Genomic DNA, 119,596 nt, shown 5'->3' on the forward strand with positions numbered 1-119,596 from the left:
TGACAGACCTGGGATGATCTCATACAAATAAATGTGGAATATATACATTTGCTTTTTTTATGCAAATGATGCACAATAGATTTTGGATTCACTGTTCAATTTGATTTCTTATAAGTACATTTGTGGTTCTTATGTGGTGTTTTATTCTACGAAACTTGTTCTGAAATTCAAAAACATACCTTAGACGTTAGACCGCCTGACCTACTTAGGAACCAACTTGTAAGGTTTGTATGAAGATTTTTTTCCCCCTTACTTTGTAAAAGTCACAGACTAGAATCTCTAGATCTAGATCTTGAAATGTAATAATTGTAAACAAATTGTAACGATTGGCAAAATATGTAGATGACAGATAGCACTGCACTCTCCCTTCATTTTCGGACTTAAACAATTAGACTTATTATTATTATTATTAGATCTAGATCTATATAGTCTCTCTCTTAGATATAGATCTAAATATTTTAAAAATATATACTTTAAATCAGTGGTTCCCAAACTTTTTTGTCTCGTAGACCCCTTGCCATGTTTTCTGGATTTCGGTAGACCCCTACTTAACTTGTATTGGATTTTTTGCAAATTCATCAAAACATTTTTAAAGCAAATTTCTAACTGTAGTGAGTTAAAGAGTCAAAAGTAATTTAAAACTACACTTTCAATTATAGTTTTATTGATAAAATTCAAATTTAAAGTAACTAAAATGACAACTTATATTTTTACTGAAATCACCAAACACACTGGAAATGTTTTATGCACATCTATTATCCGTTGCTACCGATACATGTTTCATATAGGATTTAGTTGTTCTATGAAGTAGTCCTTCAAACATAAAATATTATTCAATCAATTAATTAATTTGCCTTATGTATCATTGTAAAAGTTTTCGCAAAGAGCAGTTTCTCGTGTATTTCTTGATCTTTCACGTGTGACTCCAATATTTTTGCGCAGAACTGTTTTCACCAACAGGAGAAGGGGTGAAGGTGAGTACCTAGTGAGTACCTAAACCAGTCAGCTTTGGGCAGGAAGGGCTCATTAGACTTGGCTTGCAGCCTACCTAGCAGAAAAAAAACTTGCAGCTATATCCGAACATTGGAAAGGTTTCGTGGTCAACCCTGTTAAAAATAAGGAGCCGGCCACCCTTAACGGCACCTTCGCCCTTAGGCAGAGGCAGTTTGCAGCACGCAGCGGCAGCGCTATACCTTTCCAGAGTCTGCGACGCCGATGACCCCAAATCGTATATATGCCGTTTGCAAAGAATTACATAAAAAGGTTTTAATTTTATAACTCATGTCAATGATGTGACCTTGAACTGTATTGTTGCTTAAAGAATACTATTGGAAATAATATCAGACGTAGGTTTTTGTAAAACAATTTTTAAAACTACAACGGCTGGTAAAATCAATGTTTTACCTATAGTGTTTTCCATATTTTGATATTAGTAAAGAGATATTCTAAGACTCTCGCAAACCATCATCTTCTCTAAATGATGTCGAAGAGAAATTTTGTGTATCAATTCTGAACTTTATCTTTGAGTGTTCTAAAGTTTATCAAATCTTCATCTATTTTGTTAGGGTGGAATTGTCTCAAGTGATCTTCCAGCGTCGTTGGTTTCATATCGTTATAAAATAAAGCAACCGCTAGTATGACAAGGAAAGAATAAATCCCAATTTTCAATAATCAACATTGTACAGTCTACATTCTTTTTGTTAAACATTAGTTACATATAGACAAAATTAAGCTAGTTAAATAAGTATTGAAATTAAATAACACAATTTTTCGTTTGAATAGCAGGATAAATGTTTAAAGGATTAACTCGGGTACAAATCAACAAATCATATATTAGTGTATAAAAGAATTAAATTAATTTTAAATGAAATCTATTATCGTGGACCCCCGTGGACATCTCATAGACCCCCAATTTATGTTTTCCCTTTCGCAGACCCCTAGGAAGTCTTCGTAGACCCCTGGGGGTCTATATAGACCACTTTGGGAATCACTGCTTTAAATCTAGATCTCTAATATAACTCTAGTAAAGTAGGCATTACCTGCTAGATTGTAACTAGATATAACTATATATCATATATCGTATAAGAATAGGCCTTTAGGCTAATGCAATCTATGACTATGGCAAGTCATATAATAATACTATTTTAAAATATAGTCTATAGACTCTATACTCTAGATCCATATGACATGAGTACATGAGATCAATAACTTAATTGTCTTAATACGATCAAATGATAGGCTATATATATATATATATATATATATATATATATATATATATATATATATATATATATATATATATATATATATATATATATATAACATGGAATTACATAGTATAATGGGCTACACATTTTTGTTTTCATTTAAGCATTGAAGGCTAAAAAAAAAAAAGCAAGAACATGAAAAATGATAAAATAATTGGTAACAATGTGATAAATAATAGAGCCTACTTCTAGATCTAAGCCTACTTCTAGATCTAAGCCTACTTCTAGATCTAAGCCTACTTTTCACTGTACAACAATTTAAATAAATTATGCAATTTATTTACATTTTTTAAACACTTGAAGACACTCAAACGCACTACATTACGTTCTCTAATCACATCTTTTAAATTTCAATCTCGATGTAGGCCGTAGAATTGAACTTTTAACCAAATTAGATCTACATCTAGATGGTAAATCTATGCTAATTCTTCTTCTTTAAATGTAACACTATTAGATATAGGCCCTATATATAGGTTTTAAATATTCCTAACCCATGTAAATCTGATTTCATTAACTTTTCCAAAAACTAGCAGTCAGCAATAAATTGTTTCAATAATGATTGTTTATCTTAGAATCAATTGTAATACTTAAACTTAAAAGTAGATATAGTTGACTTGAACTGGATACATTGGCATTTGTCATATATCAATGTCACCATCTAAAAATACTTGGAAAGGGGGGGGGGGGTATTTTTCTTATTAAAGAATGACACTCTTGTTAACATTATCTTGTGACCAAATAGTACACTGTCTAGTGGAATGAAATCATTTCATTGTAGGCCCTTACCATTAAGAATACACACACCTTCTCTAATTAGTTAAATGTAGACCAGAAACTTTCGAATTTCATTGGCTAATTAAGTATCACGTGCCATGTTAAATCTCACTACTGCAATCAATGTTTTGTATTTATTTTACAACTTTTTTTTTCAAGCATCACCTAAACCCGCCTTATTTGAAAACTTCAAAGATCGAAAACATATTAATTACCTCCCTTTTTCGAGTTTAATATTACCTTTTTATGGTTCTCGAACGTTTTTCGAATGGTCATTGGAAAAGGCACATTTAAATATTTTCATCCTTATAGTAGTTATAAATGTATAAATCGCTGAGGCAGGTATTTTTAGTACGCGACTGAGAGAGGGAATGTGCTCACTTCCTAGGAGTTGGCCTATTGTTTATGTATCGATCCGCTATGTGACCTCATCACAGCCTGAATTTTCCAGCTTGAGTAATCTTACGCTAACGCGTCACTTCGGAAAACCTGATTACGTGATCTGGAAATTACTTTGGAAAGTGAGAGTTATGGCATGATGGAGCCTGTTCAAGTCTTAAAATTAAAACATTGACTGAATATACAATTTGAATTTGAGTACATTGATTTTACATCTCTCTATATTCTATATATAAATATGTTGATCAAAACCTTTACGTTTCAAATCTATGTTATTACCACTGACCTATATATACTATATCTGTATGTCTGTAGTTAGGACATTTTTCTGTTGGTTTCTGAAGTTTATTAAGAAATGAAGATTATTAAGTCCTGGCCCAACCCTCTTGCAGGACGTCAAGGGATGGCAGCGGGTAGGTTGCCTCTCTAAGATCATGACCTCGGCCAACTACCCCTCACTCCCCCTGAATAACATTAATGGTATGTCTAAGTATTGATTGATGTACCAGTTAAACTAATTTACTTATATTTCCACAAGTTTTATCAGACTGACCAGAGAGTGGCCAGAATAAAATGGCGATCATGCTGCAACATAAACTAGCTGTGATCAGTTGTAAGGTAGCACCCAGCAACAGCAGATGTAGAATTGGTTGAGCAGGATTTCCATTTCAAAAGAAGTGATTTGGTTAGGGTGGTGGTTTGAAACTTTCAATGCACCGAAACAAAGTTAGATTTAAACATAGTCTTAAATGTTAAATGTAAACATAGTCTTAAATGTTAAATGTAAACATAGTCTTAAATGTTAAATTTAAACATAGTCTTAAATGTTAAATGTAAACATAGTATTTGAAGTTGTATGTCGTATATCGCTGTTCATTAATTTGACCTTATTGCACTTGTCACTTACCAACTACTAACGCAGGTAAAGTCTTAGAAAATCTTAAAAAATTTTTTTCGGGAATCAACTCGCTTAAGCCCCTGGAGCTCTAGATCTGGTCTTGTCTGGTATATAAATAGATTGTGTACGATTGTAATCTCTTTATGGTGGCGAAGGCGGAGTATATTTATCTAAACTGATGAAAGTTTTAAAGCTTGCACTTGAAGACATACTGCATTGTTTACTTGGTGGGCCCTCTACACCCTTTTGGTTTTTGGTTTAACTATTTTGAAAGCTGATTTCATTATTCTATAGTATAGTATAAGTAGTCATTTAAAATTGTGTTCATATCTGTTTTTTTTTTTTTTTTTTTTTTTTTAGTTTATGTTTGAGCATTAGTTCCGCGAATGGGCAAATGGGGGGGCGGGGCTTAACTTTGAATATCAACCTTTTTTTTCTGTTATAAATTTAGTAATGATTTATTGTATACAATGCAGACAAAATGCAGACAAATGGGAATGGGGGGGGGGGGGAGCCCAGGAATGAAAAGTTCATGACCTATATAACTCAGTCAATTCTGTAGACTACAGCCAACTGAATGGAATAAAGGGTTTACTTTTTTTTTTTGTTTCTTTAAGATGTGGGTACAGTGTACAGCCTCAGTTAATCATTGTCAATATTACTTGCAGCCTCATTGTGTTCACCTTTTGCTAGTCTCACGCTAAGAACTATCTCTCTATCGCTCTCTTTCTCACTGTCTCTCTCTCCCACTCTCTGTTGAATGTGTTTATACGCCATCCTTTGAACCGGTCTGGAATTGTGAGAAGTAAGCTTCTGGAATTGTGAGTAGTAAGCTGCTCGTGGAGAGAGAGAAAGAGAGAGAGAAGAGATGACTAACAGATGAGTAACAGACGAAGTGAATTCTGTAACATCCTCGTGCGGAAATGTCTCCCATTCTGACTTGCAGCAGACAAGGTCAAGTTCAGCCACACCCCCTAACAATGGCAACATTCACACTCGGTACACAAATAGAAAAAGGGAGAAAACTTCCGTTCGGGTATAGTGCCAGAAGTAGATACAGTTTTGTTAGGGCTCTTATATCAAAATTGTAAGACTAACTTGGTCTTAAAAACTAATAATAGAAAGAGCGCTGCGTGCTTAGTACATTGCTTGAACAAAAGATAGACAAGATTCGTACAACTTTCCTGTTTCCTAGTAAGCTTGGATTTAGCTTATATTTGTTCTCATCATGTTCTGTCTATAGACATAGTACACTTTGGTTCTAAATTCAAAGAAGAACCCATCTGTCCAACTTGTGCTAGCAATGTAGCTGGACACTGGGAGTACCAATATCTGTCCAACTTGTGCTAGGAATGTAGCTGGACACTGGGAGTACCAATATCTGTCCAACTTGTGCTAGGAATGTATCCGGACACTGGGAGTACCAATATCTGTCCAACTTGTGCTAGGAATGTAGCTGGACACTGGGAGTACCAATATCTGTCCAACTTGTGCTAGGAATGTAGCCGGACACTGGGAGTACCAATATCTGTCCAACTTGTGCAAGGAATGTATCCGGACACTAGGAGTACCAATATCTGTCCAACTTGTGCTAGGAATGTATCCGGACACTGGGAGTACCAATATCTGTCCAACTTGTGCTAGGAATGTATCCGGACACTGGGAGTACCAATATCTGTCCAACTTGTGCTAGCAATGTAGCTGGACACTGGGAGTACCAATATCTGTCCAACTTGTGCTAGGAATGTAGCCGGACACTGGGAGTACCAATATCTGTCCAACTTGTGCTAGGAATGTAGCCGGACACTGGGAGTACCAATATCTGTCCAACTTGTGCTAGGAATGTAGCCGGACACTGGGAGTACCAATATCTGTCCAACTTGTGCTAGGAATGTAGCCGGACACTGGGAGTACCAATATCTGTCCAACTTGTGCTAGGAATGTAGCCGGACACTGGGAGTACCAATATCTGTCCAACTTGTGCTAGGAATGTAGCCGGACACTGGGAGTACCAATATCTGTCCAACTTGTGCTAGGAATGTAGCCGGACACTGGGAGTACCAATATCTGTCCAACTTGTGCTAGGAATGTAGCCGGACACTGGGAGTACCAATATCTGTCCAACTTGTGCTAGCAATGTAGCCGGACACTGGGAGTACCAATATCTGTCCAACTTGTGCTAGGAATGTAGCCGGACACTGGGAGTACCAATATCTGTCCAACTTGTGCTAGGAATGTAGCTGGACACTGGGAGTACCAATATCTGTCCAACTTGTGCAAGGAATGTATCCAGACAATAGGAGTACCAATATCTGTCCAATTTGTGCAAGGAATGTAGCCGGACACTGGGAGTACCAATATCTGTCCAACTTGTGCTAGGAATGTAGCTGGACACTGGGAGTACCAATATCTGTCCAACTTGTGCTAGGAATGTAGCCGGACACTGGGAGTACCAATATCTGTCCAACTTGTGCTAGGAATGTAGCTGGACACTGGGAGTACCAATATCTGTCCAACTTGTGCTAGGAATGTAGCCGGACACTGGGAGTACCAATATCTGTCCAACTTGTGCTAGGAATGTAGCCGGACACTGGGAGTACCAATATCTGTCCAACTTGTGCTAGGAATGTATCCGGACACTGGGAGTACCAATATCTGTCCAACTTGTGCTAGCAATGTAGCCGGACACTGGGAGTACCAATATCTGTCCAACTTGTGCTAGGAATGTAGCCGGACACTGGGAGTACCAATATCTGTCCAACTTGTGCAAGGAATGTATCCGGACACTAGGAAAACCAATATCTGTCCAACTTGTGCAAGGAATGTAGCCGGACACTGGGAGTACCAATATCTGTCCAACTTGTGCTAGGAATGTAGCTGGACACTGGGAGTACCAATATCTGTCCAACTTGTGCTAGGAATGTAGCCGGACACTGGGAGTACCAATATCTGTCCAACTTGTGCTAGGAATGTAGCCGGACACTGGGAGTACCAATATCTGTCCAACTTGTGCTAGGAATGTAGCTGGACACTGGGAGTACCAATATCTGTCCAACTTGTGCTAGGAATGTATCCGGACACTGGGAGTACCAATATCTGTCCAACTTGTGCTAGGAATGTATCCGGACACTGGGAGTACCAATATCTGTCCAACTTGTGCTAGGAATGTATCCGGACACTGGGAGTACCAATATCTGTCCAACTTGTGCTAGGAATGTAGCCGGACACTGGGAGTACCAATATCTGTCCAACTTGTGCTAGGAATGTAGCCGGACACTGGGAGTACCAATATCTGTCCAACTTGTGCTAGCAATGTAGCCGGACACTGGGAGTACCAATATCTGTCCAACTTGTGCTAGGAATGTAGCCGGACACTGGGAGTACCAATATCTGTCCAACTTGTGCTAGGAATGTAGCTGGACACTGGGAGTACCAATATCTGTCCAACTTGTGCAAGGAATGTATCCAGATAATAGGAGTACCAATATCTGTCCAACTTGTGCAAGGAATGTAGCCGGACACTGGGAGTACCAATATCTGTCCAACTTGTGCTAGGAATGTAGCCGGACACTGGGAGTACCAATATCTGTCCAACTTGTGCTAGGAATGTAGCCGGACACTGGGAGTACCAATATCTGTCCAACTTGTGCTAGGAATGTATCCGGACACTGGGAGTACCAATATCTGTCCAACTTGTGCTAGGAATGTATCCGGACACTGGGAGTACCAATATCTGTCCAACCTGTGCTAGGAATGTAGCTGGACACTGGAGGTACCAATATCTGTCCAACTTGTGCTAGGAATGTAGCCGGACACTGGGAGTACCAATATCTGTCCAACTTGTGCTAGGAATGTAGCCGGTCACTGGGAGTACCAATATCTGTCCAACTTGTGCTAGGAATGTAGCCGGACACTGGGAGTACCAATATCTGTCCAACTTGTGCTAGGAATGTAGCTGGACACTGGGAGTACCAATATCTGTCCACTTTTACTTTCTCATTCCTCTCCGAAGCCCTAAACTTTCTCTCTCTCTCTCTCTTTTCTAGCACTCATTCTCTCTCTCTCTCTCTCTCTCTCTCTTCTAGCACACATTCTCTCTCTCTCTCTCTTCTAGCACACATTCTCTCTCTCTCTCTTCTAGCACTCATTCTCTTTCTCTCTCTTTCTTATTTCTCCTGTTTTCTGCCTCAACCAGAACACACACAGATACACACACAGAGAAATGTCATAGTCACGTATTTTAATGACATCACCCCTCCCTGTCTGGACTTTGACTTCTGTCCATCATTCTGACAACACTTGGTTGTCCAGCTGTCCCAAGCTGTAATATGCCGACAACTGTTAGATCTCTTTATGTTCCTACATGCTCTGGCCACCTCCTACGTGGTCACGTAACTGTACAGGCGGTCACGTTACTACAGGCGATCATGTAACTACAGGCGGTCACGTCACTACAGGCGGTCACGTAACTGTACAGGTGGTCACGTAACTGTACAGGTGGTCACGTAACTACAGGCGGTCACGTAACTGCACAGGCGGTCACGTAACTGCACAGGCGGTCACGTAACTGCACAGGCGGTCACGCAACTGCACAGGCGGTCACGCAACTGTACAGGCGGTCACGTAACTGTACAGGTCCTTTGAGTGGCTGGGTGAGAGAATAGGCGCCTCGACAAAATTGAGTAGAGCCATTATCGTTAAGTCTATCCCAAAAGAATGGTTGCTTTTCAAGACGAGACATTTCTAGACTATTACGTTCTAACCTGAGGTGGGAACAGACTTGAAGCCATTTGGACATTATGAAGTGCACGTCTCACGACCAGGCAGCCATCCTGTTGTCGGGGGGGGGGGGAACAGTTATCTAAAGCAGAGATAGGGTTTATGTAACCTGTCCCCCTACCAACGCCCCAGCTTACCCTCCCCACAGTGGCGTAGCTAGAGTATATGATGCCTGGTGCGGTACCTCATCATGATGCCCCCCCCCCCCCCCCCAAAAAAAAAAAAAACTAACTAATTAATCACATTGCAAAACCTTACTTTTTTGTGCAAAATAATATGCATTCATTAATCAAATATTGTTAATTCACTTTTACATAAACATACTACACATGAATTTTACACGCTTTCTTGCTGGCAAAAGTATCAATAATTTTATCGAAATCAATTTTTTCCACCAGCTCTTGTTCAAATGACAAAATGGCCAAATTAGTGAGTCGTAAATTTGTCATTGTTGATCGCAAGTAATTCTTGATCAGTTTAAGTTTGAAAAAACTTCTCTCGCATGTAGCGACGCTTACCGCAATAGTCGAAAATAGGCGAATCATGATATTCGGGACTGAATCATCTAGCTGATATTTTTTTATAAATTTCAAGAGCTCAACAGGTCCTTGTTTTGGAAGTTCGGAGGCTTCTGATGAAACTATGACAAACCGTTGTAGCCTCTTTCGCTTCAGCAGAAATTCGTTTTTATCAATGTCGCTAGGAGTACTATCGAGATTGATTTCGACCTTGAACAATCCTGTCCAAGGTAGAATAAATTTCCCTTCGTAGCTCTTCTTTGTGTGTAAGAACAGAGTCGTCACTTTTCTCACCAGGCATCTTTTTCTTATGGCCAATACGTTTTTGAGGTTCTGTACTGATTCTCAGTTCTGAGCACACGCTTTCGGCATAGGAAATGCTGGCTTCAGCGATGTCCTCTCGATTACTACTTAAAAATGTCTCTAATGTTTTTAGTTTGAGTGAGCAGTCTCGAATAGACAATCCTTGTTTTCGAAGGTAGAATTGCGTATCATTAATTTCAGTTAATACAGGAGCCCAAAATCCAAGATAGGTGAGAAAATTAAAAGACTGAATAGAAACTAATAATCCACCTGCTTCAGATTTAGTCGATGAATTTTCATCTCTGCTAGTTAATGTCTCCAGAGTTTCTAAAATTTTAGAAAATTTATCCCTAACCATCTTGACGGCTTCTCCTCTGGCGCTCCAGAGGGTCTCAACTAAACGTTTAAGGCTAGTTCCGGTTATTTTGATGAGGATATCCCAGCGGTGTGTTGAAGTTGAGAAAAAGGAGTGTGAACGGCCCAGTGTACCAAAAAATGTTACCGAATTGACTTCAGCTTCAGCAGCTCGAATTTCTGCTAAATTAAGAGAAAGGTTTGAGCAGGCAATGAATAGTGACTTCTAAAATACGTTTTTGGACACCGTAGTTTTGACCTTTCATGACCGCAGCATTATCATAGCCTTGACCCCTGCAGTCCATTATGTCTAAGCCATCCGAACGCAGTTTCTCTAGAATCATCTCAGCGATTTCAGCAGCATGCTTGTCCTTTGTGTCGATGAAGTCAACACAAGACTCACGAACCTGCACCCCGTCATTATCCATGACAACGTACCGTAAAATTTGGGAAGTTTGATCCAGCTTTGAGATGTCAGGTGTACTGTCAAAAATAATAGAGAAATATTTGGCTTGTTTTACTTGCTGTATGATTTGTTTTTTAGCGTGATCCCCCAATATTCTAATAAATTCATTTTGTATTTGTGGAGACATGTATGTATTCGGTCTGGAACAAAGCTTAGTTCGAAGCACATGCTCCCTCAAGAGTGGATCGTACTTTGATAGTAATTTTACTAACTCTCCAGGTTTTCGTCTCTTGTATAATCAAATCTTGGGCCTTGTTGTCAATATTGTTCCCTACTCTCAGGCGAACTTCAAGTTCCCTCCAGCACATCCAGGAAGTTGAAAGAAAAGCCTAGGAGAAGTTACCGTTACTAAGAAAGCTGGCCAGCACAAAGTGGGGTGACAAAGCTTACATGCTACGCACATGGTACTTAGGGGCAGTCAGATCACAAATTGAGTACAGCCATACAGTTCAAGTATATGCTAGTAAAACTGCCCTCGAATCACTCGACCGAGTACAATCACAGGCACTAAGGTTCATTTGTGTCACCTTTCGGATAAGCCCAACAAACTCTGCTGAAATCTTAACAAACGTGGCCCCTTTACATTTAAGGAGGGAGAGGGCGGTACTTACGGCCTACGAGCGCTACAAAAGGGGCGACTCTAGGCTACCCACTACAATCTTAGTGCAACAGTGGAGAGAGAGGAACCGCATAAAAATGCGATCGCTCCTCCACATTGCGGCCAATTTGTCAAAATCAGCTGGGCTCTCCACTGATAGAATTCCTATTAGAAGAATTAGTACTTGCCCTCCGTGTAGGAGATTGCCGGCCCCACAAATAAACATGTCCCTCATAGGGCAAGAGGGAGCCACCAAGAGGCGATTAACACCTGCCATACTCCAAAACTTGGCATCAGCTACACTAAAGTCCTACCCATCAGATGCCATTTTCTGTTATACCGATAAGTCGGTAACTAGGGACCCCGATGGATCTGGGTATGGGGCCCTTATAGTCTACCCAGACCGGACAGAACCAGAGATGCCGATTTCTCCATCTGAGCTTAAAAGGGTTTTGAGGCGCCAGCCAGACTAGTCAGTCTTGAGCGCTGTATATCATTTTGTTTACGTTACAGTATTACAATTAACTATTTAGTTTAAAAAAACTCGTAGAAAAAAAGGTTAGCTTATTTAAAAATATTGACATTACAATAGAATTATTTCCAAAATTAAACTATAAAGAATCATAAAGAAATGAATAAACTAAGACAATTGTTTAGAGCTAGAGTTTAGTAATATATTTGTAAACTCTATATCTAGATTAAACCAATGGACTAAACAATGAAGTAAAAAAAAGTTGGCCTATCTTCTTCTTCTTCTTTATATTACAGAGCATTGATCAGTGTAGTAACAACATGTACCGTGTGTCCGAAATAAATCTAGTAAATTAGATTCAAACTGTTCTATAGCTTACATTGTATTGAAGAAATAGTCAAGGAGATGAAACAAAATAGCGACATGACTAGTTTATAAATCGTTAGTTCATGTTTAAAATACAGTAGTTTATATTTGTTCATGTCCATACAATTAGTCGTTTTTACTGAAATGCTCAGGGAAATAGGAAATTAATACACACTGGGGGAATTTTGGTGCCCCTCTCCACTTGGTGCCCTGTGCGGCCCGCACCACCCGCACATTGGTAGCTACGCCACTGCCTCCCCACTTTTCCGACACATGAAAGTATTTAGTCTGTTTAATGGATCACTATATCCCTGCTTATTGGATAACTATATCCCTGCTTATTGGATAACTATATCCTTGCTTATTGGATAACTATATCCCTGCTTAATGGATAACTATATCCCTGCTTAATGGATAAATATATCCCTGCTTAATGGATAACTATATCCCTGCTTATTGGATAACTATATCCCTGCTTATTGGATAACTATATCCCTGCTTATTGGATAACTATATCCCTGCTTATTGGATAACTATATCCTTGCTTATTGGATAACTATATCTCTGTTTAATGGATAACTATATCAATGTTTAATGGATACTATATCCCTGCTCAATGGATAACTATATCACTTTTCTAATGGATAACTATATCCCTAGCAGGTGCAATGGTTGAATACGTATAGACATAAAGGCATGTTTAATGAGGGTATGTGTGTAATGAGGACATGTGGATAAATGTGTGTAATGAGGACATGTGGATAAATGTGTGTAATGAGGACATGTGGATAAATGTGTGTAATGAGGATATATGTGTGTAATGATGGCACGTGTAAGTACTCGTAAGGCCACACTGATACAATGTGCACTGCTGGGGTAAAGTAAATACAAATATGAAGCTAAGTATTGAAACAACCAAAAGGTCCGTGGTTCGTACACGCCTTTATATCACCAGTGGAATTTGAATAATCCCCCCTGGGCCCCCACTTAAGAGGGGGTCAAAATGAGTGTTTTTTTACATTAAATATTAAATATTAAGCACAACGAACAGGCCCCCAAAGAGGTAAATCTCCCGGGCCCCCAAATGATGGAGAATTCCTAGCTACGCCCCTGTATATCACTATACTTTAATTTAGTCTTTTCTCAATTAATAAAGCACTCTAGTGCTGCCATCATCAAGGTATTGTGTCTGTGTGCAGACACTGACACTTGTACGAGCTTAGGGTGACATGGTTCTATCATGTCAATGACAAATGTTACGCAGTCAGGCTTGCTCGGACTGATCATAATAAAGAGACACTCGAGCTGATGTGTAGAACGCAAGCATAATAAACACGGGTCTGCTTTAGCACACATGCACACATATACATACACACAAATTCGTGCAACACACACACACATGTACATACACACGTACACAAGTACATACACATACACACAGGTTTACATACCTGAGCTGATATCACATGAATATTTATGTGTAATCAAAACAAGATATCCCATGATCCTCTCTCCCAGCAACTTAATTAATCAAACAACTTTCAAGTTCAAAGTTGGACTACTTCAGAGGTGCTCAGTCAGTTTAGGTCTAGGGGTCACACAACAATTTCTCCGGATCTAAGGTCTCAGGTCGCATCGATCAATGTAACTTCCTCTGCCGATTCATTGTGCACTTTGGGTAGATGTTTGGATTGTCAGATAGTCAAAAGTCAAGGGCCGGATATGGCCTGCGGGTTATAGTTTGGGAATTACTGGGTACAAACCCGTGTATGTGTAAGAATATGTTTCTCTGAGTGGGCGTGTGAGAGCATGTGTGCGCTACTATGAGCTTGGGGTCTTCTTGTCAGTGTCTCTCTTTTTTTTTTTTGACTTGTTTTGTGTTTTCGTTTTCTGTGTGGCTCAAACTAACAATCATTGTTGTCATTATTCATTGGTATGATTAGCCCATTCTCTCTCTCTCTCCTCTTTCTCTCTTTGTCTCTCCATCTCTCTATCCCCCTCTCTATTCCCCTGCACTATCTAGTACCATCAACCGAATCATGTCAACATGACATTAAAGATATGCACAGAGAGGGGGTGTCAGTAGGAGACGGGAAACTTATCAATTCGATGTGTTAAGGGACATGGACTTTCCTGACTCAGTTGCTCTCAATGTCAAGTCGGTGCGACTGCTGACTACGGGAACATAGAGCATATTACCAGTTTCTCAGTAACCAAATACAATTAAACAGCCGTCTCAATCTTTCCTCTCGATAAAATGAATCAACTAAAACCAACAGAGGAACTTTATGAAATGAATCAACTAAAAACAACAGAGGAATGTTATAAGTGAATCAACTAAAAACAACAGAGGAATGTTATGAAACGAATCAAATAAAACCAACAGAGGAATGTTATGAAACGAATCAAATAAAAACAACAGAGAAATGTTATGAAACATTACTTAAAAGAATAAAATATTATGTTATCTACTTTTAACGACAAACCTAGACATGTTTTGTTTTCGGCTTCACTGTGGCATATGACGGACCTCCCGTGGTGGTGGTGGTACATTAAAGGAGAATGATATTATTTCCCCTCCCTTCCCCCTTTTTTTTTATTCTGCCCAGTGTTAGACTATTTGTAATTAAACGATTGTGACAAATAATATTCTGCTTGTCTGCTGATTTTTCTTCCTCATATCTTCGTTATGCTCCAGCTTGTCCACCAGTTTAGCGACGCATATTAGGCGAATAAGTCCCTGATCTTCCGTTTATTTAAAATACGAAAACACACTCACTTATATCTATAAAATATCTTATTTTGTGATGTTGTTTTTTTTGTGACAAAGTTTCTATCAACTCTCTGTCTGTCTGTCTGGTAAAAATTTTGAACACGTTATCTTTCTCACACCCATTCTCAGATCAGGTTAAAACCTTGCACAATTATTCATTGGCGAAGACAATACGCAACAACAAACAATAAGTCAATTAATCAATGTTTATTAATTATTTTGTTTGATACCAACAAGGGAAATGAATCCTTCAGTATTCTTGATATGGCTAAATGTGGGGGCCTTGTTCCCTTAGATATTTGTACACGTTATTTCTCCCAAAACTCATTCTCGGATCAAGTTGGAACTTTAAATATATATTTATTTACCTAACAAATCATGAATCGAGTAAAAACTGACAAATTAGTCCTTTATTTATTGGTAATTAATAATTTTGCTAGATATCGAAAAAGGGAAACAACGTTTACATTATTGAGATATATAGTTGTAAGTGTAAAGTTCTTCCCCTAAGATAAGTTTTGTTTTTAAAAAAGAATTTTTACTTTATTTTGCTTGTTAAACAAAGAGGACATAAAACATCCATATATAGAACAAACGAGCTGATACCCGTGCTAGCTACCGTTGAAGGGACATTTTTATATCCTTCAATACAACGGACCAGACGCTCCATTCTAGAAATCCCTTTTTTGTTTCTTTTAATCAAATAGCCAGCAACCTGCTTATTAGACAAACACACACTTCTTTGGCTTATCAGTTGTAGTTCTAAAAACAAAATGCATTTTCGGACTGCCCACATTATAACGCCCCCCCCTTTTTTTCGTACACAGACATTTATACTATAGTTGTGTATCCTCCAATGAAACGCCTCGCCCCAACCACATAAAGCCTTTGCCTCTTCCAATGAAACGCCTCGCCCCAACCACATAAAGCCTTTGCCTCTTCCAATGAAACGCCTCGCCCCAACCACATAAAGCCTTTGCCTCTTCCAATGAAACGCCTCGTCCCAACCACATAAAGCCTTTGCCTCTTCCAATGAAACGCCTCGCCCCAACCACATAAAGCCTTTGCCTCTTCCAATGAAACGCCTCGCCCCAACCACATAAAGCCTTTGCCTCTTCCAATGAAACGCCTCGCCCCAACCACATAAAGCCTTTGCCTCTTCCAATGAAACGCCACTCCCTACACGCACTCACACACCACGCACTCACACACCACGCACTCACACACCACGCACTCACACACCACGCACTCACACACCACGCACTCCTTTGGCTCATGAATCCTCGAAGCGATTATAAATATTAGCATTTTTTAAACACTAATACACAAATATTTACTCAATAAAACATGAGGATAATAATACATTTCTAGCTCAATATGCTAAATATGAAAATCATGTAAGGACTTTTTTTTTCATAAGCCATTCTGAACTGAGCCACAGAAACTCCATTCATTTCCATCTCTGATTAAGATGAACGACTTGATTATCAACTGACTTATTGGTAGAGAAGATAACAATGGGAAATGCCTTTCAAAAAGAGCATGTATTAGCGCGTGGCTAATCTTCAAGTCTTCAGTACCATAACAACGTCTACGTCTTAACCTATTGAATTGGAGACATTGTAGTTATGAATACTTTTTAAGAAGCTCTGCTCTTGCTATTCACCTGGAAATCTTCTGAATGTTAAGAGGGTACGATAACAAAAAAAAAAAAAAAACGCGGGAAGAAATCTGGCACAACTTTGGTAAAAATTGTCTGGAAGTTAGAACAAGCAAAGGGAGTTAATTACTTCTTGGCATGTTTACAAATACTTGTATCGAACGTTTTGAAGACAACTACGCAGCGGCCCCCCCCCCCAACCACATCGAGTATTCTAGGTTAAAATGTGTGCTTTTTTTAAGTGCTTAGAAGTTGGTGGGGTCAATAGAGTTCGAACACAAGGTATTCAATCCTATGGTTTTGGGATCAAATCCGTGCTTTAAGACCCAGCGTAATTAGTTCTTCTATACTGTCCACATAGACCTCCAGCGAAACAGACTTATTTGTAATGTAGTCTTTCCAGCGTATGTCCGTTAGGGAGCGAAGGCACCTTTGGTGGAAGCGTCCGAGGAGACTTACATTGGATCGAATTCTATTTAATTATCTTATCTTATCTTATATAATACAGACGTTACTTCAAAAAAGAAGATGATTACGTCCTACGCGTCATGCATTTAGTCATGCATATTAACCAATGACTTAAATTCTGCCAAGTCACTGGTTTTCCTGGCTAGCTCAGGCAACCCATTCCATGCTCTAATAGCACTAGGGAAGAAGGAGTATTTGTACAAATTTGTCCTAGCATATGGGACGAGGAATGTGCCTTTATCTTTGTGTCTTTCAGAGTATTTTATTAAATTTTGTTTTTGTATTTGAAGATTATGGTTCAGTGTTTTATGTATTATTGCTACTTTAGTTTTGAGTCTTCTATCCTGAAGGCTTTCTAAATTTAGTGATTTTACTAAAGGTGTTACTCTAGTCAAATGTGAATATTCGTTTGTTATGAATCGCACTGCTCTATTTTGTGCCTGTTCTAGTTTCTTAATGTTTTCTTGAGTTGAGGGGTCCCAAACAGAGGATGCATATTCTATTATTGGCCTAACCAAGGTTAAATAACATTTTAGTTTTATGTTCTTATTTGATTTATAGAAATTTCTTTTAATAAATCCTAATGCTTTGTTTGATTTTTTTGTAGTTTCATCAATATGTGGATTCCATGACAGTTTTTCATTTATTATAACACCTAGGTATTTTGCGTTTTTAGTCTGTGTTACTGGTTTGCCATGAATAAGATAAGTGGAATTAATTTGTTTTAGTTTTTTTGTTACTCTTAACAACTGACATTTTTCTGGGTGGAAAGACATGCTCCAATTTGATTCCCATTTCTGTAATTCATCTAATTCTCTTTGTAAAATATCTGTGTCTTGTGTTGTTTTTATTGTTCTACATATTATGCAATCGTCTGCAAATAATCTGACTTTTGTTCCTGAAGTAATGCAATTTGGTAAATCATTTATGTAAATTAAAAACAGTAGTGGACCCAAGACTGTTCCTTGAGGTACACCTGAGTTTACTGTTATCGGTGTTGATTTAGAGCCATTTATTATTACAGTTTGTTCTCTCCCTATCAGAAAGTCTTTAATCCACTGATGCAGTGGACCATTAATGCCGAAATATTTTAATTTTTTAAGCAAACTATGGTGTTGAACTTTGTCAAAAGCCTTAGAAAAATCTAGTAAGATAGCATCTATTTGTTCACTATTATCTAAACCTTTTGAAAAATCATCAATTAGTCCTATTAGTTGTGTTTCACATGATCTATATTTCCTAAAGCCATGCTGGTATGGTGTGAGGACATTATGTTTGTCTAAGTGGTTTATGATGTTGCTACATATTATGTGTTCTAGGATTTTACATGTGATGCTGGTAAGTGATACTGGTCTGTAGTTTCCTGGGTCAGATTTTTCTCCTTTTTTAAATAGGGGGGTGACATTAGCTTCTTTCCAGTCCTTTGGTACTCTGCCCTGGTTAAGTGAAGCCTGAAAGAGTATTTTGAATTATATATCTGATCGACTTGCATCTGATCGGATTCGATAGGATAGGAGTGGATCTGATCCGAATCGTATCGTATTAGTCAGTATGAAGATCAAGTCCACGACATTCACTTTGTTAGTGCAAAATTCTGTCAGTTTCGGGACTTTCCAGACTTCAACCTTCACCTATCTCAATGTAGGCAGATATATAGAAGTATATAAATCTAGAGTGATGTCTAAACATTTCCGTGTTCTTGATGCGGTGGTAGCGAAGATAGACTCTTCATATACATACATCTTTGTAAGATTCCAGAAGTGACCTTGTGTGACCACACATTCCATGCTCCCCCCCCCCTTTTCTGTGTGAACATCTTTCCACCCCCCCCCTCTTCTTCCCATCTCTTTCACCTTCTACCACGTGACTAATATCTTCCGGCTCGTGAGTAATCTCTTGATCGCCTCACGCGATTCCCAACGGGCTATTTTTAGCTCATCGTAGAACGCGCGCGCACATGCTCGCGCATCTCCCCCCCCCCATTTTTTTCTTCTATTTCGACTTGTGATCTATAAATAGCCAGGCACCGCCCCTCTCATTCCAGGCAGTACGGAATGAGATTCCTCCATATCCCGTACAGTTTTTGATACTCCTATTTCTTGGACTGCTTCGTGTCCACGTTAGCAAGGAGTTGTATTTCTGTCCTTAACTGTGTGCCGTGAATACTTTCCCGCTTTGGACTATACGGTCAGCAGACGTTTCTTTTGGACCAACTTTATTGTGACTTGGGACAAAGTTAGTGTCATATTGCTACTGACTATAGTGTCACATGATGTGTGTAGTAGTAAGTGTGTGGCACCGTGACAAGTTGTCACAGTACCTACACCAATGTCGTAAGTTTTTTTGTTTTTTTACAAACATTTTAGGAATGTAGGTCAAACATAAAAGTTTTTACAAAGCTTATATTAACTCTGTCTGTCTGGTCAAAAGTGTGTACAGGTTATTTCTCCCACACTTTTTCTCGGGTCAAGTTGAAACTTCGCACAACTATTCATTGGCATAGACCAGACATGAATCAATTTTTTTAAAAAGTATCCAATTAGTCAATTAATTACTGGTAATTAATTATTTTGTTTGATACCAACAAGGGAAACTCATACTTCTGTATTCATAGATATGGCTAAATCTGTTGGGTTTAGTCCGCTTCAATAAAAACTTCTTCTCCCTCACGTAATCTCCGATCAACTGAAGACTTTACTAACGTTATGTAGTGGACCTAACTAACATGAATCAACTGAAGACTTTACTAACGTTATGTAGTGGACCTAACTAACATGAATCAACTGAAGACTTTACTAACGTTATGTAGTGGACCTAACTTACATGAATCAACTGAAGACTTTACTAACGTTATGTAGTGGACCTAACTAACATGAATCAACTGAAGACTTTACTAACGTTATGTAGTGGACCTAACTAACATGAATCAACTGAAGACTTTACTAACGTTATGTAGTGGACCTAACTAACATGAATCAACTGAAGACTTTACTAACGTTATGTAGTGGACCTAACTAACATGAATCAACTGAAGACTTTACTAACGTTATGTAGTGGACCTAACTTACATGAATCAATTGAAGACTTTACTAACGTTATGTAGTGGACCTAACTTACATGAATCAATTGAAACAAAATAGTCAGTCCATTAATTATTGGTAAGTATTTATTTTGTTTGATATCGAATAAGGGAAATAGCTTGTACATTAGATAATGATATATGATAGATGTAGTTTAAAGGGCGGAGTTCATCTTTAAATAGATAACCTTTATTTTTTTTTAAACAGGATTTTTTTTTTCTTATTTTGAAAATCGTATGAACTTTTCTGTTCACTTCAATTCTTAGTTCATAAAGTTGGAAAGGGAAAAAGTCACCCATGTCGACATATAGGTGTAAAAATGTAAATACTTATAGATCTATTTATATAACTCTGGAAAACCTGAACAGACCCGATTTAACTCTTTCTCTCCTAACTTACGATACCAACGTTGATTCCACTTGACTAGAATGTGATAAATAATTACTGAGAGAAAGAGTTAAGAAATTTAAAAAAAGGGAGAGCAAGAGGAAACAGAATGTCTGCCTCGGTAGACTCGGTGGTCCCAGGTTCAAACCCTGCTTGCCTCAATCCCCCGTATTCTTGTGGGAGGTCTGAACTAGGATGTCAGTATTTTCAAAGGAAGGAACATCCTTAAGAAGTGAAACTCAACTCCTGACTTGTAAGTGAAACTCAACTCCTGACTTGTAAGTGAAACTCAACTCCTGACTTGTAAGTGAAACTCAACTCCTGACTTGTAAGTGAAACTCAACTCCTGACTTGTAAGTGAAACTCAACTCCTGACTTGTGTCTTCAGTACTAGTAACAACCATCTGGTCAATCCATTTGGTTGGTCATCGTTAAGTGATGACTTGTAACAAGACCCAAGGGAAGGGGAGCTCACTTAGTAATGTCCATCCATCTTGCAGCAAGACAAGAGATTACCCCATCACTGAGGTGTTGCTTAGTACCTGGCTTCTTAAGTCAAGTGTTCTCAATTCTCAACCCATAAGTAGACAGTTTCACTGCAAGTGGTTGACATGGGGTTTAGTTATTTATTGTTTGCTAAGTTAAATGTGATAGAAGACAGACAGACAGATGGAGAGATAGATAGATAGACAGACAGACAGATGGAGATATAGATAGATAGATAGATAGATAGATAGATAGATAGATAGATAGATAGATAGATAGATAGATAGATAGATAGATAGATAGACAGACAGACAGACAGACAGACAGACAGATGGAGAGATAGATAGATAGACAGACAGACAGATGGAGATATAGATAGATAGATAGATAGATAGATAGATAGATAGATAGATAGACAGACAGACAGACAGACAGACAGACAGACAGACAGATAGATAGATAGATAGATAGATAGATAGATAGATAGATAGATAGATAGATAGATAGATAGATAGATAGGCAGACAGATAGCGAGATCAACTAAGAGTGACACAAATGCCTACCATGTGCCCTTTCCTCTCTGCCCACACCATGACCATTACGTGTTTGTCCACTCAAATGTCCTGTCCAAAAACTTTGTATGGCGGACATTCGGAAGAGATGTCTAGCACCGTGTACACAGACACTGTTTGTCCTAGCCCCCCAGCCTGCGGACAAACAATTGGCTTTAACGCGAGGCCAGTTTTAGGACTGTTTTAGCTGGGCATTACAGTGGAATACTGGGCATCTCTGACTACGAATTCAAATTGAGGATAAATTCAGGATTATATTACACTACTTGTGGATTACATGTACATACATAGTGAACTTTTTTAAAGAACAGTTTAATTATTCTTTGGATTTCGATATGTGAGCAATTAATACTTGATCAAATACTTAGCATGAAAATAGAACTGATTTTCTTTCTGATGGTTTAACTCAGTAGTTCTCAAACTGCGGTACGTGGTACGCGGGCCCCAAGGGGTCCACGAGACGACCGTAAGGGGTCCGCAGAAATATGAAATTGTATATGCATAACTTCTTCGGCAAAAAGCCAGTTTATCCTATCGGATAATTTAAATAATAATCAACTGGCCCCTCACTGCTGTTTGTATATGTCTATTACGTACTAGTCTTTGACGACCTTATTTATACACTTTGCATTTATGCAGCTTTTTCACTCAGGGTCCGTGGGCAAGTTTTGACTATGCAAAGGGGTTCCTGGGTAAAAAAAAAATATTGAGAACCTCTGGTTTAAAGAACTCACTGTACTGTTCAGACGTCGTTATTTTGCGTAATTATTCCAAGACTCTCAATTTCTTGTACCGTAAAACATCTTTTTTTGGTGTGTACTAAATGTATTTATAATAATAATGAACTTTGGCCTCAATCTAATAAATGAATAAAATATTCTTAATTATCGCATCTCGTCAAATGAACATTTTAGAGGAATTTTGAGTTTTTTTTTTATAAGTATAGGACGTTTTTGTTCAGAGCTGTTGATTATTGCGTCCTAGCCCAAAACGTCCCGCTGGAAGGAAGCGGCGGGCAGGGATCGAACTCCGGATCATCGTTACGACAGTCCGACGCGCATCCATAAGAGACAAACCAAAACTTGCGTTAATGTAATACTAGTTCTTCTGACACCAATTTGAGTGTCATTGATGACAGAAAAGTCAAGGGCTAAACGTGTTCGTTAGAGTGATCCATCTCCTTTCAATTCTTTTGTTCTCTTGGCCCACTGTTCTCCTAGGAATTCTTGAGCTAGGTTACGTGAGTACTGTGGCGTGTGTGAAGACACCGGTTTAGTCAACGAAGCAACCCAACCAACGAAATGTGTTGATGGTACCTGGGAGAACGTGGTCCACAGACTGACATAAACACGGAGGTTACTGGAGCTACATTCAGTAAAAACCTAATCTACCGTAGCTTTAAAAAAAAATAAATTCAAAGCCCCTCTTGAGTGTCTCGCCTAAAGCCAAAATAACCATCATGCATCAGTCTACCCGAGTGCAAATTTGAACTTAGCGTGACGTCAGTAGCTACCCGGCAACTCAACTAGGTCAAGGCCGTTTATTGACCCCCCTCCCTCCCCCCCCCCTCATATCCGAGATCGATGACAACTAAGGATGAGCGTCTAAATTGTTAACTCGGGTGAAAGCAACGAATACATTGTGCTGAGCTATGGGCTGGCTACATAATGTGTTGTTTTTGTTAGACAATGTTCTAGCTAGATCGAGTTTGTGTTGGCCTCGTTCTCGTCTCTCTGAACAAACCACAACTACACTTTGAGGAATCCAACTTTTTAAAAGGTTCAAAATATTAGGATATCTTGCAGAACTGAACTTTAAAACAATAAGTATATAGGCCTGTATTAGGTGTTTCAAACGAGCAAAACTACTAGCTGGGCTGCATAATTAGATCTTAATTAGATGTCCATTAATTTGAATACATTCGTGCACTTTGTGTGTGCATGGGTTGAACAAACAAACAGCTCGACTGGTGAAATGGATACTTTTTGTGTTACTGTTTCATATGTTTAGTTTGCCCCTTCAGAACTGAACATGATTACATCCTAGCCCACAACGCGGAGGGCATGGTTCGAACACTATAGACGACAGCCCATACCACACGACCAGGCATTCATCCTAATCTCTTCTTGGGCTTGTATCGGATTGCTGCTTTGAGATGTATAATCTCTTTACAAAGCTTCTATCAACTCACTCTGTCTGTCTGTCTGTCTGGTAAAACGTTTGTCCACGTTATTACTCCGACACCCAATCTCGGATCCAGCTGAAATTGTGTACAGTTATTTCTTTTACCTGACAACACAAGAATCAATTTAAAAAAAAAAAAAATTAGTTAATTAACTATTGGTAATCAATTATTTTGTTTGTTATTTCGAACAAGGGAAAGAAATTGTACTCGACTAAGGTGGTGGTATATGCTGAATTAGTCCCCTTTATGTCGCCGATTTAAAGTAAGTTTGAAACAAACTATACAATCTTCTATTTCCATACACACCTCACTAGCAGAGTGGTTAGAATGTCGGTTTGAGGAGGCTTGAGTCATGAGTTCGAATTCGAATTACACTTCGTATAAACTTTGCTTTGTTTTTTGTAAGGTATTTTTTCTTTTTTTCTTGTTTCTGGTTGAATCTTCTTATTTAGAGAGCAACAGTTCTTATACTGTGGGCTTCAAACCATTGATCAAGGGAAATATTTCATTAGTTGCCACCCAGTCTTATTGCACTAACGTACCCAAATTAGGAGTTGTCTTCGTGTAAACAGCTGATCTGAGAGTAGGTCAGTAGGTCACTTCACTTGATGACTGCTGACAAAACTTGTTGAGTACAATAAAAGGATTGGAATGTTTTATAGGTCAGTCCATTTTGAAGGTAGAGACTTTGTCACAGAATCATGCTAATGTTAATAACAAAAAATGTCTTTGTGCTCCAGATCTGGTCGGATACGACTTTTTTTTTTTCTTGATGCTTCAATAGACACCTGACATCATTCAGATTGGTAGGGAGGGGTTGATGAAGTTTTTTTTATTGAAAGCATATCAAGTCTGAAGATAATCAAGAACGAGTCTTTGTTCATTTCACACAGGACTTTCGCTGCTGAGGCATCACCTACCATTGGAAGCTTTGTTTTCAAGTTAGTGTTTAAGACATAAGTCAGAAGGACTTGAGTGGAAATGAGTCTGTAGGCGATCGCTGAGCTCCCCAGATGTTGGATCCCTTGACAAAGTGACGAAGGAAGCTGTACTATTACGTGGAATGAAAAGTGCTCCTGGGACTTCCATACTTTGTCAGTGTTGAGTTTCTGAGTTTGCAGACTTTGCATACCCCCATGTCTGAGTTTCAGCACATCTGTAATGAGGGTGAGACTGTTCTGTTGTCTTGAGGAATTTCTCTTCCAGTTGGTTGGTGTTGTTTTAATTGCAGTAGAAGGAATATATTATAGTACATATCAAAGTAGAGTAGTATATATCAAAGATTCAGACTTTATCGAGAGGTCCGAACAATACACTGGCCCCAAAACACACCTATAGAAGAAAAACTGTATGGAGAGCTGCCTTTTCTAAAAACCACTGGTCTTTTTTTTTTTTTTTCCATATACCGGGTATAGAACTTGTTATATGAACTCTTCGCCATGACAACGAGAAAGCAGAAGATAGTAGGCACATTGCGCCAGTTGCATCTATTTATGTTTTACTTTATATTAGATCTTTGCAAGAAGTTAATGCAATGGAACGCCATGGGGCAGAATAAGAAACGAACGCCTAGAATTGCGAGGCAATGACGGAGTATAGACTCCCAGTGAGCTTCTAAAGGGAGGGGTTGTCCCTTAAGAGGCCAGCTCCACACGACTGTTAATTTTTTCATGATGTTATTGGGACCACCTCGTGAGGACTTATGATCCTATTATAAACCGGTAGAAATAGCATACCCCGCGGTTTTCCTCAGCTTAATGCGTTCCTAGGTTAAGTAGGTCAACTCTGTGGCAAACTTCTCTCTCAATGTTTGTAACAAACTATGTATAGTACACCATTTTAAAAATACCATTTAAAGAAAACTTAAAGCCCGCGTACTAAGCAGTGAAAGCAATAGAGCCGACCCAGCAAAGCCAACGTCCTCTTGGGTTGGCTAGGCCAGTCAAGCGTGCAGTAGTTTGATTCTGTCGCTCTCGTCCTGTTTCAAACATCGATTTAGACCCGCCAGAGCGCGGAGTTGTCAAGTTTGTGTGTGTGTGAGAGAGAGAGAGAGAGAGAGGGTTCAGATGTAGGTTATGCGTATGTGAGAGTCTATCCCATGTGATGTGACTGTATATTTGTCAACACTGGCCCATTCATTGGACGTACTGTGTTTCTTTTCTAGTGTTTTAAAAATACAACATTAACGTCTGTCCGTAAGCTATATATACCTGCAGGTAGAGAATACATGTATTTAGATCTCAAGTGTCTTTTGGGTTTCAGTTTGTGTTTATGTATTACGTATGTTCAGATGTCTTCAGATGATCGCTCTCTTGACAGTCTCAGTTGTCTGATGGAGATGTTCTTCTGGATGATTAGCGATACATTGACATCAGTAGTGTTTGAGTGATACATTCACTTCAGTAGTGTTTGAGTGATACATTCACTTCAGTAGTGTTTGAGTGATATATTCACTTCAGTAGTGTTTGAGTGATACATTCACTCCAGTAGTGTTTGAGTGATACATTCACTTCAGTAGTGTTTGAGCGATACATTCACTTCAGTAGTGTTTGAGTGATACATTCACTTCAGTAGTGTTTGAGTGATACATTCACTTCAGTAGTGTTTGAGTGATACATTCACTTCAGTAGTGTTTGAGTGATACATTCACTTCAGTAGTGTTTGAGTGATACATTCACTTCAGTAGTGTTTGAGTGATACATTCACTTCAGTAGTGTTTGAGTGATATATTCACTTCAGTAGTGTTTGAGTGATACATTCACTTCAGTAGTGTTTGAGTGATACATTCACTTCAGTAGTGTTTGAGTGATACATTCACTTCAGTAGTGTTTGAGTGATACATTCACTTCAGTAGTGTTTAAGTGATACATTCACTTCAGTAGTGTTTGAGTGATACATTCACTTCAGTAGTGTTTGAGTGATACATTCACTTCAGTAGTGTTTGAGTGATACATTCACTTCAGTAGTGTTTGAGTGATACATTCACTTCAGTAGTGTTTGAGTGATACATTCACTTCAGTAGTGTTTGAGTGATACATTCACTTCAGTAGTGTTTAAGTGATACATTCACTTCAGTAGTGTTTGAGTGATACATTCACTTCAGTAGTGTTTGAGTGATACATTCACTTCAGTAGTGTTTGAGTGATACATTCACTTCAGTAGTGTTTGAGTGATACATTCACTTCAGTAGTGTTTGAGTGATACATTCACTTCAGTAGTGTTTGAGCGGTACATTGACTTTAATAGTACTTTATATATTCGAGCCTACCAGCTTTGACTATCAACAAGACAGGCATGGTGCGTGTTTTATTTTTCCATGTCAGCGATTTGGTGTCCTACCCAGGAAGAAAACAACGTGTCATTATTGAACTCGTCGTGAGAGTTTTACTTAAGTTTACATTTCAATGGACCTCATTCACCAATCGTAAACAAACAACAATTAGCCACGTGGTAATACTGATAAAACAATGGAAAAAACTGTCACGTGACAGCCTGTGTGTATTACGTAATTTGTCTAGAAGAGCTAGAGAACCACGTGGCTAGATGTTGTTTGTTTACGACTGATGAATGAGGTCCATTAATCATTACAGAATATCAGAATACATTTACTGGAGACGTTATCTTATACATTCAAGATTTCTCTCTCTCCTTTTTTTTTCTCTCTCCTATTCTCTCTTTCTCCTTATTTCTCACTCTCTCTCTTTCTCATTCTTAGTCCTCTTTTTCTCTTTCCTTCTCTCTCTATCTCCCTCTTTATATTCTTATTTCTCTCTTTGTCCTCTCTCCCTCCCTCCTTCTCTCTTTTGTTTTATTTAAAGATCAACTCGAGTCACGTGATCACTTTTGTTGTTATATAACGTACAATGTCACTATGGTGACTTCATTATCTCAAGATTTTCTGGGATCAAACGAAAAAAAGACCGACTGTAGTTGAGATATCTCTAGAATACTCCGCATTCTCTGATACAAGAGTTCAGAAATGCAAAGAGGGCTTCAGTCATAGAACCTATGATCCTGGACTTTATTTATTCAGTTCATCAGCTACGGGTTAGGGTTTGGGTTTGGGGTTAGGGTTTAAACATAGACGACTGAAACACACCACAAGGAAGTCACGGTCAGTGCTGTGTGACCTTTCAGAGTTATTCCCCGCTTTGGAATGTTTAATAACTGGAGTTATCCCTCTTTCGATACTGGCGTCAGCTAAAGGAAGGACGTTTTCTATTTTAAAAAAATGGAATGTGATAAATCTGTGTCAGAGAAACAGAAAAGAATTCTGCTCAATCATAATTTATTGCTACATCGACATCTGTTATACATTTGTTTTTCAGTGTCAAAAAAGTCCGAAATTAGATATACATATCAAAAAAAAATGTGTACAGTCTCCCTCAGTAGAGTTTAGCTAACTGACCCCTATCAAGAAGCCTTAGTGTTGAAACTGATCCCTATCAAAAAGAGTCATACAACTGACCTTAATCAAGAAACCTCATTGCTACAACTGACCCCAATCAAGAAAACTCGTTGCTACAACTGACCCCAATCAAGAAACCTCATTGCTACAACTGACCCCAATCAAGAAGCCCATTTGAAGAAAGCGATCTCAATCAAGAAGTCTCATTGCTACAAGCCCCTGTCAGAAGCCTCGTTCAACGTTGAGAAGCCAAAGAAAGCCACTACATCTCAGGCTAAACTCAAGCCACTACATATCAGGCTAAACTCAAGCCACTACATCTCAGGCTAAACTCAAGCCACTACATCTCAGGCTAAACTCAAGCCACTACATCTCAGGCTAAACTCAAGCCACTACATCTCAGGCTAAACTCAAGCCACTACATATCAGGCTAAACTTAAGCCACTACATCTCAGGCTAAACTCAAGCCACTGCATCTCAGGCTAAACTCAAGCCACTACATCTCAGGCTAAACTCAAGCCATTGCATCTCAGGCTAAACTCAAGCCACTACATCTCAGGCTAAACTTAAGCCACTTCAACTCAGACTAAACTCAAGCCACTACATCTCAGGCTAAACTCAAGCCACTACATCTCAGGCTAAACTCAAGCCACTACATCTCAGGCTAAACTCAAGCCACTACATATCAGGCTAAACTTAAGCCACTACATCTCAGGCTAAACTCAAGCCACTGCATCTCAGGCTAAACTCAAGCCACTACATCTCAGGCTAAACTCAAGCCATTGCATCTCAGGCTAAACTCAAGCCACTACATCTCAGGCTAAACTCAAGCCACTTCATCTCAGGCTAAACTCAAGCCACTACATCTCAGGCTAAACTTAAGCCACTTCAACTCAGGCTAAACTCAAGCCACTACATCTCAGGCTAAACTCAAGCCATTGCATCTCAGGCTAAACTCAAGCCACTACGTCTCAGGCTAAACTCAAGCCACTACATCTCAGGCTAAACTCAAGCCACTACATCTCAGGCTAAACTCAAGCCACTGCATCTCAGGCTAAACTCAAGCCACTGCATCTCAGGCTAAACTCAAGCCACTGCATCTCAGGCTAAACTCAAGCCACTTCAACTCAGGCTAAACTCAAGCCACTACATCTCAGGCTAAACTCAAGCCACTGCATCTCAGGCTAAACTCAAGCCACTGCATCTCAGGCTAAACTCAAGCCACTGCATCTCAGGCTAAACTCAAGCCGCTGCATCTCAGGCTAAACTCAAGCCACTGCATCTCAGGCTAAACTCAAGCCGCTGCATCTCAGGCTAAACTCAAGCCACTACATCTCAGGCTAAACTCAAGCCACTGCATCTCAGGCTAAACTCAAGCCACTACATCTCAGCCTAAACTCAAGCCACTACATCTCAGGCTAAACTCAAGCCATTGCATCTCAGGTTAAACTCAAGCCACTACATCTCAGGCTAAACTCAAGCCTCTGCATCTCAGGCTAAACTCAAGCCACTACATCTCAGGCTAAACTCAAGCCACTACATCTCAGGCTAAACTCAAGCCACTTGGCTCTAGTCTTTGAGTACGTCAAAAGTTGGGATTTCAACTTGTCCTTCAACAAAGTGGTGTATGTATGACGTCGTGTGTACGTGTGTTTGTGTGTCTCTGAGTGTGTGTGTGTGTGTGCGTGTTTGAGTGCGCGCGCGTGTTCGTGTTAAATGGGGTGGGTGTGTGCATTGTTTTAATTATACCTTTAAGTCAAAAGTCACGAAGTCGCATCGTTCGAAGCAACAAAAACTACTCAAAGGGGGCCACTTGGCTAATGAGAGAGGGAGAGAGAGAGAGAGAGAGGGTGGAAGTCAAGGGGGGGTGGGGCGGTGGAAGGAGAATGTTGTCTTTCGTTTAAGCACGCAGTAGTCCACCCAGTGCGTCCTTTGGTTAGCCCAGTTGGTCCTACACGTTAGAACAATGCGTATTTTGCCGTAAGACTCATGCGACTGGAATGCAATTATCGTTTAATTTTCGTTCAGACTTCGCTCATTTTTGTGTTACATTGTAACAAACACAACAGTAACAGGCGCATTCGATGTGCTCATATATTGACTCATATTGACTCTGATATTTCTGTAGTTTGTTCTGCTTTAAACTTTTGTTCATTTTTCTTTTTTTTTTCAAATAGGATTTCCAGCGGAGTCCCGATTTGCTTGAGTGCCCCAGTCTTGAATTCAAATGACTTAATAGTCAAGTCTGCTGGTCTGTCCTCCACCTTGAACAGAACGCCAAGAACACGGCCTGTTCAGTTCAGCGTCTGTCCTCTTCATTAGATCTTGGATTTAACGGACACCGTCTGCCGGATTCTTGTCTAATTGTGTCTAAGGAAAATTAATTTAAAATTCTGACCTGTCTGGAAGACGTCTTCTCGTCATGAGACATAAAGAGAAAGAAGTGGAGAATATAAGAGAATAAGCGTAATAAGAGACAAGTGCTATTTACACAGTAACCAGAGAATCGCAATTTGTGGTTTCTGTTTTGTGATGCGGAGACTAGTCTAGTGTTTAGTCATTGAACGTCATCAAGAATCTCTTGCACTAACTTAGCGGTAAGTGTATACTTTTATTTGACTTACGTACCTAGTCTAGTACTGACAACGTCATCAAAAGTATCTTGAAATACTTGAAATAGGTTTTTTTTTTAAAACCATCGTCTTTATTATCAACCTCGTTTTGGAACTTGGAGTTGTGTCTTTGGAGTGCCAAGACCCATGCGGCCGCAACCATGAGTTTCCACTCTTTTTGGTCAGAAGCCATTCACAAAAGCGCATCACTAAAAAGTGTTGTCCATTATTTGTTTGTCCAGACATATTATTGATAAGAGATTGATCTCCCTTTCAGACTTAAAACGTAGTTCTAGTCATTGTGTGTGTGTGTCCATCCTATATTCCTCACCCCCCCCCCCAGTGGTAATATTTCACTTTGATGCCTATATAACCACGTGACCTGTACGTTAATTCAAGTGTTTTGATGTGTATATATACAATGTTATTAGAATGCTGTCGTGCAAAGCTGATTGTGTTCTGCTGTTTGTGTTCTGCTGTTTGTGTGAGGCTGCTTCCCTTACATAACAAACAAATAGGGATGGGGGGGGGGATGGCAGGCCGACACTAACCTACAGGCCATACAAGGATGTACCGGACGACAGAGGCCAGCCAGCGTTAATTAGTTCACCCAATTAATTGTCCAGGCATCCTCGTGGCTTGTTTATCCTCGTCTCACAATTACTCACAATAGGAACATTTTTTTTATCATTATTGTTTGGTATCTCTTGTTTGTTGTTTTTTTAATTGTTTTTTTTTTTTAATAATTTTTTGTTTTTGTTTATTTGTTTGTTATTACTCATTGTTGACATTCTAGTTTCTCACTATTGTTCTCTGTGCCAATGTCACTATAGGAACAAATGTTATGAAATGTCATCAAATGTCTGCGTGTTACTGCGTGTTACTGTGTGTTACTGGTGTTACTGCGTGTTACTAAATGTAGTTGTTGTAATGGGGAAGAGAGTGGGACAAAAAAAATAGTTTGAATATTCATCTGTTGTTTGTCTCCACAAGCCCCTTCCACTTAGCATTCATTGGCCGGGTCCGCTATTTAACATCACCATATAACCTCAGTCCTAGATGGATGACTACAGATCTACATAAGACACTAGATCTACATAAGACACTAGATCTAAGACACTAGATCTACTTAAGACACTAGAATCTATATCTACTTAAGACAAGAGCTACTTAAGACACTAGATCTACTTAAGACACTACATCTAAGACACTAGATCTACTTAAGACACTAGAATCTAGATCTACTTAAGACACTAGATCTACTTAAGACACTAGATCTACATAAGACACTAGATCTACATAAGACACTAGAATCTAGATCTACTTAAGACACTAGATCTACTTAAGACACTAGATCTACTTAAGACACTAGATCTACATAAGACACTAGATCTACTTAAGACACTAGATCTACTTAAGACACTAGATCTACATAAGACACTAGAATCTAGATGTACTTAAGACACTAGATCTACCTAAGACACTATATCTACATAAGACACTAGAATCTAGATGTACTTAAGACAAGAGCTACATAAGACACTAGATCTACTTAAGACACTAGATCTACATAAGACACTAGAATCTAGATCTACTTAAGACACTAGATCTACATAAGACACTAGATCTACTTAAGACACTAGAATCTAGATCTACTTAAGACAAGAGCTACTTAAAACACTAGATCTACTTAAGACACTAGAATCTAGATCTACTTAAGACACTAGATCTACTTAAGACACTAGATCTACATAAGACACTAGATCTACATAAGACACTAGATCTACTTAAGACACTAGATCTACATGTCGTCCGTTGTTCACTTTCGGTTGACTCATTGATTGGGTTGATTGTATTGGGGCTGGGTTTTAATGACTCAGATAAAATAACAAGAAAAACCTATCCCCCCAACGTTTCTTCAGTTATTTAAACCTTACTTCCCCCGACACACGCACGCACATATTTACCCCCACCACCCTCCTGTCAATACATTTACTTTATTATCTTTCACTTTTCAGACCTACTTTCGTTTTACTTCACCCCCCCCCTTTCTCCCTCTTCAGGCTGCTATAATAGAACTACCTCCAATTGTATTTGGGTCTCTCTCCCTCTCACACAGTTATTCATCCCTATTCGATTGATCCCCCCCCACTTCCCCCCCCCCCCATTTCATCTCTCTCTTCTCTTTTGTTGAACTCTTTCCCCTCACCCTTCCCCTCTCTCTCTCTCTCTCTTCGTTTTCTTTTACCTCCTTATCTTCTCTCTCTCTTTCTCTCACTTTAATTTTGTCATTTGTTCAAATAGTGTTTGTTTTCCTATCTCCTGACAGTACACACTACCTCAAGGGGAGAGGGGGGTGTGGTATCATCTTGATTAGTTAGTATGGTGTGGTTGAATAAATCAGTTACAGACACAGCTCCCTAGCTAGCGCCCTACAGCGGTTGAATTGGAGACTGGACTCTCGGTGGACACGAACCAACTACAAGTCAATGCACTCATTAGCGCTCTTCCCCCCCCCCCGCACCAATCTGTCAGTGACGGACTGGGGTCAACGACTTCTCGTGTCAACAGTCACGGGGTGGGGGGCATCACCACACTGGCCCATCCCTTCTTGACCAGCCACAAAACACACCTGTAGGAGCCCACAGGTGTCTTCCCGGCACTCCGATGAGTTGTCTTGGTCTACCTTAAGGAGTGAGTGAACATTTGAAAAAAAAAAAAACATGTAACTAGTGTTTCAATCTAATTAGAGCTAGAATTTAGTTTAATTTCTGGGTTGAGATTTTAATAAATTAAGAATATTAATAAAATGTTATTGTATTCGATTCATGCCATTATGCCCCCCCCCCAAAAAAAAAAATCACACAATCCATTATGTTAAAAAGCAAAAATAGTATGCTAGCTATTATTATAATGTAAATACACAATGTTAAGATATTTTACTCTCTCTCTCTCTCTCTCTCTCGGTTGTGGGCTGGTTTCTCTCCTACTTTAGACTACCCTCACCCTTTCTTTAAGACAGTGATATCCAGACTACAGCCCTTTAAGGCTCTAGTCTTGACCTGGTGCTATCCAGACTACAGCCCTTTAAGGCTCTAGTCTTGACCTGGTGCTATCCAGACTACAGCCCTTTAAGGCTCTAGTCTTGACCTGGTGCTATCCGGACTACAGCCCTTTAAGGCTCTAGTCTTGACCTGGTGCTATCCGGACTACAGTGCATAATGGCGTCGTATAGGGTCGGTTCCATTGATTTGTGTGGGTGAGGTGAGTTGGCCTTGTGTGGGTGAGGTGAGTTGGCCTTGTGTGGGTGAGGTCAGGTGGCCTTGTGTGGGTGAGGTCAGGTGGCCTTGTGTGGGTGAGGTCAGGTGGCCTTGTGTGGGTGAGGTCAGGTGGCCTTGTGTGGGTGAGGTCAGGTGGCCTTGTGTGGGTGAGGTGAGTTGGCCTTGTGTGGGTGAGGTGAGGTGGCCTTGTGTGGGTGAGGTGAGGTGGCCTTGTGTGGGTGAGGTGAGGTGGCCTTGTGTGGGTGAGATAAGTTGGCCTTGTGTGGGTGAGGTCAGGTGGCCTTGTGTGGGTGAGGTCAGGTGGCCTTGTGTGGGTGAGGTGAGTTGGCCTTGTGTGGGTGAGGTCAGGTGGCCTTGTGTGGGTGAGGTAAGTTGGCCTTGTGTGGGTGAGGTGAGGTGGCCTTGTGTGGGTGAGGTGAGTTGGCCTTGTGTGGGTGAGGTGAGTTGGCCTTGTGTGGGTGAGGTCAGGTGGCCTTGTGTGGGTGAGATAAGTTGGCCTTGTGTGGGTGAGGTCAGGTGGCCTTGTGTGGGTGAGGTTGCCCGTGTCCATTCAAGACCATTGCTCTCAGGTCGAAAAAGATTGGCCATCACACAAATGTGTCAAGCAATCAAGCCAATGGAAGTAATAGACTAACAGTGGCAATAACAACTCGTGCGTACATCTAGAAATGCAGTTACACATACAGCTTAAGAACACACACGCGCGCAAACACATGTATCTAAATCAGAGGAAAGGGCGAACATTTATCCCGGATATCCTTGGTTTTCACACCCTATCCTCTTCTGGCTCGCACACCTCTAACTTTTGGTCGGACATGTTAAATAAACAGAAGGTATGGCGCCCTCTAACGGCGTATTCGATTGGAATGGTCTCGCGTTTGATTAGATAATCAAATAGGTCGACTACTTATGACATGCGCATTAATGGTTTGTTTTGAAATAAAGATGAAACAGTATTAGCCACATTGGTGGTGTCATGTTGCGCAAGAAATCCTAAGGATCAGACGTACTTTATTTGGAGAGTAGGTCCGAAGTACTATCACCATAAGAAAACCGGCTCAACTATGATAAATTTGCCTTTTTGAAAAGGGTCAGGATGAATATATTGACTTTCTTTCATCCCCGCTAAGTGCTATCAACTCGGTTCTATGTGACTTTAATGTGCAGAAAGTTCCATACAAGCATGACAGTGATAGCGCTCTTGTCGGACTAACTTTGAGTAACTTTGAACAGAGAGTGTAGTTTTATAGTGTTTCATTTCAATGCTAGTTTGTTGAACATGCAGAAATTCCAACTACATTGTTACCCCCTCCCACTTTTATTTTTCAACCGTCGATATGAGACAAGAGAGACTACAGTGTCAAATGATAATTTATTGCAGGGGAGATAATGGGATTATGGTGACAAACCTTCCCAACCCCTCTACCACCCCACATACGAATACACACTTTTCTCCGAATATAAAATATAATAGTGACAGATACAACTGAAAACGGGTACAACCGGGGAGGGGCGGCTATTATAATTAGGTTATAGCACGTATAACAGGGCAAGGAGCTGACAGGCACAGCAAGATGGGGGGCGTGGTTGGTTGGGGCTGAAATGTTTGCTGACATCACACACATTGTTTCACTTGGTCTGTGAGGTAGAAGCAGCTTAGTCGTTCCTGCCCAGGAATTGAAGGTGAGGCCAAGAACTCGTCAAAGACTTAAACAAGTCAGAGAATAGTGAGGACCGAAGTGTGCGAGTACTTGATACTGAAAGATGACCAACATGAAGAGTGAGGACCGAAGTGTGCGAGTACTTGGTACTGAAAGATGACCAACATGAAGAGTGAGGACCGAAGTGTGCGAGTACTTGGTACTGAAAGATGACCAATCAATCAATTCTGTAGACTGTCTACTGGGTATTGGCGCTATTATCCAAATATCTTAGTTTCTATTTTAATAGTAAATATTTCAAAACAAGCCTAAAATAAAACTGTTGACTTAAGTCATATTTCGTCCTTCTTCTTGAACTGAGAAGTAGGCCATTCATTTTGATACTGTGACGAGGCACTTGAACAACTTGTCCACTGGGACAAGAGACCTTTGGGACAACGGAAATAGAAACTTGAGCTGATGTTACTTTGGTGTCTGGGATAGATCTGGATGATGTTGACAACTTTCTTCACGGACTGGGTCTAGGCTTCTCAGACATGAAATACCTAGAGTGGCGTTGTTACTACCAAGTTGTTATCTCAGTCTTAATTGTATCATTTTATGTGTCGCTAAATCTTCAAACACTTGTTGACAACTAGAAATGTAACTTTAGTTTCAAACATGTACACGGTCTCACTGAGATCAATTTGAAACAAGATTGAGAGTACACTTCACTTTTGCTGTCTGCCTTTTAGTCTCATGCAGTACTCTGACTTTTCATTCCCGTCATTCCTCTTCCTTGTTTTTCCTGTCTTCCTGTGTTCATGTTTAGCTTGTTCATGTTTAGCTTGTTCATGTTTAGCTTGTTCATGTATAGCTTGTTCATGTATAGCTTGTTCATGTATAGCTTGTTTACATTTAGCTTTTTCATGTCTAGTGAAGTATCAAAGGAAAACTTCAAAATCCTTAATCTCATTTTTTTATTTAGCTTCTCCTTATCTTACTTCCAAGTCTACGCCACTGGTACACTGTGACCAAGCCTACGCCACTGGTACACTGTGACCAAGCCTACGCCACTGGTACACTGTGACCAAGCCTACGCCACTGGTACACTGTGACCAAGCCTACGCCACTGGTACACTGTGACCAAGCCTACGCCACTGGTACACTGTGACCAAGCCTACGCCACTGGTACACTGTGACCAAGCCTACGCCACTGGTACACTGTGACCAAGCCTACGCCACTGGTACACTGTGACCAAGCCTACGCCACTGGTACACTGTGACCAAGCCTACGCCACTGGTACACTGTGACCAAGCCTACGCCACTGGTACACTGTGACCAAGCCTACGCCACTGGTACACAGTGACCAAGCCTACGCCACTGGTACACAGTGACCAAGCCTACGCCACTGGTACACAGTGACCAAGCCTACGCCACTGGTACACAGTGACCAAGCCTACGCCACTGGTACACAGTGACCAAGCCTACGCCACTGGTACACAGTGACCAAGCCTACGCCACTGGTACACTGTGACCAAGCCTACGCCACTGGTACACTGTGACCAAGCCTACGCCACTGGTACACAGTGACCAAGCCTACGCCACTGGTACACTGTGACCAAGCCTACGCCACTGGTACACTGTGACCAAGCCTACGCCACTGGTACACTGTGACCAAGCCTACGCCACTGGTACACAGTGACCAAGCCTACGCCACTGGTACACTGTGACCAAGCCTACGCCACTGGTACACTGTGACCAAGCCTACGCCACTGGTACACTGTGACCAAGCCTACGCCACTGGTACACTGTGACCAAGCCTACGCCACTGGTACACTGTGACCAAGCCTACGCCACTGGTACACAGTGACCAAGCCTACGCCACTGGTACACTGTGACCAAGCCTACGCCACTGGTACACTGTGACCAAGCCTACGCCACTGGTACACTGTGACCAAGCCTACGCCACTGGTACACTGTGACCAAGCCTACGCCACTGGTACACTGTGACCAAGCCTACGCCACTGGTACACTGTGACCAAGCCTACGCCACTGGTACACTGTGACCAAGCCTACGCCACTGGTACACTGTGACCAAGCCTACGCCACTGGTACACTGTGACCAAGCCTACGCCACTGGTACACTGTGACCAAGCCTACGCCACTGGTACACGGTGACCAAGCCTACGCCACTGGTACACGGTGACCAAGCCTACGCCACTGGTACACGGTGACCAAGCCTACGCCACTGGTACACGGTGACCAAGCCTACGCCACTGGTACACTGTGACCAAGCCTACGCCACTGGTACACTGTGACCAAGCCTACGCCACTGGTACACAGTGACCAAGCCTACGCCACTGGTACACAGTGACCAAGCCTACGCCACTGGTACACAGTGACCAAGCCTACGCCACTGGTACACAGTGACCAAGCCTACGCCACTGGTACACAGTGACCAAGCCTACGCCACTGGTACACAGTGACCAAGCCTACGCCACTGGTACACAGTGACCAAGCCTACGCCACTGGTACACAGTGACCAAGCCTACGCCACTGGTACACTGTGACCAAGCCTACGCCACTGGTACACAGTGACCAAGCCTACGCCACTGGTACACTGTGACCAAGCCTACGCCACTGGTACACAGTGACCAAGCCTACGCCACTGGTACACAGTGACCAAGCCTACGCCACTGGTACACTGTGACCAAGCCTACGCCACTGGTACACTGTGACCAAGCCTACGCCACTGGTACACTGTGACCAAGCCTACGCCACTGGTACACTGTGACCAAGCCTACGCCACTGGTACACTGTGACCAAGCCTACGCCACTGGTACACTGTGACCAAGCCTACGCCACTGGTACACAGTGACCAAGCCTACGCCACTGGTACACAGTGACCAAGCCTACGCCACTGGTACACAGTGACCAAGCCTACGCCACTGGTACACAGTGACCAAGCCTACGCCACTGGTACACAGTGACCAAGCCTACGCCACTGGTACACAGTGACCAAGCCTACGCCACTGGTACACAGTGACCAAGCCTACGCCACTGGTACACAGTGACCAAGCCTACGCCACTGGTACACAGTGACCAAGCCTACGCCACTGGTACACAGTGACCAAGCCTACGCCACTGGTACACAGTGACTGTAATATCGATTTAGGTTTAGGTCGTAAAAAACAAAGATATTTTCTCAACGACATTTCCGAACAAGTCACAAATCTATAAATAGAATGTGACCATATAGTGACATTTACTTTTGAAACTTGGGAGTTCACCGAGCTGGTCTGACTTACTTAATCCTGTGCACTACCAGGGGAGCATAGGGCCGTAATCACACGACCGAACTCAGTTCTGAGCAGCTTTCTTCTTCAGCTCCCATCTTATTCCAGTAACCTCATTTGAACTGATGACAGAACAGGTCTAGCTCACTATAATATATTTATAGTCACAGTGCTTCGTGGACTAGATTGCTGAACTCAAGATCTTCAGACACTTTAGTGAGCGCTCTACCTTGAGTCTTGATGAAACCATAGAATTGATGTCGAAATCTCGTCTGCTGGCACTGCAGTGTCGTCTGCTGCTGTAGTGGATTTTCATACAAAAGTAAATAACAGTAATCTGCTTTAAAAAAAAATTAAAAAAAAAAGGAAAATGAAGAGAAGCAATATGGACAAATGTGAGGACAATATAATGGTAAAAAAAAAAAGTAAAATTGGCAGTCGCATAGATTAAGCCAGCACACTGACCATCTAAGTAAAGTAATTACTTTTTTAACTTTACTGAAGATGCCCTAAGTTTTAGTGTTGCCCTGACGAAAGGTTCCATTCACACACCCCCACACACAAAACCCAATGCAAGCAGACGTTTTAATTTGGAGCCACTAGTTATCTGACGCCTAAATGATCTATCTCTTTCCCTCTCTCTCTCTCTCTCTCTCTCTCTCTCTCTCTCTCTCTCTCTCTCTCTCTCTCTCTCTCTCTATTTCTCTCTCCTTTAATATAGATTTAGGGCCAATCATTATAAGTAAGTAAGCAAGCAAGTAAGTATTCCAAACCAAAACCTGACGCTCTATTTCCCCCCTTGTCTTCTCTGAATGCTATGTTTTCGCTGACTTGGCTCGTGTGATTGATATACCACTACTAACATCCTACTAACATACTAACATCCTACTATCCTAAACCAGCGCCGCCAGATCCACCTGGAGTCTCATTTCACCGCTGGACTCAATATCACCAGACGATAAGGACTTCTATTGTCTTCCTTGCCCTGTCTGTGGTACAAGTCCCAACCAGGAGAGCTCTCCAGGACAAAATGTTTACTTCTTACTCTCATTATTTTTTTAATGGCTGTGTTATAGTTCTACTTGCTGGAAAAACATTTTATTATCAAAGCGTGTCCACTTGATCTAGTCCATTCGAGCTCGACCTTTTCTGATTACACAATATTTGTCTATAACATAAATAACAAAATTACAAAGACTCACCTATAAATCGCATAGACTTATCAATAATTTTTCCAGCTAACCCCAACGTGACAGACGAATGGACAGACAGAGCACACGAAACTAATAGCGACCATTTAAAGTATTCACAAATTGTGCTGTTATTAATTAGCTTTGATAAAAGAAAGAAAGGAAACAAAAGCTACTAGATCCTGTTGATGGTACTGAAGGAAGGCGGTGAGAGGCTCCTCTATAAGTAGCCAGTTCATTCAACTTGGTGCTTCGTGTTTTGTTTTCAGTGTACGGGAGGATACTGGAAATCACGATGTCACTGATATTTTCAGAAAATGTTTTGGTTTATATCATCTCTGGGACTCACTCTGGTACACATTTTGAACACTTGATTTCTCCCACTTCGCATTCTCGGATCAAGTTGAAACTTGGCACACAATTATTCATTGTTCCTAATAAAACATGAATCGATAGGAAAATGACCTATTAATCAATGAAATAGTGGCCATTAATTAATTTTGTTGGATAGCGAAAAAGGGAAATACATCTAACAGTGATGAGAGAAATGACTGTAAATTTTCCCATTAGAAGAACCTTTTTTTTTTTAAGTATTATTTATTGTTTGCTTGCTTTTACCATACAAAGTTTTTAATATTCCAGAAGTAAATTTGAATAAATCCTAGACCTTGACCTCTACAGGGCGGCAAAGGTTTTAGGTCAGGTCTTTAACTATACAACCAGATTATTATTGAAAAAAAAATTTTCCTTTCGATTTTGTGGATATAAGTATTAATACACTTTCACTTTGGTTCTAACGTGAATGAGATTTAAAAAAAGAATCGACCAACACGTTTCACAGTGTATGCTATATTTAAAACCACAATCTATTAGGTATGATCAAATCTGCCTTCAGATCGGAGTTTCCCAAAATGTTCTTTTTTTTTCTTCTCCGGAAAAATATGTCAATAAATGAAGTCATTATTGTGTGTGTGTTTTGTAACGGAGAAAATACCTCTTTAGTTTGCTTACACAAAGTAAGGTAACAGCTTTTATATATAAGTTTACGTGTGTATATTTGTATCAATATACTTAAGATAGGCACATATATATATATATATATATATATATATATATATATATATATATAGAGAGAGAGAGAGAGAGAGAGAGAGAGAGAGTTAAGCTGTTCTTACATGTGTGGTATTTCTGAGTTACCTTCCTTCTTATGAAATATACATTCTTCAAGACATCACATTGTGCTGACCACAAGACACTATCGTAAAGCCTTGAGCTGTAGCAGACGTTACATTTCAGAGCTATAGCAGACGTTTCATTTCAGAGCTATAGCAGACGTTACATTTCAGAGCTGAAGCAGACTTTGAGGTGTATCTCTCTCAAAGAGGAAGAGAGAAGAACGCCAATATTTCCTTTCATTTGAGCCACGGCGGGCCGCCCTCCCTTCACTTCGCTACGCCACTGCTTTTATTGTCCTTCTCTGACGTTCGCACAATAATTGGCCATTCACATTTTGTGTCATTTGTGTCACCTGTGATTGCGCCAAGTCTGGAGGAATGGACAATAAACATTGGATCGATGACCAAGTGTCTTTTTAAAGTCAAACAGCAATTGTCTGGTCAGTTGGGTCAGTCTAATTTCCACCCGAACAATACATTACCCACCTACCCACTCCTGCAATTCAAAAGGTAACAGACATGTTTTTCTTTGCCTATCAGAGCGGTGACCTTCGTAGATAACAATCAACTTGTTATTTGTTGAATTCAATGGTAGCTGTGGTTATCATGCAACTCTTCTATGTTACTGTTCACAGTGGGTCCTGGCTTGGCTACCATTAATTATCATTGGATCAAAGTCATTACGTTACGTCATTCTAACTAAACACTTCGTAACAACGGCGGGTAGGGGAGGGGGAGGGAGTATTCATAAAGTCAGCATTTTACGTCGCCCCACCCTCTGTTCAGTGTTCCTGCCCACTGTGGGCGACGCCTTCAAAAAGATCATAAAACTAACCGAAATAATACAGACTCCTTGGTATTGTCTGCCCTTGTCGCGTGACGTCACTTGTTCCCCTCTTGACTGGTCCCCGCCAAACACGGGCAGTGTGTAACACACCAGTCAGGATACTAGTGCATGTCAACAATTTGAACTTTTACATGAGATTTGTGGTGTGTATATAAAATAACAACAACAAACGAGCGGGACAATGACTTTCCCAACAGGATAACTTATTCAGTGCTGTGTGTTCTAAGGAGACAAACGTATTGTTCTATGATTAGGTTACATCCAAATAATGATAATTGTTTTTTTTATAAATCTACTTCACTACTACTGTCAGTTTAAAGTGTTGAAACAAAAACATTTAATCTACACAGACACATCCAATCTAGATTCTATATCAATATTCTATATGGACCTTTTAACTGCCACTAAATAATAGACCTGGTAAGTTTCTATTTTTATACTAGAAATCCACATCTATTATACTCTTCTTTGTTATATGCTCACTTGTCAAAACTGTGTTCAGAAATATGAATTAGGCAGTCTTAAAGGTGTAATTAATTGAGACTTAGAATTTAGTAAAACATGTTAATAGTCCTATAACCCATTAGTGTATACCGGTATGTAAATCGTTGGCTATTAATCTTACAAAAAAATAAACATATTTGTATGGGGGGGGGTATTTGTATGTCTAGGATACATTATGACAGTAAGCACATATTAACTTTTCTCAATTATTTCAACATGACCCACACACACACACACACACCGCTTCTTCCTTACGCAAAATGAAAACAGTTTTCTGTAGAAGAACAGACATTCTGTACGGAGTGCTTGTCGCCTGCATAGTGCCTGTCGCCTGCAGAATTGCAGAATGCCTGTTACATGTCCGCTGGCAGGCAACAAAGTCTAAATAATTAGGTCAAACACGTCAACTCCATCACCTATAGAGTAGCCCCTTCAGTTACAACGACATCTACGCCCCTGACAAAGTTGTATCTGCAGCGTACCATCCAGTTATAAAGTCCCAGTTACATATAAACCCTTTTTCAGTTAGAACTAGATCTACGTTCCTGTCAACACGCAGTCTTGGGTTCAAATCCGTCTATCGAGCCTGTTGAGGGAATGATAGTTTATTCCTTTTCATGTCTCAGAAAATGTGTGTGTCAGGTGTCAGATGTAGTCCTCAGTTACAGGTAGACATTGGATGCGTTTTTAACCCATTTTAACCCCTCCCATTGATCATCCTTTGACTAATTGAACTAAAACTACCGTCTCGTTGAAATATATTTCAGGACGTTAAAAATGTCAATCTCTGTTCCCCGGGACTTAGATAACTGTTCCCCGGGACTTAGATAACTGTTCCAGGGAAAAAACATTTTAATCACTTATTTCTGTAACTGTGAAATCTCTATCTACAAATAAATACGTAAATAAACCCAAGTTGGCTAAATCACTAGTTATTACTACAAAGGCGATGCATGTGAGCTATTTTTACCAGCAAGGGCGGTCAGTCTGCGCAACTCTGCATTTATGGTTTCCTCTTGCAGTTCGTTCGGACACTGAGGTTCGTGTTACACAAGAAGTGATCATTAATTTTAACTGCTGTCGTGGCTTGAATGTCATTTCTTTTCCTGGCACAAAGGCTGCATTAATGAACACACACACCACCACCACCAGGCCACTTTTACGACTATAAGTTTGTATCACAATCTCTTCTAAGACTTCTAGTTTATGATTGAAAAGTTGCATATTTACAAATAACGATACATTGATTTTATATTAATCATAATAATAATGATAAAAAAAAAGACTTCTGAATTATGACAAGACTAGGAAAGAAAGTGACAATCTTAGACATTAATGAACATTTACATAAATGTAGGTCAGTGACCCAGACACAGACGTATTTTAGCTGTTGCTCTACTGCTATCTAAGAGAAGACTTGTCTAATCTGGTGTGATGACTCAAGACATTGTCAAGGTTTTCAATAAAGATTTCTCATTTTGCAAAGGTCGAACCTCTCTCCCTTTCCATCTCTCTCTCTCTCTCCACACACACACACTCGCACACATATACACACACACTCACCCACTTACACTCACACACACACACACAAACACTCAAAATTTTAAAATCTTTCATCCAAATCAGATAGCTTCTTCCCCCTCCAACGCTCTCCCAAAGATCAACACTTAGACTCATTTTTAACCCGGACTTGGTGCTCTATCCCAGCAGTTCAATCTTAAATTATCATTATTATTTTTTTTTAAGGCAGGTTTGGTGTGTGTGTGTGGGGGGGGGGGGTCGTCTTAGTAGTGTGGAGTGTATGTTGATAGATCACTCGGTGAGCGAGAACTAGTGGACACGGATCGAGGCATAGTTCATGATGGATGGTCACGTCAGGTAGTGGCGCTCCTTTCATCTGTTGGTTAAAGGTTGATTTAGTTTATCCAGGCAATTATCTATCCCAGCACATCAATTCGTTTCTTTCGATTTGATCTAGCGCATTAATCGCCCCTTGATTTTATTAGTACACACACGAACACGAATGTATTTTTACAAATATTTTAAGCTCATTTATATTTATAGCGATATGTTTTTTAATATTTTAAGCTAATTTATATTTATAGCGATATGTTTTTTAATATTTTAAGCTAATTTATATTTATAGCGATATGTTTTTTAATATTTTAAGCTAATTTATATTTATAGCGATATTTTTTAAAATATTTTAAGCTAATTTATATTTATAGCGATATTTTTTTAAATATTTTAAGCTAATTTATATTTATAGCGATATGTTTTTTTAGAAAATCATATTTTCATGCTAATCATTTTTTGCCTTATAATAATTACAGTGTTTTCTGTATTAGCGGCCCCCGGAAGGGTACTAGTTGCCTTTAGTTTTGTGTGGTCTGTCTGTCCGTCCGTACGTCCGTCCCGTTTAGATAGCTAAAACTAGAAAATATATTTTTAAAATCCGATAACATGATATTTTAGGTATTTCAATGTTCTGGTGTAACGGTTACTTTTTTTTCTGAAAGCGGAAGGTTTAATTTTTAAAATGAGATATTCAAGCATTTCTTTCATAAAAAATTGACCATTTTAGATTTATTCCCTATCAAGTAAAAAACAAAAGAGAACAGGGTAGACTATAATATCAAGGGACTTAGTTTACTGTAAATTTGTAAAACATTTAAACAAATGGCTTTGTTCTTTTCTAAAATAATGTTCAACAAATATTTCTATTCCTAAATTACATGCTTTTTGTTGTACAAGTTACCAACATTTAAATAGAAACTATTTACTTTTGTTTTAAAAGAGAAAGAATGTAGATAAGTAAAATCTATTTTAAAACATCATTTACTAAGCAGTTTTCGATAGAGTACATATAGATATAGATTAAACAAATTAAACAAACCAAAGTCATTTCTTCATTGGTGCTTTGAATGAGAACTTGACCCTTTACCATCATTTAGTTAGATGATCACACAAACTATCTTTGAACCTTGTTAATGCTCTAATTGATACATTCACTTATAGCATGTGTCTATGTTTGTATATATGAAATGTGTTCAAAATGCTGCAGTAATTAGACATCTTTTTTTTTTCATATCAAAGTACATTTAGTGATTTAGTACACTCATGTCCTCCCCCCCCCCTTTTCTCCCTCCCTCCCCATTTCAGGGTCACTAAACTAGCTTTCACCTTTATACTCACACACACACACACACACACATACACACATACACACATACATACATACATACATACATACATACACACACACATATATATATATTCCCCACACGATTGTTTTTGGTTTTATTATATTATTATTGTGTCACTCGTACTTTCTATTTGGTTCCCACCTCAATGTGTGGCCATGCTTCGAGTCTCTTGGACTCCGCCCACATCATTGGACTAAGCATCAGATCAACGTACAATGACGAGCTTTATTCGGTAAATCTGGTTCAGCCACAGGAGTTATCAGATCACTTGAAGAATTGCATCCCCTGGCCCCGTTCTCAGCACAAGACTCGTATTTTCATTTATTTGTATACGGGGAAGGCGAGAAAGTACCTTGATAAAGAAAAAAAAGGAGGGGGGTTGTACTTTGTGCATTTGCAGGAGAGAGGGGGGGGGATGTCGCTTTGAACACTGGAAAGATCTTGTCCTGCGCAATGAATGTCGAAATTGTGCATCAGACGGCAGATATATTTTGTTGCAATGTAACCCCATACAGAGAAGCATCTGACGAGTGAGCGAATAGAGACCTGGCTCATGACTGAACTGAAATAGAACCAAATATACCAAACGTAGACACGAGGCTTTAGACAGGGACAGAAAAAAACGGCTTCATTGTGCTCCAATACCTTCCCTCCTGTTGTAAGCGGAGGGGTGCTAAGATAAGTGCCTGATTATTGAGGGGTGCTAAGATAAGTGCCTGATTATTGAGGGGTGCTAAGATAAGTGCCTGATTATTGAGGTTTATTGTTAGATCTTGAGGTAAAGAGTCCAGATCTTTTTTTTTTTTTTCAGTTGTTGATGTGGGTGTTGTGTACCATCCCAGTCAAATTCTGTGCTGTCAACTGGGTTTCTCTCTCTCACTTCAAAGCTCCTGGACAGAAATAAATCTTGTGTGTAAATACTTTCTCTTCGTTTGCCCCTATCGCGCTGTTGCCTCCTGTTTCTGGACGTCAGTGGTCAGTCACGTCCACCCAAATGTCATAAAGATGTAAATGTATTTAAAAAAAAAAGCTACTTTAGTAGGAAAATTATGGGTGAACTAAATGTTCCCAATCTCCTAGTGTTCCCAATCTCCTAGTGTTCCCAATCTCTTAGTGTTCCCAATCTCTTAGTGTTCCCAATCTCCTAGTGTTCCCAATCTCTTAGTGTTCCCAATCTCTTAGTGTTCCCAATCTCTTAGTGTTCCCAATCTCCTAGTGTTCCCAATCTCTTAGTGTTCCCAATCTCTTAGTGTTCCCAATCTCTTAGTGTTCCCAATCTCTTAGTGTTCCCAATCTCCTAGTGTTCCCAATCTCCTAGTGTTCCCAATCTCTTAGTGTTCCCAATCTCTTAGTGTTCCCAATCTCTTAGTGTTCCCAATCTCTTAGTGTTCCCAATCTCCTAGTGTTCCCAATCTCTTAGTGTTCCCAATCTCTTAGTGTTCCCTATCTCTTAGTGTTCCCAATCTCTTAGTGTTCCCAATCTCTTAGTGTTCCCAATCTCTTAGTGTTCCCAATCTCTTAGTGTTCCCAATCTCCTAGTGTTCCCAATCTCCTAGTGTTCCCAATCTCCTATCGTTCCCAATCTCTTAGTGTTCCCAATCTCCTAGTGTTCCCAATCTCCTAGTGTTCCCAATCTCCTATCGTTCCCAATCTCCTAGTGTTCCCAATCTCCTAGTGTTCCCAATCTCTTAGTGTTCCCAATCTCTTAGTGTTCCCAATCTCTTAGTGTTCCCAATCTCTTAGTGTTCCCAATCTCCTAGTGTTCCCAATCTCTTAGTGTTCCCAATCTCCTAGTGTTCCCAATCTCTTAGTGTTCCCAATCTCTTAGTGTTCCCAATCTCCTAGTGTTCCCAATCTCTTAGTGTTCCCAATCTCCTAGTGTTCCCAATCTCTTAGTGTTCCCAATCTCTTAGTGTTCCCAATCTCTTAGTGTTCCCAATCTCCTAGTGTTCCCAATCTCTTAGTGTTCCCAATCTCTTAGTGTTCCCAATCTCTTAGTGTTCCCAATCTCCTAGTGTTCCCAATCTCCTAGTGTTCCCAATCTCCTATCGTTCCCAATCTCTTAGTGTTCCCAATCTCCTAGTGTTCCCAATCTCCTAGTGTTCCCAAGTGCTGAAGCTGATCCGTGGCTTTGTTACGTTTTGACACAGTGGAGACATTACAATTGTTTTTTTGTCCACAAACAATATGTATCTAAGTTATCAGTCGTTACTGACCCCCCCCCCGGTCACCTCTTCACAACTGTAAATATCAGTGTCCCTTTTTGTAGTATAGCCACAACATCTGCTACCTCGTGACACCTGATGTTATTGTCGCCGTGCAGTTCTCAGTCAACTCACCCTGACTTTAACTCATCCTGACTTCAACTCATCCTGACTTCAACTCATCCTGACATTGTCAGAGTACATAGAAGAGTATGAAGTATTCAGTTTTAGGAAAAAAAACATTTTTATTTTGTTTATACATGTATTTTTAAGACTTTCATTTGAATCTATTTAACTCTTAGCTAACGATAGCTGTTTGACTAGAAAAGACAGAATATAAAGATGTTACATTTTTTTTTAAATAATACACACAAAGGGTTAGAGTTAAAGATTGCTACCAGACACCAATTTAAACCAAAACTTTTTTTTTCACTTAAAAGAAACTTGCTACCTTCTACCTGTCTACCCTGTTGTTGGTAAGCCCATCTAGCAATCCCACAGTTCTCCTTTGCACGCGGGACTTGTAGTTCAAGAAAGGTCAGTGGGCGGGGCCTGGTGTACTCGGCAACCTTTTCAGCTAATGTAGGCACATTTGTATTGATGATTATTAGTTTTTATCTGTGGGCAAATGTGACATGCATTGCCATGCACTGAGTGGATAGTTAGTGCTAGCTCAACAATGCATTTAATGTTTTTAATGAAGCGATTGGTTAGATCTAGTCAATTTATATTGTTGATTTTTTTTTTGTGCCGTTATAAAGAATAATGGCGTCATTGTTACCTTAGCAACCCACACTTGTAAATAAAAAGTCCTTAACGTCAAAATCCAGGGTTAGGACTGTTTCTTTACTTGCAAACGTCTGCAATTTAACAAATAATAATGTTACTTTTTTATAATGGTGAGAAGAGCCGGATCTTTTGTTGACTCTTAACAAAGTCTTTGTTATGGTCTACAAATGTATATATATAAAAAAAATGAAGTATTATGCAGACGACACACTATTCGCCTAGCTGGTGGCACATTCCAACTGTATATTTGAGATAGGATTTCTTTTCTTTTGCGTGGGAACATTTAGGGCCAAACGTGTAGACCTACTCATTTCTTCTCTTCTTTTCATGGAGTGACAAAAAAAAGTCTGACCTACTTGCAGTGTCACTGTCCCAAATTTAAGCGTTCCTTGCAGAGTTGCTTCATAATTATTTGTTTTTATTTTGACATTGAAATAACATCAAAGAAATAAACTTATTTAATGGATGTTTAACTAAACAAAGTTATGTGTTAAGCTCTAAAAATATTGAATCAGTGTCATTTATATAGAGCCTATGCGCCTGTTTTGATTTATATTATTTAACAAGAACTGATTTTAAAGAACTAGTCCAACTGTAAAAAAAAAAAAAAAAAAACTCGCTTCTATTGAATGAAATTGCATCACTTATTTTGAATCAATCATAACTGTACACAATTGAGTAAGTATTTTTTCTGGTGTTAAAACATCTTAGAGCCTGCTATCTTGCATGCTGGCAGAAGTCCTATTCGCGCTTTGGAAGGGGGGGGGGCACCGTTTAATCGCTACCATATCTCTCATTATTGCAAGGCTAATCTCCCTTTAGTTTGTTTTTTTCTTGATTCGTGTGTTGTCATCGACAATGAATAATTATGCAACGTTTCAACTTGATCCGAGACTTGGAAGTGGGACAAATAACGTGTCCAAGATTTGAGCAGACAGAGTGAGTTGATACAAGCTTTGGTCAAACTGTGGAGGTATCTATGTAAACAAACGAACTCTAAATTGTTGTTGATGTGTACATTTGTACAACATTTGTACACAAACTGACACTTAGTTCACTTCACACACCAATGTACTTTCCTCCCCCCCCCCCCATTTTTATTCCATTCACACATACACACACACACTAACACTTCCTATTACCCCCCTCACCCCCACACACAAACACTTCCTATTCCCCCCACCACCCAACTCCAAACAGCTATCTAAAATGTTTCGAGTAATTTGAAACCAGGTCATGACGTCACGGGAGTTTATCGTTCTCCATATTAGGTAGTTAGTTGTCATGTATCCTCATTCTAAAGCCCTGGGCGCATCTTTTTATCTACCGCCCCCCCCCTCTCCTCCCTAACATTTGTACGACTGTAACAGTTCCGATGGTAAATAAAGAAATCAATAAATAACTTTTAGTGACCTTGATACATTCTACAAGATGTCATGTCAAAGTGTCCCATTTGTGCACAAACAAAAAAGCCATAAGTTTGTGCCACTCTCATTTCTTTTTAGACATACTTATTTACTGGGCATGCCAGTCTACTGGACTTACCAATCTACGGAACGTAGCAGTCTACCAGTCATAGCCAACTGGACATAACCGACTTAGTTGACTACTGGACGTAGTTTACTGGGCCTAGCAGTCTCTTGGGCAGTTCAGTAGTCAGCCCACCATTGCCTTTTCTCTCTGCTGGGCAGTTCAGTAGTCAGCCCACCATTGCCTTTTCTCTCTGCTGGGCAGTTCAGTAGTCAGCCCACCATTGCCTTTTCTCTCTGCTGGGCAGTTCAGTAGTCAGCCCACCATTGCCTTTTCTCTCTGCTGGGCAGTTCAGTAGTCAGCCCACCATTGCCTTTTCTCTCTGCTGGGCAGTTCAGTAGTCAGCCCACCATTGCTTTTTCTCTCTGCTGGTATAATTCATCGAGATTTATTCGACACAAGTTTCAATTTGTATTACCCTGGAAACCTCTAAGACACCCTCTTCCACGAATGACCCAATGTTGTGTGTGTGTTTCTATGGTGACGGTGGGAAAATGGTTTGCGATTAGTTCTGAATGATGTAACATAGGTGGTATTGTCATTTGGTCTTAGTTAGGAGAGACAACTTCAGAACGCGAGAGTGAAAGGTTGTGTTATTGTTGTGAATAGGATCTTGATAAAGAAAACTATGATTACTAATGTCTACAACATTTATCTGATTTTATCACAGAGCTTGATTTTGTCTAGATTAGAAATAAAATGATTTGAAGTAGTTCTGATCTATTTCTTGCCTTTTGTTGTTAAGGAGCAGGCATGTATGAAACTCACAATCGCCTTGGATTGTGCTCACGCTACAACCGTTTCCTGACTAGGATCGCCGTAAATCTAAATACTCTGAGCTATGAAAGCACATATTCGGTCAGTGTGCTGACCACATTATCCCGTGGCACGCATTATAGCTATGTATTACATCAAAGCAACGTCCTCTTGACTCCGGCTGCAGCGTTTAACCTGTGCTTAAAGTTCACAGGGTTAGATCCGGCTAACCTTTGACACTTAGTGTGCGAGTTCACATTGAGACTCGAGTGGCCCCTCATTAGCTCAAGTAGTACACGTTGGCTCGTGTTGCTCCATACCAATGTCTACCACAGAGTCACGTGTAGGGCTCCCCTAGTGCTGTTATACAAGTAGACTATATATTAGATCTGCCCATGACAGCACGCGAGTCTTATGAGGAGACATTGACCAAGTATTTGTGTTGGTTCCGACTCTACACACTTACTATAGGGCTATTTGTTTTACGGTTGTAGATGTTTGTTCTAAATGTTATTAAAAGTGATCTTTTCTACGTTAACATTTTGATTTGAATTTGATTCTACATTGCTGAATAATGGAACCAAAACAAAAGTTACATGCTTTTAACAAAGTCTAGTTGATGTATTCCGATCACCGTATACACCAAAAACCTTAATGTTGATGGAATTTTTTTTTTAAAATCTTTTTATTAAATTTTGCAATTGTCATTTCGTTTAAAACTATTTCATACGATCGAATAGATAAAAAAAATAAAAACAAATGAAGGTTTGAGTGTCAATTTACTGCATACATAGGATTCCTTTTTTTCAGAAACGGCTGCACTATGTATCTAGTGCTCACCAGTTTTGAGTTTATTAATATATCTTGCTTTATGAACCGTACACATCCACCCACTATCGCGCCGTTACTGAAATAGTGGTCACTTAGAATTAAAAATTGTCCAGAAATTAAGTACCTACTAACAAGTTTTTAATAGCAGCCACGTGACTATTATAATCAATCGGAAGCGCGTATCATTCCACTTGCTAAACATATTAACCTTGATATTTTTTTCTGCAAGACACATAACTTCCGTGGTATTTTCTTCCAATTATAAGCAACAAGTAACAAAAGGACACTTTGTCCTAGTTGGTTTGGCCCTAGGGGAGGGGTATATATATATATATATATATAGGGGGTAGTAGTCCCTTATACTGGGTTACTGACGAAGGGCTAACTAAAAGACAAGAATGGGAAAATGTTATTCCATATGTCAGTGCAACAACTGCTTCCCTCCCCTCCTTCCATTTACCTCCCTATCTGGTTCGCTCCCTTGTTTATAGACCTTCAGAAATAGTTAGAAGTATCTACAAGCCCATCTTCCCAGCATTCTCCGGTGTAACGCCCACAATACACAACCAAAGCCCCCTCAGTGGCCCACCTCTCGTAGTCTTGGTCAAATATTTTGCCCTGTGGGTTACTGTTGGGGGCCCTTATGATAATGGAACGCCACTAAAATACCTCGGGAGGTAGAGAACTGATGCAGACATGAAATGCGTGTGAGTGTGTGGAGTGAAAGAGGCGGTTTTTTTTGGGGGGGGGGTGAGGGGGGAGTAACGCACAACGCATTGTGATGTTTAGTCAAGCGTGGCCGGTGACGTCTGTTGATCAACTGCAGACGAGGCAGGTGTATGTGTGAGAGAGGGGCCGGGCTGTGTGCTGATAGTACTCTGGTAGATCAACAGGTTATGGTAATCTCCCACAACAAGCCAGATTTAACTGGTTTGGAAAGACCTTTTTGAATTTGAATTTTCTTGCCGGATTTGAATTTGTTTCTTTTTATATCTTGACCTGATGGCATTCACTTATTTGAATCCGGTATCAGCAATTAATCATTTGTTAATAGAGGAACTCATCACTTGGCTAACGGTTGTTTCTGTAAGAGTGTGTGTGCGTGAGAACAAAAAAAGGTTTAGAAATACGTGCAATTTTCACTACGATGGCTGAGGCGGCCATGTGCTGGCTTTTAAGTTGAAGGGTCTGGTTTGAAGTCCTGATAGAGATGCAGATAAAAAAAATCTTATTGGATTTCTAGAGTATGTGTGAGTGCAATACCAGCTCCTCCATTTGGTCAAGTCAACTCTATAACTCATCGTGCAGATCGCGTCCGTCAGTTACTGACCATTGTACTCAGTTACTGACCATTGTACTTAGTTACTGACCATTGTACTCAGTTACTGACCATTGTACACTAGTTGTGGCTGCTCTATGGAAGTTCAAAACACATTTACATGTTCATCGCAAAATGCTACAAAATAGTTGACCTCCAGCCTTTGTTTTCACTTAAAACCATCAAATAGAAGGGTAACCCATCAATCAAATGTATAGTATGTGCCACTCTATCACCTCTATTGGCCTTTTTTTCACTTAAAAGTGTAGAATATAATATTACCATTAAATAGAAGGGTAACCCTTTCATCTTCTGTATAGTTTGTGCCAATCTATCACCTCTATGGACCTAGTGGGTTTGCGTTAACTGTTTCATTATCCCCGCTAACATCTATCACATCTACACATTTGACCTCACACCTTTGATCACAGTTTGTCCTCCTTAAAAGCCACCCTCCTCTCCCGGCATTTATACACGCCGCTTCACTCCCACGATAATATTGACACAAAGTGAAAGTCAAGTCAAACACTACCCACCACTGGCTGTCCAGCTGTAGGGTCACTCTTGCTACGGATCTATGGTCTGACTGGGATATACCAGCTGAACTTTAGCTTTGATGTGTGACTTCAAAGTTTTAGAGAACATTTTTTTTTAAAGTCCACATTATTGTCTTCCTTCCAATTCCCTGGTTTCAAAGCAAGAAAAGTTTGAATGTCATTACAAGGTAATACACACACACAGTTACAAAATAATAAAAATAATAAATAAATGAATACAAATCGCTCCTCAATTCACCTTAGATAAGACTCCATCTCACGGGAGTCATGGTTCAACCTAGATAAGACTCCATCTCACGGGAGTCATGGTTCACCCACAAGATTCTTGCTTGTCCTTGGGGCTCGAGAAGGTTGCTTCTGGGATCCTATGGCTCTGCCAAAAGACATGAGTTAAAATGAACTTTCTGTATGAGAGACTTCCAGACAGACATGACTTTGTTTCTGAGTGATTCAACCACTTTGCAAGAGATCTGTATTCATGTTCTCCTATTCTTTCCTACTTTCTGTTTGGCAGCCATCCGTTTGCAAGAGATCTGTATTCATGTTCTCCTATTCTTTCCTACTTTCTGTTTGGCAGCCATCCGTTTGGGAGACAACTCTTGTAGCGAACTCACGATACAGTAAACCAGTTACTAGCCTTGTACAATACAATAAATAAAACTACACAACGCGGGGACACATTAAATGCTACGTGTAGAACTTAACTGCAGGACTCTCCTGTATTTTGTTGGTGTGTAGAACTTAACTGCAGGACTCTCCTGTATTTTGTTGGTGTGTAGAACTTAACTGCAGGACTCTGTTTCCTGTATTATGTTGGTGTGTAGAACTTAACTGCAGGACTCTCCTGTATTTTGTTGGTGTGTAGAACTTAACTGCAGGACTCTCCTGTATTTTGTTGGTGTGTAGAACTTAACTGCAGGACTCTGTTTCCTGTATTTTGTTGGTGTCTCTTTCAAGTCTTTTAGAGTTTTTGTTCAACAAACGTAATCTCGATTTACATTTCAATGTAAGAAAATGTTTTTAAAAATGTAGTAACACTTGTTGAATATTGTCACCCAAAGTACACCCACCCACCCCCTTGCATCAAACACTTGTAAATCTATAAAACATGTGTCACTACAGAGTTTACAGCAGATCAGTTTGTAGTCTAAAGTATTGACATGAGAAGTGACAACTCTTCAAGATTGGAAGTCTGACGTGTAGAGATTGAACCCCGTCTTATTTCCGTCACTTTGAAACAGCCACGAGACTTGCAGAACAAGTTTCTGTTCGGTGATACAATCCTAAGCCATTTAGCCAACAAGTTAATTTCTTCATATGTGCATTGGAGTCAAAGCAAGCTATTCACTAACAGTCTCACTATGTCTGGCAATGGAAAGGGTTAAAGTTACGTTTCCGATTTTTTTTTTTGTCGAAATTTAGATTTTTTTTAGCGGCGTCCGAAAGAGGAAAAGCCGCTATTAGTTTTGTGTTGTCTGTCTGTCCGTCCGTCCCGTTTAGATCTCGTAAACTAGAAAAGATATTGAAAATCCGACATCATGATATTTTAGATCTTTCAATGCTCTGATGCAACGGCTACTTTTTTCTTTTCTGAAAGCGAAAAAAATAATATAAAAAATCAAACATGCAAGCATTTTTTTTTCATAAAAATACACCATTTGTACAACTATTCATTATTAATAGTAAACAAACTTGGGAAACTATTTAGTACGAGCATCGACTTACTTTCGACTATTTAATGCTGCATTTTGTATCAACAGAGATAGGGTTGTAGTTGTTGATAGTTGGCAGTTCATAGTTTCTGATATTCTTTCTGAAAATATTGAAACCTGCCTTCTTACCTGCCCGAGCGGAACACTTTTGAGTTTGTGTTTAAACTGTTTTTGTAATCTTGTTTTTTTTTCTTCTTTTGTTACAGTTATTTCTTTATTTTGTGTGATCTAAATGTGTATGTTTGGTGGAGACTTTATGAAGGAGCTAGAAACATTTTAACAGTGGAAAAGAATTATATCATAGATATAAAGAAAGCTGTAGACGAATGTAATACAAATGATGTAGGGAGCCTATGAAAAATTATATTCCGTTATACGCCATTCCTTTACTCATGACTAGCGTCACTAACCTATGTTTGTAACTGTTTAGTAGTTGTACATAATCAAAAGTCAAAGGAAAATAATATGTTGCATCTTCTGTGGCATACATGTATGTATATTTGTGGTTATCAAATGAATGCTAAACATTCTAAATCTTTCATAGTGTGTATGACAGAGCCACGCGGCCTACCATAGAGTTGTGTGTAACATAAACTCTTTTTTTTTTTTCTTCCTGGTTTTATAATATTCTCCATGCTGATGACAGTCTCCCAATAGTACGCTCAGTGTATGTGTCATTTTGACTATCCTTGACATTGCACCCTCACCAGTTGTCCAATGACGAAAGTGTATCTAACCACGTGATGTAACTCTGCCTCCTCCTCCTCCTCCCCTCCTTGAGTGTGCAGAACTTGCATCCCTGGCCGCCCTCTGAACATTTAGTTTAGGACTTCCCCTGATCAATTTGGTTTTGGGCTTACACGGATCATAAAAAGAAGGGGAGGGGGCGGTGCGATAGTAGCTTGGGCTGGTATATTTATACATTGGCCTTAACGGAGCAAGAAGAGCAGTAAGAATGATAGCCTGGGGGAGGGGAGTGGCTATTCAGTGCAGGTTCACACTTCAGAAGGGGCTACTACATAATTGACCAGGGACGAGGTTGCCATTTCGAGAAGCTTAGACGTCATTTGGCTCTTTTGAATTGTAATATCTTGCCATTCATTGTGGTAATAGTTAGTAAATATTAGCAGTTAACTTTAAATATCAATAGAAACTGCGAACTAATAGAAAACTAAATACTATAATTACTAAGAATCAATATCTTTAAAAATCTATTCTCTAACAGAAAATAATTAAATAATTATTCTTAGATCTATGGCATTGTCCGAAAGCTTAGTGCAACTTAACCTTGTACTTGGGACATCACCTTTGAGGAAACCCCCCCTCTCCTGTTTAGCCAGGGCTGGAGAAAGCGCGCTAAGCACCAAGTTTTATGTTGTAGATCTAACTTCAGAAATGCCTTCCTCTGGCTTCTATAGTTTATACTTCATCACAGTAAATGGAATACAAAGTCAAAGAAGGGGGGGGGCGGGGACAGAACTGGATGATACTGGAGTGTAAAAGACATTCGAGGTACTGGAACCAGACATAACTATGTAACGGGCCTTAGCGTCGATGTTTCTGGGCACGAAAAATACATCAATGGAATATTGGCATTCGAGAGAAATTCGAACTTCCGGTGCTAGAAATGTTGTTGTTTTTTACATGAGAACGTTCTGAGTCGTGTTGCTGCCGGTCTCGAAGCCGGTATAAAAAGTGAAAACATGTCTGTACATTAATAATTCAATTGTTTTTAAAATTGGTAATAATATCGTTTTATTGAATCAGTACTCAAATCACTATAAGACCGCCACAGCGCCCCCTGCTACCCCAGGTTCTCTCTCCACAGGTTTAGAAACGCTGGTTTAGCAAGTCCCACCCACTCATTCTTTTGCTATCAACGCTGTGTACAAAATGTCGGCATTGTTGGATAGTGATAGTTTGGTACAAAATTGAAACTTTTTTTTTCTTGAAAAAAAGGTCATCTTCCTTTCCACGTCACTGTAAGAGAGACCTATTCCCGATAGAGCGCCAATGGTTTGGTGAGAGTGTGGGTCAGTCACAGTGGTATTTGGTCCTTACTCCCGGACATGGACTTTGCAAGAGAGTAAGGGAGAGAGGAGGTGAGGGACAAGCAGCAAGGAGATCTCTAAGTCAGTCACCGAACTTTGTTGACGTTGCTTGTATGTATTTGTGTTTTTATAGTGAAATGTGATCCCCAGTATTGCCATTGTACTTTGTGTAGGCGTGGCGGGAAGGCGCTGTTTGCCTGGGGGGGGGGGGGGGGCTACGTTTGAAATCCTGTCAGACGACACGTAGAATAGCCCAGGAGGTAACACTGATCCAGTTATTATAATAGAAGTATAGGAACCAAGTTCTGGAAAGTAAAAGAACTGGCGCCTTGTGGGCTATTTGTGAGGAATCCGAATAATAAGATAGATCACTTGTCATCGTTATCTGTGCCTTGTGCTTCTTTTGGTACAGAATGTCTTAAAACAAAGCACACACCTCTCAACTGTGTCTTAAAGTCTTAATTAAAACAAAGCACACACCTCTCAACTGTGTCTTATAGTCTTAATTAAAAAACAAAGCACACCTCTCAACTGTGTCTTATAGTCTTAATTAAAACAAATCACACACCTCTCAACTGTGTCTTGGAGTCTTAATTAAAACAAAGCACACCTCTCAACTGTGTCTTAAAGTCTTAATTAAAACAAATCACACACCTCTCAACTGTGTCTTGGAGTCTTAATTAAAACAAAGCACACCTCTCAACTGTGTCTTAAAGTCTTAATTAAAACACAGTATCTTAAATATGATCGACATCTTGGATACGTAGATGTATCTTACTTAACACACTTCAAACAACTGTACAAGCCCTGATATCAAATGTTGACAAATAAACCCACAGCTTAATGTAGCCTACTTTATAGACACACACTCCCCCCTTCCCAAAAGATACAATCATGAAAATTTCTCAATGGAAACACGAGGAGCTTGTGGTGAAAAAAAAATCTATTCCTTGTCCAGCTACAGACTCATTGACCTTCAGACCTATCCAGGGGCGTGTCACATGTTACGCCCGATGCTGTGTGGGCTTTACTTTCACTTTCTCATTCCAGCGACCATGTCCACTTCACTATGACCAGAGAGTTTACGTAATACATGGAACTAAAGGGACATAATGATGCACACATAGATAGTGAATGGCATCTACAATTAGCACAAGGATTGTCTCCCTCAGGATGTCATTCACTCACACACTTTGTAACATTATCCTAACAGATAAATACTTGGACAAATCATTAGGCTATCCCCCTCCCCCCCCCCCTCTCTCCCTCCCTCAATCCTCTATCCGCCTAGTTTCAAGGCCAATCATTCAAAGCACGCTCGGAATGCTGAAAAAAGTTGTGTACAATAAGACCGCTTCGAGTGTCACCAATACTGCCCGGACTGGGTCGCTTAGCCCCCCCCCCCCTTTTTTTTTTTTAGATCCCCATTACTTCTACCTGTTGGGGTTAGCAAGGCCTACTAGCCTAACTGACAAAAAAATCTAAAAATTCTGCTACGGACCAGCGGCCGCCGGTTTTATTCGGCTGCAATACGATTGGCCAGACACGCTTGGTTGGCCATGTTTAAAAAAAAAGTACTAGCTGGTCTGGTGTAAAAACGAAATTTCTATCTAGGTTTAATTATGTTGACACTGTGAGACGGGGTGACTCTGTCTGCTCCTATGAATTCTATTTCTCAAGAACAAGTGGGTGTGTTGTTGATGTGTCGTGCAATCAAGCACCTCTATTTACGTTTCAAGTGGTGTGTTTATTTCACTTTGGAATTAAATACATGAAGAATCAAGTGCACTGCTGTGGATTATAACTACACTCTTCCTAATCGCATGCAAGTGTCATTTTCTTGTTAAAACTTAGCATAGATTAGATCTAGACTAGACTTAGACTTAAACTTGGTCTAGATACCTAAGTGACTAAAATTCAAGTTGCAAAGTCAGCTTGACATTGGCTGTTTTAGTGTAATGAAGAGACCAATGATGTTAATATCTTGATATATTAGTATAAATTGAATGTAAACATATAAATATGAACCTATCTTTGCCTAGTCACCAGATCTATGGCTCTATGATGCTGTTATCACTTTTGTAGGACTGGCGTCTCTCAAGTCTAGGTTTTAAAGTATTATTTTCGTATAGATCTTGGTTTAAATTTAATTTGTTTAAAAAAAAAAAAAAAAGGTCAGGTCGAAGTCTGCTAAGTCTACCTCAAAGTTACATCAGTTATCTAACCTGCTCTTTAACTCTTTCTCTCCGTAATTATTTTCCACGTTCCTGTGGAATTATTAATTTTGTTCATTTGTTTCACTACCCTGTTAGGATTTAACTTCTGTAACTTTTTTTTTATGTCATCAGGAAATGTTCTATTGGGTATAGATCTAGAATGATAGAAGAATGCATGCTCTTTTTGTAATTGAAGTTTATAAAACCAAAAATTAATTTAATTAATGGGGTCAAATCAACGTTGGTATCATCAGTTAGGAGAGAAAGAAGTAAAAAGATCGAAGTACAAAAGTGTGGTAAGAACAAGTAAAGTACGCCAGCTGACACATCACGTGATCACCCAGCCCTTCCTACTGTCTTTAAAACTGAATTCATGAAGTACACGACACACTCTAGCGGTAGTAGTAGACCTAGTTACCTCAATTTACTCCAGTCTTGAATGAGAGTTGATAGGATCAATGGCTGATATATACACTTTCATTCTAGAGGAAGCATACTACACACTACTACTAGACTTTGTACACTAGCCTTTGCATCGTATAGTTTAGTCAAAAAGTAATATTTATATATATTTTGGTTAGTTTGAGCTGGAAGCTAGTCAATAAATAAATGAACAATCAAGACTTAAACACCTCGAAATAACATATTAAATCTCTAATAAATGAGTACATTCACATTTACTCGCTTGAGTCATGATTCTATTGTTAATTAGACCACGACCGGCCTACTCCTTCAAGGATTGGCGTAGGAAGGTGGGACATAAGCGCAGGTGTGTGATAAGAGGAATCCCATATAGAAAGATCGAGTTCGACATGAGTAATGTAGTGGTTGTATCGTAGTCAGTAATGTAGTGGTTGCATCTTGGTCAGTAATGTAGTGATTTTATCGTAGTCAGTAAGGTAGTAGTTGTAAAGTAGTCATAAGCCTATATTCCATTGACTGAACTATCTAGTAATCAACTATTGTCATTTTCTAAATTCTTGACTTTGGGCAATGCATTGTGTCTGCTAGTAAAACACTGAAGATTATCTGAATTTTTTTTTTTCAAAATGACAGAACTTCGTTGCATTATTATCTTTGAGTTTTAACCTTGACATTGGGAGGGGGCGACTCGAACCCCCTTATCAATGTTTTGGTAATCGCAAGCCAGCGGATACCGCACTTATCTTCTTGTTTTTAGAAAATAACCACTCTTAGTACAAGGTAACCCGAACACTTTTGTTTAAAGTCAGCAGCAAATGCAGAAAGGAATTATCTGGTATTTGTGTTTCTTACTAGAAAACATTTGAAAGAATTACAGTTCCACTTTAAAAAAAAAAGTAAGTTAATGAGTTTCTTGATAGTTCTAAAGGTCGTGTTATTAGATCTGTTCTAAATCATGTGTGTATATAGGCGTGTGTGTTCTTTGCTAGCGAATGATTTTCTTAGTTTTGTATGTATGTAGTTAGTGTGCATTCTGTGCATTGATGCAATGTCACTATATATGACACGAGCTGTGTTCCAAAGTATGTTAGTATTTGTAAACAGTTTATAAAGTTACACATACACTGGAACCCCAACATTCCGCAGTCCTAAAGCAGCTCTAAAAATAGCTGTCCTCCTGTATTCCCCCTCCCCGTAACACTGTCGTCGTGTCGTTTAGTTTGAATTTATACCTGTCTTGCTTAACACACAAACACACACACACACAGACCCACATTGGGAGTCTTTACACAGTCGATTGTGTGTCATAACGTCAGACGATGTGGTCCTAATGTCAGACGATGTGGTCCTAATGTGAGATATTTATAAGTGATTAGGGAAAACCCCCCTCTTTCAACATCCAATGATGTCCACAACATCCACAAACATGTATGGCGCAATTTCAAACGTTTACGTGCTTCAGCCAGACGGCATTATGGGTAACCACCATGACATTTCTTGTTGAGCTGTACTGATTCTTAGGTCACACCTATACCGCGATTCCTACTTGTTGTTGTTGTCCTGTTGGTAAGCCCAGTAGTTGATTCAGACCACGTGTTAAAAATACCTAGGCATTCAGTGACTTTGTCCAGCACTGTCAGTGTCATACTAGTGGGCGGTAATTGTTTACTGGTATAGAACTATATAGTCACTGGCTGGCCGTTTTGTGCCTGAAAAGGAAGTCAGGTATTAGCGGTCTTTTTGTGTGTAGTGCTCTTGTGTACAGGCACATCAGTAATCATATATTACTAAGTTTACAAGGTGATGTAAATTACTAGGACTAAGACTGCTTTATGATTCTTATGGCAATGTGTTGTGATAAGGACTTTTTACTCACATAAGGACAACAGAAACGTACACACAAATAGAACAGACACAACAAAAAGAGTTCATTCAGACACTACACACAGGCATGTTGTGTTGTGCAACGCTATCTTCTCCTCAGTTCTTTCCAGGTTCTTCTCTTCGGATAGCTGGAAATAAACATTTCTCCTGAAGTTATACTGGGAGCGTGCTGGTATAACGAGGGGGTTCTGGGGGAAGGGGGGGGGGGATCCTGGTGAAGACTGTGATTTTGATTTCGGAATACTAAGCAGGCCTTTGAGTCCACCCTACTTCAATCGGTACCTACCATTAGTTGTGGAAAGGCGTTTGGTCCTTGTGATTATCACATGACATCCACGTTAACCGTGGGCCACAGAAACAGATGACCTTTACATCATCTGCTCCATAGACCGTAAAGTCTGAAAGGGGAACTTTATTGTGTGAGAATTAGTCCATTTGTTTGGTTAATACCCAAATCTTCATTATTAAAACATCTTTAAAAGGTTCCAAAAAAAAAAAAGGATCGAACTGGGTACCGTTGGATAACAAATAGGTTGAATAGGTCGACACCAGTGTTATTGTGTCCTCCTCGTCGTCAAAGTATATCGATCTGAATCGATCTACAGACACGCACATTTTAATTTGTACTCTATGCCTTAACCATGCACAGTTTACATAAATTGTTTCGCAATGAATATTGTATCACATTTCACAACAATTCACCTGAATTGATAGAGAGTGAATGAGTGACCTAAGTTTTGTTGATAATGAATAGATCACATGACATGTTTTATAATGAATTAGATATTTGAACTTGTTTCACAGAGATTTGATTCCGACTTAACTATTGCAGTCACTTTTATTTCAAAATCAACCTAGGACCTAATACATTAATGTGCGTTATCGCCTGAAAACTGGATCTAAATAAAAATTGATCTAAATAAACATTAATATAAATAAACATTGATCTAAATAAACATTGATCTAAACAAACCTCCTTATCATACACAAAAGAGATTTTTGTTTGTTTCCATTTGGGTTTCATATTGGGGATAAACTAAACAATATCAATGACGCTAATTTGAACCTCTAAACAAGGCGCATGTCAAACTCATTAAGGTGTATGAGCCGCATAGAAACTTACTTTGCCTTAAAGGGCCGCAGCCAAAACATCAGTTGGAAAACATAGCCTACTAGTTTTATGTAAATTAGAAACAATACAATATAATAATTAATGGTATACCTGTCCCTTAGTTATTATTATTATTTTGTTTATTAAGAATTACTATGATTTCGCATTATTTTCGTTGTCCCGATCCTTGACATCTTTTCTGGGATACAAATTTAGTAATGTCAGGTTCAAGTTTGTTTGCCACTGACACTTTCCTCACTGATGACAAATGTGGATCAGATAATCTCGAACATTGAGGCGTTTTTGTAGCTTTCAATATGGAAAAGAACTGCTCACAGAGAAAGATGCTAACATAGCAAGAATTATGTCTGCAAATTTCCGAAATAGAACGTGCCTTTCAGATAAATAACTGTAAAATTTGGCACAGCCACTTCTATATACTTCGCTTTCAAGTAAGAATCTGATGCAATTCTATTAGCTCTTGTGGCACATCATCAGAAGCATTTTCAGAATCAAATGAGAATGGAGATACAAACAACGAAACTTCTTGCTCGTATAAAACGAAGTCACGAAAACGGTCCTTGAAAGCATTTACTAACGATTCCAGGTGTAGGACATATTTACCAAATGTTGCAGACGTATTTAATCTTTTTAGTTCCTGACACGTTCAGAAGTGAACAAGATTTTCTCTTGATATTTGGTTTATCCACAGTCGCAACTTGCTTGAAAGCATTTCACAACATCACACGCAGTGGTGACAATTTTGTCTTTACTTCTGAACATACAAAATCCTGAACATATTCTTCAGTTTGGAAATATTCAACAGGTTCACCTTTCATCTTTAGAAACAATACGAGTTTCCTTACGCAGGGCAAAATATCTCTTCAATACTTTATGACAGGAGAGCCATCGGACTTCTGTGTAGTAATGAACACAATCAAATTCGTGTCTAATGTCATCCAGTACCATTGAAAATTGGCGATGATTTAAGCCACGGACACGAATAAAATTGATATCGACTTAAACTGGTCTTAACACATGTTGAAACTGTAATTGCTTTGCATATAATGCTTCTTGGTGAATGATGCACTGAAAATGAGCAAATTTAAAATTATCATCATTCTCTCTTCTAACCCCAATCATGGTTGGTGCGCCATCCGTTGCTAAACTAGCTAGCTTTACCAAAGGTAAATAGTACTGCAATATCATCTCCTGTAATTTCTCAAAACATCCTCGCTTGTTGTGGTGTTATGTATAGAACAGGGCTCAAGTAGTTCCTCATGTATCTCAAAATTCCTGTCTCGGGCCCCAACCCGTTACATCAATTGACTCATCGAGAGCCAATGAAAAGAATTAAGAATCAGCTCTTTTGTTCTTTAATTGTTTACGCAAGCTGACTGACATGTCATTTATTTTATCTGCCAGTATGTTCCTAGTTAACGCTTTGAATCCTTTCACCTTTTCTGGACAAATTACTTCGACACACTCCTTCATAAAATCACCTTCACTAAATGATTTGTTTCAAATATAAGTCTAACTCTAACATATTGGCTTATTTATAATGTGATTATAAACAATTAGTACTAATCAAAAAGTGAACAAACCAAAACTAAACTTATAAGATAACTTGAGAGATCATTCAAAGTTAATAAACGAAATTTTCGTGAAAGTATTTGCTTTAAAAAATCTGATCATTTAAAAGTATTGGTGACTGTTAAATGCTAATAATTTCACATTATTTTGATAATTCTTGAGGTGGCCAAGCGGGCCGTGTGCAAATGCGGCCCCCGAACGCTATGTTTGACATCTTTGCTCTAAATTATCCCCTACCAACGGAAGAGCTGAGAAAATTTGATTCTGCAGTGCTTACATTAAAAAAAAAAACAACAACATGGCTTATCAACACTGCCATTTCTTTGTACACACACACACACAACTATCTATTTTTAGTATTTCCGGCATAGATACAAATCTCTTATAGTCGACCGCCACCTTAAGATTCGTAAATGTAGCTTTGTATAATCCAGTCTTTAAAGAATGAGTTGATGGATTAGTTTCCTGGATAAGCCTGCTAGTGTCAGTGACATCACCATAACCTCTGCTTGTGTTGGGGTAAAGTCTATCTGTGATAACATCCGACTTTAAGCCTACGTCTCTTGAATTCTTCAATGACATTTCTTTCCAAGTCATATATTGGAATACATTCTTTATGTAGGGTACAACACGCTGCCATCACAATAGACACATTGCTGCTGGATTAATGACTTTCAAAGCCGTACAAAGTGAAGAGGAAGTGCTCTCAGCAGACGATATTGACATCTCGGGGCTTAAAGGATAGAATTGGGCTGTAAGATGGTACTAATTGTGATTAAAATGAATTGGGATTTTATAATAGTTCAAGAAGAGAGAAGTTTTAGTTTTTTTTTAATACTCGTTTTTTTTTTCTTATCTGGCAGAGGCGTAGTGAGCGAAATCTGCGCACAGGTATTGGTCGCCCCCCAACCCATTTTCCACGAACATCACATAGAAATATAAGCTTATAAATAAAAAGTATTTAATAATAATATAACACAAATAACCTTAGAATGAAATACCTAACTAAAATATCTACAATAATTTTATTTTTAGGCGCATCTCTGTGTGTGGCGCCCCCTCCCAATGTGGTGCCATGGGCTTCGTGATCCCATTGCTCCCCCCCCCCCCCAAGTGCTCAGAAACACTCATTCATATGTGGATGTCATATTCTTTGCCTGGACCCTGGACACGAGATAGTGGATGTTCTGTTATTGAATACCAAGGACCGTGTCTAGATCAATGTGTCAAGGCAGGTCAAGTGAATTAGTCTAATTGTTCAATGAAGCATGGCGATACTGAAACTGGAATACCCGAGCTATCCCAATGCATGGAACTTTGATGACCGAACTGTTGATGACGACACGGTATGGGCAGATACTCAAACTTATCATTATAAATGTTTATAGCCTGGGGGCTCGGCTCACTGTACACGTGTGTGTGTGTGTGTGTATGTTGCTCTTGGTAGTGTGTGCAGGTGATAGGTCACTTGGTTGCTCCATTCACTGCAGCTAGTTCTACGTTAGTTGGTATCGTCTGATTCTCCGTTCTCTTTCATTAATGCTAACATTGGACATGGAAATATAAAGACAAGTCATTGTGCTGGCCACACCCACGTCGCGTAAACTCTGGCGAATGAAACATTTTTTCTTTGAAGCTGATCAAGTACATTTAAACCTGTGACACCGTATAAGTATTTTATACACACAACGCAACATATGCACCCAAACTAAAGCACACACGCCTTGCTGTTATATCAACCCTTTAAGCTGTTTGGTGTGACCCTACATCTGAATGATTAATGGTTGGTATCGTTTTATGATCCTATTGTATAGCAATGGGGGGGGGGGGGGTGAATGGGTTTGGCCCTCATGTATTTCCCGTGGACCACAGTTTGAATCACACGTTTACTATTTATAGCCAGAAGTCGATTTATGTTTAGTGCTGGCGATGTATAGTACAACATGGACATATCGTATATTGACGGATTGCTATAATTGAATTTATGAAAGCAGGAGAGACAGACATTTAGAACTTTTTAATAAACGACCATGGATCATTATAAGAAATACATGTCACATGTCATCATACCTGGAGATTACAAGTGTCTTCTTTAGTTGTTGCTGCAGCTATGTAGCAGTCAGTGTACATGTCTTCTTTAGTTGTTACTGTTAGCATCTATGTAGCAGTAAGTGGTTTAGGTAAATGTCTTACACAGGTCATTTTCATAAAGGGCCCACCTCTATTTCCCTACTCACACACACATCCAAATTGTTTTCATTTCTTAAATACACAATCTTACAATAAAACAAAATCCAATCCAGAATTAGGAAAGCCTTACCAACATCGACTCGATTTTAAGAGCGGCCCTACATAGAATTTGTGGTCCCCAAAATATATTGGCATAGATTAAGGAAAGATAGATGTTAATTGATTCTGAACAGATAATAAGTCATAACCATGTATGCAGTCTTTCTATTAGAGGGCCAGTTACGTAATCAATCGAGTTATTCTAAAGTTCTATGTCTGTCCCCCACTAATTTCTTTGGTCTAGATCTGTTAAGTTTCCTGTCATCTTATTTGATAGATAAGATGGCTGCCTGGTTTGCACTTCGGACTGGTGGTCCCACGTTCTAACCCTGCGGGTCCTGCGGGAGGTTTAAGCTAGGGCGTAATCATCTTCATTTCGGAACCAACGTTTGTTTGAAACATGAGCTCCTTCATGTTAACTAGAGACTTAGTTATTCCTGGCTGATTCACGCAACCCTTTCCTTGCATACTCGTACTTGTATGATTTTGTCCTAGCACGAATATAGCATTTGGATAATGATTTTTGTGGCAGTCTATTCATCCTAGTCGTCCGAATGTATCGTGATTAGAGCTTACTGCCAGCAGCTCTTTGGAACAATGCACAGTTTGCACAACTATTTCGTGTGACATGCTAAACCCTCGGAAAATGTTTTCTTATTGACCATCTATCTGTGATTTGCATTATAAAGTCATTGGCAGCAGCAAAAAGTTGATGTTGTATTGTTTCCAAGCAACTTCATCTATGTCGTGTGTGTGTGTGTGTAGTCATTGAAGGGAGGTAACTATCAAGAACTCAGTACGAGGAGAGATAATTTTCCCAGAAGCTTTTTCTGAAACAGCCGAGTGTTAAATAATGTAACATTTCCTCTTAGTTACGCACTCTTGTGGTTCTGTTGAGACCTGACTGAAGACACACTCAAAGTGACAGCGGAGAAGTACATTGGGAGCACCAGTTCGTCGTTTTGATTTTATCCCCAAACTGTTTTTGATCATTCAACTCTTGGCTCTGCAAAGTTGTACAAACTATGCATGTCGTTTTTTTTTTGTCTTGTCACTGACCTATGAAAAGATCCCAGAGTTACTCTCGCTAATATAAATCGACGTCTTGAAAAACGTCATACACATCACTTATGCCTTAAAATGTAGATCGATGTAGTACCATACCCGGTGTGAAACGTTTGCCTGCTTGGCAGTGTGACTTGGGATCGAATCCTGGTGGTAAGGATTAAGAATTACAACTGGAATTTGAGACCCAACCCGCTCCCTGTTGTATTGGCATCATTTAGGAAAGTTCAAGACAATGACCTTCACCGTGCCACGTCCTCTTTAAAAGTTGGTCACTGAGACTGGGGGGGGGGGATGTACCTACCTGTTTTAAAAGTTGGTTACTGAGACTCGGGTGTACCTACCTGTTTTAAAGTTGGTCACTGAGACTGGGGGGGGGGGTACCTACCTGTTTTAAAGACCTCCAGGTCAGGTTATAGGACTTTACCATCTTCTTTTACAAATGTTAGATTTTTTTTTATTCGATCGCACTTAAACCTGTAGGCTATTTGGTCGTCTGCAGTTAACTAAGCACCCAAGAGGTCGTCAGCCGGTTAGGTCCAGTTCACTTCTTTAGTCTACCCAGACACCAATTGGGGCTGCACTAGTGCACCCAGCTGGGGAGGAGGAGGGTGGCTAACACTGCTTGACCTCGTTCCCCCCACAATGACATTTTTGTGAGATTTTGTTTTTAAATGTGATTTGTCAGCACACTTTGAATGTTACTCTTGTCACTCGTTGAAGCAGTCTGCACGAGAGTTCACACACATATACTTGGAGATCTATATAGGCATTTCCAGAATAAATGTTTAATATGTTCCATGGTTTGAGACACGATTTTGACAATCACAGAGACAAGACATCGATCACAAGACACAAGGACTTTTTTGTGTGTCCCAATCAAATCATTGAATAAAAAACAAATTTCGTACGTCAATTTCTTTGTCAACTTTGAGTGAGACTGTGGTATGAATGTTTACATCATTGTAATGTTTTTTGTATGTTTAATATACTAGTCACGACTCGTGTAGATCAAATTTTGTTAAGTTAATGCAATAGTGTAAATCAATTTTTTTTAAATTGATAAACATATTATTACCGTGGTTGGATTTTTTCCTCCGATGATTATTCATAAATTAAAACTTTTCCAAACATGTTTGTAGCATGCAGAGAGGGAGTACTACCTACAAGTAGGTTTGATACAGACAACAGAACGTTTTATTCAGGTGTCGTCTCTCTGTGTGTGTTAGCTCTGGGATTCACTGTCACCCCGGCCCCATTTCGTCTTTCTGTGTGTTTGAGAGTTATAAATACCCATGAGTGTGCACATTAAATAAGATACCTATGTCGCGACGGTGTTACACTTTTTAAAAATGTATTTTCACCTGGCTGTAGCGGTTCGCGTGCCATGTTTATGGGGCACCCACAGCAAAAAAAAACAACTCCTTGTTAATAACTCAGTGGAAAAGTGAGAAATGAAAATTTGAAGTTTTTTTAGTGGGACTACTTTCATTGCAGTTGCGATACTTCTGCTTGACATTTTTTCCTTATATCGATTCATTGAAACTTAAGTTTGTTCTCATAACACCCTAGATTTTCCTGATGATAATAGTAAAAAAAAAAAGTCTTTTAACCAAAAACAAACTGCATTTTGCGCGTTGTTCAAAATTCAAGACAAATTGGCGGTATTTATTCCACTGGATGAAAAGACCCAGTTGTCTAGAAATTGCCATTTATCTTCATAAACATTTCCGTATTCTAAGTAGAGCCAACGCTAACCAGCCATAAATTGTTGATATGTAAATCTGATTCAGAATTTAGACATCATTTTTTACATTCATATCCATTACGAAACATTTTCATAGACTCGTTACATTTAGAAGATGTGGGATGTTACATTTAGACGTGGAAGGTTACATTTAGATGTGGAAGGTTACATTTACACGTGGAAGGTTACATTTAGATACAATGAGTAGGGGAATGTTGTGTATATCGTTAATGTTCTAAAACAGTGTTTCTCAAACTTTTTTGTCTGGCGGCACAGTAAAAAGAACTACAAAAGTTTCGCGGCACATCACGAAGAGCAACAGTTGTTTTATAATAAAAAGAAAAAATATATTACCTGTTTTTAAGTAATATATTTAATGTTAAGGGTGTGCATGTTTTTGAGAGCAAATGTGATCTAATCGAGGCTCCAGAGTCGACAAACAAACTCACATTTCATCGTCTATTGTAAGAAGTCTCTCTCTTTTCTTAGACTTGATTTCAGTCAGTGCTCAAAATCCAAACTCACAAAACCATGAAGATGCAAATGGAAGAATTATTTTGATTGCTTTTAAACTGATTGCAGGATATAACTTGTTGATTGAAATCTAAAACACATCCAGGCTTTTCTCTGCAAAACTTGACTTAAGAACGGCATCGTTGCTTTAAATCAATGAGCTTCTCTGCTTCTTCAGTTGTCAAATTTGTAGCTTCATTGTTTCCAAATGGATAACTGACCCATCCATTCTCATTACTTCCAAGTGTTGAAAATTAATGCCACAATGCTGACTGCAAGTGTGTCAAAGTGTCCAGAATTTCGGGGGTGATTTCTTTAGTTGAAGCACATTCATTGTAAGTAGGAAAGCAGTCGAAGACTCCTTTCGAGATCTTACTTTGTCACAAAGACAATTTTTCACCAAATGATTCAGTTTGAGGATGCAGTGATGATGGTTTCCGATGGTCCTTGAATTTAATTTGTCAAATAAATCAGAGAGAAACGTCACATTAACCACCAGATCTCGTCAAGAATAGAAAATCCAACTTGAAATCAATCCCTTTTCTGGCAGCTTTAGGTAGTTCGTAAGTGTCTTAGCTTGTTTATTTTGTTGAGCCCTGATGTTTTCAAAAGTATTTCTTTGGTTGCGCTTTTACAGCTGGATATTTAGTTTCCAAGTGTCTCTTCAATTTGCTTGAAACAAGCGTCTCATTCGACAGAGTTGCATTGCAGATCAGACAGAATGGCAATGGTTCAGAAGATATGAAACCATATCTGGTGTAATCTTCTTTGTACCTTCGTTTGGTTCCTTGCTTTTCATTTAACGCTTTCGCAGTTTCATTCTTGCTAACGTATTTCTCCATGGATAAAAATGAATAAGGCTTATTATTAATTTGTTATTATTAGCATACACCTAACCAATTTACTTGAAACACATCGCTTATTATTATCGTTACCAATTCGAGAACTGCTGTGCGTCTGCTAAGGCGGCCAACATTTTATTCATTATAATAATATATGTATAGTGGACAATTCCATAGCCTGAATAGCTAACACCCCTTTCCGTCATAATGGAAAGATCCACTACTACTACTGGTCATTGCAAGTGGAGATGTCATCGCAACGTAAAATCAAAATTTAATAGTAGGCAGACCTGTGTAACGCTGCACGTGTGGCGTTCTAAAAACTCCCGCGGCACACCTGCAAATCTTCGGCGGCACATTAATGTGCCGCGGCACACAGTTTGAGAAACATTGTTCTAAAACATTGTCTTTGAGTTTCACAAATAATATAGCCTAAGCAAAATTGAAAAAGAAATTGAACAACAAAACTTGTATTGATTGAATGAAGACGACCGTCAAAATGCTGCCATATCTCTCAATATTGCAAGACTTATTTTCTCTGTTTCTATATAAAACAAAAGTATTACTACTAATTGATTAGTTATTTTATTTTATTATTATTAATTCAGGTCTGGCCATTTACAATGAAAAACTTGTTACAGAATCCACCCAGGCACCCCCTCTCTCTCTCTCCAGCAACAAAAAACTGTCCCCCCTCTCTATTTTTATTTTTAAGCCCGTGGCTCTAGTTCTATGTCACACGGCCCCCTTGGGGACCACACATTTCCCGCTGAGAACCGGTGGGGGACACAAGAGCTAACAAGTTTGCTGAATCGGTACATGATAGAATACGTTTGGGAACCATCGTTCTTACCGCTTTAAAAAAAATGCACTGTCGGCACATTTTACGTACGTTGACAGTTGAAAGCAGCGGTAATTTTAAAATCTCCAGTTTGATAGATTTGGGAATGTCACGAGATCAGTGTGTGCGGTACAGTCATCTTCCATTCAACTTACTCTCTACGTTTGATTTCCATTTCCCACTAGCGATCTAGCATTGGATCTGATACAATTCATGAATTCTCTTTGATTTCTATCAGTTTATTGTCGGGTGCCAGGCTGCACACGGGGCTTTATGTCGTTCGTGTGCCTTGCTTGTCATTCAGGTCACGTTGAGTTAGAGTTTCAGTGAAATCTAGATTCAAGTCTGCTAGCAATTACTATGTTAGTTTTTTTTGTTTGTTTTTTTTCATTTGCGATGTACACAAGATAAGTCAGTACTTTCAAATGGAAGGAGTTTTTACATTTCTGCTTTGTTGAGTTGTACACTGATACATTTAGACTAGTCTCGTCTATTGTGCTGTGTATCGCAGACAACTCTTTAAGACTGGACTAAACTATTTTTTTAACATGTCAGTCGCCTATTCAGCCATTTGTCTCTTGAGATTACCGGGTACTAATAAGGGCTTACTCTTTTCCTTTAACAGATTGTGGAGTTAGTGCCCAGACGACCATGGAAGTTTTAGAGGAGTCGGGGTTAGAGCCTCATATAAAGGCAGACCCTTTCCTACCACAGACGTGCGATCTGCTGTTCTCTACTGTCAATGTAAGTGTTATCTCATACCACAGTCAGCATCACTTTTATTATACTTAGGCATAGTCTATTTAAAATGTAATAGATACCCTAACAGGACAGGTACAGTGACATTTCCCCCCTTTGATTGAAGTGTAGCATTCTCTAGGGAAGGGTAAAGGCTAACACTAAAGTCAAAAAAGTTCAACGTCGAAGAAAGAAAAAAAAAATGTGTAAGAAAAGGGGAATAACTCAATATAAATTTGGCATAGTCTAAGAACAAATGAAAATAAAAGTTATCTCTCTTCTTTTTTAAATAAAAAATATTAACAACGTGACTGCACTACAAATAAAAAAGAATTGAAAACAAACACATTGAAAACACACACACAGTATATATATTTTTGATTATTATTATTATTATACAAGGTTTAAACAAAAAAATATATATATTATAGCTTATAAATATGAAAATTGCTTTTTTTTCTGTAATTTTTACAAATATATATTAAATGCTGGTTAGGTCAATATTTCTTACATTCTCTTTTATACATTGTGATACATATTTTCATAGCAAGGCATTGACACAGCTTTTCTTTTCTTTTTTTTTTTTTCAGAACTCAAATTCATATAATCCATCTGTCATCGTTTTACCGCAGCCAAGTGATTTTGTTGAATTATTAAGTGAAAGACTTCATCGTCTTGACTCTGACTCTCTTGAATTCAGCATATGTGAGAAACTGTCAGGCGGCTTTTGCCCAGTTGACATTTCTCCGCTTGATACAAAACTTTTCTTGGACTCTGGGGCTGAGAGCGATGACTCAGGATTTAACAGTTTCACAAATGTCAGCCTCTTCTCTGGTAGGAGGGGAATTTTGGACGATGATGATATTTTGGATAATACTTTATATAATATGGATGTAAATAGTAATGGATTGGACAATGATGTTTTGGGTGAGGATGAAGATGGTGATGAAACTTTTGAAGGTGATTCTTCATCAGAGAGTGGTGATGATAACACTGACAGTAGTAATGACAGTAGTAGTGAGGAAATGTCAGATGATGACGATGATGGAGGTGAGTGGACTTTTTGGTATTTGAAATTTTATTTGTATAAGTTGAAACAAATCAATATGAAGCTTAATGCACAATTTTAGCAGCTAGTTTGATAATTACAGAGTTAGATTACTGTAAATGTTCAAGGCTGAAAATATTTACTGGTGCAAGAAAAATATAGAAAAATACAACAAATATTTTATAGGAAATCCTGCTGGAAATGAATAGAAAAATACAATAAATGTTCCAAAGTACAGATTAAAGAAATAAGTATGAATTTGGAATATACATACCATTTAACAATTTATTTAGCTCAATACTATTACCAATGTCCTTCAATATGGCATCTCACTTAATAAGTTCATCAGCTAGTGCAGCCACTAATCTTCATAAAGCCATCTTCTAGACCCAATTATAAACTTAAGCATATAAATTAAAGTTTTAAGGGGCATTATCAAGGGCGCAGAAGGGAGTTTTTTCTCTCTTTTTTGTACTCTAGAATACGTTCTTCCTGGAATTAGTGGAGAGACAGCAGCTGGGGGAGCATTATAAGGTTCCCTTGTGGGGTCTGGGCAGAGCCCCTGGCCTGGCATTATTTCTGGTATTTAAAACTTGTTTAAAAATGCAACATTCAGAGGTGTCTACAGTGCCTTATCCTGCCACTCTTTAATTAACAAAAAACCAAATCTATTACTCACTTCACTTTATTAATCCAGCCCATCAGCTTTTAGAAATTGTTACCTCTAGTTTTGCTTGAGTGTTTTATTGGAGGGGGAAGGGTAACCACAAAACCCCTCTTGGGTAATTGTAGCGTTCCTTTTCCTTTTGTTGGAGGGTGGGGGGGTTTACATCAAAACCACTCTTGGTTACTGAAGTATGCTTTAGATTTTTTTTATTGAAAAGGGGAGTTTTATTGTCAAAAACATCTATTTAGAGGTTTAAAACTCAAACCATCTGGTGGAGGGTTTTAAACTCAGACACCCCCCCCCTTGGCTACACTCATAGAATTTGGTGATTGTAGTTTATTTTAGTTTTAAATTGAAGAGGTTATTTTAACCTTAAAACCTATGGAGGTGATTTTAAACTTAAACATAAAAGCCCTTTTATTGTCAAAACCTTCTGTTTTGGGGTTTTTAAGGGAGTTTTAAACTTAAAACCCTCTGAAGGGAGGGTTAAACTCAAAACTCTCCTTTGTTATGCTCATAGACTTTGGTAACTGTATTTTATTTTACTTGTATATTGAAGAGGGTTTTTTTAACCTCAAAACCCTATGAAGTGGGGGGGATAAACTCAACTCCTGGCTATGCTCATTGAATTCGGTGACATTCGTTTGCTTTTTTATTTGTTTTAATGAAGAGTGGGGTTTTAACCTCAAAACCCCTTGGAGGAGGATTTAAACTCCCCCCCCCCCCCAACTCCTTTAGACTGCACTGGGGCAAGTGATGGTTTAACCTTAAAATCTCACATACAATAAGCAAAATTGAAGCAAAAAAAAAAGTCACAAAATTCTACTCCCCCCCCCCCCCCCCAATTGAACTCCAAACACTGGCTACTCCCATGGGCATTATAATAGTCTATAATCTGGTAGTTGTCCTAAAAAGCTACCTTAATTTTGCTAATCAATAGGACCAATACATCATTTTATTTCTTGGAAGAGTTTGATGGAATGAGGCTTGAAACCATTGCGTTTTGAAAACATATTCCAAGGCTAGCCAGAACTTCTAGCATTTTTATTGGAACTATATCATTAGACAGACTCATTAATACAGTGTCAAGACATTCACATTGGCCACATGAGATTCAATTTGAAAATCATTTTTTAAAAGTATATTATACGTTTATAATTAACTGCCCTGCATATGAGAATTTTATATAAATGTTAGCGCTTACGTGTAGGCCCACTTGATTTTTATTTATTTATTTTTTTTTAAAAGTATATTAATATTTTTTAATTTTAGTTTTTTTTTCTTTAAATTAATTTTTAAAAAAGTATTTACACTTTAAAAAATTCTTCTTATATGCTTTAGACCATATAGAATGCAATTTTTTCCTTCATTTGTTCTAATGCCACAAATGGGCTTTTAAGACGCACTTCCGTGTTTTATAGACGGTTGCTCGCTTTATTTTTATTTTTGCCATCTGTCTACACACGTGTTGCCTAAGGGTAGAGGTCACGATCGATCTTGCTATTCTATAGCCGTAGTGCTAACAGAACTAAGTGGCTTCCGCGTTACACACCTATCGTTCTCGCACCCTTAGAACCTAAGCTTGTTTGTAACAATAGTATCTCTAAAATGTATTACTTCACAATAGTATTTCGTTCACGATAACAGCGTTTGTTATAAAAATAACACCCCCCCCTTTTTTCCCGAACTACCTATATAAAATTATTCCGCCGTGGAAAGGTGACGAAACCGGAAACAAACTTGGAAACAATGGCAGCGAACACAAGCTGTACGAAACGGTTAAATACACAACAGATGACTCTAGATTTGTTGATTCAAGCCGGTAAGATTCCGTTTGTCCTTTCTTTGTTATCTATTTTAGAAGCCCTTTTCATCCCTAAATCTCGTATTTTTTTAAAGGTACCAATTCCAGTTCCCTAGATCTAGTCTATTAGCACATTGTCATTGATCTATGAAAACCAGGAAGTGGTCGACAAAAGTTAGCACTCATTTCCTGTTTCATCGTTGCTCCATTAAACCTTGACCGTTATTAAGATGAGTTAGACTAGAATCTAGATTTGTAGATTTACTTGTCCCGTATAGCTATAGATTTAGATCTATTCTAGATCTAAATTTTAATCCATTAATCCATAATTAGCACAATCTTAATAAAGTATCACATTAATCAATAAATCATATAGTAGATCTAATCAATATTATCAATATAATTTAATCTAATCATGTCTAATGGTTATAATAATAATATTATTCTATTATGATTATGAAAATTATAATCTTATAGTGATTTATAGACTAATATATATCTCTAATATCTAATATATATATGTATGTATAGTCTATATATTAATTTATTATACACATTATGTATAATACATTAATATAATCTAGTTGGTATAAAAGATCTATGACTAAATAGTCTAATTATCAGTATTAATAGTATTATCTATCTAGATTTCTAGATCTAGAATAATGCATATCATATATTATATAGTTCTAAATTACATGACTACACTCTAGTTCTAGATCCAGATCTAAATTAGAATGTCTAGATTTTAGATGATAGTAGATCTATTATTAGAAATCTATTCCAATAGTCTTAAGTCAAATCTAGTACTCTTATCATTATGTATGATTCTAAAATAAATCTAGCCAATCTTTTCTAGTTCTAAATCTATTTTAGCTGTATAGACATCATAAATAACTATAAATAATAAAAGTTATATATATACCACTTTCTTGACATACTATGAATATATGTTTTTGTTTTTCTTTATTTATTTTTTAATTTTTTTTTTAAATTTAAATATGAAATCTAGTAATAATAGTAAGATAGAGGATGTATGAAAAATTATAATATTATAAGTATAAGATATTTTAAGATACAAAATGTTTTAGTTGTTAGAAATAAGTTTGATTAATTATTAAATTTGTTTAAAAAAATTTTTAGAAAATAAATCTTAGTTTTTTTAACATTAAAAAAAAACTTTCTTGTTATGCTGCAAATGCATTTGTTTTTCTCATTTTTATTTCTTGCCCAACAATTTTTTTTGCTCTACACAATATGCATATATTTATACTAGTCCTCGCGTAATGATTTTGTTTTTGTAAGGTCTCACACCCAGGCAGTTCTAACCTCTGCCCTTTTTTAAAATAAGATATTTGTTTAGTAAATAACCAAAATTTGCAGTAAAAATAGATTAATTTAAACTTTTTTTTTTTTTTTTTCTTGGCAGTATTGAGATGATTGAAATCATTTCATTCATAAGCTGATAAAAAATGTGTGATTTATTACTTAGTAAATGAGCAAAATATATATTTAATTGTGTTAATGAGACTCAAAACAAAGAGAAGTGATGGGCTTCAACAATACAGATTGAATAGAATGACTTCAAATTTGACACCATGTTGGTGGACGAGATGGAATATAGTCTCACACAGTACCAGTAGTAATTTTAACCATTCATATTTGCTTCCACCATAAAAAGATTTTTAAAAGAAGTGAACAAAAAATGTAAATCAGTTTATAAAAATTAACAAAAATAAATTTAAAAAAAAACAAGGCTTATATTTAAATGCATTAAAAAGTAGAAAATATTATTTTTTTAAAGTTTGGGTGTGTTTAGTAAAAGGGAAATTCGTACTTAAAGCTTTAAAAAAAAAATTTAACAATTTTTCTTACAGATTTTGCATTACACCAATAAAAACATTATAAATATAGAAAACAAAATATACGTTTACACCAGATTCTACCAAAAGTTACATGTGAAAAGATTATATCAGATAGTTGTATTTAATGATTTGATTGCCAGGGGAATAAAGGTTTTGTGTCTGTTTATCTTTGTAATCAATGTCTTGAACCTCTTTTGTGAGAGTAAAATCGCAAAATCCTGATCCAGAGGGTGTTTTTTTTTTCTTTTAAAATCTTTTTTAGCTTTCTTATGAATGTTTTTCTTTAACAGTTGTCAAAATGGCGATTGTTTTTTACCAGCAGCATAAATTTATGATTTTGTGAAGTTTATTTGTAATGTTCAGATGCCTTATCAGGCAGTGATATTGATGTGAGCATGATAAAACAAAATACATTTGTCTTAGCATTACCATACTGTCTTTTATATAATCTTTGCATTAACATTATTTTATTTTACTAAAGCTATCTTTCAATTCTTAGTCTCATTTTCTATATGACTTACCTCCCTTAGCTTAACTCATTATTTCCCCCTATATATTCTTTATAAAACAAAAATGAATTAATTACGACTGATTGGTTTATTTTCTTTATTGATTCATGTGTTGTCATCGATAATGAGCATGTAAGTAAAATTTAGTGACGATTGGATGAGTAGAAGTGTTTGAAAAATCAATTGCAAACATCCATGAAAGATACAGAAGGTGTTAATATAAGTGTTGTATGAGTATTTTTAATAAGTGTTTTGTTTCATTTTGACTGCAACAAAAGATGGAGCCAGTTTTTTAGATTGTTAGTGTTGCATATGTACAGTTAGTTCTATCAAATATAAACAACTTACTGACTAGAAGAAGAAGTAATTCTCTCCTTGAATTATTAAACACTTGAGAATTGGTTGACTGTTGGTTGCCAGTCCAAGTGGTTATATGATCATAGATTATATGAATGTAGATGGCAGGGTCTCAACTTTGCTGTGGTAGAGCAGTTGGTTGTTGTACTTGGTACACAACTACCTGGTCAAACCACTGACTATTTTTTTTTTGTTGTTGTTTCATTTTGTTCAAGTTGTTTTGGTGACTACACAAACGTTTGCTACATGTTTTTATTAAATTGGCTGAAAAATTTCCATCCACATGTTGAAAAACGTGTTGATATTTTAAAACATTTTAGTACCGGTACGAAAAAAATTTTAAACATAATTTAAAGAGGAATTCAAAGGGAGAGAACCACTAACCAGTTTCGTATTTAGCTCTTTAACGTGGTTATCTCCCCTTACTGGATATGCTTGTGATGAAACACGACGCACATTGCGCTGCACTAATAGTAAATGCAGTACATTTTTCATTTACCTTTCTCCAGCCATGCTCCACCAGTTTTGAAATGTTTGCTTGAAGGTTGTCAAGTGTTTTGTTACTACTTATTCAACCTAGTATACGTAATGAGGCAGATAGAGAAAGAAGGGAGGGGGGGGGGGTCGAAATGTGCAACTGTGACAACTGGCTTTGGAAAGCGAGTTTGTGCTTTGCATTTTAATGATCTCCTAACATTCGTACAAGTTTCATTGTTTTTATGTCCATCTGTCAACCTCGACTCTCCACCATGATGAATTTGTTGTAGTCTTCTGTAGATTTATTTATAGCTTTTGCATTTGCAAGCTTATCTGGCCACCTTGTTCTTCACAGGATACCTTTGTTTTGTAAGTTTATCTGGCCACCTTGATACTTGTCAGATTCCAACTTCTCCTCAGTTCATGCCCCACATATTTATTAAATACTTGCAAATCGAGATTTTGAAAAAAAAAAACAAAAAACGATGGCATCACCCTTTCCTGTTAAAAGAATGCACTTTTTAAAAAATAAAATATTATAAAAGTGTAATGAAAGTAGCCGAAGCTGTTATCTTTTTTTTTTGAGTTCGATCCTATTCCATCTCATTCTTTTGATGCAACTCTTTTTTTTTTTTCACCATGATGCACATGCTTAGTAGGGGAGGGAGTTATTTCATTCAATAATTCTATTCTCTATTTCTCTTGACATCTTTCTTCTGTCTTTCCAATGTTTTGTTTTGTTTTCACTTGAGTGCAGCACTGACTGCAAGCTCTCACTTCTCCAATGAGTGAGACAAGAAATGAGGTGGTATGGATAGATCACAGCACTCCTCAATACACGATCTTCTATCATTATGTTTTTTTCACCTTGTCTGTGTGTGTGTATATAGATAGATACACCTTGTAACGTAGCTAATTAGTGAATGTGTTGTCACATTGTCTATTTGTTTCCTGCAGTGTTTGATTCTATTGATCCTAGTCAGTGGTGGCAGGACAGCGTCTTTGTTTGAAAACATTGGGGGGGGGGGGGGTAAAGAAAAGAAATTGGTGTGGAAGACAGCCCCAGGTGATCCAATGGTTTGCAGGAAATTAAGATGTAAGGGACAACACCCATTTATCACTGCCTTTTCCCAGGTCGTAATGCTTTCAGACATTAACACACAAAACCACTGACATCTTGTCTGCATTGCTGCATCCCCCTCCCCCCGGCTCAGCTTATCCCATTTTATTTGCATACATTTATAAATAACTTAAGTATCCTTAAGGCATCCCGTGTAGCTTTGGTCGTGTCGGGCCTTAATAGTATCTGGCTCCTGTGAATGAATGTAATAGTTTATGATTGCCCCTGGAAGTCCGGTTTCTTCCCTTTTCTACTTGTGTGTATACCTGACAGCCGTTTGGGAAAAGTGAAGAAGTTCCTCTCCTGACTTGATACAATATCTTGATGTATAAAACTTCATACAATATCTTGATGTATAACACGTCATACTATATCTTGATGTATAAAACTTCCTGCTTGACACTGTCCTGTGTAAAAACTTTTTGAAATACTTGTGTAGCTTAAGCTACATGGACATGTGTGTAATCCCTTCATGCATACTTTGAACTGCTTGCAGATGTTCAATACAGAGTTTAGGTTGAATACCTAAGACTATTAGGTATCTGTGTGGGGACAGCAGTAGTCTTGGAACGCAGAAACATGTCTGAACGAGGTGTTGAATCTGTTTTTTCTTGCGACATGCTGTATGGTTTTGTCGCATAGTGATTTACTGCTGTAATAGAGTCTCATTTCATAGCGGTTATAAAGTGACACACTTCAGTATACTAATGTCAGCATGTCGTAAACGTAGTGGCAGCTTTGGTAAAACTCGTACAGCACTTGCATAAGCATCAATACAAAAATGTTTGGGGGAAAAGTATATAATTAAAAAAAAAACCGGGGCATCGAAACTATTTGTTGAATTGTAATAGTCACCATCTTAAGTTGCAATACTATGGTCTCCCTTCCCGTGTGGTAGTTTCAGTGGCTGGTCTCGTGCGTTGTATTGCACGGTACAGTTGCCTCGTCCTCAGGTAAGCGCTGCCCCCTTGTAACAAGACATACAGTTTCCTGTTCTGACAGACTGGTGTCGTGGCGTTTATTTACTGTCCCAGGTAGAGAGTCAGCTGGATGTAGGTTATATCTTACTGCTGTAGGTGTCACTGGATAGTATCACTGGCTGTGACACTCAACAACCACATAACAGAGATCTAGTAACGTGGTGTGCACTACGCCTGTCTTAGCCTTGTCAAAATGCAATGAAATAAACACACTCTAGATCTAGTAGAAACTAAGAAGGAGGGAATCTTTCTAGGACTGTCACTAGTCTCTTGATAGTATCCAAATCTGACAGGGACAGAAAACTGGCATGAAAGTAACAAATTCTATTCAGTTCTCTCCCTTGGCTAGTCTCCAAATGACCCGTTAACCTTCAACTCGAATCTATCCCAAGTGTAATGTCTGACTATTGACAACTGATAAGAGTATAGGTGAGCTTTACCTGTTGTTCCACTACAAGACTAACATTTCAAAAGGTTGTTAAAAATGTATATAGGGGCCTCTCACCCCCATGCCCTTCTTGAGTCTCTCCCTATTGATTCTAAGCAAATAGGGGGGGGGGGGAATATATCTGAAAACAGTGCGAGGATATCGCGGTCCATTTGTAGATATTGCACCCCGTTTGTAGATATTGCAAGCAGCTAATATCGCTGTATATGAAAAAGTAGGCTAAGCTAGGCCGGTAGTGGTCTGTTAGTACTTGGCTCTACCTTATATGATAAAGTAGGCTAAGCTAGGCCGGTAGTGGTCTGTTAGTACTTGGCTCTACCTTCCTCCCTTTTTGGTAACGTAGACAGTTCACTTCCGACTGATTCGAACCTGATCACCTCTGTGGGTCTACTTGAGGGCTTGGTTTCAAGTACAGGACTGGACGAGTTGTCTAACATTGTGTCCTGCTAGCAGAAAACTACTACGATAAGGGGAGCTACGAGTGAGTGTCCTGGTCACAGGATGATTTCCGGGTTGTGTTATTATGTCTTATATAGGTTTAGTACCGCCAGCAGTTAGTGAACTTGCCGGGCTCCAGCTGTCACATTCATGAATCAAAGATTTTTAATTATCTAGACTGGCTATTCTGGCTAAATCGACACTATCGAACTTAATCAGCGCGCCCATTCAGTGACCTTTTCCTTAACATCTTAAAACTTGGATATAATGTTCACTTCCTTCCTGAACTGTTTCTGTGGCATGTTTCTACACTAGACAGAAATACTCAAGAAGTGGTTCTCATTTTAATATCAAAATTTCATTTTACATTTACCCTCAGAGTAGTTGAATTAAAAACAAAGGCCTTGGAAATACCAATTTAAAAATTGTGCAGTACATTTATTCATTTATTTACAACTGTTCTCAACCATTGAAACCGAATAGTATGTCCCTTATGTTTCCTTGAAGTTTTGCATCCTAACAGAAGCGCCATCGTTTAACAAGCTGGGAACCGCTCCAAGTGTATATCATTTGTATTGATCCCCCATCACAGCTACTTCCAGGTCCAACACTGTCAGCATATTGACTGGAGGTCATGGAAAGGTACATGAAGCCGGGACAGTTGGTCGGGACAATTCATAGACCTAAACCTAGAGAGGAAACACATGTGTATACGTCAGCTTTGATTAGATTCATAAACTTAGATACGATGCATAGACTACCCAAACCCCTAGATATGCAACTAACTATTGAGGACACTGGAGCGCTGTTCAAACCTAAAACCCCAAGATATGCAACTAACTATTGAGGACACTGGAGCGCTGTTCAAACCTAACTCCTTGGTTGTTTTTCTTGTCTCACTGTTCACAGTGTGAAGTGAATGCCGCGTATGTTGTGCTAATCAAACTAATTTAGACCCTTGTTATCTATAGACTCGGTTATCAACGTTCAAAGTGGACTGTAGGACTTTTTACTTACTGTAGTCTTGTCTTGTTAGTATTAACATTGAAAACCTAATGGTCTTTTAGAAAAATTAACAGCAGCCTGATATAAATTAATATAATATAAATATTATTAACATTTCTAGCTTTTTTTTCTAAACGATCCCTCCACATTAAACCTTTGGTGTACGTAATATAACATCTTTTTTTTTTTTTTTTACTATATATATATCAATCTAAGTTCTTTCTTGTGTGTCTATGCTTGTGGGGGCCAAGCCATGTCTTCCTATCTTCTGTTAGTCATTAAGACATTGTACTGTTGGACCAAATCTAGTTGAACTAGTTTCCTACCATTTCTTATCTTCATGATTTGCAGACCTGGTGTCAATGACATTAGTTTTTTGAGGTAGGGGGTCTCCAATTTAAAAAGTTGAGACTCGCTGCTTTATATCTCTCTCTGCTATTTGTGTCTTCGGGCCTTAATATATTTAGAAGAAAAAAATATTGGGTTAAACCGGGGGGGGGGGGAAATCAGGCCTAGGATTTATTTACCATGTAGTAGCGCTAGCATTGTCACAAAAGTTCAAGTGTGTTGGTCTATGCAAAACTAGGGGAGGGTGAGAGCTCTGTTATTCAAGATTAGCCAGGCAAGACGTAACTACATAGTCCTTGGCTCCACCTACCTAACCGTGATGACCGCTTGCACGCATTACCTCTCTCTTTTTTTTTCTCTCGGCGGTCTCGGCTCATCATCGCTTGCAGTGTCACCAAGACCTGTCAACCCCCGCTACGCAGAAGGTGGACTCGTCCTCACACAAGGGAAGTGCTGTATTGACGTGGTGCAGGGGCGACCTCGGAGTACTTCCTCTGTCGGGAATAAACTTCCTCACGCCTTGTCAGCCAGTTAGTAACCAGGCTTGGTGGGTCGGCAAGCTTTTATGTGCTGTGTCGTCTGCGTCGCCCCAAGTGGTGAAGAACTTTTTAAAAATTGTGTATGGTTAGATAACATTCCAATGATGGATTTACTGGTTTGCGTGTGCTCGAATTGTCTTTGAAATTCTGATGGTTTGCGGATTACTTGCGTCTAGATCAAGTCTAGATAGATCTACTTATGTTATAGAGATGTGATTGGAATGAATTGTTAGTTATTACATGTGATGTTAATTTAGCCTTTATTACATGTAGACATCTAGTTAGAATAAGAGAGAAAAAAAAAGTGGGAGGATACTGACTGTCATTGCAGCTCAATTCATGTGGTCATCTCTTCCTTCCCATTTAGATATGGGTGGGTGGGGGGGGGGGCAGTTGTCTGCAGTACTAAACTAGGTCTCTACAAGCAAGCCCATGTGCAGAGCGGCACCTTCTCTTTCTAAATTGAGTTGATTCAACAGGAACTACGTTTGTTTTGTTTTGTTTGCGAACCCTTTGGTGTTTCGTTGATGTCTTCAAGACGTGTCCAAAGTGTTGGCTCTACTGGACGTGGTAGGGCAAATACTTGTCATGCCCAGTCAGTGACGGAGGATTCCATTAGTAACCGAATTTCATATTTTGTTTGGGTTACTTGTATATGCACTAAAAGGTTTTTGTCTTGTTTTTAAGGACTAGTTCTAGTTCTTTAGAATTGTAATCATTGGAAAATAGAAAGCTTAGAGAAGCAAAAATTATGGGGTGTTGAGTTTTATAAGCAATCTCCAAATGAGTTTTCAGGTCACTGGTGCTACACAGTATGTCCAAGGGTAATTTCTGCTTTAATCTGAATGCCTCAAAGTGGGTTGCTAAATAAAATAGCTTCTATTTATTGTCTGTTCTTCACTGTACTAGATCCATGGAAGATATATTTTGTTTTGTTTGTCATTATTTGTAGTCAATGAAGCAGTTTCTATTGTTAAAACCTAAAATGGTGAGATTACCGCTCTGTCTCTCTCTAAGCGGGGACTCAAAACAAAAGAATGTTGGCCCAAGAGTTGTGTTTGTGACATATCGAGCAACACTATCTAGAGACATTGACATTGGCCATGGGTTCAGAAGTGGAAAATGAAAAAAAAAACGTTTTGGCGAGATGGAATTATTCTTAGAATTTGAAAAAGAAAAATCTCATTACAAGTCTGACATCAACTGATTCAATGAACTCCTAAGGGATGTATAGGAAATCTGTTTGTATGTCTACAGAAAACTTGGGTTTCAAATTCGCTGCTTTAAAACTACTTAAGTTTGAACAAATGTACTGAAAACATGCATAGTTACTGACTGAGGGTGTATAGTATGGTGGTCATACCATTGAATAGCATAAACGTTTCTGTTGGAATGGAACATATCCCTCATGCAAGATAACTTTTACAATTGAATGCTTGTTTTATTGACATTATTCTTCCCGAACTCTGTGGGAGAGGACTGTTTGAGAAAAAGTAAATCGCATAAGTTGACATCCTCTTGAACGCTGGGCTGTGTGCTGTGTTGAAAGCCAAACCTGTGTAATCATGTTGACTAGGTTTGAATCCACGCACGTCTGAAATACTTACCTGTACAGTTTAGGTGTAAATGTGCCCAACTAGTGCGACTGATGGCTGTCCGTGTAGAGAGAACCATTGCAAGTTCCTTGAAACTGACGTATTCAGGAAGTATGTTCATGCGCGGAAATTTCTACTTCATCTTTTCTTCACTTGCTTTTTGACTTGTTTCTTTTCCGGGAAATGTTGCCTGTCAACACTTTGTACACACAGTGTTTTTCCTTCAGACTTTGTACACTTACGTACACTGTCATTTGTTCAACATAGCAATACTGATGCTTGTTTTTTCAAGATAGTAATCCTTTTGTTTTTCTTGTCAATGTCAACACCATGGCATGATTTTATTTGGCTTAAGGGATATTTTGTCTACATCTGGTCACTATAAGCTTTTTTTTTATAGCCACTACAGGTGCGAAGTAAAATCATTTGATTTACAAAAAAAAAAAAATTATAATAATACAAAAATACAGAAACGCTAAAAATTAGCTTTCCCTCTTTCCAATAAAGTTCTAAAAATAGCCTCTTCGTGTTACTGCATATAAAAAGATTCTATGGCTCCTTTTCTTTAGGGTTTTTTAGTTCTCTTTATGCTGTGCCACCGAGAAAAAACAAACCTTTCTTGTAGAGAGTTCTACGAAATAGCTTATGTTTTTCTTTAGACTAAGAACAAACAAACCGACCTTTTCGACTAGTTTCCTTCGCCTTTTACAAGGCTTCAGTAGTTGACACTTTGTGTCTGGTCCATGAAATCATATCTATTCAATAGCCTTCCTGGTTATTCAAGTAAGCAGTAGATATACCGTGGTGCGTGTTTCAAAGACAAACTATATCTAGCCTCACCTGGCACTGTTGAATCCTGGCCCCTTTTGTATTAGACTGTAGACCTAGTGCCAAGTAGCTGTGTCTTAGGAACACACTTTATTTAGCACCGCACATTTTTAGGAACACTACATGCATTATGTCTTGGTCTGGAGGCTTACAAAGTATGGTGGAAACACTGGAAGGTACCATCTCTTTAGGAGCATACAAGGGACAACGTTACATGGGCATAGAGCCCAAGCTTTTTTTCTTCCGGGATTCACCCATAAACCCACGGGGCAGGTGATATTGACTATTTCGTCGACACTCGACCTTACATTGGATTTGCATGAATAATTACTTGTAGCCTGTGTTGTGTCTAGCTAGAGAGGGCGCTCAGTTATTTCGTGTCTCCTACCTTGTCTCTTCTGATTCTGTCAGGGGCGTGGCCAGTCCACTGTAACATGGCCCTCATGTTGATCTATCTAGTCGTAAAACGTAGCTTATAATATTACAGGATTCTTTACTTGGGGGCAAATCATTGTCTTAGTCACTAGGGCACATAAAATAGTCACTCAATAGGTGGGAGATATTCCACTTACATTGTAACCTGTTAGTTTACTATCATTTTAACCTGTTAGTTCACCATGGCAGTAACTAGTTAGCATTGATTCAAGTCAGGTTAATTCTCTCAGCTGTAGTTAGACCACACTTTGGGGAGTAACTATTGATGCTTACGTAACCTACTAAACTAATTATTAAGCCCAGGCGGGGAGAGAAGATTGCGTCTGTTGAGTTCGTTGTCCTGATCTATCGACTAGTAATGACACACAGTCTACAGCTGTGCTCTGCCCTTCCTACAACCAAGCACATAGGATGAAAACATCAGACTTGTTGGTAAATGTGGGACAGTAAGGAGAAGTCTTTGTAGGAGACACACGAAGAAAGAAATCGATCCTTGGATTTCAATTCATGGGCCGCAACTAGTCAGTAGTTCCGTTATTGACCTCAATTGGAACCATCGAATAAATTGATAGTTTGAACAATAGAGCGATACATTTCTGTGTATTTGTTTCAGAAAAAAAAAAGTTGAGGGGTGCGAAGTCTTGTCTCTAACCTATTGGACTGCATTGGAAACTATTGAGAAAGCTGGTGTGTAACAGTGAAGCTCCAGCAAGCATGTTGATGAGCTGTGTTGTCAAGGGGAAAAAAAGTTGACAAAGCTTTCAATGTGAAATAAAAAATTTAAAAAAAAGTAATGTGGAAGAAACAGTAACGCTCTGCATGTACATAAGACACACACGGACCTGCTACATCCGTGTTTCAGTGGAAGTGTCTGTGAAATATGAGCCAGTCATGTGGCTAACTAATGATGGCAAGTGGAGGGGCGGGACCTGTCTTTGTTAACCTACACACCTCATTTGATCTTGTTTTTGTATCTACCTGTTGCTGCATAACTCTTGACTGACATAGTCTTGTTGTTTTTTTAAGTCGGTAGTCGTTGAGGCTGTTTTTCTTTATACAAGTTAAAACTCACTAATGCATTAGCATAGTAAGAACAGCAGAGGACAGAAACAGATTTCGCAAAGAGTCGGCGATAGTTCCCCGACGCTCTTTCCAAGGTGTCATTAGCTAGAAGGTGCATGATTGTCTTGGGTTGCAATCAAGTCTTGTCTTATAGAGTCTTAAAAGCGGAGTCGTTCTAATTGTATTAAATCTATAGTCACTTGAGACTCGCACAGATCTGTTAGTTGTTCAAGGCTTGAGACTCGCACAGATCTGTTAGTTGTTCAAGGCTTGAGACTCGCACAGATCTGTTAGTTGTTCAAGGCTTGAGACTCGCACAGATCTGTTAGTTGTTCAAGGCTTGAGACTCGCAGAGATCTGTTAGTTGTTCAAGGCTTGAGACTCGCACAGATCTGTTAGTTGTTCAAGGCTTGAGTCTCGCACAGATCTGTTAGTTGTTCAAGGCTTGAGACTCGCACAGATCTGTTAGTTGTTCAAGGCTTGAGACTCGCACAGATCTGTTAGTTGTTCAAGGCTTGAGACTCGCACAGATCTGTTAGTTGTTCAAGGCTTGAGACTCGCACAGATCTGTTAGTTGTTCAAGGCTTGGGACACCTCTTCTGACTCCTTTGATAATGTATTGCTCTCTCTGCATTAGAACTGTTACCTTTTGGTAGACACTCATTGTCTTGAATGACTTTGTTCCCTGTAGCGTATAGCTTTCATTGTGTAGCGTGCATGCTTTTAGCCAGACTTGAATGTATTTGGAACAAAATTTTGTGAGTTGTATCATATCTGAAAATAGATTATTGATTTATGTGTGTGTGTGTCCGCGTGACAGTGTGCCGACGTGAAGAGAACTTGCCTTACCAGTCAACAGACCGCACGCTGGGAAAAGAAACTGGTGTACTTTAATGCTTAAGGATTTCACTTTGATTGGCCGTGGTCAAAGTGTCGGAAACATCGGGACTAAACCAGGTCAGTTTGACCGTCGTCTGGCCCAATGTCCGTGTTGTACTTCCTGTACACTAAAACACTTGTACGTAATTGCACGACAGAGTGTAGAGTTTATCTCGTGAGACACGATTGGTGGAAATGTCCAATCTACTGCTGACACTCTGTTGATTGGTTGACTTGATTCGGCTAATTATATAGATCTAGTCCTACATAGATCAGAAACTGTGATACATGTTTGTAGGTTGTTATAAATAGTCAGGTCCTGATAAAAATATAACTATTGTCTTGTCTTCATTAAATGTGGGGGCGAAAAGGAAAAGTTGTGCAGACGATATGGGCGTGTGTTACGTGTTCACATTGGTGTCCTTCCCAGCATTCCCCTCTAGTTGCGTTCTAAAAAATGTCCATTATTGTCTAGAGAAAAGTGGAACAACGCTGCTAGGCCAGGGAACGGTCATTAGAGGTTGCTTAAGTGATGGCGGAAGTCGTTAGATAGTCCTGTCAAATCCTGGAAGAAAGTATTTCCGTATAATCAAACGAGCTTTCAGTGAACTTTCCATTGTATTTAATTATTGTGAACTGCAGATGATTAGGTTGCAGTTTTTGGTCAGCTACTAAACATTGTGTGTTGAATGACTGTGCCAGTGCCAGCACTCCTAAGGTGTCATGTATTGCTTCACCAATCAGATCGACTTGTCAGCTTGGCTCTACTTTTGTCTTCTTTACGTCTGACCTAGTTGAGTTGACTTGATTTGTTCCCCCCCCTCCCCTGTAGTCTTACAGAATGAAGTAATCGATAATATGATAGCCGTTGTTAATTATTTCAGCCTACAGTGGCTAATTATTTCAGCCCACAGTGAATAGTTTGGTCAGTAGTTGAGTGTAATGGTGAGACTATACCTCTGTGTCGAGTACTTTGTGTCTCCTCTGTACAGCTTATATCTCTTGAAACTAGCATCAGTCTTGGCTTGTTCTCTTCTAGTCTTCATCTGAGGTTGAATTGGGAAATGGGTTCAGTTGATCTAATGAGTGCAATGTGTGTGTTAAGTATTCTCTCTGGGATGAGCTGTATTTGTACACGTGACCTAGTGTCTCAACAAAACCAGAAACAAATGTGAAGAAATCCTCCTGTTAGAACCAGTTCTATTGTCTAGTATTTCAAAGCAATCATCTAGCTCATATTTCTGTATTGGATCAAGTTAGTCGGGTTTTGAACCACTACAGCTTACTTATGCATTCAAGTTGACGTCGTAACTAGCTAAACCGACCAAGTTAAAAGTGGAGGATTAACGATCTATCTCCCTTTTCTATGCACAGAACCAACACTTGACTATAGATTTAGTACACAATTCAGCTCTAGCTTATAGATTTAGTACACATGAAGTCTAGACTATAGATTTAGTACACAATTCAGCTCTAGCTTATAGATTTAGTACACATGAAGTCTAGACTAAAGATTTAGTACACAATTCAGCTCTAGCTTATAGATTTAGTACACATGAAGTCTAGACTCTGTAGTGCACAGAGCCAGCTCTAGATTATAGATTTAGTACACATGAAGTCTAGACTCTATAGTACACAGAGCCAGCTCTAGATTATAGATTTAGTACACCATTCAGCTCTAGACTCTTTAGTACACAGAGCCAGCTCTAGACCTAAACAATTTTCTTCCTGTCACTTAAACTCTATTTATAATGCCACTACAGGCTCATTTGAACCGGTTTGGACCAGAGGGTGGATTGACTGTTGGCTCATGACTCGTACTATTACTTTTGAACTGGGAACTGTCGTAGTGGAGACAAGATAACACAGATCTCGAATGTTGACTTAGTGGGGCGGGGTGTCCAGAGATCTGTCTTACAAGAACTGAAAGTGACATCAACAATTGCCTTCTAGTTGATTTGGCTTGTTTTTACCCTTTGTTTTTTGTTGTTTTTTTTTTGGTGCTAAATCGTGAATACTTTTTTGGTGCTAAATTATGACTACTTTTGGGGTGCTAGATCTTGTGTGGTCATAACTTAGTGACTGATCTGAAGTGGTTGATAGCTATAGATGATTGTGATTGTAGGGAGTGCAGTATTATTAAGTGTAGAGTTTGCTTAACTGATGCTTTACTTTATCCTTCATGTTGTTTCTCATTGTCTTCACCTAGAGATGTCAATCTACACACGACGGAAAACTCCGAACAATTTCACTAATGTTACTTAACGAACAATTTCACTAATTTTACTTAAGTGTGCCTAATTATAGGGTGTAGAATTTCATTGCTCCTGTTGCAATGGCTCTAACCAGAACTGGTAGTCTACTCCTAGATCGATCATGTTAAAATGGCCTTTGTATAATGTTGTTAATGACAGAGGTGACGTTGACATCAAAAGTGTCTGGTGTGAAGAAACTGTGGTCATTATTGCGCAGCATTGTACAGCGGTGATAAATCGGACATGAGCTGCCACTTAACATCACCACCAGACTTACTGCTGGTGCATCCCTGCAAGCCCCAAGGAATCGATCGAAACATTCCGCAGCTGTTGTATCACCCTCCGCCTCCATCGCGGGACCTCTCTACGGCTCGCCACGTCCCTAGGGTGCCGGTGGCGTACCCGGTGAGCGGTGTGACTTACTCCACAAGTGCCGTTAAACCTGAGTGCCTGCTAGCGCCTTACCCGGTCTTTGTTTCGCCAGATATCAACCCGTACGCCAGGCTCGAACAACAGAGTTCCTCAGAGGACCCCTTGTGGTTAGCTGCTTCCCGGCGGCAGGTTGTTCCCCCTTTGACGGCATACCATCCGCCAGAACCTTCAAGCCCTGTGTTGGATTTATCGTTAAAACGACTGACAGAAACTGAGTGTCCTAGATTACAATGTCCTTCCAAGGAAGAGCTGGATCAGGACTGTACACATGAAGAAAGTCTTTCCTCGCCTCGTTTTGGCATTCCCGGTGTTTCCCAGTCTACTTTAGCAGACATTGATAGCTGTAGAAGATACATACGTTATCCAGACGCCATGGTGAGTGGTCACGTGACCGCCTTAGCTCAACCCGCTACCCACCTTCCTCGGCGCCCTCACTCTCCTCATCCAGCTGTGGACATCTGTGTGGATGTCAGCAACTTTGAGGAAGAGAAGCATCTGCCTTATCCAGCTCCACAGTTCTCTCCAGGTGGGGACAGCGTATCCAGCGGTGGACCTTGTCCATCTGGCGACGGCTCGAAACAAAAAGTAACTTTCAAAAAGGATTTAATGAAACGTTATTGTAAGTATTAGCTGCGCAAAGAAATGACCTACATAATTACCAGTAGTTTAGTTTGTTACAATACTATTAAAATAGGAACACAACACATACACTTCTTCACGGGTTGGCTAATGACAGTAGGTGGGCGAAACTAGGCGACATCATGGTGATTTGTAGAACAAAATATGATGGAAGAGCCTCGGTGTCACATCCGACATGTGTGCCAAATCATTTGTTCATGCATGCTTTCAATTAAGTGGAAGCCAAGCATTCCCCCCACCCCCACCCAACTCTGTGACAAGGGTCAAGGACGACCAGCTTGTCATCTCGCTCTTGTTGACTGCATGATTTTTTTTGTTCGCAGTTATCTCTCTTTGTTTTGTTTGTACAACTTCCACCTGGAAGTCTTTTTTTTTTTTAATGAGCCACACACACATACACATTCTCGCACTTAGCACCGCACTGCTGTCTAGTTTGTGTGTTTCGAGTAGCCGCCGAGACCCGAGTGTAGCGTTAAAAAATATTTAATTACACAATGAGACATGAATCAGTCCACTCACAATGATGCATGAATCAAATCAGTCCACACACAATGATGCATGAATCAAATCAGTCCACTCACAATGATGCATGAATCAAATCAGTCCACACACAATGATGCATGAATCAATCCACTCACAAAGATTCATGGATCAGACCACACACCATAACAGATGAATCAGTCCCCACACGATTAGACACGAATCAGTCTCCACACGTCTAAATCATCTTATCAGAGTAACGAGTCTTCTTACGTTTTTGAGATGGTTACTAAACCTTTCTGTTACAATGAATTCATGGAGCTCTATTACAGAGTTTGTAATGTAGTCTGCGCCCCCCCCCTTTTTTTAAAAAAAAAAAAAAAAAAAAAAAACTTGTAATTAAAGTTGTATAGAGTCTGTGTTCCACCAATTATTGTGTGACATAAAGCTGCTACGCAGACAATTGGTCTTTGCAATTTTACTTGTAGATGTGGTGTCCATTCAATACACACACATACACACTTTCTAGCCAAACATTCTCATCCATTCAATACACACACACACACTTTCTAGCCAAACATTCTCATCCATTCAATACACACACACACACACACACACACTTTCTAGCCAAACATTCTCATCCATTCAACACACACACACACACACTTTCTAGCCAAACATTCTCATCCATTCAACACACACACACACACTTTCTAGCCAAACATTCTCATCCATTCAACACACACACACAAACACTTTCTAGCCAAACATTCTCATCCATTCAACACACACACACACACACTTTCTAGCCAAACATTCTCATCCATTCAATACACACACACACACACTTTCTAGCCAAACATTCTCATCCATTCAATACACACACACACACACACACACTTTCTAGCCAAACATTCTCATCCATTCAACACACACACACACACACTTTCTAGCCAAACATTCTCATCCATTCAACACACACACACACACACTTTCTAGCCAAACATTCTCATCCATTCAACACACACACACACACACTTTCTAGCCAAACATTGTCAGTCTCCCGATGTGTTTGTTTCCTTCTTCCTGAATCTGGAGCAATGACTTTGCTCTTAATCACTTAATGAAATGATAGAATAAAGGAACATGTTTTACCCCTCCCCCTCCCCCCCCCCCCCCCGTGTATAAATCTACTAAAGAGTGTAGACAAATCTAGTTGATAGATCTATACTTGAATAAGACTGGATCTAGTTAGAGATTATAGACTATAGGCTATAGAATATTCTAATTTGGTGATGTAGATCCAGACTTAAATGCGCAACACGAAAAGCATTAATTAAAGACAATACCTCCATTCTACAACTTATAAGTACTTATGACTTAAATTTAAAAAAAAAGAAGAAATGATAAATTTAAAAAAAATCAAAACCTATGTTGGATCTAGATGTAGGTTAGTTCTATTGACAAATTTCAGTTTATTTATTTTTCTTACTATGAAACATTATAAAGGTCAAACCAGTGTTTTCCCCATATGGCTAACGAGCTAGAAATTCTTTTCTCAACGATATATATCAACTGTTGGGAAATCGTTTAGAGACGTTTTTGAGTTGTTTTTGACATTTTCCGCCGGCCGCCCTCCAGTTTCCATGAAGTTGTGACTTGAATAGAGTTTGTAGTCAACTTTCTGTTTCCTACTTTGTGCACTCAAGAAGTGTCTTACACTTGAAACAAACAAAAACCTTGACTAGCGATCACCACTGAATAGTTCAAGTGGTGACAGCGGGACTCTACATTTAGAAACACTATTTTCCAGAATAAAAAAAAAGAACAAAACACGGTCATTGGACAGTGTAAACATTTGTAGAAACATCCTCTTAGAGTACAAATGGGCACATTTCTTGGGAGTCAACAAATCTCTACACATTGTGGTTTCAAGTGGACACTACTCAACTGGTCTAGTTCATGAGGTAGATCTAGGAGGAAGTCATGGACTGAAACAACGTCTTGCTCTTGGTTCCAAAAGTTGGTGACTTCTAGGTGTCCACGTTCATTCAGTAGTCTCTTATTCTTTTTTTGTTTCAGTAGACGCATGCGAGCAGTCCCAGGATGGACGGGGAAGAGAAATGGCAGCAGAAGCTTTGCTCAGCATGGACTCGCCCAGTACAGGGGTGGAGGCCAGAACTTTTTTACAAGGCATCCTACACGAACAGCATTCCCAACACAGTCACCATGGTACGTAACTTGTTTCTACACAGTCGTGTCTCTTAGTTGACACAAATACGTCTCCCCTGAACTCTGATCACTAACAGTTGATTGTTATCAGATCTAGCACTAGTTGGCTTAGTTGTACTTTTAGGTGGTACACTCAGCGAAACGAGTCATCTCTCAAATAGCTTCCTTTAATCAAACACCTGCTGACTTCATTTCCTAATCGGGGCACACACTGGGGCAGCATCTTGTTGGTTGATTTCTCAGGACTTAAAGAGATTTTTTTTTGTGTGTTAGTTGTCAATATTTGCACAATGAATGTAAGCGTTTGTTACAATTTAATCTCACTACCTCTGTTAGGAGGAGAAATATGTAGCCTACTATTCTTGGGACATCTCTCAAGATATATTAACTAGAGCCTTTATTGCGACCATCACATATTAGTCAGACATTTCTCAACGTCTTGCTCTCTTAACAACGGAGATCATTGACTGTCGACCTCAAGGGGGAAATCTCGTAACAAGGGTCAGCTCGATATTTCCCTTGAGTTACTTGTGTGCAGTATCACGTGCCACCCCTAGGCCCCACCCACTGTCTGTCAATCACACTTATCTTAGCAGTCGATACGAACTGAGTGCAATAAGTTATTGGCTTGTTTCTGTGTAAGTTTCCCTTGTCTTCTCCTTCATCTCCCCTCCACATTGCTCTGTCTTTCTTTGACGTGGCCTAAGGAAATATTGGACTTTTGTCGAAATCAATGTCCTTTGTGTAACAGTTGTAGCCCGCCGTTTGGGAGTACGAAAACGTCACACTGAGTCGGTTGACCCTCATCTTGGACTATTCTCATGCAATTTCAATCGGTTGAGACCTGACCTTGGAACTAATCTCGACCTGAGACGGGGGTTGATCTGGACAGTACCTGGGAGTTTATCTAGGCTGGGGCTAATGATGACTTGCCCTAAAATTAAGGGCAACCTGGACCGGGGTAGATGGTGACTTGCCCTTGGATTTAGTCGACTTCGACCTGAGAATAGAGTTTGCAGAAATAACGAGTAATGATTGTTTGTCTTAAGGCATTTAAACAAACACATCATCACCTTTCAACCCATTCTAACAAGTACATGGTCTGATTTCAGTGCTATTGAGACCTAAAAAGGCCCTAAGATATTTGGGGCCCTTTATAAGTCAATATTATTTGTCATTGCTATATATTTCGGGGGGGAGGGGCTATGTTACCTATAAGTAAATCCGGCCCTGCATTGTCGACACTTTGACTAAGTGTTTTAAACTACAGGAAGTGACTCTATTATGACCTACTTGGATTGAAAATAGTTGTCTAGTGAACCAACACATCTCAATGTAACCTTTTGTTTACAAGACATTCTGTTACCATGGCAACTATTGGATGGGTTTGAATCCGTTTCGCACATGAACATTTTTTAAAATCATTTTGTTTGGGTGTAAAAAAAAAGTCCCTCTCCCACCCCGACCCCCTATGAATGTGTGTAAAGCACCCTGGTAGAGACGCTCTGTTATGATCTTCTTGTCCTGAAACTGTGCTCTTGTGACGCCAAGGTGAAAAAGCTGCTCCATTCAGTACCACTCAATAATTCATTCGCCAAGCGGACAACTTTGAGTGACAAGAATGAAAGAGTTATCTAAATCTGATATGTCAGCAAAGCTCCCTGTGTCCGCTGCCCACACCAACAGAACAGCATCCGTGGCTATGTGGGCAGGAAAGGGAAGCAATTCCTGTGGAAGCCATTTGTAGGTCAGAAATCAATAACATTTTCTTCCGTTCTACCCCCCCCTCCCCCAGTGTTGTTTGAAACATGTAATAGTAGATGCCTCCCCCCTCCCCTCAAAGAATGTTCATGTTTAAGGAACTTGAAGACGTGGATGTTTCCTGGAATAGCTTGGAATTTTCCAGAATGCTACTTGTGGAGTTGAATAGCAAATGTCATTGACATTTCTCTTGACATCGCGTTGGAATCAAATGTCATCTTATTTTCATCTATTCTTTTTATCATTTGTCTGTACGAGTTGTGTGGACCTTGTGTAACGCGGAGACACTAGGCAGGCTTCTTTCTTGACTTCTGAACAGACTGGAGATATTGTGGCGCATAGGAAATAGAGATCTGGGGTGGGGGGTGGGGTGGAGACCGGAGATGACAAAGGAAGAGCATTCTCACAGATACAAATCAATAATAGCTTCCTCTCTCTCTCTCTCTCTTCTCATTTTGTTTAAGAGACTGTTGACTTTTGTGTTGGAAGTAAAGAGGAGGAAGGTGAAATGTCGTTAAATCTCTCTCTTTCTCTATCTCTCTCTCTCTCACACACACACACACTTATACAGAATTGTCGCCAACTCTGAAAAAAAAAAGAGAGGTTGCTTTTTACTTTTCCTGGTAGTTTTGCTACCTTGAAGCTGTGTGTAGACGTAAACCACATGGCCTGTCAAGATGGACTGAGTTCACTTCGATCTAGGTTTCAAGTCTGCCTCCCCCTGCCATTGAGCGCCCGACCGTATGAGCTAGGACCGTGTCAGAAACTGATTCGACAATGCTCCCTCAGTTAGTTCGATGCATTGGGGGGGGGGGTGCTAGTATAGTTCATTGTCACTCGGCACAACTGAACTGTTGCTTCCCTTTAGTTATTTTTTTTTCTCATTTAAAAAAAAAATACTTTCACATATATTCACACCTACAATCAGTAGACACTCACACACACACATATATTTAACCCACGTATGCGGCGACTGAGATATCGTTATTCAGACAGAAAAAAAAGGAAAAAGACCAAAAAAGACAGTGTCTGTTGCAACCTGTAGATTCCTCCCCGTGACCGCCATATTGTCGCAGTAACTAAGGAGACAGCAGCTGAGCGATGTAATCGATAAAATCTTCCGGGGTCGTCGTCCCTTTCAAGTGAGTCTATGAGTCAGCAGGATGTGGAAGAAAACATTGATTAGGGGAAGTTTACCATCATCACCGGCAACAATTAGCACACGGCTTCAGAGAGAGGGGGGAGCTGTTGATCTAGAGCTGTCGTCTTATTTCAACTTGAGGGGAGGGGGGGGGAGCTGTCCCTCAATTAGCTGATCTAGAGCAGTCGTCTTATTTCAACTTGAGGGGGGGGGGCTGTCCCTCAATTAGTTGATCTAGAGCAGTCGTCTTATTTCAACTTGAGGGGGGGGGGGGAGCTGTCCCTCAATTAGTTGATCTAGAGCAGTCGTCTTATTTCAACTTGAGGAGGGGGGGGGGCTGTCCCTCAATTAGTTGATCTAGAGCAGTCGTCTTACTTCAACTTGAGGGGGGGGGCTGTCCCTCAGTTGATCTAGAGCAGTCGTCTTATTTCAACTTGAGGGGGGGGGGCGGGCTGTCCCTCAGTTGATCTAGAGCAGTCGTCTTATTTCAACTTGAGGGGAGGGGGGGGGGCTGTCCCTCAATTAGTTGATCTAGAGCAGTCGTCTTATTTCAACTTGAGGGGGGGGCTGTCCCTCAGTTGATCTAGAGCAGTGCAGTCGTCTTATTTCAACTTGAGGGGGGGGGGCTATCCCTCAGTTGATCTAGAGCAGTCGTCTTATTTCAACTTGAGGGGGGGGGGCTGTCCCTCAGTTGATCTAGAGCAGTCGTCTTATTTCAACTTGAGGGGAGGGGGGGGGGCTGTCCCTCAATTAGTTGATCTAGGGCAGTCGTCTTATTTCAACTTGAGGGGGGGGCTGTCCCTCAGTTGATCTAGAGCAGTGCAGTCGTCTTATTTCAACTTGAGGGGGGGGGGCTATCCCTCAGTTGATCTAGAGCAGTCGTCTTATTTCAACTTGAGGGGGGGGGCTGTCCCTCAGTTGATCTAGAGCAGTCGTCTTATTTCAACTTGAGGGGAAGGGGGGGGTGCTGTCCCTCAATTAGTTGATCTAGAGCAGTCGTCTTATTTCAACTTGAGGGGAAGGGGGGGGGCTGTCCCTCAATTAGTTGATCTAGAGCAGTCGTCTTATTTCAACTTGAGGGGGGGGGGCTGTCCCTCAATTAGTTGATCTAGAGCAGTCGTCTTATTTCAACTTGAGGGGGGGGGAGCTGTCCCTCAATTAGTTGATCTAGAGCAGTCGTCTTATTTCAACTTGAGGGGGGGGGAGCTGTCCCTCAATTAGTTGATCTAGAGCAGTCGTCTTATTTCAACTTGAGGGGAGGGGAAGTTGCTTGTGATGATGGTCAGCGAGTTTCTGTTTGTAGCACTAAACACTGGAATGTTGAGACATTGGAGGGGAAGATTAATAATGACAGTTGAACTAAGTGTGAGAAGCCTTGGTCTAGAGCACGGTGTCTCTTCAAGTTCAATGACCTCTTGTGATAACCTGCTAATGTCCATGGTCAGCAGAGACAGGCTGTGGTTAGACATGGAATGTAGCCATTTTGTCTCTACCAGTTGGCTTGTGAGCAGCTCTTTCAAACCCGAGTTTATGAACACACTAGAACACTAGATCTGCTCCTTTGAACCTGTCTTATTATACAAGAGACTTCCGACACACTTTGAGCACCAATCTAAGAGTATCAAGTAGGAAACATAATCACCTTTAGAGCATTAGAGCATTTGGTGATTCTCATCTAAATGATGTGATTCTCATCTAAATGACGGCCTGCTGGTTTCTTCAGACTCTTGAGAATTCCACCAGATTTTGTGTGTACTTGGGATTAATGTTGTTTCATGTTATTCTTATGACACACTTTATGTTGACAATGTTGTACTCTTATACTGTATCTCCTTATGTAGCTCCCTTATACTATACAGTCTCCTTATGTAGCTCCCTTATACTATACAGTCTCCTTATGTTGCTCCCTTATACTATACAGTCTCCTTATGTAGCTCCCTTATACTATACAGTCTCCTTATGTGGCTCCCTTATACTATACAGTCTGATTATGTAGCTCCCTTATACTATACAGTCTCCTTATGTAGCTCCCTTATACTATACAGTCTCGTTATGTGGGTCCCTTATACTATACAGTCTGATTATGTAGCTCCCTTATACTATACAGTCTCCTTATGTAGCTCCCTTATACTATACAGTCTCCTTATGTAGCTCCCTTATACTATACAGTCTCCTTATGTAGCTCCCTTATACTATACAGTCTCCTTATGTGGCTCCCTTATACTATACAGTCTCCTTATGTGGCTCCCTTATACTATACAGTCTCCTTATGTAGCTCCCTTATACTATACAGTCTCCTTATGTAGCTCCCTTATACTATACAGTCTCCTTATGTAGCTCCCTTATACTATACAGTCTGATTATGTAGCTCCCTTATACTATACAGTCTGATTATGTGGCTCCCTTATACTATACAGTCTCGTTATGTGGCTCCCTTATACTATACAGTCTCCTTATGTAGCTCCCTTATACTATACAGTCTCCTTATGTAGCTCCCTTATACAATACAGTCTGATTATGTAGCTCCCTTATACTATACAGTCTGATTGTGTGGCTCCCTTATACTATACAGTCTCGTTATGTGGCTCCCTTATACTATACAGTCTCCTTATGTAGCTCCCTTATACTATACAGTCTCCTTATGTAGCTCCCTTATACTATACAGTCTCCTTATGTGGCTCCCTTATACTATACAGTCTCCTTATGTAGCTCCCTTATACTATACAGTCTGATTATGTGGCTCCCTTATACTATACAGTCTCCTTATGTAGCTCCCTTATACTATACAGTCTGATTATGTGGCTCCCTTATACTATACAGTCTCCTTATGTAGCTCCCTTATACTATACAGTCTCCTTATGTAGCTCCCTTATACTATACAGTCTGATTATGTGGGTCCCTTATACTATACAGTCTGATTATGTGGGTCCCTTATACTATACAGTCTGATTATGTAGCTCCCTTATACTATACAGTCTCCTTATGTAGCTCCCTTATACTATACAGTCTCCTTATGTAGCTCCCTTATACTATACAGTCTCCTTATGTAGCTCCCTTATACTATACAGTCTCCTTATGTGGCTCCCTTATACTATACAGTCTCCTTATGTGGCTCCCTTATACTATACAGTCTCCTTATGTAGCTCCCTTATACTATACAGTCTCCTTATGTAGCTCCCTTATACTATACAGTCTCCTTATGTAGCTCCCTTATACTATACAGTCTGATTATGTAGCTCCCTTATACTATACAGTCTGATTATGTGGCTCCCTTATACTATACAGTCTCGTTATGTGGCTCCCTTATACTATACAGTCTCCTTATGTAGCTCCCTTATACTATACAGTCTCCTTATGTAGCTCCCTTATACTATACAGTCTCCTTATGTAGCTCCCTTATACTATACAGTCTCCTTATGTAGCTCCCTTATACAATACAGTCTGATTATGTAGCTCCCTTATACTATACAGTCTGATTGTGTGGCTCCCTTATACTATACAGTCTCGTTATGTGGCTCCCTTATACTATACAGTCTCCTTATGTAGCTCCCTTATACTATACAGTCTCCTTATGTAGCTCCCTTATACTATACAGTCTCCTTATGTGGCTCCCTTATACTATACAGTCTCCTTATGTAGCTCCCTTATACTATACAGTCTGATTATGTGGCTCCCTTATACTATACAGTCTCCTTATGTAGCTCCCTTATACTATACAGTCTCCTTATGTAGCTCCCTTATACTATACAGTCTGATTATGTGGGTCCCTTATACTATACAGTCTGATTATGTGGGTCCCTTATACTATACAGTCTGATTATGTGGCTCCCTTATACTATACAGTCTCCTTATGTAGCTCCCTTATACTATACAGTCTGATTATGTGGGTCCCTTATACTATACAGTCTGATTATGTGGCTCCCTTATACTATACAGTCTCCTTATGTAGCTCCCTTATACTATACAGTCTCGTTATGTGGCTCCCTTATACTATACAGTCTCCTTATGTGGCTCCCTTATACTATACAGTCTCGTTATGTGGGTCCCTTATACTATACAGTCTCCTTATGTGGCTCCCTTATACTATACAGTCTCCTTATGTGGCTCCCTTATACTATACAGTCTCGTTATGTGGGTCCCTTATACTATACAGTCTCCTTATGTAGCTCCCTTATACTATACAGTCTCCTTATGTGGCTCCCTTATACTATACAGTCTCGTTATGTGGGTCCCTTATACTATACAGTCTCCTTATGTGGCTCCCTTATACTATACAGTCTCCTTATGTAGCTCCCTTATACTATACAGTCTGATTATGTGGCTCCCTTATACTATACAGTCTGATTATGTGGCTCCCTTATACTATACAGTCTCCTTATGTAGCTCCCTTATACTATACAGTCTCCTTATGTGGCTCCCTTATACTATACAGTCTGATTATGTGGCTCCCTTATACTATACAGTCTCCTTATGTGGCTCCCTTATACTATACAGTCTCCTTATGTGGGTCCCTTATACTATACAGTCTGATTATGTAGCTCCCTTATACTATACAGTCTCCTTATGTAGCTCCCTTATACTATACAGTCTGATTATGTAGCTCCCTTATACTATACAGTCTCCTTATGTAGCTCCCTTATACTATACAGTCTCCTTATGTAGCTCCCTTATACTATACAGTCTGATTATGTGGCTCCCTTATACTATACAGTCTCCTTATGTAGCTCCCTTATACTATACAGTCTCCTTATGTAGCTCCCTTATACTATACAGTCTGATTATGTGGCTCCCTTATACTATACAGTCTCCTTATGTAGCTCCCTTATACTATACAGTCTCCTTATGTAGCTCCCTTATACTATACAGTCTCCTTATGTAGCTCCCTTATACTATACAGTCTGATTATGTGGCTCCCTTATACTATACAGTCTCCTTATGTAGCTCCCTTATACTATACAGTCTGATTATGTGGCTCCCTTATACTATACAGTCTCCTTATGTAGCTCCCTTATACTATACAGTCTCCTTATGTAGCTCCCTTATACTATACAGTCTGATTATGTGGCTCCTTTATACTATACAGTCTCCTTATTGGGCTTATTGATGGCTTTAATATTTCCTCATTCTGTGTAGGTCATTATGATGTGACTACTACTGCACAGTGTGTGCTCTTGTTATACTGTTTCTATTGTGTTGGCCATGTCCCTTCACAGTAGCATTGTATCAGGTTGGCCCTCATAAGTGGACTGTGATGACCTAATTGAATTGAAATGAATGAAATAATGCCAAGGCCAGTTGACATTGAATAACACAAGGATTAGTATGAGGCTTATAAGAAACATGAGAGGGACGACTTGGCCTAAATTGTGCCGATATGACTAAATATCAGATATATTAAGAAAAGACATTTTATTAGGAAAAGACTTTTGGAAAGAATATATGCTATTAGCACTAGAGTTTATTCATGGCAGGACCTTGTTAGCACTAGTTTATTCAGGGTAGGACCTTGTTCCTTGTTAGCACTAGCGTTTTTCAGGGTAGGACCTGCAATGTCATTGTGAGACCAGTACATCAAATCAGAGCCCCTCCTACCTTAGGTCTTGTTCCATCTCCAAGTTTTGTTTCATGTTTTCCTTGTCTGTCTCCAGCCTCACTTCCCCCAAGTCCAGACAGTGGTTTAGACAGTGAACTGGACACCAGCTCTATAGATGACCTCAAACACAGGCACCAAGGTAAGATATAGTTGACTTGTTGTCTGTATCAATCTGAAGACCTGTAGATCTAGATTTGGCATATAAGTATAAGTTGATTTCACTACTCAATTATTTTTTGTTTGTTTCTGCCAGGCACCAAAATGCCCGGATCTTTTGTGCCTTCCTTTTGTCAGCCACCTCCTGCCCACCAGCCTCTTCCAGCACATTTCAACACAGCTACTCACATTGCCATGAGGCCAGGTAGGTACAGTCCTCAAATGTAGTCTTCAAATGAAGCTAGAGCCCTGCTAAGGGATGTTTTCTCTCCAGCTTTCAGAATCTTCTAAACCCAGCCAGTCAGTCAGTGTGTTGGTGTCAGGTCTCAGTCACAGTCGGTGTGTTGGTGTCAGATCTCAGTCATCAAATGTGTTACTGTGCTGGCACTGTCTGTTGTAAACTGTTGGACAGATGTTTGTAATATTCTCTGTATTATTCTCTATCTTTTAACATTCTGTCAGTATTAATTGAATAGAGGACAGAATCCTTGAAAAATTAAGGGCATGACATGGCCAAATTGTGCCTAAAATTAAGGGCATGACATGGCCCAAATTTAAATCTCCTTGAATGGCCTCACAAGCCCTGCAAGGAGAAGCGGTTAATTTTGTATGGCAGTATTTAGGAATCATGACCTTTTTTTTTGTATTAGAGCTTATGTACAAATGCATTTGTTGCTTGGCCTTCCATCAGCCTACAGACATGGTTCTCTACTTTCAGATCATTATGAAAACAGTCCAGTACTTACCTCCCTTACCCCAGTTCAGCCAAGCATGGAAGCTTCCAACTACAGTCACCATCAAAACTCAAAAGGCAGTAGCAAAATGACAGCGTCACTGGAGGCCACACCCACAACAGACAAGCCCAAGACAAAAAAAGGTAAACATTTCATCTCTTCATGGTCTAGCAGTTGTTGGTAGTGCGCACACACACACACACACACTGTGCAGCTAGAAACTTGTTTCATATCAAAGTAATACAGTCTTATATAGACATCACAGTCCTACCAAAGTGTTAGTAAATGAAAAATAAAATCTGTTTAAGTTTCTATTACAATATGTACTGTGTATTTCTCATCATTTTTCACTCTTGGACCAATTCAAAACATTACTTTTACTGCTTCATTACACTGTACCTTGGTGTAAATTGGACAACAAAAAATTACTTTGATTACACAGAAAATATTTTTTTTAATGATAACTCTGGAAAACAGCTGATATTTTGTCATTACTTTTATAAACATGAAACCTTGTTCTTGGTTAAGTAATCATGCATAAATATTTTGTTTGCCAGGTCGGAAGCCCAAATATCCAGATTATCCTTACAGTTCACCCCCAAAAAGGAAAAGAGAAGGTAATTTCTGGTGCATTTATAATAATAATAATAATAAGGCATCTTCTGAAGAAAAGGGATGAGTACAATTTTTCATGTAACCATGTAGACCCAGTTGTGACTAGCATATTGTGCCACATCTTATGCAGACAAAGCCATTGTACAGTGGCAGTCTATATTTCTTTTTTAGTCTGTTCCTGTCTTTGGCAAAGGCTACATTAGTATTGATCTTATCTATAGTTGCAATTATTCCATCCTCTTGTCAAGAGCTTGTATTTCTTGTACATGTATAGCAGTGTCCACCTGATAGCAAAGTAGGCCACATTGCTGACTCTTGGGTTTGTGTCTCTATGACCTTACAACATAAGCTTTGCTTGTTTCTCTAATCAAAGTATTTCTTTTTGTTTGGATTCCAGGTAATGCTCAATATCTGTGGGAATTTCTGCTACAGCTTCTACAGAATCATGAAACTTGTCCACACTACATAAAATGGACCAATCGAGAGAAAGGTATTTTCAAGTTGGTAGATTCCAAGGCAGTCTCCAAGTTGTGGGGTCAGCACAAAAATAAACCAGATATGAATTATGAGACAATGGGACGTGCTTTGAGGTGAGCAGAATGATTGCTATAGTTTGCTGGGCTTGTGTTTAAATCAACTCTTCTCCTCATCAATAAACTCAAGGGGAAAAATTTATTTTTAAAAAACTTATTAGTCATGAGAAACATTGTTTTAAAATAAATCATTGTCATCAGTAGCATTCAAGAGGATAATTAAAATGATTCCTTTTAACTTTGAAATTCAAGGTTATTTCTGTCGCCTGGGGTGAAAGTATAACTCTAGTTTGATATGTTGATTGTTCATTGAATGCTTTCTATTTTCTATCTTGCAGGTATTATTATGCTCGAGGTATTCTTAACAAGGTGGACGGACAAAGATTAGTGTACCAGTTTGCAGATGTTCCAAAGAATATTGTTGAAATAGACTGCTCAGGTGTATAGTGTTAGATGATATGGGGGAGGGGGGTATTGGGCTCATTTGGCAGCATTCTGTGATGTTATATATATTACTGGGCATAATGTAGACAAGTTGCTCCAAGTCTTATCTCAAGGGATTGAACTCAAGTTGTCCTATATGTTTTTCATATCAAACACACAAGTCTTCAAAGCAGTCATGGATAACCAATCATTTGGCAGTAAAAGAATCTTTTTTTTTTTCATGATTTATAGAAATATCTCCACTACTTTAGACTCTTTAAGAATAATCTTGTTTGTTTTGTTGTGTTTGTACAGGAGGGACATTATCTGAAGCTATTTGTTCAGTGTGTTCTGATGACCATTGAATTTGCATATTCTACTTGACTTTCCCAGTATTTGGGGGGAGTGTCACCATGTGCCAACTGCTGAGTGGGCTACAATCAAGTCTGTAGTAGGATCTTTAGCTTGTAATATTTGCATGACAATGGAATGCATTGGAGTGATTGACTTTAAGTATCTGGTCAGTAAAATGTTGTTACACAATGACACAATTATTTGTAAGGAAAAAAAGACTTCAACAATTCTGTGAAGTTATTCACCAATTGAAACAAAAAATTGTATGTACTCAATCCAAAGGCTATTAGACTGGTGGGATTTCTTGTTGCCATACTTGTGATATTAACTTGATTCCACTTGTATTTTGTCTGTGAAATGGATTTCATTGTCTTATTGCCTCGTGTGTTGTACCCACTGGACACTAAGAGGTCTTTAGTGCTGGAATATGACTATTTAATAGCATTAGGAAAAATAAACATAGTTGTAAGTGTAATGAGACCATTTTAATTTTATGTAAGAATATTTTAACATGTACATTTTATTCTTAGTGCATTAAAAAAATCAACAAATTTTTATAAGTAAAAAATTTGACAATGTCAGAAATTACTTTCAAGAAACTATGTTTTTAAATCTAGATTTATATTCAACAAAAAGCTAGAACAGTTTTGGTTTGTGAGAAATCTAGCAGCTGAGTGTATGCATGTGTAGAATGGAGTTCCCTTGATATTCTTATTTGTTCATATGTATAAAGGATGACTTTTGGTTTCTATGGACTTCATTGGTCAAGCTGTGTTGGAAGCTACAATTAATCTCATGTGTTAATGTTTGCTCTACATGTACATAATATCCTGTTGTGTATTCCCATTCAGCATATTACTATGCCTACAATATAGTCAAATCTAAACATTTTTCATAGAAATGTCAAATTTCCATTCAAAGCTTGCCATAAATAACTGAATATAACACATCATCCATTTTCTCTCTTGAGGTGCATTTATTAGCTTTTTTCACAACCAAGTATTTGTTTTGTTTTTTTTTTTTTGTTCATTTGCTTTTATGTTGTTGGTTTTTTTTTTTTTTTTTTTGGGGGGGGGGGGGGGCATTGTTCTGATAAACATAAACTGTTCATTTAACAAATGTTTAGGTTAAACATACAAACATGTAACTAAATCTATTATGAGTTTATCCAATATACAAAGGACCTTTTTTTTCTTTTGGTTTCATTATTATAGGAAAATAAGTGAGATTCAGTTCATTTTTTTTTTCCTTTCCACTTGGTATTACTACAGGCTTAAGACCAAGTTGTGTCTAGTTTGATTAGAACCTTAGATCTAGAATTCCATTTGATTGATTTCTATCTTGTTTAGTTACTGAAGTATTTAAAGCATGTCTAAGTCTAGATAGCATTGGGCTACTATACTTGTTCCAATGCTGTTTTATCTTGTTCTCAAGTTGAGCATTCCATATCAAGATAGTATCATATCAGGAGATCTTGTTCAGATGGTTGCAACACTTTCTTTTAATATGATGTAATCATTTTGTTTTCATGTTTTGTTCTGCATAATTCTTGCTTCTAAAAATACATTTGAGCCGACATAATTATTATTTGCTAAACCTGGCCTATATAAATGGTTAAAGCTGTATCTGCTCTCAATGTCTTTGAAACAGTAGTTTTTATTCTTTAATAAGATGTGTACAATGGTAGTATCTATACACATGAATTTGAAATCAACATAGTGGTACAGTCACAGTAATGAGTTTACTGCCAGTGTATTACAAAGTGTTTCCAGTAAAAGACCTATTTAATGTTTGATTTGTTCCTGTGACACTAATATTTCTGGTGGCAGTTGGTGATGTGTGTGTGTACTGTGTCCACCTGCTCATCTTGTGTTGTGTACTGCTTCAATGTATATAGCTTTCATGGTGTGTCAGTTTTTCAACTAGCAGCTGGCCTGAAAGGACATGGTCATTGTTGAATAGATAGATCTAGAAATGGATTCAGAAAACTGTTACATTCTCACTTTGTTGTGTGCCTTAAAGTGTGATGGAAAGAATATCTACCAAATTTCTTGATTAACTTGTTGGCCTTATTGTAATTAGTTGAAAACATTTGTATTTTTTACATTTTTTTGTTTGCCTTGTATCATGCATTGCAATGCTCTTTTATTCTGAATTTGAAGTCAAAATGTTTTTTCTTTGTTTTATTCAAAAACAGAAAGATTGTTGAATGTATTTGTTGCCATTGCCAGCAGAGAATTATATTTTTAAAAACTATCCCCATGTTTAGTGTTCTATTTAAGTTATGCCTTTTTTTCTTTTGTCTCCTTTATTTTTTTTTTTTAATATTTCAAATCAAATGCTTTTGTATTCAAGTGAAGAATTCACTAACTTATCATGACAAAAGCATTCCTTGAGTCAAATGTGTTGACTAGAGAGAGATCTTAGTGTACACTTTGAGTTAATATGTTCATTCCAAAAGTTTGTAATGTCCCTTGTACAGTTTGGCTGTCAGTCTTTCATGGACAGGCTTCATCTCCAACAATAGATTGTTCATTAAAAATAGTTCAAACATAAGCTGCTTTTGTTGTTTGTTGTATTGGGTCAGGGAGTCTCAATTAAAAGGATAATAAACTTGTAAAATCTAAAGATTTTACAGTATAGATAATGCAGCTGTACATAGTGTTTAAAAGATTGTTTAAAAGATGCCTGCTGTGTGGCTTTCAATGGCAAATCACCAGAGAACTAAATACCTTACAACTAAGTCTCAGTTTCAACACACAACCTTCAGTCCATGTTAAAAACCTGTCTCACTGAGCCTGGGCATTGGAATGTTGTCACCAGTCCCCCACCCCTCCATACAAGTCTCATTAAAGTAAATAATTATACTAATAAGATGATAAGACCAAAGATAAGAATTCAGCATTTTACTTCCTATATAGCAACTGAACCTGACATTGTTTGAAAGCTGTCTTAAACACACAGCCCATTAAAAAAACAGTATCAATTTAAATTTGTGGCATACAAATATATTTTAAACAACATAATACAGAGTTCAAGAGTTCAAACAGTGTATTCAAAGTGTTCAATCAAAGCACAATTCTGTATAACACTATTTCACCTTCAACATTTTCCTTAGATAACCAAAAGTATGCTCATGTATAATGTCAAGCAACTACTACAAATGGTTATCTTGCCAAACATCTGCATCATAAAATGGCCTACAAAAAAAGACTTCCATGACACTGACAGTTTGAGCACAATCAACAAAAAAATATTTTAAATGCAAGAGAGCGAATAATATTAAAATAGACAAATTAATAAACGGCTTGTATTATCAACAGTAGAACAATTGATTTACAAATACATTTTTCCTGCTAAATATAAGAACTCTGGGTTTTTTAATGTAGCCATAAAAGCAAACAAAGGGAAAGCACCAATACATTTGAAGTACGGGTATGTACTTCTATAAGCAGGACATTCAATGTGGGGACATTTCTCAGGAGCCATATACAAATGCATTGTATGAAATTATACAAATGTATTTAAAAATATTTTTTGTCTACAATAAGTTAGCACATTTTAAAAGATTTTTTTGTTTACAAAATTTTTTAAATATCATAAAAACCTGATTGAAGACACAAAGTGAGTGTTAAACAAAATTTGACCAATAACATTTTTAAAAAAAACGTAACAGTGTATATATACTAGAGACAATCTGAGAATTTCATTTACTTTTATAAGCAACATTAACAAATGTCAAAAAACATACTGACATTTTGGTTATTAAAAAAAGGCAACACTCTAACAACATGTAAATGTCTATTCAGAATGAGGTTTGGCTGCATTATGTCAAAGTTGCACAATACTAGCGGCAATAGAATACAAGATATGAATGAGAGAATACTCCGCAGCAGTAAATCTTCCTAACCAAGGCATCAAGACTGGCCAACATCAGCTAGCAGCTATTTAGTGATGACAGGATAATCCCAAAGGACCATCAAGATATTTGTAAATCAGTAGTGTTAACTAGTTGAACCTCGGTCCCCAAGAGGGCAAGTAGTCACATAACTAGCCAAATCTCTAACCATGACATCACATTCACTTCACCAACTATCTGATAAATCTAGAGCATAAGAATAGTGATGTTTTAGCACTTTCAGACTGACATAAACATTGTTTTGTCAAAATGGTGGCTGCATTCATTGCATCAACACAGTGAAACCTTCTTGAACCTACTTAGATGTAGTCAAACTGAGAAGCTCTAAAAGATGGCTGAGCATTACTGGGATGACAATACAGTTTCAATGTCGTCACCAGTTTTAGGACAGGAAGCAGACATGTTGACTGGAACAGAGTCTGTGACTAAGATGTTATCCTCTATTCGAAGTCCTATGCCACGGAACTCAGGACTCACTGTGTAGTCATCTTCAGCTATATACAGACCTAATGAAATAAAACAATACAAGAGATTTTTTGACATTATATTGAAAAAAAATAATAACTTTGGTTTTGAATTTCAGGCAAAAAAAAAGTTAGTGCAAAATATAGTTTTATTTGTGCAAATTGGTGAAAATTAATGCAATCTATTTAATTGTGAGAAATATGGTTGTGTTTGTATTTAGGTAAATGAAATTTAAAAAAACATTTCAAAAAAGAAAAAATATGTATATGGGTGGGTAGTCCATAGAATAGCTGGCTAGAGAACGATGCCAACGTAAAAGAATGGACCTTCCTCTCTCTTAATATTGTGCTAAGAACAGCTGCTGATTCTACAACCAAAGTCAAGAGACAGATGATGATTGTTGGGGGAAAAAAAACATGAAATGAGGTTTAGATCCAAAACATTTATCTAGTTAGTTCTTTCTAGCTAGGATATATTATTTATCTTTTTAAAACAAAAAATCTTGTCACATGGGTCCAAATTGTTAAAAGCTGAAAGCAAAAAAAAAAAAGGAATCCTGTTTATTGAAACCTTGCACTTATAATAATTTGTATTTTTCTTAAATATTGTAAAGTTTATTTTTTTGTTTAATGGTAGCCTTGAGATCATAAAAGTAGCCCTACCAATATTTTACATTTGATTGAAGTACTAGTACATGATACAGCTCTGTAGTAAGAATGTTGTAGAAAATAGCTTGACATAAAATATTTTGCTGTATTTCAAGAAGAGCTGCAGTTTCTGTTGTTTTTTTTTTCTTCATCATCATCATCATCACTCCTTTGAGTTCCTCATGGAACATAGGGCCTCGACAAAAACATGCCACTCTCCACGGTCTCTTGCTAGCTTTTTGATGGTGTCCCAGCTCTTCCCGGTCTTCTGTGCTTCTTCAAGTACACTGCGTCGCCATGTTCTTTTTGGTCTTCCTCTGCGTCTTGTTCCCTGGGGGTTCCACTCTAAGGCCTGCCTAGCTCTGTTGCTGGTATCTTTTCTAAGAGTGTGACCAATCCATCTCCACTTCCTCTCTAAGATCTGCACTTCTATATTTTTCTGTCCACTCATCTCCCACAGTTTGGTGTTTTCTACTTTGTCATACCAGTGTATTTTTAGGATATTTCTCGGGCATCTGTTGATGAAAGTCTGTTTTTTTTTTTGTTGTGGCTTCAGTTGTTTTCCATGTTTCAGAACCATACAGTAGGACAGCCTTGACATTACAGTTAAAGATTCTTAGTTTAGTCTTGTTTGAGATGTAAGATTTCCAGGTTGGTTTTAGCTGTGTAAATGTCAGACACGCTAGATTTATATGACGTTTAATGTCTTCATCTGTTCCACCTGATATACTGACTACACTCCCAAGGTATATAAAATTTTCTACTTGGTCTATTGTCTGAGAATCCAGTACTATGTCTCCAATTTGTTGATTGTTTACTTTTACTTTTTTCTTAATGGCCTAAAAAAAACAACCACTATTGAGCTTTTAATCAGTACAGCACAGGAAGATTGTACGTCTGAGCGTTTGTGTATTCTTAACTGTCTGTCATCACTTTCTTTAAGTTGTGTTCCTACACTATAAGTACATTGTTTACTTTACAAAGTAACTTACTGATTTGTTACACTACAAGTATATTGTTTATTTTACAAAGTAATTTACTGATTTGTTTCACTACAAGTACATTGTTTATTTTACAAAGTAATTTACTAATTTGTTTCACTACAAGTATATTGTTTATTTTACAAAGTAATTTACTGATTGGTTTCACTACAAGTATATTGTTTATTTTACAAAGTAATTTACTGATTTGTTTCACTACAAGTACATTGTTTATTTTACAAAGTAATTTACTGATTTGTTTCACTACAAGTACATTGTTTATTTTACAAAGTAATTTACTGATTTGTTTCACTACAAGTATATTGTTTATTTTACAAAGTAATTTACTAATTTGTTTCACTACAAGTACATTGTTTATTTTACAAAGTAATTTACTGATTTGTTTCACTACAAGTACATTGTTTATTTTACAAAGTAATTTACTGATTTGTTTCACTACAAGTACATTGTTTATTTTACAAAGTAATTTACTGATTTGTTTCACTACAAGTACATTGTTTATTTTACAAAGTAATTTACTGATTTGTTTCACTACAAGTACATTGTTTACTGACTTGGTGGTGTTTGTTTTTTTTTACTCATAATTTCATTCCTCTAACAAGGTTGAAAGTTTGCTCTTTTTAATGCACCTTTTTTTTTTTTAAATTGGTTGCATGTAGCTCAGAAAATTAAAAAAAATGACTTTCAAGTAAGGATTACAACTAAATCTGGACAACCAAGATGGAGGAATCATTTCCTTAAAACATGTCAGCATTTGATTACAATTTTTTACTTGTTTCTGTCATTACAAAAAAAACAAAAATCTGTTTGTAAGTCTATTTTTAGAAGCAGTCAACATTTTACACTAATTAATTTGTCTTTTTAATATTTTTTACATAAAAATAAGTCAATTTTTTTTTCAGCATTAGTTTCTGGTATAACTTGAAAATACAAAAGTTTGACCTTATTTACATCTACTGTTACCAATACAAGGTTAACAATCACTCCTAGCAATGTCACTCACAAAAAGTGCTTAAAACTTACCAGGTTCAATAGTCACTATCATATTAGGCTGAAGTTTTATCTGTCGGGAGATCAGACTGGTGTCATGAATGTCCATGCCCAGATAATGACCAACATGGTGTGGGCAAAACTTTCTGGTCAGCTGAGTCACAGCAAAGTAAGCAGAACAAGAAAAAAAAAATAGTTGAAAAAATGTATAATATAAGAGAAGGTTATAAAGTACCAGCCGTGTAACAAGCTTTCTAGCATGTACAAACTTTACCTAAACAATTAGATTTCAAAGCTAGATGTTATCATACCAGTGCACTCGTAAACATAAAATATAAAAATAGATCAAACGAATGGGCCACTTTTTTCCAAAATCTGTTGGCCAGTTGGTCTTTTAATCATTGGTGTTTTAGGCTGAGAACAAGGTTAAGAATTAGACTGGGGACTGATGGAAAATAAACATTAAAATCACAAACATGTCTGAAAATCTCTGGTTTCAGTTCAAGTAGAAAATCACAGAAGAGATTCATTGAAGGGACCTAATGCAACTCACCACTCCAAGAGTCCTTAAACTTAACCATTGTGAAAAGATCCTTAAACTTAACCATTGTGTAAAGATCCTTAAACTTAACCATTGTGAAAAGATCCTTAAACTTAACCATTGTGAAAAGATCCTTAAACTTAACCATTGTGAAAAGATCCTTAAACTTAACCATTGTGAAAAGATCCTTTAACTTAACCATTGTGAAAAGATCCTTAAACTTAACCATTGTGAAAAGATTCTTAAACTTAACCATTGTGAAAAGATCCTTAAACTTAACCATTGTAAAAAGATCCTTAAACTTAACCATTGTAAAAAGATCCTTAAACTTAACCATTGTGAAAAGATCCTTAAACTTAACCATTGTGAAAAGATCCTTAAACGTTACCATTGTGAAAAGATCCTTAAACTTAACCATTGTGAAAAGATCCTTAAACTTAACCATTGTGAAAAGATCTCCCAAATGAAACAATGGTTAGGGCTTGTAAGGTTTGTATCAATAAAATATAATTCTTTATTAATGCTAAAATGAATCAAGTGAAAAATTTTAATTTTTGACATTTAAATTAAAGCAAATTATTCCTTCCTGTCAAAACAGAGTGTTTCAGACTGTACAGTACAAAGTTATCAGACTGTCAAGAGATATTGGGACCTACTGCAGAAGTTTGTATAGAATCTAGTTTTCATTAAGTAAACTAACTAGTTCATGTGAGAATGACTTGTGTAGACCTGCTAGTAGAACTTTAAGAAGAGATTAGAAGAAATACTGCTTTCAAATTCATTGATTAAAAAACATTCTTTTGAGAAAATAACAAAATATTTTTAAAATATTTTAAAAAGAAGAAAGTCACATTTACACCCATATATCTCAATGCTGTAAGATTTATTCCATTTTTCACTATCAAACAAAATTAATTAATTATCACTACTTAATTAAATAATTTGTTAATTTTTCTATTGATTCATCTTTTGTTAGGAACAATCAATAATTGTGTGCCAAGTTTCAACTTGATCAGAGAATGGGAAGTGGGAGAAATTACCTGTACACAAATCTGTAATAGACAGCAGAGTGAGTTGATAGAAGCTTATATACAAAGAAACAAACAATGACTTACATTTAGTTTCTGTTCATACGAGGTATCAGGAGAGATAATTCCAAGTTGAGTCAATTCAGCAGACAATAAGAGCACCATTTGATTGTAGATGTCATCCAAACTATAGTCTGTGGTACACATCTGTATACACATTTCCTGCACTCTCAATGTGGCATTGTAGAGCAGCCTCTGAGGCTCTGTGAATCTACCTGTAAGAAAAATAATCAGAAACTACAAACATTTGGCTATGTCTACCAAGCCCAGTTACTTTTTATCAATTGGATTCTAAAATACAGTTTTCTAAAAAGTTAATTCAGATATTAAAAATACAATCCAAGTGTGTCAACAGTGTTCTTTCAAACCTATCATTCATCTTACATCATCTCCTCTCTACATGTGCTCTATCTTAGGCCAACTTCCTCCATCTCACATTCAACAAATCTTTTGGCAGCTACAAAATAAAATACAAATAAAATTGTCTTCAGGCTCAACATCAAATTATCGTTTTTCATTTACCTGAAAGTTAAGAGACTGGTATGAGTAGATGCTCCACAGTCTGTCACAACCAATACACTGTATGAGATTTCTTTTTTAATCATGGCGAGAACTATCTTTCTAAGGTGATTGGAACATTGCCATGTGGACTGCTACTTTACTATACTCTTTGTTTTTCTGTTTTCCCAAGATAGTAGACAGCTAAAATGTTGTATCACCATTCCTAACTATAGCACAGCATTGCTAGCAGCTAGCACTAAGAGATTCAAAGAATTTGTGATTATACAAACCTGAAACAGGCCATGTACGTGTAAGATCACTGGCGTAACCATGAAATTCACATCCGGCATCCATCAAAACCAAATGTCCATCCTTAATAACCTGATTGTTTGTGATGTAATGAATAACGTTGGCTCTGGGTCCTCCTGCACATGAAACAAAGGAAGACAGGATGTATCAAACATTTCAAAATGAAAGAGTTAAAGAAAGGATACATCAAACATTTCAAAATGAAAGAGTTAAAGAAAGGATGTATCAAACATTTCAAAATGAAAGAGTTAAAGAAAGGATATATCAAACTTTTCAAAATGAAAGAGTTAAAGAAAGGATATATCAAACATTTCAAGAGCTAAAAATAAAACTGCTAAGCTACTACTTACCAGCTACAACTGGTGGGTAAGCTAAAAATTCAGCTCCTCTCATTCTGCATTCAAAGTCCATTTTAGCCCAAAGGTGAGCTTCATTGGCCTGAAACATGAGACACTTGACATTCAACACACGTAAAATAACATAATTATTGCACAATTAGAATAAAAGAATATTAAGTAACAAATGAAAAAGTTTCTCAAATACAAACATCAAACAAAATCATGTGGTCTGATTGGATTCTAAATAGTCCAATCTAAAAATGATGAGAATCCCAATTTTGAACTGCTCACTAAAGATGATAGGACAGCATGGTACACTTTGCCTCTAATGGCCAACAACTTCAATATGCTCTAAAACCTTCAAACTTTTCACTTTTTTTTTTCATGTAGACATCAAACAAAACAAATGGATGGCTGCCTGGTCGTGCGGTTTGCGCGCTGGACTGTCGTTCGGATTTATCGACGGTCGAGGGTTCAAACCCTGCCCGCTCCCATCCCCCGTCGTCCTGCGGGAGGTTTGGACTAGGAAGTAAACTATCTTCAACTCTGAAGAAACATCCGAAACATGTAAAACAAACAAACAAATTGAAATAGGAATGAGCCTGATTCCAAAATAATGATAGTGATGGGACAAACTCCTAAAGTCTTAATTAAACTGTTATAGAAAAATACATTAATACTGTAGACTTAATTGGTTAGACTGACATTAACTAAAACTATGCTTTAATTGTAAACAATAGTTAAAAAAACAAATGGTTTCTTAATATGTGACTTGTAAAACTTGTACAAATAACAAAACTCTGATCTTATGGCATGCATAGTGTACCTGGGGTTTAGAAAACTTCATAACTTCGATAAAACTTTCACAAGCAATAGTAATACTTTGTTGAATGAGTCGAATTTCTGGTTGAGACTTTAAGACACGAAGCCTGTGGGCTAGAGCAGCTGTATTTTCAACACATTTGTAGCGCTTATCATGCAAAACTTGCCCAAGCACTTGATTATGAAACTCTTGATGAATGGGCTTAGCATGATTGTACCATAAAACATAGTCCTTATGAGTTTTGTTATAATGATGTAGATATTTCTCTAGTTCATTAGAGTTGAAAGCTCCATCAACGCCTGTGAGAGCAATGGCTCCCTCCGTTCCTGAGCGGGGTCCATCCCATAGTTCTTTGGCTGGATCTTTACGGGGAACAAAAAGATTTGCAATATGCTCACCCCTGGATGATTTATTGCCAGATGCTTCTATAAGAAGTAAGCTGTCTGGTTCCTGAAATCCACTGAAATATAAAAAGTCTGAGTTTTGACGGAATACATAGGGAATATCATTCGTCATGTACTGGGTTGTTGCTGATGGGAAAATGAACAAATGGCTGTATGCTGACTTCATCCCTTTGAACATGTCTAAAGCTGTCGTAACAAGTTTACATCTGCGTGTGTAGATCTCTTTCCTGCTTATTCCTGGAGTCACTTCACCTTCTGCAATCAAATGAGGGTGTGTTTGGGCAGCAGGTTGGCCAAAGTATCTCACATGGGAAGTAAAAGGCAGAAACAAACGCCGAAAACTAATCACTTTCATAATAACAGCTTTTCCTGAAACAAATACAACATTCATAACTATGATTCACTAGATGTAACAATCTAAATACAAAAATATATAAAGCACAGCTGACACTCTATAACCACACAAAAATCTACAAATCTTTCTTATTCATCTGATGCAATGCTTTAAGTATCTCTTAAAACATATTTCAATTATCAGTTTTTATCATACAGCAGGTAACACAAAGTTTTGAAAAAAGTTCAATTATATGAAAGAACATTAAAATACCAATCCACAGTGATGTCCAGAAGTGGATAGTGGGTACTGCTTACTGTTGGATAGAGCAGGGCACCTATTCCTTATGAGGGGTGATCATATATCACCTTTCATAAAAATTACTTTAAAATAAACACCCAAGTCAAAAATGCTTTTGAAAAAGTGTTGGGGCCTGCACATACTTCAATTCAGCCCTGACTGATGGATAAATGAAATGCATAAGATGTAATTTCTCTTTTGAAGTTACATTTGTAATTTATAAGAAGATAGTTAGAATGGAGTAGTCCTACTTACGAGAAAGAAGTGTCTGAAGGGTCTCCATGGGTCTTGTTTCCCCAAAGACAAGTATTAGGACATTCAGGCCTAAAACTTTGTAAAAAAAAACTTTTATTAAATTTTTAATTCTGTTCAGTTTCGAAAATTTGTTTGTAAATTTCTGCACATAAATTATGCAAATTAGCTTGGCTAATTTTAATAAATGTTAATATTTCAGTTTGATTTTATGGGATTGTATTAGCACATTCCATTTCTCTTCAATAATATACAGAGAGAGTTTAAGTTTAGTGCATGTAAAGTAATTATTTTATTTATTATGAATTCTTTTGTAATAGTAGTGTTCAGTTTGTAAAAAGGACTCCATCTTCTTGGTACCAAAAGTCAAGTCTCAAAAGGGTTAACTTTCATACCTAAATTAATCATAAAAACTTAAGAATTAAGTCTAAACATGACACAAACCTGAAAAGTGCAGCATTTTTATAGAATTTAGACAATTTAGTAGAATAGTGTCTAGACTCTAGATGAGACTAGAATAGAGTTAGAGTCTATTATAATCTATAGTATAAATGTCTAGAGTCTAGACTCTAATAGAGTTAGAGCTGTAAATGTAAAAATAATTCAGTGTACCCAATCCCTCCTGTCCTTAGCCTTATATTTAGACAGAAGAGATGTAGACTAGAATTATATTAATTTTTTTAGTTAGATCTATTCTATACTATATATTATAGATCTAGTCTAGATTTAGATTAATCTAGTTACAATCTAAACATCAATCTTTAAATCTACAATTATTGATTAATAATTAATTTGAATTATATTTTAATTTTTGACTAGATTGACTAGAATACTACTAAATACTAGGCTCTAGACCTAGTAGATCTAAGTCTGATCTAATATCTAGATCTATATATATATTATATTCTTAGACTAATTAATAATAATAATAATAATAATAATAATTTTATT

At 38.5% G+C, this 119,596-nt stretch overlaps 1 protein-coding gene across 1 annotated transcript; it reads left to right on the forward strand.

Annotated features, from left to right (window-relative positions):
• The first annotated feature begins 41,234 nt into the window (after positions 1 to 41,234).
• Positions 41,235 to 109,289, forward strand: LOC106053619 (uncharacterized). The gene is made up of 10 exons (XM_056039016.1): positions 41,235 to 41,255; positions 72,869 to 72,987; positions 73,572 to 74,031; positions 95,274 to 95,423; positions 103,974 to 104,057; positions 104,172 to 104,279; positions 104,793 to 104,951; positions 105,366 to 105,425; positions 105,821 to 106,013; positions 106,295 to 109,289. The coding sequence occupies exons 2-10, from the start codon at positions 72,895 to 72,897 to the stop codon at positions 106,401 to 106,403; spliced, it is 1,416 nt and encodes a 471-aa protein (XP_055894991.1). The 5' UTR covers positions 41,235 to 41,255; positions 72,869 to 72,894; the 3' UTR covers positions 106,404 to 109,289.
• Positions 109,290 to 119,596: the final 10,307 nt, after the last annotated feature.

The sequence above is a fragment of the Biomphalaria glabrata genome, chromosome 8 (genome assembly GCF_947242115.1).
Source record: "Biomphalaria glabrata chromosome 8, xgBioGlab47.1, whole genome shotgun sequence".
NCBI lineage: Eukaryota > Metazoa > Mollusca > Gastropoda > Planorbidae > Biomphalaria > Biomphalaria glabrata.

Coding starts and splice junctions, on each gene's coding strand:
- LOC106053619 (XM_056039016.1), top strand. CDS start 72,895: ATGGAAGTTTTAGAGGAGTCGGGGTTAGAGCCTCATATAAAGGCAGAC. Junction 95,424..103,973: donor TTCCCAACACAGTCACCATG/GTACGTAACTTG, acceptor GTCTGTCTCCAG/CCTCACTTCCCCCAAGTCCA. Junction 104,280..104,792: donor TCACATTGCCATGAGGCCAG/GTAGGTACAGTC, acceptor CTCTACTTTCAG/ATCATTATGAAAACAGTCCA.